This window comes from Homo sapiens, chromosome 1 (genome assembly GCF_000001405.40).
Source record: "Homo sapiens chromosome 1, GRCh38.p14 Primary Assembly".
Taxonomy (NCBI): domain Eukaryota; kingdom Metazoa; phylum Chordata; class Mammalia; order Primates; family Hominidae; genus Homo; species Homo sapiens.
In genome coordinates, this window is record NC_000001.11 from 153367786 (window position 1) to 153488893 (window position 121108).

Below are 121108 nucleotides of genomic sequence, written 5' to 3' on the forward strand. Positions count from 1 at the left end.
GCTCCCTGGAGGATGTGACGGTTGAGTCAGGCCATGGTGTATAAGCAGGTGTTCTAGAGCCAGAGAAGGGCCCAGGTAGCCTAGTGTCTGCAACAGAGCAGACACAAAAAAATGTTTGTGAATGAAGGGATGAAAAGGCACTTCAGACAAAGAGAACAAGAGGACAGCAGGAGCAAAACCCAAGAAGTTTCAAAGCCGTGGAGAAACTAGAGACTGTTCTAGAGTGGCTGGAGAATAGGGCCTCTGGGGGTGGACAGATGGTGACAGTGAGACAGGGCCTCCAGAAGCAACAGGGCCAATCCCTGGGCTCTGTGGATCTAACAGTGCTTGTGTTCATTTGCTTGTTCCACGACACCAGCCACAGTCACAGGGTCTAGTCTCTGTGTATTCATGAAGGGACTGGAGATCACTTGTGCAAACAGCACACTATATACATGAAAAAACTGAGGCTCAGAGAAGGGAAGCCATTCGCCCAAACTCACAGAGCCAAGCAGTTGAGCTGGGAGTCTAACCAAGCTCATTTGATTCCAAGTCAAGGGCCCTTGTCATTGTCCTTAGGTGCCGCTGACTGATGGATTTTGACCAAGGTTAGCAGCCCTTAAAATTTTTCTAGCCATGATTTAAGTTCAATTTGTGGTTCAGTGGGCTATTTGGAAACAAAATTACAGCTGGTGAATGTTTTCACAATAGCAAATGTGCTGGACTTTTGCTCTCATCGGTTAGTTGTTGGTTTTTTTGTTGTTTTTTTTTTTAACAGATTCTAATACTACTATATATATCAGAAGTGGTCCCAAATCAAGGTAAGTGCATCAAGGGAGTGGCCTAGTTTGCAGAACAGCTTGGTCTAGTTCAAAGGCCTTTAGAGGAAGATATTGCATAACTTCCCTTGGTTCCTTATCTTACACTGGTCAACTTTAACTATCCAAGCCACCCCTAAATATAACCTCAGTCTGCTTTGGTTTAAAATAATCTATACCTATTGTGCTGTGGCAGAGGGTGGGTCAGCTACAATCGTTACCTCCTGTCTAAATTATTATCTTACTGTTATTGCTAATGTTTGTTGAGTGCTTACTCTGCATCAGATACTGTGCCAAGTGCTTTCCATGTGCTATGAGATGACCTAATCTTGGCCAGTCGCATGGCTTACGCTTGTAATCCCAGCACTTTGGGAGGCCGAGGCAGGCAGATCACGAGGTCAGGAGATCGAGACCATCCTGGCTAACGCGGTGAAACCCCGTCTCTACTAAAAATACAAAAAAATTAGCCTGGTGTGGTGGCGGGCACCTGTAAACCCATCTACTCGGGAGGCTGAGACAGGAGAATGGCGTGAATCCGGGAGGCGGAGCTTGCAGTGAGCCAAGATCGCGCCACTGCACTCCAGCCTGGGAGACAGAGCAAGACTCCATCTCAAAAAATAAAAAAATAAAAAAAGGAAAAAAAGGAGATGACCTAATCCTCTCACCAACTCTGGGAGAGGGGTGCTGTGGTTATCCCCATGCTACTGATGGGGAAATTGAGGTTTAAAGATTCTAAGTAACTTGTTCAAGGTCTCACAGTTAGTAAGTGGCAATGCTAGGATTTGAATACAGAAGCATAACTTCTAGCCTCACACTCTCGACTGCTACTCTTTAGCACCAAGGGACATCCTCCTTCCTACCCTCTCACTAAGTGATGTTCTCCTTCTAGACCCTGCACCAAGTTCCCCTCTATCCAACTGAGGTCTCTCAGAGCACTAACACTGGGTGACACCTGAGTATTCACCTAGTCTAAAACTTTCCAAAATAGATGTTTAAAATTCCTTTGAATTCTTCAAAAATAAAGAAAACACAGACCCAGAGAGGCAAAGTGATTTGGCCAAGGTCATGCAGTGAGGGAAGGCTTTCCCCAAATGCTCTCACATTCTCATTCACATTTGGTGATAGAAGCCTTCCAGGCTTGGGCCATTCCAGGACTCCCTTCCCTGGGTCACACATTCCTTCCTTTTCTGCCAATCCCACTTCACCCCCATCTTCAGGCTCTCCCCTCAACCCCATCTACAGGCTTCTACTTTCTCGCACACTTTCCACACAACTGCAATTGTTTCCTTTGATGGGGGTGGTCAGCAAAGCTTCACCCCAAGACCATGTGCCCAGGACTCATCATTTGTCACTTGTCCTGAATCCCAGCTTCCCATACACTGTCTCCACATGGCTTCACAGTAAATAAGCCGAAAGTCAAACCCACTCTCCTGCAGTAAAAAGCCCCCTTTCCCACTTTTCCTCACATCTGTCTTGCCTGACCTCCAGCAGGGTATCTAACCTTTCTAAAATTCTTCAATTTTGCCACCTGGCCTGCCCCTGCTGCTGAAGAAGATCCAGAGGTGGAACAGGAATTAAAAGAAATTAAAGAATGTGTAAGCAGAAACTCAGTTGTATGTAAGAAAACCCAATTCCCCCTGAGAAGGAGAAAGAGCTGGAGTCCTTTAAAAATTAACTGCCTGTTTTTCTGTAGCTAGTGAGCCTTATCTTTCCTCCTTTCCCAGGCATTATGAAGACCTGTTTCTCTAGCTATGCAGCTGCAAGGTCACTAGACAAATAAACTCAAGTCATAAAACGTGTTTTTCCTTGAAAAGTAAGAAATGATGTAACGCATGTCTCAATTAATTGAAATCCAGTGTATTACAGTTCTAGTACATCTCACACATATGACCATGTTTCAAGTCCTCAGTAGTCATGTATAGATCGTGGCAACCATATTGGACCCTGAAGCCCTAGATCATTTCAGAAATGGAATGGGGCTGGACTAGGGTGGTGATAATGGTGGTGACAAGGGGTGGTCAGATTATCAATACATTTTGAAGGTGGAAATGACTTTCCAGTGACTTCTGCTGATTTCATAGTTCAGGGCTCAGTCCTTTGAATGTTAATCCAACTGGACCGGTTCACCTAAATAATTAATAAATATCCTCCTCAACCCCATTGGTCTCTCTTATTTTTTAAAATATCCCGCTACAGAGGGAGCAGCCACGGGAGGGTCTACCAGAGCCCAAGGCTCTGCCCCTGCTGCCTCTTCTGTGTGTATCTTGATGTTCCCACTAAACAGGGACTGGGGCTGACTTCTGATTTCATGCTCCCCATCAGTGCCAGACCTAACTTTAGTGGTTGGTTGGAGGAGTCAGGGGTTGGAGGACAGGGAGGTTTCCAGTGACTTCCGCTGATCAGATTGAATTGCACTTTTCACCAGGGCCCAACAGCTGTCCCTGAGGCCATGCTTCTTCATATTTTCCCTGGGGCCAGTTATAGAGAGTCAAGCCAACAGACTTATCAATTTCCACACATTTATTCATTTAAGAAATGTTTATCAAACATTGTCCTAGTGTCCTCATGCTACTATAACAAAATATAGAATGGATAATTTATAAACAACACAAATTTATTTCCCACAGTTCTGGAGGCTGAGAAGTCCAAGATCAAGGTGCTGGCAGGTTCAGGTGCCTGGTGAGGGCTGCTCTCTGCTTCCAAAATGGCGCCTTGTTGCTGCTTCCTCCAGAGAGGAGGAGCACTGTGTCCTCACATGGTGGAAGGTTTAAAAGGGGAAAACTTGCCTCCTCAAGCCCTTTCATAATGCATCAACCCATTCAAAAGGGTGGAGGCATCATGGCCTAATCACCTCCTAAACCCCAACCTCTTAATACTCACATTGGGGATTAAGTTTCAACATGAATCTCAACAGGAACACAAATATTCAACTCATAGCAAACAACCACCTCTTTCCAGGCACTGTGCTTGTGCTAGTGATTCACAGTGATTCAGCACCTGCTCTTTAACAACCTAGTCCATCAGAGAAGATGAATATTAAACAAATAATCATGGCCATGGATCCAGAATCACAAAAGAAGACAAGAGCACCAAAGGAGAGCAGCATGGTCCTACGGTACTGTTAAACAAAGAACCTGGCCTGGACTAGTGTGGAGAGTCTAGTCAGGGAAGTCTCCCCTGACCCTATGTTGGACAGGGCATAATACTCTTCTCCCTGGTCACTTGCTCCTTGTTCTTCCCAACTCCTTTCCATCCCTTTCCTTCTTTAAGAAAACTAAAGAGAGTGTTTCTCACTATCCCATGCCCACAGACATGCAAATTCTATATCATTTCCCCCCTTTCAAAGTTCTGCCCCAAATTTTATGACCATGTGTCCACTCTTTCAGGTAGCCTAACTGGCCCCAGTGCACCCCCAAAGCTGGGTCACTCTCTATTCTCCCACAACATCGTATACTTACTTCTGCCAAAACATATATGACATGGCATAGGGATTCCTCCCGATTCAGGCCTTCCGCAATCAGAGATGAACATTTAAGCCAAGGACTTCTTCTTTCATCTCTGTATCCCTAGCATCCAGACCAGTGTCTTAGGGGAAAACTTTTGGAGTAATCCTTGATTTTTCAATTTCCACCTTCAAAATGTATTGATAATCTGACCACCCCTTGTCACCACCATTACCACCACCCTAGTCCAGCCTCATTCCATCTCTGAAACGATCTAGGGCTTCGGGGTCCAGTATGGTTGCCATGATCTATACATGACTACTGAGCACTTGAAACATGGTCATATGTGAATCTTTGGATTTCAAAGTCTTAAAATGAAAGAAAAGAATGTAAACTATCTCAACAATAATTTTATATAGCTGAAGTAATAATATTTTAGATCTATTAGGTTAACCAAATGTTATTAAAATTAATTCCCCTTTATTTTTACTTTTTTAAATATGGTTTCTAGTAAAGTTTAAGTTATACATATTATATTTCTCTTAGACAGGATTGCCCTGGGGAATCTCTTCTTAGCTGATCTCTTAGCTTCCATGCTTGCCTGTGCTCTATAATCTGTTCTCCACGAAAGCAGCCAAAGTAATCCTTCAAAGCATAAATAGAATCATTTCGCTCCCCTGGTCAAAACCCCCCAGTGTCTCCTTAGCACATTTAGAATAAAGTCTAAAGTCCTCCCCATGGTCTATAAGCTGCTGTTATCTGCTTCCTGATACCTACAGGCTCATATTCCCCACCACTCCCCATTTCAGTCACTGTACTCCAGGTATACTGGCTTCTGTGCTACTCTTTGAGCAGGTCAGGTATGTGCCCACCAAGAGCCTTGGCTACTCACTGCCAGGAACTCTTGGCCTCTAGATAGCTGCAAGTCACTCTTCTTCATTTCTTTCAGATTTCTGCTCAAATGTATACCCTGACCACCCCATCGAAACCAACATCACCTTCCTTCCCTTTCCACCCCAACTCTACTTCTCTACTTTAGTTTTCTTCATATAACTTATCATTAACTACTATTGTATCAATATGATCACACCATGTCATATCATATTATATTATATCATATATACACATATATATGTATATATCATATATATACATATATATATGTTTAAAGACATATATATATGTGTGTGTATATATATATGTGTTTAAAGACAGGATCTTTCTATGTTGCCCAGGCTGGAATGCAATAGCTATTCACAAGTGTAATCATAGCACACTACGGCCTCAAACTCTTGGACTCAAGCAATCCTCTCGCCCCAGCCTCCTGAGTACTGGAACTACAGGCACATGCCATGATGGCCAGCCATACAATATATTTTTATTTGCTTGTCTATTTATTTATTTTCTATTCTCTCCCAAATAATATGCAAGCTCTAAGAGGACAAGGACTTTGTGTCTTTGGTCTCTGATGCTCAGAGAATATTTGTTGAGTGAGTGAATGAATGAATGAATGGTGGACATTCAATAAATAATTCGATAAATAAATAATTGGTGATCAAATGAACAAATGGGGCAGGAGTTCTAAGGGATCTAAATCAGACTGCCAGAAGAGCAGGGGTAAGGTGTGATCAAGTTTGGGAACCGCAGGCATGGAAAGAAAAAAGTTCACAGACACTATTCAGAACTTTTCGTGAGTGTGTTTATTAACTCTTACTCCCCACGGGCAAGGCTGGGTTTTGGTGAGGGAAAGAAAAGACCCTCATTGAGGACATTGCTGGGTAAAAAGCCTTCAGAGAGCTACCTACTCTTTGTGGGTGTGGTAATGGGCAGCCTTCAGCGCAATGGCTACCAGGGATATGAATTCTTGAAAGTCGACCTGTTCATCTTGATTAGCATCCAGGCCTTGGAATATTTCATCAATGACAGCTTTATCTTTGATATTCTAGGAAAAAAGGACAACAGAGACCTTGAGTTCAGAACCTCCACACAAGACCCTTTCTTAGGCCTCTTATCCCTCAGAGCTCGGGTTGTGAAGGCCCAGGCACATTAACTCATTAGCCAACACTGTGTTGGAGAATCCAGTGTAACAAAACAGAGAACACAATGGTCATGAACCACCCTGGAATTAACAAGGCTTGACCTGGAAGGTACTCTTCTGCTCACTCATTCAACCCCTCCCGTGCCCTGCCTCTCTCCATTTTACATATGAGGAAACAGACTCAGAGAGAGGAACTGAGTAGAGCCTTAAGTGAGTTATTGAGAGAGGGAAGCAAAGGACCTCTCCCACAGCAGCGGGGAGAGCATCCTTTGGGAGCTCAAACTGGGGCCAACCCCACCCCAGTCCTTGTCCCACCATCCTCTGCCAGGCCTTGCCACTCCCCTCAGTGCAGGGTCATGGGCAAGTTTGCAGTGAGAGGGGCATCACCTACCTTGATGGTGTTTGCAAGCTCCTTTGTAAGCAGCTGCTTCAGCTCACCCTTAGAGAGGGTGTCAAAATGCCCCTTCCGAACTGAGTATTGGTGGAAGATATTGACAATTCCCTCCAGATGCTCTTCAAGTTTTGTCATCTTCCCAGCCTAATGTTAACCTTCAAGGAAACAAGGGAAGTCTAGAGGCAGTTTCTCCCCCACCCCTCAACCTCCACTCTCCCCTCTCTTTCTGAATCAAGGGCCTAAAGAAAACATAACATCCTCCATATCTATTTTGTGGTCTCTGCTCTGTTTGATCCATGGTGAACTTCTCATGTGTGGATAGGATGGGGAGGAGAAAACATATAATACTGTCTAACGTCTAAAAAAATCAGCCTCAGTTGCCCATGTTCCATACCACCTCATCCACCGGGGTGCATAACTTGGAGGGTATTGCTTACTCAAGGTCCCTTGGGAAGGGTTCTGTGATTGGCCAGGCTGTTTGCTTTCCTCAGGTGATGGCACTATGGCCACATATCCCCCACAAATGGTCCATAACCCACCCCTGCTTAGCCATTCTTTTTTTGTTGTTGTTGTTTTGGGTTTTTTGTTTGTTTGTTTGTTTGTTTTTGAGACGGAGTCTCACTCTGCCGCCCAGGCTGGAGTGCAGTAGGGCGATCTCGGCTCACTGCAAGTTCTGCCTCCCGGGTTCACGCCATTCTCCTGCCCCAGCCTCCCGAGTAGCTGGGACTACAGGCACCCGCCACCACGCCCGGCTAATTTTTTGTATTTTTTTAGTAGAGACGGGGTTTCACCATGTTAGCCAGGATGGTCTCGATCTCCTCACCTCATGATCCGCCCGCCTCGGCCTCCCAAAGTGCTGGGATTACAGGCGTGAGCCACCGTACCCGGCCTGCTTAGCCATTCTTAAATCATGGGACTGAGTCTACATAGCACAACAAGAGCTGATCTACTTGGGTCCAAAATGCAATATCACCCCAGAGGTGCTCAGGCAAGTGGAGGGTTGTGGTTTCCAACACCTTGTGATTTCAAAGTGGTCACCTGCAGTCACTACCCTGTGGACCACCTAAGAACCCATCCAAGGAAAATGCACTTACCCCTCAATGCACAGGAATGTGGAGCTACAGCAAAAAGCCAGCAGTGGTGAAGGGCACTGAGCCAAGGAAGGTTTTATAATCAGTTCAGGCTTCATCTTAGCCCTTGGGTGAAGAAATCTCTGATTCATCTTGAGGCAATTTATGTAAAGTACTCTGTTGCTCAATAGAAGCTTCAAACCTGTGGCTTAGGCTGCCACAGGAGCAGCCCAGATTGTACCCAGACTGAATTTTGCCCTCCTGCTCAGCCTGAAACAAAATCACCCCCACTCCACCCACCCGCACAGGGGTGCCCTGAACCTTTTTTAGCCCTGAGCCAGGGCCCAGGTTTCAGGTTTAGCTCTACTCCACTGCTCCCTAATAAAAGACTAGGAGAACAAACTTTACAGCCTGAGTGTCTTGTTTTAACAGATGAGGTTACCAGCTCTTCAGTTTTGGCAAATGGAATATCAACTTAAAGATCTTTATGCAGCTAAGGAGATAGGTAGGGAGACCTCCTCCTAAGTCGTTCTGGGATGCAAAGTTCATCACTGGAGCAGAGGATCAGTTTTCAAAATAGATTCCAAGGTTTTCAAAAAAGGAGAGAGCAATGCTACTATGCCTCCCCTTTGCTTTCCCAACTTTCTAACTTGGCTGTTACAAAGACCTAGAAAGCTGGAGTAGGGTAATCATTGTGTGTGAAGAAAGTTCACCATGCCTAGGTTACTTTACCATGTTCATGAGTTCAGTAAGACAGAACATTCACACGAGTTTTAGTAAAGCAACTTTATTACTCACAGAGAGGCAGCAAGGGACAACAGATGCCCAGGATTCATGGAGAGGTGGTCCTTCAAGATTCAGAAACCTGCCCAAAATGGATTAAGTCTCATCTGTACATTCCCCATGTCGCACCAAAGCTAAGGGACATCCAAAAGCACTCTGCCCTTGGTTTATGCCTAGAGGTCAATAAGATTGCTGAGCAATCAAGGCCATGCCAGAACCTGTGCTGCCATCTACCCCACAACACAGATATCCCCCTTAGCAAAGCTAGTTCATTTCATGTGCCCACCGACCTCTCTGGATCTGGAGGCAAAAGTCTGTCTCTCCGATCCATGTGTCACCTTGACTGACACAATCTCAGTGCAACATTGTTAAGCCATTGACAGTATTTGTTTCACTAGGCCCAGGAGGACACCACCAGAGCAGGATGATCAGGCTTGTGTAAATCAATGACAATGACCAAGGTGAATCTCAATCATTTTAGGAGGTTTATTTGGCCAAAGTTAAGGATGCGTGCCCAGAGGTAGGTCTACGTCTTTCTCCAAAGATGATTTTGAGGGCTTCAATATTTGAAGGAGAAACAGTGGATATTGGGGGAAGAGGAAGAAATATTTTTTAAATGTGTCAGTAGATAAGAGACAAGTGATTGCATCCTTTTGAGTCTTTGATCAATCTTTCACTGAATACACAATTTTCATGTGGGAGCGGAGTAGAGGAAATAGTCACTTATGCCTTCATCTGGCTCAGTGAATCTGCATTTTTACATAAGATAACAAAAATAGGGGAGAGGAAGCAATCAGATATGGATTTGTCTTGGGTGAGCAGAGGGATGACTTTATGTTCTGCCCTTTGTCCCACACCTGTGAAGATAAGCTGTCAATTACACTGCCAGGGTGAAATTCAATAGAACTGTTTTAGGGTAAAGATCTTGAGGCTCACAAGGAATTTCCTTGTGGGCAAGTTGTGAGATTGGTGTATGGCTTTTTATCTTTGTAGCTATCTTATTTAGAAACCAACCTGGGTGGGGGCAGGCTTGCATGACCCATTTCCCAGCTTGACTTTTCCCTCTGGCTTAGTAAGTTTGGGATCCTGAGATGTTTTTTTTTTTTCACATCTGCCTGGAGAAGGGACTAGCCCAGGATCCCAGCCATCCAGGCAAGAGGTTGCTAAATGCGGATCACGAGGTCAGGAGATCGAGACCATCCTGGCTAAGATGGTGAAACCCCATCTCTACTAAAAATACAAAAAATTAGCCAGGCATGGTGGCAGGCACCTGTAGTCCCAGATACTCAGGAGGCTGAGGCAGGAGAATGGCGTGAACCCACAAGGCGGAGCTTGCAGTGAACCGAGATCGCGCCACTGCACTCCAGCCTGGGCAACAGAGTGAGACTCCCTCTCAAAAAAAAAAAATAGAAATCAAAAAAGCAGGAACACAGCCTCACATACAAATATTAACCTCCAATGTGAATGGCCTAAACACTGCACTTAAAACACATACCTTGGCAAATTCGATTTAAAAACAAGACCCATCCTTCTGCTGTCTTCAAGCACCTGTCTCATGTGTAATGACACCTGTAGATTCAAAGTAAAGGGATGGAGAAAGATCTATCATGCAAACAGAAAACAAAAAAGAGCAGAGGTTGCTATTCTTGAATCAGATCCGATAGACTGTAAGCCAACAACAGTAAAAAAGGATAAAGAAGGGCATTACATAGTGATAAAGGGTTCGATTTAACAAGAAAATTTAACCATCCTAAATAAATACACACCCAACACTGGAGCACCCAGATTTATAAAATAAGTACTTCTGCATCTAAGAAAAGATTTTGGCAGCCACACAATAATAGCAGGGGACAACACCCCACTGACATCAGTAGACAAATCATCAAGGCAGAAAACTAACAAAGAAATTATGGACTTAAATTTGACACTTGACCAATTAGACTTAATAGACATCTATAGAACAATGCACCCAACAACCACAGAATATATATTATTTTCATCTGCACATGGAACATACTCTAAGATCAACCACATGCTCAGTCATAAGGCAAATCTCAATAAATTCAAAAAAATCAAAATCATACCAAGAATCTTGGACCGCAGTGGAATAAAAATAGAAATCAATACCAAGAGGAACTCTCAAAACCACACAAATAAATGGAAACTAAACAACTTGTTCCTGACTTTTGGTTAAACAACAAAATTAAGGCAGAAATCAAAAAATTCTTTGAAACATACAAAAATAGAGACACAACACAACATATCAAAACATCTGGAATGTAGCAAAAGTAGTGTTAAGAGGGAATTTTTTTTTTCATCTTGGATGTGGGCGAATCTCATTTTAATTGCAAAAGACTTCATTCACAGCACATTCAATAATGGACCAACAGGAGAGTTGCTGGCTTTTGAACATATGAATATATAAAAATACCTTGCAACTTAGGTAGTCAAGATAATAAGTGCATAAAAGGAAAGCAATCCTCATTTTTCTGAAAACTTTTACATTTTAAAAGGTGACTAGGCATACTTGGAAGTTCAAAGCTGTAGAATGTACCTTGCAGGGGAAGAAGGAGGAAAATCCTTTCCATGTTTTTAGGTAAATATATAACAAATATATCCCAATTCCACTTGATAAAGTCAGTTGCATGACTTCCTTGAACCAGGCTAGGGCAGAACACTCAGTAAAAGCAGGCCCTGGGTGGGGATGTGAATCCTGAAGAGGAGCACCAGATCCCACGCAGCACTAAACACATCAGTTTTACCCTCTAACATAGATGAGGCACGCCGCCCCATGACCCTGGACAGGGGATGCAGGAGAACAGACATCAGGTGGTTACTGCTCCCACTGCCTGGTGCTTTCCAATGGTTTTAAGTCAGGCCATGGAGAAAATCCTTTACCACCAAACACAAACTGCCATTGAACTTGTCATAAAGGATGTTATGGGGGAAATTCTTGAAACACATACATAAGGACTTCTATTTACCTAATTAGAAAAATGATTACAGAATTGGCATTCCTGTTTTCGTAAGATTTTGTTCTCTACATTGGAAAGGTTTAAGAAAAGTTGTCTATTTTTGGTTTTATTTTACACTTTCAAAAGAGAGGGAACAGAGAGAAACGTATGACTAACTGCCCAACTTTGGGGTCCCACAGGTATGAAAGCAGACTTCTCTGACTCTAGGTCCATCTAGATTTGGGGGAAGTTTACATTCCTAGGGAGGGTTAGTGAAGCCTGTTACACCCCCAATCCTACAGAAAGTATTCTACAGCCAATCTATCACAGTGTTCTAACAAAGCATATGTTGAGGAAAACTACAGGTTTCAACCTAACATCTAAATCTTAAAAAGTAGCACTTCGGCAACAAACAAGCGCAGAGAGCTCACCTGAAAAGTGAAATAACATGACTATTGCTCAGATATCTGAAAAGTCAAGCTGCTGCCCCCAGCTCCGCCCACTCAAAGGCTTAGGCAGACACCTAGGGTGGCGGCGGCTCCTTGGCAGCACCTAGGGTGGCGGCGGCTCCTTGGCAGCACCATTCACAGTGGTATCATCATACCGGGGTAGGAGCACCTTAGTGTCATTGCTGGTAACATAAACCAGGACATCGGAGGAGTTCCTGCCGTTCATCTATCTGCAGCAGTTCCAAACACAGCTAATCAAGTAACCCTTAAAAGTTAAGATAATGCTAATAAACAGAAGAATAATAAGGACCAAACAGGTGGATTCACTGACATGACATCATCTCTGTAGGGAAAATTAGGAGGCAGTTGTCGTATGTATTCCTGAATGGAGTTTGGATAAACAAGCACAGTGATTGCAACCAAGGTGTTCAGAGCAAAATCAAAGATCTGGTAACAGGGCCAGGTGCGGTGGCTCACGCTTGTAATCCCAGCACTTTGGGAGGCCGAAGGGGGTGGATCAGGAGGTCAGGAGATGGAGACCACGGTGAAACCCCGTCTCTACTAAAAATACAAAAAATTAGCCGGGCGTGGTGGCTGGCGCCTGTAGTCCCAGTTACTCGGAGAGGCTGAGGCAGGAGAATGGCGTGAACCCGGGAGGTGGAGCTTGCAATGAACTGAGATCGCACCACTGCACTCCAGCCCGGGCGACAGAGCGAGACTCCGTCTCGGAAAAAAAAAAAAATCTGGTAACAGAAGAATGGGATGATCCAGAATGCGTGTTGCCTGTATGCTTCGTAATTAGCCTTAATTACGTAATTAGCCTTAATTCTCATGATATCAGTATCATGAGAAGAGAAATCGCAATGGCAATGCACGTATTGGCGTCATCCATGAACTCAAAATCACCTCCCAGTTCAGAACTTGAAAAGTGATACTGATCCGGATCAGCCAGGGCACTCAACAAAATCAGGAGTACCACGGCGTTGATGATCAGGTACCAGACACCTAACAGGATGGTGCTGGTGCGGACATGGAGGCACAGGCAGCAGCTGTTGGAGTAGAACCGCATCCAGGGTGCGACCAGGGCGTGACCATCGTCATTGCTCCTGGAGCAGAGGCGCGAGGACGAGCCCAAGTTTCCAGGAGCGTTGACCTCCTCGCCCAGACTCCGCCACGCGGCTGCTGCAGACTCCTCGGCTGCTCCGGCTTCCGGCCCGCTCACCGGTGTGCCCGCCAGCCTCGCTCCTCTATCCTCCCAAGAGGGAATTTTATAGCGCTAAATGCCTATATCAAGCGGGGTGGGAGGAGGGGGGAGAGATAGCATTAGGAGATATACCTAATGTAAATGACGAGTTAATGGGTGCAGCACACCAACATGGCACATGTATACATATGTAACAAACCTGCACATTGTGCACATGTACCCTAGAACTTAAAGTATAATAAAAAATATATATATATAAAGAAGATATTAATAGAAAGATCTCAAATTAACAACCCAACCTCCACCTAAAGTAATTAGAAAAACAAGAACAACTAAGCTCAAAGCTAGCAGAAGAAAAGAAGTAACTAAAATAAGAGCAGAACTAAGTGAATTGAGACCCAAAAAGCCATACAAAGGATCAGTGAAAGGAAAACTTGCTTTTTTGAAAGGATAAACAAGATTGATAGACCATTAGCTAGATTAACAAAGAAAACGAGAGAAGATCGAAATAAACACAATCAGAAATGACAAAGGTGACATTACAACCGATTCCACAGAAATACAAGAGATCCTCAGAGATATGAACCTCTCTATGAGTACAAACTAGAAAATCTAGAGGAAATCAATACATTCCTGGAAACACAACCTCCCAAGACTGAGTCAAGAAGAAATAGAATTTCTGAACAGACCAATAACAAGTAATGAAAATAAATCAGTAATAAAACACCTACCAACAATAGCAACAACAAAAAACCCTGTATCAGACGGATTCATAGTCAAATTCTACTAGATCTACAAAGAAGACCTGGTATCAATCCTAAAGAAACTATTACAAAAAATCAAGGAGGGACTCCTCCCTAACTCATTCTATGAAACCAATATCCTCATGACACCAAAATTTGGCAAAGGCACAACAAAAAAAGAAAACTACAGACCAATATCCCTGATGAGCATAGACATAAAACTCTTCAACAAAATACTAGAAAACCAAATACAGCAGCATATCAAAAAGTTGATTTCCCAAATAAGTGGGCTTTATTCCTGGAATGCAGGGATGGTTCAACATATGCAAATAAATACATGTGATTCACCACATAAACAGAATTAAAAACAAAAACTATATGATCATCTCAATCAATGCAGAAAAGCATTCAATAAAAATTCAACATTTCTTCATGATGAAAGCTCTCAATAAAATAGACATCAAAGAAACATACCTCAAAATAATAAGAGCCATCTATGACAAACCCACAGTTGACATCATACTGAATAAGCATAAGTTAGGTGCATTCTGCCTAAGAACTGGAACAAGACAAGGATGTCTACTCTCACTATTCCTATTCAACATAGTACTGAAAGTCCTAGCCAGAGCAATTAGACATGAGAAAGAGATAAAAGGAACCCAAATTGAAAAAGAGCGAATTACTTCTTTTCACTGACAATATGATTCTATGTCCAGAAAACTCTAAAGATTCTTCCAAAAGACTCCTAGACCTGATAAACAACTTCAGCAAATCTCAGAAAACAAAATCAACATAGAAAAATCAGTAGCATTTCTATACACCAATAATATTCAAGCTGAGAACCAAATCAAAGATGCAATTCCATTTACAACAGCCACACACAAAAAATAAAATACCTAAGAAAATATCTAACCAGCAAAGTGAAAGACCTCTACAAAAAGAACTACAAAACACTGCTACAAGAAATCATAGATGACACAAACAAATGAAAAAGCATGCCATGCTCATGGATTGGAAGAATTGATATAGTTAATAAGTCCACATTGCCCAAAGCAATCTATAGATTCAATGCTATTCCTATCAAATTACCAAGGTCATTTTTCACACAACTTTACAAAACTCGTCTAAAATTCATATAGAAGCAAAAAGAGCACAAATAGCCAAAGCAATCTTAAGCAAAAAAGAATATAACCAGAGGTACCACATTACCCAATTTCAAACTACACTACAAGTCTACAGTAACCAAAACAGCATGGTATTGGTACAAAAATAGACACATAGACCAATGGAACAGCATGGAGACCACTGAAATAAAACCACATACCTACAACCAACTGACCTTGAACAAGGCTGGCAAAAATAAACAATGGGGAAAGGAAATCTTATTCAATAAATGGTGCTGGGGAAACTGGCTAACCATATGCAGAAGAATGAAACTGGACCCTTACCTCTCACCACATACAAAAATTAACTCAAGATGGATTAAAGACTTAAATGTTAAGACCTTAAACTATTAAAATCCTGGAAGAAAACCTAGGAAATACTCTTCTAGACATGTTCTAGGCAAAGAATTTATGGTTAAGTCCTCAAACGCAATGCAACAAAAACGAAAACTGATATGGGACCTAATTAAACTAAAAAGCTTCCACGCAGTGAAAGAAACTAATAACAGAGTAAACAGACAATCTACAGAATGGGAGGCAATATTCACAAACTATGCATCTGACAAAGGGCTAATACCCAGAATCTATAAGGAACTCAAACAACTTAACAAGAAGAAAACAAATAACCCCATTAAAAAGTGGGCATAGAACATGAACAGACATTTCTCAAAAAGAAACACAAGTAGCCAACAAACATGCAAAAACTAATCATCAGAGAGATGTGAATCAAAACCACAAGAAATATCATCTCACATCAGTCAGGATGACTATTATTTAAAAGTCAAAAAAATAACAGTTGTTGGCAAGGTTGGAGAGAAAAAGGAATGATTATATACTGTTGGTAGAATGCAAATTAGTTCAGCATTTTGGAGATTTCTCAAAGAACTAAAAATAGAATTGCCATTCAACCCATCAATCCCGTTACTGAGTATATACCCAAAGGAAAAGACACCTGCACTAGTATGTTTATCAAAGCACTATTCACATTAGCAAAGACATGGAATCTACCCAGGTACCTATCAATGGTGGGTTGGATAAAGAAAATGTAGTACATATATGTCATATATGTCAATACTATGAAGCATAAAAAAGAACACTATCATGTCCTTTGCAGCAACATGGATGCACCTGGAGGCCATTACGCTAAGTGAATTAATGTAGAAACAGAAAACCAAATACCAGAATTTCTCACTTATATGTGAGAGCTAAACACTGAGTACACACAGACAAAAAGATGGGAGTGGTAGACACTGGGGATTCCAAAAGGAGGGAGGGCAGGAGGGGCACCAGGGTTGAAAAGTTACCTAACAGGTACTATGTTCACTATTTGGGCAATGAGATCATTCGCAGCCCAAGCCTCAGCATCATGCAATATACCCATGTAACAAACCTGCACATGTATATCCTGAATCTAAAATAATTTTTTTTTTTTACAAAAAGGCCAAAGAAGGATCCTTCAGATGGCCTCACTGTTTGAAACCAACGGGCTGGGTCTGCCTGTGGATCCCTTCCCCTGTGTCTGTACAATCCCTGAGGTGTTTACTCAGGTACAGCAGGAGGTGTTGGCAACAACCAAAGGCCACTCTGCTCTGCCAGCAGATGATCAGAGGCTGTTCAGGTGTTCATCACCAGCTTAGTTAATGCATTCAGTGAGTCTCACTGGTCCTAAATAGTCCAGGTGGTAGCATTAGTTGTCACTGACGTAGTCAATGACAAGTTGGGTACCATTTTTCCCAGGGCATGTACACCTATGCCAAGTAGGAGGACACAGACAGCAAAATGGAATCAGCTATCAGAATGCCTTCCTGGCAGAGTATGTCAGGCAACCTTGCAATGTCAGAAGCCCTTCCAGCTTACGGTGTCATTTTGCACAAACACTTGAGGACCCCAAATTCCAAAACAGCATGCTCTATCTAAGGGTGACAGGTATTCTGCAGTATATCCCACAAAGGAATATACTAGCCAGGGGAGCACGTGTAACTCCGGTCAGGGAACTGTCACTATAAAAGTCTCTAGTTGAAGTGTACAAAGCCTGTGTCAGATTTAGCCATGAGTTACATGGCAAGGTAAACTGCATGATGAGCCTGCTTTCCCATACCATTGACCATGTTTAAAATCTGTCTGATTTTATGTCTATGTTCTAGGTAACCTGCATTGAGGCCATCACTCTCCAATCAGAACCACCGATGGCTGTTGGGGCCCCATTCAAATTGGCAACAGGCCACAGATTGACTATTCCAGCATGGAGATGCCCTGAGTACATGGGTGGCTGATTCAGCAGTGTTTTAGATCACAGGGGAATTTCCAAATCTAAGACTGGAAGGAAAGCTCCTCCGCCCAGGGAAGAAGACAGAATTGTTACTGGGGCAACCCCTAAGAGTTTAGGGCAATCAAAATGCCCAATCCTCTTGCTCTATACATAGGGAGATTATCTTTGCCTAGAGGATTGCTCACACCAGGAAAAAACTACCAGTCCTTCAGGCCCTGAGGTGTGCCAGGTAAAGTCCTGGGCAAGGAAAAGTGGCCCAAGAAAGAAGCTCATCTGGTACCTCCTCTCCCTACTCCTCACTCTGGACAGCAGAGACCCTATAGGGGATGAGGAGAAAGAGGCCAGGCAGGCAGGCGAGGAATGGCTGTCCCATCCACACCCAGGGTGGAAAACGGCTACAAGAGAGCACCTTCATGTTTTAATTAGGGTCTCTTTCTTGGAGACAGTAGAGATCTGATTCTACCTCTGCCACTTGCCAGATTCATAAGCTTTGTCAAGTTTCTGAGTCTACTCATGTACAAAATGGAAATAGTAGTTACCTCTCTCATAGGGTTGTTATGAGAAATGAGATAAGTTACCACAATGTCTTGAGCTAAAAAGCGAAATCATTAACAAAATAATTGGCCTGTGTCAAAATTTTTGTTTCAATTCATTAATGAGAGAACCAGTGAGGAAGACTTTTTTGAACTGGTTTGAAAGATATTAAGAATATGAAAGACAGTTAGAAAGTAATGTCTAAGATTCTTAATTTAGACACAAGACTAGATACAAGTCTTTTGACTTTTCATAGGGTGACAAAAACAAACCATAACAGTTTTGGGTTTAATGTCTTGACCAGCCTATAAAGCCATATTGCCCTATCCATCAGAGGTAAACTGTCTACATCATCTGTTATGAATTGCTATCAAACATGCTTTGCCGATCACTTTTCTCAAAAGTGTCAGATGAGGTCTAGTAGCAAGGACCTTCTTTTTTTCAGACAGACTCTAGCATGAGATCAAAAATATAAGCAATCATCAGTTTGCCTTTTTCCAGGTTTGAGATGATTTTTTTTCTTTCACACTGACACATAGCTGGAGCCCAGTAAGTGTTGGTAGCTTTCCCTCCCCTCTTCAGCCCATTTCAATTTAGACTGAATTCCCCCAGGCAGGAGGGCAGAAAATGGGCTGGGTTCTGGACCCAATCAAAATTGTTCTGGTTCCCAAGTGGAGGGATAAACAGGAAAATCTTTTCCATTGGAATAAGGCCTTTTGCTCAGCCACTGTAGACCGACTGCCCAAGTCCAGATTCTCTCCATGCCCTTTAAGACTTTTGTCACAACCACCAGGAACACACCTGAAGTCAGGACACTTGGGCGAAGAACTTGGAAGGAAAAGCAAGACTTCAAACAGGTCATCCTTATAGGACCCAGAAATCATAGTTGCCAGATCTGCTTCAATTGGTGAGCCAAGCACTCCTTTGTGGGCTCAAATGTTGCATGCGATTTCCTGCTAAACTACTTATTTCTAAACTTCCCACTCCCTTGTTCTTCTTTTGCAGCTGGGGAAACAGGAAACAAAGTCATCTTGCTCTGGGCCACAAGTCCTGTCTGATTCTGCCCAGTCAGTGTGGTTTCGGTAATGGGCACGGTCTTGTTTGTAAATCATCATCTCCAAGCCTGCGTCCTCTGGGAAGCTTCCAAGGCCTGCCTCTCTCACTTCTCTTCTCCAGATGGCCAGTGACAGCTGGGCCACCTCCCCTGCCCAACTGTGCACTCAAGAATCAACTGTCGACCCAATTCTTCACAACCAGTACCCATCACTTATGGTGAAACTCCAAAGGGCACCGTGGGCCACCTTCCTCTTCTGGTAGGCTCAGAAAAAGAAGACTTATTGGACTTCCAAGTAATGGCAGACAACTGAGAATAGTAACTCTCCCCAAAAGAATCCATTGACAGCAAGTCCAATAGTGCACTTTCAAGGGGAATCAAAGGCGCTGGGATAGGTTGCCCCTCACCACCCTGACACACACACACACCCCACCACCACCACTGCCACCACCAATGTGGATAGCTGAAAGGCAGAATCAGGGTACTCGCTCCTTTTTTGTACTCCTGTTACTATCTTTTCTCTTGTGAGTTCCCCTAAATGTTGAGTTGACCTGAGATGTGGCTTGGTGAACCCTGGAACCTTTCCCACCTTTTTTAGCCTGGGCCACATTCAGGTCAGCTGCTCACCTTTGCACTATATATTGGAGAAAACTATAGCAAGATCACTGTGGTGTCTCTCAGAGCTCCATAATCTCCGTTTCTGCAATGCGGAGTGTATTCCACACTCCTGACTTAAGCAGAAGCACTGGCTTGGGAGGATGGATAGATATCCTTCAGCAAAACTGAGAAGAAAGTAATTTAATGCCTAGGCCTTCCTCCTTGCCCCAGCAGAAGCCCATCTCCACATTCTGATGACTAAATTTTCCCATCCCATCTTAGATGCCAATCTTAACTTTCAGCTGGCTGCCAACCATTTTCACTAATATGTTAGCTGATAACACATAAAATTGACTGGTAATTAAAAATATTGGTGAATAAGGGCTTAAACTATTACCTTTCCCTGCTCATTTATATTTTATATGATTAAGGCCTACTACAAGAAAAAGCCCAGTGACCTGAACTGAGTAATCTTCAGCACTGGAAACCAGTTAATCTGAGTGGCATTTTGCTAATGGTAGGAAAAGGGTTTGCTCCTCCTGAAATCCTAGGGAATTGGTTACCTCCTCTTCTCCTCTTGAGCATGAAGCATGTCTAGCTTCTCCAAAGAACCCCTCCCCTCCACTATCCCAGAGTTAGCTTCCTCTCTTCAGCCCATGATCCTGGGGTTCCAAGCACAGTAATTATCCCAGAGAGGGTGGAAGGCTCCCTGCTGTATTTAGTAACTCGCCCCGCAAAGAATCAATTGACAGCAAGTCCAACAGTGCACTTCCAAGGGGAATCAAAAGCACTGGGATAGGTTGCACTCCCGCCCTGACATACACACACACGTGCACAGACCCCACCATACCCCACCATAAGTACTGGTAGCTTTTTCTCCCCTCTTCAGCCCATTTGAATTTAGACTGAATTCCCCTAGGCAGGAGGGCAGAAAATGGGCTGGGTTCTGGACCCAATCAAAATTGTTCTGGTTCCCTAGTGGAGGAATAAACAGGAAAATATTTTCCATTGAAATAAGGTCTTTTGTTCAGCCACTGTATACTGTACTTAGGCAATGGCTGGGGCCCTTGTGCGGTGCAGAGGGACACCAAGCAGCTTCCATCTTCCAGGCCGGGGTGTATCCTTAGCTTCACAGAGCAGGAAAGCTGTGGAGGACTGTGGGCAGCAGGGTAGGAACTGATTTAGCCCTTGGCAACAACACACGTCCCCACAAAGCATACACCCACCCACCCACCCAGCACAACAATAGCAATAAAAATACTCCAATCTTTGGCCAGGTGTGGTGTGGATCACACCTGTAATCTCAGCACTTTGGGAGGCCAAGGTAGGAGGATCGCTTGAGTCCAGGAGTTTGAGACTAGCCTGGGCAACATAGCAAGTTTCCATCTCTACAAAAAAATAATTTAAAAATTAGCCAAGGGCAGTGGCTCATGCCTGTAGTCCCAGCTACTAAAGAGGCTGAGGTGGGAGGATTACTTGAGCCCAGGTGTTCGAGGCTACAGTGAGCCATGATCATGCCATTGTACTCTAGTCCACGTGACAGAGCAAGACCCTGTGTCTCAAAAAAAAAAAAAAAAAAAGAGAGAGAGACAGAGAGAAATACTCTGCCATTTGTTACTAAAAACCAGTAAGCAGGACAAGTGTTCTTAACCTTTTTGAGGTGTTGGGCCTTTTCGAGACTCTGATGGAAGCCGTGGAGGAATGTTCTCAGTGCGTCACTCAAAATGATGCACACAACTTCAACCCAATTTCAGAGATGTATAGACAGACAAGTTAAGAACCCTGGTTTAGTGATTCTGGTGACAGCTTCCTACCTTTTTACCCATCACTAACACCACTGCCCCAGCACCTAAGTGAGGACAACAGAAAATTCCCCACACCACAGCATGAAAATCCAGTTTGGGGTGACATTCTTGTCAAAAGGTTCCCCTTCATTTTCTTCTTTTTTTAATGTCCACCTCAGAGAAGAACCACTCGTCTTCTGGCCTTCCCCTTGTACCAGCCCTTGGGAAGTATTTTTTAGATAATTTTCTGATCACCAAAGCATAGAATCCCATAGGGCAGCGTATGAATAACCTATTCTTTGACTTAAGTTTTACTAATTTATTTTCCTATTTGCCTATTCCTTTATCATTTAATTGAGTTGGGAGTTTGGGAGTGGAGAGGGAGGAAAAATTTTCAAAATCCCCAAGGACAAACTACAGGTATGTGGACAGGTGTGAGGATTATCCTGTTAATGGAGGACTCTGAACATTGTCCACCTACATCACACCACACACACAATCAGCCTCTCCCCCCTTCCCTCTCTTGCTCTCTTTCTGTCTGTCTCTCTCTCACACACACACACACAGACACACACACACACACCCACACACTTCTATGTAGCTATCACTCTAATTTCCCAAGAGCCACATCTAAGACATTTAGCTGGAAGCTAAAATTTAGCTTAGAGAACAGTATCAGTTGTTCTTATACTACCACCCTGTTCCCAAATCCCCGACCCATTTCAGAACCACTAGTAAAATCATCAGCTATAGTGTCATGGACTTTTTGGAATCCTTAAGCCTCAAATCCAATGGCTCAAGATGGAGGGGCTGGAAGGGAATGTGGGGCAGAGGCCAGGTGAGGGGTAAAGCAGGAAAGGCTTGTGAGAGGTAGGGTGGGATAACATAGATTTCTTTTTCTTCCTTTGGGTTTTCCAACCCTCCCTCCACACCGAGGAACCTCATTCCACAAAAGCATAAGAGAGAGGCATGAGGTATTGATGACTTTATTATTCTGCAGGTACATGTCCAGGGGCCCAGCCTCTGGGCCCAGTAACTCAGCTACTCTTTGTGGCTTTCTTCATGGCTTTTTTTGTGGGCTGCCACGCCCATCTTTATCACCAGAATGAGGAACTCCTGGAAGTTAACTGCACCATCAGTGTTGATATCCAACTCTTTGAACCAGACGTCTGCACCCTTTTTCTGTCAAGATTGAGGAGGAAGAAGCCAGAGTTTAAAGATCTCAGAGAGAGCCGAGGCATAGCCATCTATGAAGGGTGGCAGGGAGGACCGCTGGCCCAGGGCAGCCCCAGGACCAGGCAGAGAGCCCCCGCCACACCCAGCCCCTCCTCACCCTGATATACTGAGGACACTCGGTCTCTAGCAATTTCTTCAGGTCATCCCTGTAGACGGCATGGAAATTCCCCTTTATCAGGGAGTACTTGTGGTAGACGTCGATGATAGAGTTCAAGGCTTTCTCCAGCTCGGTCAACATGATGCCCACGGACTTGCCCCACCTGAAAAACAGAACCTTCTGGGGAATCCCATGGCAGGGAATTTGCATCTGGCCAGGGCAGTACGCAGAGGATTCATGCCCCAAGCGATGGCCTTGTCCTGGCCTGCACTCTCCAAATAACCAAACCAGCAGATGGCTATGGCTCTGGTGGGAAGGGTGGGATGATAGGGATACACGTGTGGGAAGGGGAAGGGTCCATTCACACAGAGACATGTGCACACACACGGGGCCCGTAGACTTTCCTTACCACCCCACCCTCTGCTCAAGAAAAGTCCAGCCTAGGAGACAATGTGCCCTTACCCACTGGAAGGTGCTGGAGGATACTCTCCTTCCTTATCCCTGCCTCACTCCCCACCTCCAGGAGTATCTTTGCTCCAGACCTCCCTGAGCTTTCTCTCTCCTCTCTCAGGAAGGCTGCTCCACTTCCCTGACCCTCCCCAAGAGAAGCCCAAAGTGCGGGGCCAACCCAGACAGTCCCACTTACCAGGTCTTCTGAAAGACAGCTGACAAGAGACATGCAGGGCTGAGAGGCAGCTCCTTTTTATAGCGGTTAGGCTTGGCCAGCTGCCCACAGCTTCAGGCCATCAGAGACAGCTTCTCCCTGCCAGAGTTGCTACAGTCTCTGGTTTCTCAACCAGGTGAATGTGGCAATCACTGTGCAGAATGAAAATTTTGGGTGGGGAGGTAGGAGAAGCGGAAAGAGGAAGGCATTTGCTGGGCAATAGTGCCCAGAAGGAAAAAGCAGGTAGGGGGGCTCTTTTTCTGGGCTGCTGGCATCCACTTGCTTGATCCAGCCAGATTCCCACTCCCATGCCCTCTCCACTATTGCGATTGCTAATCCCCTGCATTGGTGGTCAGGCCATACATCCCTGAAACTGAATTGAAGTTGAATGCATCATTTTGAGTGCATGCACTCAGTGAGAACATTCCTCCATGGCTTCTGTCAGAGTTTCAAAGGGTCCAAAGACCGCAAAAGGGTTGAGAACACGTGTCCTGGCTGATGGCTTTTAGTCATGAGAACTATTGTTCTCATTACTAAAAACTAAAACTATCGTTGTTGTTCTTTTGGGTGGGTGCTTTGTGGGGAAATGTGTTGTTGCCAAGGGCTATATCCATTCCTACCCTGCTGCCCACACTCCTCCACAGCTTTCCTGTTCTGTGAAGCTGGGGATGGACCATGCCCTGGGAGATGGAGGCTGCTTGGGGTCCCTCGGCACTTCACAAGGGCCTGAGCCATTGCATAAACACAGCAGGGAGCCTTTCACCCTCTCTTGGTTAATTATTGTGTCTGGGACCCCAGGATCACTGGCTGAAGAGAGGAAGCTAACTCTGAGGTAGTGGAGGGGAAGAGTTCTTTGGAGAAGCCAGACGCGCTTCATGCCTAAGAGGAGAAGAGGAGGTGGCCAATTCCCCAGGATTTCAGGAGGAACAAATCCTCTCCCCACCACTAACAAAATGCTACTCAGATTAACTGGCTTCCAACCTTGAAGACTGTGGTGTGTTTCTGTTGTTACAAAGAAAATATTTGTAAAACAAATATCTGATAAGGGATTAATATCCAGAATATAAAAGAATCCCTACAACTCAACAACAAAAAACAAACAAACCAATCAAAAATTGGGGAAAAGACTCAAATAGACACTTCTCCGAAGAAGATATACAAATGGTCAATAAGCATATGAAAATTACTAATCTTTAGGAAAACATGAAGCAAAACGACAATGAGATACCACCTGACACCTACAAGGATGACTACTACTTCTTTTAAAACCCAGAAAACAAGTGTTGGTGAGGGCATAGAGAATTGGAAGCCTAATGCACTGTTAGTGGGAATGTAAAATAGTGCAGCTGTTATGGAAAACGGCAAGTTTGTTCCTCAAATAAATAAACACAGAATTACCATATGATCCATCATTCTGCTCCTGGGTATATATGCAAAAGAATTGAATGCAGGGATTCAAACAGATGTTTGTACATTCATGTTCATAGCAGCATTATTTACAAGAGCCAAAAGGTGGAAGCAACCCAAGTGTCCCTCAACACATGAATGGATGAAGAAAATGTTTTGTGGGGACATGTGTTGTTGCCGAGGGCTAAATCCATTCCTACCCTGCTGCCCACACTCCTCCACAGCTCTCCTGTTCTGTGAAGCTGGGGATCCACCGTGCCCTGGGAGATGGAGGCTGCTTGGGGTCCCTCTGCATTGCACAAGGGCATGAGCCATTGCATAAACATAGCAGGGAGTCTTTCACCCTCCAAAATAAATCCAGCTCTCTCTGGATGTGAGCCATTGGGGACCCAGCACAGTGCCCAGCACACACAATAACAGCAGCCACAATCACTGATCAGAGCAAATCATGACAAAATACTAGTTCACACTCACTGAGCTTTTCCCATGTCCGGGAACTATTCTAAGTGCTGCTTTATTTGCATTGATCATTTAATTCTCACACTAATCCAATGACGTATGTACTATTATAATGCCCATTGTACAGATGAGGAAACTAAGCCCCACAGAGAGACATAGTAATTCAGCGTATCAAATGATTGAGTGACTCATGATGTGATGTGACAGCATCCACTTCCTATTCCTGCCTGTAATGCCTTTTGTCCCTGTAATGTCCTCCTCACCATTCCTGATCCAGCTCAGGCATCATCTGCTCCAAGTCCATCCCTGATCCACCTGCCCTCACCCCATCAAGGCAGAATTAGTTCTTCTCTCCTCCATGCTACCCAAATCCTTACCCATCACAGCATTTGCCCTGCTATGTTATGATTCACTTGTTTATTGTCTGTCTTTTCTTTGGGACCAGGAGACCATTTAGAAAAGAAATCACATTTCTTTTCACAACCCTAGGGCCTGGCAGCTACTACATGTTCAATTAATACTTATTGAGGGATAAATGAATACAAAATTAAGTTTGACCCTTCCCTTATCCAAGGCAGAAATTCTCTTTATCACAATCAGCCATCTTAAATCATTTCTGGAAGAAGGCAGGGTATAAATTCATCAAACAAATGCAGTCTGACTTCCTTGACAAAAGATGAATCAAGCTCCATCTAGGAAAACAACGCCATTTCTGACATGACAAGTTTTCAACCAAGGATCCACCCTTGGTTAATACCTATTATTCACCACGTACTATCCTATGTGACCAGCATAACAGCACCTGCCTCAAAGCACCATATCATATTTTCAAAGTATTTTGCATCCACTGACTCATTTGATATTCCCAGCAACCTAGTGATGTGGACATTACAAGTATAATTATCCCTATTTGACAGATGGGGAAACTGAGGCACAGGGCATTACTTCAGGTCCTTCCCCTGGTCCAGTGAGGGAGTCCTGAGTGGTGACCTCCTTCCCACATCATGTACAGGCTGACCAGCAAGATCGTGAAATGTCGCCCCCTCCCCAGAAACTGCGCCCCTGGACAGCCTTGGGTGCTTTGGGGACAGCAGGAGCCAGGCTGAACTGACCTTGCAGCAAAAGGTATCAGGACTTGGGTAAGCACATCTGGGGAAAGGCAGAGGCTGTAAGCAGCCTAGCGGACATGGGGCAACCTAGAGGGAGCGGAACCTGGTCATGTTTACAGGAAAGGGCTCAGTCCCTGGGTGTGTCCCAACAGACCTGACAGGTCCATCCCTGAGGCCAAGGAAATGAGGACAGAGCAGGCAGAGCTGGTGAAGAAACCCCCAGAAGGGGGCAGGAGAGGGCAGGGAGGGCTCAGGCTGGGTGCCCCTGCTTCGTACTCAATGCCTGTGGAGCCCAGCACTTCTCAGGTGAGACAGGTATTTCTCCCCTGGGCCTGCAAGAAGAGTGGCCAAAGTAACTCAGGCGATGGTCTTCATGCCTCTAGACACAGCCAGGGGCCTGCAGGAAGGAGCACAGATCTAGGTCATCAATTCCAGCCCCACAGGCCCCAATTCTGCATTCCTTCCCCAAACACCTGCTGAGCGTTTATGGGGACACTGAGGTCCTGTCTCGGCGGAGAGTACAAAACAAGCACAGTGTGGCAGAAGATGCCCTTCCACAGGAAAGAATGCAAAGGGGAATGGGGTGCAGACATCTCCCAAGGAATGGAGGGCCCAGCTAGGTCCTGAAAGGCAAACTAAGCTGATGGCAAGTGTGGGAGGGACAGCAGGCCAGGCCCGGAGCAGCAGGGGCAAATTCTGCCCCAGAGCCTGACTGATGAGAAACAAGGTCTCCAGCTCAGCTCCAGGGACAATCCACCATGTTTGGCGCAAAGGACCAGGTGGGGAGGGAACCAGACCAAGTTTCTTAAGTGACCCTGCAGTCCTGTGCGCAGGTGGTATATCACCCCCCAACACTCTTTCAAAATCCATGATTTCTATCTCAGTAAGCTCAGGACACCGGTTCCCAGACCAACCCTCAGAAAAGACAACCCTCTAAAGTGGGCTCTGGCATTTCCTGAAGGCAGAGGAGACCCTCCCTAAGGGATTCTGCATTAGATCCCTAGAGTCCCAGGGGAGAGGAAAAGGAAAAAGAAACAGAGCAAGGGCAGGGACAGGTCTCAGGTGGGTGGGGTCAGGGATACCGGAGGACTCAGATCAGTGGTTCATGAATAGCCCTGGGTCAGGAGTAACCCTCACATCCATCATCATGTTGTAGAAAAAAACAGACCCAACCCTTCTCTCCCTCAGGAAGCCTTCCTGGGTTGACTGTCACCCAGGTTCTACTCATTGCTCTTCCCTTAACATGTGTCTGTGGTTCTGCCAGGCTGGATTGTTGGCTCAGCTCCTGTCAGTGTCTGACTCAGCATGTGCAAACCCAGCACACAATATTCCCTGCAGACTGGCTCCCACCCAGGCACCGAGGTCCCATGCCAATCGCCAGCACCTGAAACCTCCACCTCATTCTGGATCCTCCTCTCCCTCAGTCTGCGCCCAGGTCTGGACCTTGATGTTCTGCCTTTTCTGATGCCGCCTCCCTCCCTTCCGTCCCCATGAAGCTGTTTACCTCCTCGTCACAGCCTCTAGCCAGGCTGTGCAGGTCTGATCTGTCTTCCTCCACCCCAAACCCCTACCACTAGTTTCCTAAAGCACAGAGCTGGTCCCAGGGCCCTCGCCCCTTCCCCACACTTAACAACTAAGGATCCCTTACCAAAAGGATAAAGTCCAAATTCCAATGCTCAGTTTTCAGGGACTTCCAGACTCTGGTCCTAACCCACCCATTCAAGCTGACTTCCTACTGTTTTCTCCATGAACACTAATTTCCAAGCAAAATTTCTGTTGCTCCTAGACATACTTTATGATTTTCTACTGTTGTTCCCTCTGCTAGAAATGCACCTGCCTCCCGATCCTGGTCTCTTCCCAGGCTCAGCCCCACCCTTGTTCACTGATTCTTGGGGCTCTCTTTCAGAGCAGGGATGCTGTCGGAGCGGCATGTTAGTTCACCCCTACCCTCACCCCTGTGCTACCACCTGTGTGGTGGGTGAGTGAGTGACCACAAGCGAGGCCTCGCTATCTCCCCAAGAGAGGAGACTCTTCCTTCTCAGGCTGAACACTGCGGGTGGGGACTGTCTCCCTATCAGATAGGGCCCCCTGGAATCAGAGGTGGTGTCTCTCCCATCCAATATAAACTCCCTAGAGGAATAAGCTGTGTCTCCTCCTCAGACAGGGACTCCCTGGAGATAGGAGCTGTGTCTCCCCCTCAAAAAGGGGCTCCCTGGAGATAGAAGCTGTTTCTTCCCCTCAGACAGGGGCTCCCTGGAGGCAAGGGCTATTTCGTTGATCTAAAATGGATCTTTCCCAGCTTGGGACCGAAACTTCTTTTTCTGGATTGTAGGTGAAGCCCAGAACCATATACTGACAAATCCTTGGAAATATGTATGAAATTGCTTTATTCTCTCTCACATTGATGTCCTTTCCACAGACATGTACACACATGTGCACACACACACAGGGACACACACAGACACACACAGCTGTGTTCTCCATTCAGCTCCTGATATCAAGGTCACACCTCCTCCTGGGTCCGGCACCGGTGGGCAGGAGGCTGCCTGAGCTCCCTCTAGTAGAGGCTGTGTTGGGCACAGTAGCGGGCACACAGCTGCTGGTGGTAGTGCAGGTGGTAGTCCTTCACCAGCTTGCCCAAGATGTAGAGGAACTCATCGAAGCAGATCTGGTTGTCCTTGTTCTTGTCTGCGGCCTGGAACAACTCTGTGATATAGTATGGCTCCTTCCGGCCCTGAGAAGTGGGCAGAGCATCAACAACCCACCCAGGCATACAGCCCACCTGCCAGGCTCCCCACTGCCCACTGGGAGGGGATGGGGTAACTGTGGCCTGGCCTTGCCTGCAAGGAAATGACTCCTCACTCCAATCGTCAGTGACTAGGACTCTGAATGCTGCAAAGAGACAGGGGCATAGTTGGTGCCCCTAGTTGGTGCCCCCATAACCGAGCCTGGAGCTAGCTGCATGTGTGCAGACAAAGGAGGTAAACTGGGCACCATTGATGGTTTACTGTCTGCAGTGCCCGAGAAGCACTAGCATCCCAGACGACTTCGCATCCACTGGCAGTAGCTGTTTATACTTCTCTTCACAGCTGAACTGGAGGCTCCTCTGGAGAAACACCCCAGCCAGGGCTTCCTCAAGGCAGGGCAGTGCCTTCCTCCTCCACACTGGGAGCTCCCCAAGAGCAGAGTCGACCTGGCCCTCGAGTCTGCATCCCCAGCGCTGCTGCAAGGCTGGTGCCCAGGGGGTCAGAGGTTTGCATGCCTGTGCATTTGCCTGCATCAGGAGCAATTCCCAGGCAGATGGTCAGCATGCGAACCTCTGAACCCCTGGGTGCTGGGCCCACATAGAGCGCAGAACAAGGGAAAGGACAAAGCCAGGAGCCCTGGAGCTGTCCAGGTTGTTCCGAGGCAGGCGGCCCAGATGTGACCCTGAGGGCTGAGAAATGGGGATGGTAGGGGAGAGGAAAGAGGCATTTGAGGTGGAAGGAACAGCATGAAGAAAGTCAGGGGCCAGAGCACAGCACGGGGACAGAGTGGGAAGAGACAAGGTGGGCATCGGGAGCACTGGGCAGGGCGGGTGAGGCAGCTTTCAGCAAGATTTGGCTGGTGGGCATGAGGACCAGTGTGAAGCCCTAGAAACCATCTGGGGGAAGCAGCTGTGGACAGGTTTGCAGCCTCTCTCTCCCCTCAGGGCCCACCCCCACCACCTGTTCCTGTGATCTTAACTGTTCCACAAAGCTGGTTACCCAGAGAGGAGCTGGAGGCTTCCTGCCCGGGACAGGCTCTCCCAGCTTCCCTCACCTCGGCCCACCTTCCCCAGGGCCGCCTTCTGTGTCCAGGTTCTATCCCCGCAAGGGCCCCGTACCCAGGCGGGGCTGTGACCCCCATGAGTGCAGGGTCCGGGCCATCCTGGTACAGTTTGCCCTGGAAAGGACAAGGTTTCCTGGAAACAGGACCACCAACAATCACTTCCCCCTCACTCCGTCCCTCTCTACAACCCTCAGAGTAACACTCCAGTAAGCAGAGGCAAGGCTGGGGAGATGGGAAGTGACTGAAGAAGAGCCTTTTCCTGGATGGAGTGGCCTTGAGTCAGGATGGACCAGAAGTCCTCTGGAGATGACAGTCCAGACACCCCAGGGCATGGATAGACAGCAGCACCCCACAGACACCCTTGCAGGCCCCAAGGAGCCCAGTAATCATGGGTCTACGTTTGATGACAAAGAAGATGGGCAGGGCCTGAGGGCTGTCTAAGCCCGGATTTGGGTGCTGGGCCTGTCCAGGTCTGAGAGACTCTGGGGATAAGAGGTGGAAGGGGAAGTAATGTTTCCTAACCCCACCCCACCCTACTCCCACCCTGGTTAGGGGGGCCACCGCAGTCCCTGCTATCCTTCCCCCGGGCATGGATCCCACCTCTCTTCCTGCTGCCACCACACTGTGCCACCCTCTCCAGAGGGAGTCCCCATGCCATCAGCACCATCCCTTCAGCCCTCACATTCCCATGGCCCTCCCAGAGCCTCTGTGCAGCTCCTCTCTGGTGCTCTGATGCCTGTGACCTCCCACTCCCCACTTCCTCTGGAGATGAGACAAGATCACCCTGTCAGATCAGCAGTGCTCCCTGGACTCTACAGATAGGAATCAGGACAACTGCTGCTTCCACCGCTCATGGAGCCAGCCAGGCACCAGGTAAGCACTTTATACAAATTATCCCGTATCCCACGTAACCCTCACGTGGGCCATAGAAAGCAAGCATATTTACCCCCAGTTTCCTAAGGGGGAAATGAAACCCAGAGAGGATAAGTAATTTCCCCAAGATCACACAATGATCCACTTGGAGCTTCGTTCAAACCCATGTCTTTGGGAACAAGCCCAAAGGCATGCTTTCAGTTCCAGTCCTACACCCGCCTTGGGCCACGATTGTGCTGTTGGGATGCCCATCCACACTGTACGTGTTCTCCAAACAGGTAAACTGTCCCCACCTCTGCTTTTTAGAACCTGCACAGATCCAACACAAACCCTCACCCCCACAATTCTCTTGGAAGAGGCACTGACCTGTCACTGTTGGGGTGAGTATCCAAATCCACAGATCCAGCCTGTAGTTGATCCCAGAGATTCCCCAACGCTCAGGCAGGAGGCACCTGTGTGAGCCGCGAACCCACCACCAAGCCCCACATCCCACCCATCCTCAATGCCTCCAATTATGGCAGCCAGTGTTGTGATGCTTCACAGGTCCTTCAGGAGCAGGACTGAGCCTTAATTGCATTCCTGAGGTGACATCACAACACTTAACTTGCTAAGATTAACTCAACCAGTTTCAGGGGCCCACATCCCTTGGAGCAGGATCTGAAGCATCTAAGAATCACAAAAGGTCCCATTATCTGTCTCCCTGCCTCAGAGCTTGTCCTCTCAGCTCCAGGGCTTGGGTGGGGTCAGACACACACTTAACTACATCTCCCTGGGGTGTCCTCCCTCCATTAGTGAACCCCCAAACTCCACTGTCATGAAGCACATTCATTCCTTCATTCATTCAACGAATATTCTTGAGTACCTACAGTGTGCCAGGCCTTCTGCTAGGCAATATGCATCAGATACAGGGCCAGCTCACAGGGTGGGGACATGTGAGGGGACAGTCACACACTGTCACTAGGCACATGGAAGCCAACTGAGTGACACAGACAGGTGCTCCAGGCACCCAGAAAGGGACACCTTCCACCTGGGGAGTTGGGGGGGACTTCCTTAGGGAGGCGATATTTCAGCTGCGACTTGAAGAGACATTTTGAGTTGCAAGGAGGAAAGGAGAACCAGGCACTCTAGACAGAGGATATGGCACAGGCAAAGGCCCGGGGCTGTAAAAGAGCGCGGCCCCCTCAGGGGATGGAGTCCACAGGGTGCACAATGAGAAGTTAGAAGAAACAAGGCTGGAGAGGCAGGAGGGAGACAAGACCGGAAGACCCTGTGCCAAGCTACAACTGTGACTTTATCCTATCCAGCTCATAGTCTGTCAGTGGAGGCAGACATCTAGCCAAAACTCCAAGGTACTGTACTTAGAAAAGCACCACAGACTTGGTGCCAAACACGCATCTCCCACCTCACAACCCCCACTACCCATGGCCAGGGCAAGACTGTGATACACAAACAAGAGAGGAAGCTAATAGAGGATTTTTTAAATCAGTTGGGTGATGGACGGGAGGTGAAAGAGAAGTGGTAGAACCAGATTTGTTTACTAGTAAATCACCGACTGCAATGTGGAAGTCACCCTACTCTGAGAGGGGCCAGACCTTCAGGCTCGACATCCCTACAGATGCTACCTGGGCCCCTGAGTGAGTGACAGGTGGGGTCCCCTCTGCCAACTCACCCCAACACAAGACTTCTCCCAGCCGGCCCCTTCTACTTGGCCCCATTTCACCCCACACAGCTCCCTTGGGAGGGCCTGCACAGGCTGATGACTGAATCTTCCAGAATGGGGCGCCAAAGGGCAGGTCATCAAACCAGAGACTCCATCTATGCATCTCTGAAGGCTGGAGAGAAAATCATAGGTAGATACCGAAGCCAACAGCTTTTCCAGTTTGCTGGGTGAGCCTTCATCTACTCAACATAAAGATTTCCCCAGCAAACAAGTGGTTCATCAATACACTTTCCTGTTTCTAAACTAAAAACATGGCTTGAATTTCTCAGCATTGCCAAGCTAGAGCTACAAAAAATTGTATCGAATTCTTTGGTTCAGCCATCATTACCCTGGCAATTTCTCCCAAAACAATTAATTAAACAGATATTTTAAAAATCATCAGGAAAATGTCCACCATTGCAATATCCATAACCAAGAAACAAAAATAAAAGCAAAACCTTAAAACTATCTAATTAACAAATTTGGTATACCCATATGGCTTACTGTTGGACAATTGCTGGATAACAGCTTGTTGTTTAGAAGAAACTTCATTTCTGACCTATGGCTGGGGATGGGGGGCAGACTGCACTCCTTTTCACCCTACCTTTTGTTCACTCTGGGACAAAACAGCCCCCTACGCCATGCCAATACCCAGTGATGATCCCTTGCACAGCTGCGCTGTAACTGCACTTTTTGCTTAATGTTATGCTGTGGACATCTCACATGCTTAATCAATGCTAGCCTGATTTTTGGCGAGTACATAGCGATCATCTGTTTGCATTTATCAAAATTTGTCTTATGAATCCATTATTGTTAGACATTAAATTACTTTTATTTATACATTTTAATGTCAACTCTTCCTTAATGTTTATCAGAATTTTGCCACGTGTTAGGTGCTAGGTGCACCTGTGCTAGGTGCTGTGGAGAAAGGGGGCGGAAATGAATTGAATAACATTCTGCCTTCCAGAAACTCATAGTCTGTAGGTGGAGACAGACATTTGGCCAAAACTTCAGGTTACTGTACTTAGAAAAGAACCATAAACATGGTGCCAAGCATGCATCTCCCATGTCACAACCCAACCACCCATGGCCAGGACTAAGATTGTGATCTTGACAAACACAGTCTTCATGTCTTTCCAGTGTGCAGACCAGACACTGAAAACAATGTCCCGTGACATCCAGAAGCCAGTACAGCAAAGGAGTAGCGCTTTCTGGTGAAATTGAGAAAGGAGGTTACCCGAAACTGGCCCTGAAGCACCCCCATCCCCGCTTCGGCCGCACCCAGGGTTTTAGACACCTCAAGAATTGGAAATACTTCAAGCAGGATAATATTCAATTTCTGACTAAGAGGGCGGTGAGGTGGTGGTGAAGAGGATCAAGTAATTACCTTAAAAATTAAAGAAATCTCATATGGTACTTGAGACGATGAATCGGGTTATACTGATGGAATATTTAGGGATTTTTGCCAGTTCTTACCAGTGTATATCTATTTTCTTTTTTCCAGACCTTTTTTATCTTTAGGATTAGAGCAACCTGATATCCCAGTCAACAGCCTCAAGAGTATCTGAAATGTGTGTTAGATGGGCTGTGCTTGAAGGGGGAGCTGCTAGATGCATTAGAATCCTCACAGAAAATGTGATAAAGAGAAAGAAAGGGTACATTATTGCCGTGTAGAGAAAAAGAATAGGATTTGAGCATAGGGAGTCCCTAGGCTGCTTCTGTAGGACCAGGAGGCTGCTGGAGAGTGAGAAGATGATTAACAGTATTAAGTTCTTCCTCTTTGCTGAGCACTGCTCCATGGGCTTTACATCCACCCATTCATCTCATCTTCTTAACAATTGCTGAAAAAGCCCAAGGAATGACAATTACAGGAGCATGCTGGGGACACAGCTAGTAATGCAGAGGCACATTTCTAACCCAGGCCCATGGGCCCCACATACCTGTTCTCAACCACTACATTACCTTGTCCCCGAATAACAGGAAATCCAACCTTAGGGAGAGCAGGAGAAGGGCCCCATGGTTAGAGGAAAGAGCTGGAACAGAGGTGCTCAGGTAGGAGCCAGCCTGGGCTGACAGAGGGGCAGAAAGAAGGGCTGGAGTGGTGTAAATGGAGCCCAGAAAGACAGGAGATGAGGTCTGAGGGGCAGGCAGAGGACAAGCCAACGAGGACTTTGCAAAATTTGGACTTTAAGCAGGATGGGAAGCCACTAAAAGTTTTTAGTAAGGGATATGCCATGTTCATAGCAGCTTTACATGCTATTGTAAAGCTGATAGTTCTCCCAAACGTAACCTATAGATTCAGTGCAATCCCAGTCCCAAAGTCCTTGCTGGAATTTTTGTAGAAATTGACAAGTTAACTGTAAAAAGTATATAGACAGGCCAAGAATAGCCAAGGGAATCATGAAAAAGAAAAGACATGGGAGGATCTACAGTACTAGATGTTAAGATTTATCATAACAGCTCCGGTAACTAAGATACTGCCTGGCTGGTTCAAGGACAGTCACATAGATCAACAGAACTAAATAGAGGTCTGAGAAAAAGACACACACGTATGGTATATTTATTCTGTGACAAAAGTGGCACTGCTGAGCACAAGCTTTTCAATACATTTTACTGGATCAACTGGATGCTCATGCTCATGAAACTAGACCACACAAGCAGACAAAATGACAATTCCAAGTGGATTGTAGGTCTAACTGTGGAAAGTAAAGTCATAAAGCCTCAGTAGCATATGCAAAGATATTCAAGACCTCAGTCTTGAAGATTTACTTCTATATTTTCTTCTAAGAGTTTTAGTTTTAGCTCTTATGTGTAGGGCTGTGACCTATTCTGAGTTAATTTGTGTGTATGAAGGAAGGAAGGGGTCCAGCTTCATTATTTTGCATGTGGCTGTCCACTTGTCCCAGCATCATGTGTTGGAAAGACTATTCTTTCTCCATTGAATTGGCTTGGCGGGCTTGTTGAAAATCAATTGACTGTGAATGTGAAGGCTGAGAACACTTTATCATGAACTGTTAGCTTCACCTATGTAAAGATATCTTCTCTCTGCTCTACCTCCTGTCGAAATCTGACACGACTCTTGCTCAAAACAAGCTTTGTTTCCTGAGTTCCGTGGCCTTGTCTCATGTGGAGCAATCATGTCACATTAACCCCCTCCCCACCCCCACTCCACGTCCACCCTGTGGGCCACGGCCCTGCCCTTTCCCAGCTGTTTTATGATCTGCTTTTTCAATTAGGACTATGTTTAAAACATCTCCCCAGTTCTTAAATATTTTTGAGTGATTGATTCCAAATAGCTACATTATATGGAATTCCAGAACCATTCTGACTAACAACACTTTTGACGCCAAATGTGTGGGGGTTATATTTCCTTTTTTTAAAATCCCCACACCAACCAATTCTCCAACACTCTGAACACCATCGGGGTATCGTGCAATTCCGTTCTGATCCTAACTACCAAGAGTTAGCACAGACCCCACAAGGTGAAGGCTCAGCCCCACAACACTGCCCCCACTGCAGATGCCAATCGCAGCACCTGACCGCCCATACTTCTGACTGACTGGCTAAAATTGGAGGTTCCTACAAACCCCCTCCTCAGGTTAGATAATCTGCTACAAGAGTTCACAGGACTCAGGGAGGCACTTTACTCATGATTACTGGTTTATTACAAAGAGTACAACTCAGGAAAAGCCACGTGGAAGAGACACACAGGGCCATGTATGAGGGGCAGCATGGAGCTCCCAGGCCCACTCCAGGAGCCCACCCTTCCGGCACCCCACCTGCTCAGCAGCCCTACAGTTCTCTGAACCCCATCGTTTGGGGTTTCTATGGCAGTCACTTCATTTAGGCATAGTTGATTAAATAATTGGCCACTGGTGATTGAAGTCCTTCCCCAGCCGCTCTGTGGAGGCCCAGTGTGGGGCTGAAAGCTCCAGCCCTCTAATCACATGGTTGCTTCCTCTGGCAACCAGCCCCATCCTGAAGCTATCTAGGGGTCCACCAAGAGTCACCTCATTAGCACACACTCAGCATGACTGGAAGGGGATTGTTATGAATAACAAAAGATGCTCCCTCTCCCCTGTCATTCAGGAGATTCCAAGGATTTCAGACGCTCGGTGTCAGGAACAGGGACAAAGACCAAATGTCCATTTCGTATCATCACAGGGATTCCATGTGTATAGGCATCAAGATTTACTTAACCCACCATTACTAAAAATTTAATTATTTTTATCTCTTCCTGTTTCTACCACTTGATTAACAATTGTGTCCCCAATATACTATTTTATGCAGTGTCCTCTGGTAAGCATTGGAGAGAGAAAAGAATACAAATTAAGTAAGAAAAGCCCTCTGCCTTTCAGAAGCTTTTGGTGAAGATCTCTTTTTTTAACAGGTGCAAGATTGGTGCCCGACGTGGGACTCACAACCTACAGAAGGGCGGGAACCACGAAGGACCCAGCCACGTGGTACTGCCTCCGGCGACAACCAGGGCGAGGTGGGTGCTCGGTGGCGCCACCGTGTGGAAGCTTGGGAAACAGAAAACCAATTCTCTGCACTCAGGGCCAGAGTTTTGTCCTGGGCCTCTGACTGGGGCCAACTGTAACAGGAACAGCCCTTACAGTGTAAGTCAGAATCCTACAGTCCTCCTTGGCCAAGGAGCCTTCCTGGAGTCCCCCCCACCCCGCACTGCTTTCTCCAGCTTGCCAGTTTTACCTACACGGCCCAGCCTCGTCTTAAAATTGGGCGAGATGAGGAATGATCATTGCCAACTTGAAATTTGGTTGAACAGATACATTTCTCAGGGTACGCTTGGGTCACTTCCTAGCACTGTCTGTGTATGCGGCCTCCGAGAAAGCAACCTCCCTTATCAGGCTAACAGAATTGACAGTAAATCCTCCCAGCAAACCCATTCGACAGGATGGTGGGTGTTAGTCCAAACTGCACCATTTTGTAAGCCCCCTGCCATTTTGCGGACCCTGGTCAGAGTGAAACATTCCATGTGGATTCAGGCCGTGAGAAACATCCTGCCTAACCACCTGACCGCAAGGCACAAGAGCATCCTTATCATACCCTGCTGGGCAAAGGCGCAACTGAAGGAACATCCCCATCATATCCTGCGGGGCAAAGGTCCAAGAAACAGCCTATCACATCCCGCTGGAAAAAGGTCCAAACCGCCTGATCACAGGAACATCTTATCAATATCCTCCCGGCGAGCTAGCCATACTGCCCAGACCCCCACCTAGACCTATAAATTACCCCAGCCTGTAAGCGGCAGGGGGCTCTGGCATTAAGCTTGTCCCCCACCTCCTCAGGTCTTGTGCTGGACATAAAACCTGCATTTCCATAGAGCCACCAACTCTCTCTGTGTCTTTTTTTAACCCTTGCCTTCCCTTCAAAACCTAACAGTGGGACCACAGGCTCTGGGCTGCAGCTGGGTGTTCTCATCCTCCAGTGTGGATGGCTCACAGCAGAACTGAGTCCTAATAACCTCTTGTGAATGCTGCAGAACTCTCTCTCTGTCTCTCTGTCCCGCTCCCCCAACTGCTGCACGAGTCCAGAGATGCAGCTGGCCAGCACCACCCAGAAGGACCCCAAACAGAACAGCTGGCTGTCTTGGAACATTCCCGTGGCTCCCTCTGCCCTGTCCCTCTCACCGTGGCTCCTGGAAGTGCTCTATGGCCTATTGAAAGGATGCCCCTACAAAGCTTCCCCTGGTTCCCCCACCTGAAAAGTGATTTCTCCTCTTCCAAATTCCCACACACTTTATCTGAACCTTTTTGAAGACACCTGCCTCACTTGCTAGTTTGGCCAATGTTTATGGAGTTCTCTGCACTGGAGGCTGGGGGCACAATATAAGACATGGCTGGGCGGCAGCAAACATAGCATATGTGTGGCCAGGGCTGTCACTGAGACATGCAGGGACATGGGGATGATGGCTCTGCCTGGAGAAGGCTTCACAGAGAAAGTGACCACTGAACTGCCTGGGGACCTGGGGGCTTCCGGGCTCTGTCCCACTCTACTCTCTCACCACCCAGTGCCTTATATTGGAGTTCTCTCCTGGGGCCAGAGCATTGCTCAAAGCATGGTCCACATCCACTCCATCTCCCTGCCACCCTGACACCTGCACACCCAGAACAGAGTCAGCACTCACAGCATAAATGAATGGATAAAATACAGCAAAAAGAACAAATTGCTTTCTGTCCTCTTCCCCCAGCAACTTGAGATCTTCTAGAGACCCAGGAGTATGTTGCTTCTACTTCAGGCTGGGGAGAGGCGAGCTCCCCAAAACGATAGAGGAGATGAAGATATCAACCAGCCAAATTCCTGTTCACAATCAGCCTGTTGTGAGCTCTCCTGGGGGATCAGCAGTGGCTGGGAGGTTGGATGTGTGATAGGATGGGGTGGGTTTATGGAGAGTGTTTGTTCCAGACATGACACAGGGGAAAGGCTCACAGGGTTCAACCTGATGAGCAGGTGCAAAAGATAAGGCCCCTATTAAAGCTAATTTGCTAAGATTTTGATTTTAGCAAAAACAAATGATCAGTTTTTTGGATGTCTCAAATATGTTTGATATTTTTGGAGAGGTTCCAAGATGGCCGAATAGGAACAGCTCCAGTCTACAGCTCCCAGCGAAGCAGAAGACAGGTGATTTCTGCATTTCCAACTGAGGTACCGGGTTCATCTCACTGGGGCTTGTCAGACAGTGGGAGCAATACAGTGGATGCAGCCCACAGAGCATGAGCTGAAGCAGGGTGAGCATCACCTCACCCAGGAAGCACAAGGGGCCAGGGAATACTTTTCATAGCCAAGGGAAGCCGTGACAGACGGCACCTGGAAAATCAGGTCACTCCCACCCTAATACTGTGCTTTTTCAGTGGTCTTAGCAAACAGCACACCAGGAGATCATATCCCGTGCCTGGCTCGGACAGTCCCACACTCACAGAGCCTCGCTCACTGCTAGCACAGCAGTGTGATATCAAACTGCACGGCGGCAGTGAGGCTGGGGGCAGGGTGCCCGCCATTTCTGAGGCTTGAGTAGGTAAACAAAGCAGCCAGGAAGCGCGAACTGGGTGGAGCCCACCACAGCTAAAGGAGGTCTGCCTGCCTCGGTAGACTCCACCTCTGTGGGCAGGGCATAGCTGAACAAAAGGCAGCAGAAACTTCTGCAGGCTTAAGCGTCCCTGTTTGACAGCTTTGAAGAGAGTAGTGGTTCTCCAAGCACGGAGTTTGAGATCTGAGAACTGACAGACTGCCTCCTCAAGTGGGTCCTTGACCCCCAAGCAGCCTAACTGGGAGGTACCTCCCAGCAGGGGCCAACTGACACCTCATACAGCCAGGTGCCCCTCTGAGACAAAGCTTCCAGAGGAACAATCAGGAACCAACATTTGCCATTCTGCAATATTTGCTGTTCTGCAGCCTCCGCTGGTGACACCCAGGCAAACAGGGTCTGGAGTGGACCTCCAGCAAATTCCAACAGACCTGCAGCTGAGGGTCCTGACTGTTAGAAGGAAAACTAACAAACAGAAAGGACATCCACGCCAAAACTCCATCTGTACGTCACCATCATAAAAGACCAAAGGTAGATAAAACCACAAAGATGGGGAGAAGCCAGAGCAGAAAAGCTGAAAACTCTAAAAATCAGAGCACCTCTTCTCCTCCAAAGGAACGCAGCTCCTCACCAGCAACGGAACAAAGTTGGATGGAGAATGACTTTGACGAGTTGAGAGAAGAAGGCTTCAGATGATCAGTAATAACAAACTTCTCCGAGCTAAAGGAGTTTGTTCAAACCCATCGCAAAGAAGCTAAAAACTTTGAAAAAAAGATTAAATGAATGGCTAACTAGAATAGACAGCATAGAGAAGACCTTAAATGACCTGATGGAGCTGAAAACCATGGCACGAGAACTACATGACTCATGCACAAGCTTCAGTAGCCAATTTGATCAACAGGAAGAAAGGGTAGCAGTGATTGCAGATCAAATGAATGAAATGAAGTGAGAAGAGAAGTTTAGAGAAAAAAGAGTAAAAAGAAATGGACAAAGCCTCCAAGAAATATGGGACTATGTGAAAAGACCAAATCTAAGTCTGCTTGGTGTACATGAAAGTGAGGAGGAGAATGGAACCAAGCTGGAAAACAGTCTGCAGGATATTATCCAGGAGAACTTCCCCAATCTAGCAAGGCAGGCTAACATTCAAATTCAGGAAATACAGAGAGGGCCACAAAGATACTCCTCGAAAAGAGCAACTACAAGACACATAATTGTCAGATTCACCAAAGTTGAAATGAAGGAAAAAATCTTAAGGGCAGCCAGAGAGAAAGCTCAGGGTACCCACAAAGGGAAGCCCATCACACTAACAGAGGATCTCTTGGCAGAAACTCTACAAGCCAGAAGAGAGTCGGGGCCAATATTCAACATTCTTAAAGAAAAGAATTTTCAACCCAGAATTTCATATCCAGCCAAATTAAGCTTCATAAGTGGAGGAGAAATAAAATCCTTTACAGACAAGCAAATGCTGAGAGATTTTGTCACCACCAGGCCTGCCTTACAAGAGCTCCTGAAGGAAGCACTAAACATGGAAAGGAACAACCGTTACCAGCCACTACAAAAACATGCCAAACTGTAAAGACCATTGATGCTAGGAAGAAACTGCATCAACTAACGAGCAAAATAACCAGCTAACATCATAATGACAGGATCAAATTCACACATAACAATATTAACCTTAAATGTAAATGGGCTAAATGCTCCAATTAAAAGACACAGACTGGCAAATTGGATAAAGAGTCAAGACCCATCAGTGTGCTGTATTCAGGAGACCTATCTCAGGTGGAGAGATACACATAGGCTCAAAATAAAGGGATGAAGGAAGACCTACCAAGCAAAAGGAAAGCAAAAAAAAGCAGTGCTTGCAATCCTAGTCTCTGATAAAACAGACTTTAAACCAACAAAGAACAGACGCGACAAAGAAGGCCATTACATAGTGGTAAAGGGGTCAATTCAACAAGAAGAGCTAACTATCCTAAATATATATGCACCCAATACAGGAACACCCAGATTCATAAAGCAAGTCCATAGAGACCTACAAAGAGACTTAGACTCCCACACAATAATAATGGGAGACTTTAATACCCCACTGTCAACATTAGACAGATCAATAAGACAGAAAGTTAACAAGGATATCCAGCTCTGCACCAAGCAGACCTAATAGACATCTACAGAACTCTCCACCCCACATCAACAGAATATGCATTCTTCTCAGCACCACGTCACATTTATTCCATCACATTTATTCCAAAAATTACCACATAGTTGCAAGTAAAGCACTCCTCAGCAAATGTAAAAGAACAGAAGTTATAACAAACTGTCTCTCAGACCACAGTGCAATCAAACTAGAACTCAGGATTAAGAATCTCACTCAAAACCACTCAACTACATGGAAACTGAACAACCTCCTCCTGAATGACTACTGGGTACATAATGAAATGAAGGCAGAAATAAAGATGCTCTTTGAAACCAATATGAACAAAGACACAACATACCAGAATCTCTGGGACACATTCAAAGCAGTCTGTAGAGGGAAATTTATAGCACTAAATGCCCACAGGTGAAAGCAGGAAAGATCTAAAATTGACACCCTAACATCACAATTAAAAGAACTAGAGAAGCAAGAGCAAACACATTCAAAAGCTAGCAGAAGGCAAGAAATAACTAAGATCAGAGCAGAACTGAAGGAGATAGAGACACAAAAAACCCTTCAAAAAATCAATGAATCCAGGAGCTGGTTTTTTGAAAAGATTAACAAAATTGATAGACCACTAGCAAGACTAATAAAGAAGAAAAGAGAGAAGAATCAAATAGACGCAATAAAAAATGACAAAGGGGATATCACCACCGATCCCACAGAAAGACAAACTACCATTAGAGAATACTGTAAACACTTCTATGCAAATAAGCTAGAAAATCTAGAAGAAATGCATAAATTCCTGGACACATACACCCTCCCAAGACTAAACCCAGAAAAAGTTGAATTCCTGAATAGACCAATAACAGGTTCTGAAATTGAGGCAATAATTAATAGCCTACCAACCAAAAAAAGTCCAAGACCAGATGAATTCACAACCGAATTCTACCAGAGCTACAAAGAGGAAATGGTACCATTCCTTCTGAAACTATTCCAATCAATAGAAAAAGAGGGAATCCTCCCTAACTCATTTTATGAGGCCAGCATCATCCTGATACCAAAGCCTGGCAGAGACACAACAAAAAAAAAGAGAATATTAGACCAATATCCCTGATGAATATCAGTGGGAAAATCCTCAATAAAATACTGGCAAACCAAATCCAGCAGCACATCAAAAAGCTTATCCACCGTGATCAAGTGGGCTTAATCCCTGGGATGCAAGGATTCAACATACGCAAATCATTAAATGTAATCCGTCATATAAACAGAACCAAAGATAAAATCCACATGATTATCTCAATAGATGCAGAAAAGGCCTTTGACAAAATTCAACAGCCCTTCATGCTAAAAACTCTCAATAAATTCGGTATTGATGGGACACATCTCAAAATAATAAGAGCTATTTATGACAAACCCACAGCCAGTATCATACTAAATGGGCAAAAACTGGAAGCATTCCCTTTGAAAACTGGTGCAAGACAGGGATGCCCTCTCTCACTACTCCTATTCAACATAGTGTTGGAAGTTCTGGCCAGGGCAATCAGGCAGGAGAAAGAAATAAAGGGTATTCAATTAGGAAAAGAGGAAGTCAAATTGTCCCTGTTTGCAGATGACATGATTGTATATCTAGAAAATCCCATCGCCTCAGCCCAAAATCTCCTTAAGCTGATAAGCAACTTCAGCAAAGTCTCAGGATACAAAATCAATGTACAAAAATCACAAGCATTCTTATACAACAATAACAGACAAACACAGAGCCAAATCATGAGTGAACTCCCATTCACAATTGCTTCAAAGAGAATAAAATACCTAGGAATCCAACTTACAAGGGATGCGAACAACCTCTTCAAGGAGAACTACAAACCACTGCTCAACGAAATAAGAGAGGACACAAACAAATGGAAGAACATTCCATGCTCATGGATAGGAAGAATCAATATTGTGAAAATGGCCATACTGCCCAAGGTAATTTGTAGATTCAATGCCATCCCCATCAAGCTACCAATGACTTTCTTCACAGAATTGGGAAAAAACTACTTTAAAATTCATATGGAACCAAAAAAGAGCCCTCATTGCCAAGACAATCCTAAGCCAAAAGAACAAAGTGGGAGGCATCACACTACCTGACTTCAAACTATACTACAAGGCTACAGTAATCAAAACAGCATGGTACTGGTACCAAAACAGAGGTATAGAGCAATGTAACAGAACAGAGCCCTCAGAAATAATACCACACAACTACAACCATCTGATCTTTGACAAACCTGACAAAAACAAGAAATGGGGAAAGGATTCCCTATTTAATAAATGGTGCTGGGAAAACTGGCTAACCCATATGTAGAAAGCTGAAACTGGATCCCTTCCTTACACCTTACACAAAAATTAAATCAAGATGGATTAAAGACTTAAATGTTAGACCTAAAACCATAGAAACCCTAGAAGGAAACCTAGGCAATACCATTCAGGACATAGGCATGGGCAAAGACTTCATGTCTAAAACACCAAAAGCAATGGCAACAAAAGCCAAAATTGACAAATGGGATCTAATTAAACTAAAGAGCTTCTGCATAGCAAAAGAAACTACCATCAGAGTGAACAGGCAACCTACAGAATGGGAGAAAATTTTTGCAACCTACTCATCTGACGAAGGGCTAATATCCAGAATCTACAATGAACTCAAACAAATTTACAAGAAAAAAACAAACAACCCCATCAAAAAGTGGGCAAAGGATATGAACAGACACTTCTCAAAAGATGACATTTATGCAGCCAAAAGACACATGAAAAAATGCTCATCACTGGCCATCAGAGAAATGCAAATCAAAACTACAATGAGATACCATCTCACACCAGTTAGAATGGCGATCATTAAAAAGTCAGGAAACAACAGATGCTGGGGAGGATGTGGAGAAATAGGAACAGTTTTACACTGTTGGTGGGACTGTAAACTAGTTCAACCATTGTGGAAGACAGTGTGGCGATTCCTCAAGGATCTAGAACTAGAAATACCATTATATGACCCAGCCATCATATTACTGGGTATATACCCAAGGGATTATAAATCATGCTGCTATAAAGACACATGCACACGTATGTTTATTGCAGCACTATTCACAATAGCAAAGACTTGGAACCAACCCAAATGTCCATCAATGATAGACTGGATTAAGAAAATGTGGCACATATACACCATGGAATACTATGCAGCCATAAAAAAGGATGAGTTCATGTCCTTTGTAGGGACACGGATGAAGCTGGAAACCATCATTCTCAGCAGACTATCGCAAGGATAGAAAACCAAACATCACATGTTCTCACTCATAGGTGGGAATTGAACAATGAGAACACCTGGACACAAGAAGGGGAACATCACACATCAGGGCCTGTCGTGAGGTTGGGGCAGCGGGGAGAGATAGCATTAGGAGATATACCTAATGTAAATGACGAGTTAATGGGTGCAGCACACCAACATGGCACATGTATACATATGTAACAAGACTGCACGCTGTGCACATGTACCCTAGAACTGAAAGTATAATAATAATTTTTGTAAAAACGTTAATTATCTAATACAGATTATATAATTAATTTAATAAAGAACCTCAATACAAAAAAAGAAATTTATATGTATTCTCTATGGTCAGGCACAAATTTATGAATGCACGTGTATATAAATAAATTTAAGTGTGTCCTTCAAATATTTTGTATCAGGAATCAGCAAATTATGGTCTTAAAGCCAAATCCAGCTGGCCAACCAATTCTGGAGATTAGTGTTTACTAGAAACAGCTGTCTTCATCCACGGGGCCCTTATGTCCAGGGCTGCTTCTGGGCTGTGGCAGCATCTGCCCGCCCTGCTCTGCACCATTACTGGTGTTTTGTTATCTGACGACTCTGTTGAGTTCCTGGGCAGACTCTGCCAGAAACTGCCAAGTGATATAAATTTGTCAGTTTTCATTAATTTATTTCAATGTTTGCTTTGTATAATTCAATATTATGTTCTTGTGTATATAAGGATAAGACTATTGCCAGGTGCAGTGGCTCACAACTGTAATCCCAGCACTTTGGGAGGCCGAGATGAGTGGATCGCTTGAGGTCAGGAGTTCGAGACCAGCCCGGCCAACATGATGAAACCCCATTTCTATTAAAAATACAAAAATTAGCTGGATATAGTGGCAGGCGCCTATAATCCCAGCTACTCAGAAGGCCGAGGCAGGAGAATCGCTTGAACCTAGGAGGAGGAGATTGCAGCGAGCCAAGATGACACCACTGCACTCTAACCTGGGCTGCAAGAGCAAAAGTGTGTCTCATAAAAAAGAAAAAACAAGAAAGAAAAAAAAGATAAGACTATTGCATCTTGGTGACTTGCACACTAATCAATAGGAAATATTCTTCTTTTTCATTTAATCCCTTTTCTTAGAATTCTTTGTTGTCTTGTATTAATATTGTTGTCCCTGATTCCTTTTGTATTGCATTTCTTCTGTTCCTTTTTTTTATAAACAGTGATGATATGTAACTCAAAATGAATCATAGACCTACATGCAAAACATAATATTACAAAACTCCTAGATGGTAGCATAAGAGGAAATTTGATCATCTTGGTTTTGGTGATGACTTTTTAGATGCAACACCAAGGCACAATCCATGAAAGAAATAATTCATAAGCTGGACTTCTTTAAAATTTAACATTTCTGCTTTGTGAAAGATATTGTCAAGAGAATGAAAAGATAAGCCACAGACTGGGAGAAAATATTTACAAAAGACATATCAGACTTTGTATGTTATCCAAAACGTACAAAGAACTCTTAAAACTCAGAGATAAGAACACAAACCAAACAATTAGAAAATGGGCCAAAGACCTTAACAGACATCTCATCAAAGAAGATACAGAAGGTGACAAATAAGCATATCAGCTGATGCTCCACATCATATGTCCTCAAGGAAATGCAAATTAAAACAACAATGAGATACCAGTACACACTTATGAGAATGCCCAAAATCTGGAACACTGACAGCACCAAATGCTAAAGAAGGATGTGGAGCAACAGGAACTCTCATTCATTGATGGCAGGAACACAAAATAGTACAGCCACTTGGGAAGACAGTTTGGTGCTTTCTTAAAAAACTAAACATACTCTTACCATAGGATCCAGAAATCACACTCTTCGGGATTTACCCAAAAGAACTGAAAGCTTATGTCCACACAAAAACCTGCATACACATGTATATGAACACATTGCACAGTGGTGAAGTCCGGGCTTTTAATGCAGCCATCCTAAATAACACGCATTGTACCCACTAAGAAATGTCTCCTCCTTCACCCACCACCTGACCTCCTGCTCTTCACTGTCTCCAGTGTCTATGATTCTACTCTCTCTCTACCTCCATCTGTATGCATGATGTACCTCCCACTTACACATGAGGGTGCACAGTGTTTGACTTTCTTTTTCTGAGTAATTTCACTTAAGATAATAGCCTCCAGTTCCATCCATGTTGCTGCAAAAGTCATCATTTCATTCTTTTTATGGTTGAGTAGTATTCGTCTGTGTGTGTGTGTATGTGTGCGTTTGTGTGTGTGTTTGTGTGTGTGTGCGTGTGTGTGTGTGTGTGTATCTTTTGCCGCTAAAAGTAATATTGCCGTCATATGGGAAACTGGGAGAGGGAGAAACAGGTCCCCCTGGTTACATAAGAACTGACAGAGAAGGAAGTTGAAGAAAGATGATGGGTGGAGAAAATAGGTCCCACCTAGGGAGACATCACATCAGCTCTATGGAGCCCCAGAGTGCTTAAAGGGCTGGCACTAAATGAACCAGGACCTCTTGCGGCCTACAAGGAACATTGTAAGGGGGTAGCAGAAAAAGTCCATTTCAGTGATTCATCATCTCCTTTTCCTCACCATGCCCCAGGGACTCCTGTGCCTTCCCAACCCTCTTGCCCCTACCTGGTTCAGGCTTTCCACAGCAGGTTAGGGCACATTATAGCCAAGGGCACAACTCCCAACTCCTACACAGGCTGTTTTGCATAGGAGGAGGAAAAACACTGAAGACTTTCTGGGAAGTTAGTGCCATGGGGCAGGAAAGAACTTTTCCCACTCCCTACCTCCAGGCTCATTCCATGGGGCGGGGGGGGCGGGGGTCACTCCACCACTCAACCTAGATAGTGAGGCCCCTGACCCCAGTCCCCCCACCTAAATCCAGGGCTTCTGTGAGGGGCTGACCAATGGTTAGCAATGAAGTAATCCTGCTTCCCTCCCTGGACTTTGAGTTCCCATAGGGCAGACCCTGATGCAACCCAAGACCTATAGCACAGGGGATAAGAGTAAGGATTTGATTCAGGCTTTTCTTTGTTCGTGTGATGATTTGTTGTGTTTACTAGCTGAGTAAACTTGGGAACATCTCAACTTCTCCTTTCCTAAAATAGAGATTGCAGCACCTGCTTCTTAAGACTATGAGGGGAGGGTTGAGGAGGATGCAAGAGCAGCAGGTGTCTTGATGTCTAGACATTAAAACGCTCAGTAAGCGGTGGGGGTCATAGAACAGGCTGTCACAACAAATGTGTGGAAGTACTGGGGGAGGGAATAAACAAGACCATGCTGCCTTTGGGAGTCTGAAACTCCATTCTCTTTGGGTCCAGAGGCCCAGTGCTCTTTTCTCCCATTTCCTGACCTGTTACTACACATGTACCGCTGCCTTACCCTCAAATCAAGATTGAGCCAGAGAAGGCCCCAGGTGAGGTCTCTGGGGTGGGGTGGGACCTGGTGACCTGGGACCCTGGCCAGAAATCCTGAGCACAGCCTCCTGGGTGTGTCCCACACACCTGATATGGGACAAGCCTCCAAGAAACAGATGACAGAGGTGGCCCCAGGCCTCCCAACCCGTGGGAAGAGCCAGGCTGAGCCTTATAAAGGACTGCTCTTTGTCCAAACACACACATCTCACTCATCCTTCTACTCGTGACACTTCCCAGTTCTGGTAAGTCTCACCTGCCTCTTTGCATTTTCTAGAAGTGCCCAGTGCCCAGCCTGCCATGCTGCCTGTAGGAAGGGAAAGGGCTGTGGACAAAGTCTCAGAAGCCTGGGTCTAGGCCAGCTCTGCCATTAGCTGGGCTGTGTGACCTTCACTTGACCCCAAAAGCCCACGTCTGTACAACCAGGTGGCTGAACCAGACCTGTCCATTGCTCCTTTGGGATCTCCTGAGACAACTCCTGTGGAAATGTCCCCAGTGGGACCTGAGCACAGGACCCTCCCTTTCCTTCCTGTCTTCTTCCTCCCTGGATTCATTCTCCTTTTGGGATCCCAGTTGCTGAATCCCCTCCCCAGCTCTGCCCCCACAGAGGGAGGAGGGATAAGGATCCCCTGTGAATGCTTTGGAGGCTCTCCAAACCCCCAGGCCTTGGACCTGTAAATTCTCAGTCAATCTCTGGGCACAGGGCTTGGCCTCTGGCCTTGGCCTTGGCCTCAGATTCAGAAAGCTTTGAGTGGCTTCTCTTAGTCAGTTGCTGGCACGGAGCTTTCTCCTGCGTTGAGAGGTGTTGGGGGTTTATTGTCAGATGCCCACATGCGTTAGCCAAGGTCCTTTTCTGGTTCTTTGGAAAGTGTAGAAATGAGAGCTGCACTGTCTTATTTTTCAGGCTTGGGGTGCAGGGCAGCCCAGGCTGGCTACTGGCTGGAAGATCTGCTTTGGAAAGTCAGACATTTTTATTTAAACAGGGTCAACCCTTGGTGATTCAGAGGGTGCAGATATTTCCCAAGAGCAGACATGAAGCGACTCCCACCTCACTCCCACCCCATCCAGCAGCTTAAGAACCAGGGAGTTATTTCTGTTCCTTGTAACAGAGGCAATTCTTGTTTCTCATTCCCAAGGGAATGTAGGAAGGGCCCCCTGTCCTCGGGAGAGGGCTGTGTTTCCTGCTCACACTCATGTCCACGCTCACATGTGCACCTGGAGCCTGCACGCACTGTGTCATGCAGGGCTTGCACTTGAGTCAAGGTGGGGCCCACGGTGTCTGGTTCCTGAAGCAGCCGAGGAGGGTCAGACACCAGATCACCAAGGCCATTGTCCTGCCCCCGTGACTCTCACCCCGACTGTGAAGCTGGAGGAGATGGATTTGGTGCTGTTTCAAGAGTGGGGTCCGCCATGTGCTGGTTGAGGCTGGGGGGTCCCAGCTTAGTTCTTCTATGTGTTGCTGGCCTCCGACTCTCCCTGCTTCTCCTTCTCTGAAGCACTGTCCACAGCTGGACTTCTGCCATCCACCTGCATCTCTTCTTGGCCCTGGCCAGGATGGGCCGGGTCTCAGACTTGGTCCTACCCTCTCATTTTTGAACAACTTATCCCATCACATTTAAAAAAATCAAGTTCCTTCTGCTCCATCTTAGGGCTGTTTTTACTCTGTCCTCAGCCCTCCTTCTAACACCCCCACATAGAGACCTTAATTCAAACTAAGGTAAGAAATGATTGTCTTTATTTCCTGAAGGCTTTTTGAAAGCAAAGATGAGCAACACTCAAGCTGAGAGGTCCATAATAGGCATGATCGACATGTTTCACAAATACACCGGACGTGATGGCAAGATTGAGAAGCCAAGCCTGCTGACGATGATGAAGGAGAACTTCCCCAATTTCCTCAGTGCCTGTGTGAGTTGGGGTCTAGCTTCTCAATGTTGGTTGGACCCTGGCATGGCTGAGGATACATTTTGCTATGTGGCCTTGGACAGGTCACCCTCATCCTCTGATTAAAAAGTTTCCCATTTGCAAATAGGGCTTTATTGCTTGGATCATATGTGAATCTAAGGATGGTAGGCGAAAAAGTATGAAAATGGGAAAGAGTTATACAGATATAAAGGAGGTTATTAGATGGTCAGCAAAGTGTGCAGCTTGAGGACAGTGCACAGTCCCCTCCCAGCGCTCACTGACCCTCTCTCTGTGAGACTGAAACTCACATGCTCAGGTCCTGCTTCCCAAAGGCCCCACATCAACATCCCTGAGATTACTGGGAAAGCACTAGAAGTTCCATTGCTAGTAGAAATCAATAGCCCTCTTTGCAATAAAGAAAACTCATTGGCAAATCTGAAAAAACCTGTGGGCTACTAGGTACCAAAGGGTCTAGATGACCAAGAGTAGGGAACCCAGAAGATGAGTTTGGTGGAAAAGGAGAAGAAAGGAGAGGAGGTCAGAGAAAGAAGAGAACAAAGCATGAGGGCCAATTTTGAGGCCCTGGGGTAGAACTAAGGTAGGCAGTGCCCTTAAATGCTGGGAACAGGCAAGATTGAGGCTGGGGCAGGGGACTGCTCTCCCCAAGGTCACTTAACAGAGTGCCTCGGGACAGGACCTGCCTCCCATCCTGAGGTGTGAGACAAAAAGTCTCCTTAGAGAACTCCAGGGATAACACTCACGTCCTCACCCCAACTTCACCCACTCACCCTGTGCTCTCAGCCCCACGACCATGCCTGTGCAGATCTAGGTACTTGTCTGTATCTCTGCCTCCTCCTCTCCCCTCCCAGCCCAAAACTTGTTTGTGATTGAATTTTTCTATTTTGTATGTTTTTCTCTTCACAGGACAAAAAGGGCATACATTACCTCGCCACTGTCTTTGAGAAAAAGGACAAGAATGAGGATAAGAAGATTGATTTTTCTGAGTTTCTGTCCTTGCTGGGAGACATAGCCGCAGACTACCACAAGCAGAGCCATGGAGCGGCGCCCTGTTCTGGGGGAAGCCAGTGATCCAGCCCCACCAAGGGGCCTCCAGAGACCCCAGGAACAATAAGTGTCTCCTCCCACCAGACACTTGCCTTATTTCTTCTTCTCTTTGGTGACCTACATTGTCAAAACTACCAATTCCAGGTTAACTTTGTTGGAGAATTTCCCCCACCCCCATCCAGTGGGTCACCCAGGAGTAATGTCCCTCCAGCAACGTTCCCCCTATGGCCTCCAGCAGAGCTGATCTGCCTCTCACACAGGTCCTGGTGTCTGCCTCTGCACCGTTCCCTAAATGCAGCCACCTTGGCAGGTTCCAGGTGGAAGTTGGTAGAAGGCCCCTGCCAGGTCACAGCAATGCTCTCCTTGTCAAGGCATGGACCAGGGTCATTCAGACACATTCAGATACTGCACTGAGAAGGAGCTGGCATCTCTCAGTGTGCTCCTGCCCTCCCACTCCTGCCCCAGCTGTTCTCCAGGGCTTGGGGAAACAGAAACCACTCACATAGGGATTCCTGGATGGCTTCAGGTTCAGCGCCCTTGGGGCTATGAATGGGAGGCTCAGCAGTGCCCTGAGGATGGGCTTCCTTGTCCTGTGGCCTCTGCTCCAGGGGCAGTGTCCTTTCCCTGTGCTGTGTGCTTGTGTGCATGTGCCTATGTGGGTGACCCTGTGGAAGTGAGAAGGAGTCACTGTGATGCTTAGCTGTCCTAAATGATGGTTTGCTCAATGCCAGGACTGGGTTTCTGGTGATGAATGAATATTCCAGATTTTGAGGAGCTCTAAGTGGTCCAGGAGTCCAAGTAAGCAGTCTGGCTGGAATAAGGCAGCATCACGGAAATTCTGTAAGGACTGACACAGAGAGCTCATGCTGACTGTGATGAGAAATTGCAGCACCTCTATCTCGCAGGTAATGGAGTAGTTTGTTATTGGTAGTCTACTCCAGGCCAGGCAGTGTGTTATGGGCTGAGGATGCAGAAACAGGCAGGACACAGTGCTGTCCTAGCAGTGCACTGGCGGGTCTCTCCATGCAGGCCACAACACAGGGTCAGTGTTCACCTGGTGTCACTTCCAGGCAATGTTCTGTGCAGCCGCTCTTAGTATTCTTCCTTGAGGCTCACATCATGTGTCCCTATCACTCTTACTACTCTGGTCAGTCTCCAGCTAACCTCTCAATCAGGCAAACATTCTTCTTGGAGGAATCAGGCAAACATCTCAAAAATTCTCTTTCCATCCTACCAGCAGCAGTGTGTAAGATGGGCTATTTGTTCTTTGGAATGACTGCTCCACTCCACACTCACACCTCTATTCACAGACCAGCATCTCCTCTCCTTATCAGGAACATTCCTTCCTGAACATATTCTGCACCTCGTCAGCCTTCAGGACTGATCTGCCATTTTCACCTCTAAATCCCCATGTCTGACCATTAGTTTTCTTCTCTTTCCTTCTCTCCCTTTCTCATTCTCATTCCACCTGTTCTTGGAACTCACGGAGACCTACAGTCCCTGGGCTTTCATTTTCTCCTCCCAGCCCCCTGCTGCCTTCTCTATGCAGCCTGCCCTCCATCATCCACCCCAGAATTGCTCTCTTTCCTCTCTTAGCTCTGTTGCCCACTTTCCTTGGGCCATACCTTCCCTGCAGATCTCCAGCCCAGAACCATCTTCCCCTGTTGTCCTCCTCTCTCCTCCACCGGGACTGCTGGTCACTGCTTAGAACCGTCATGCCAGGGTCCCAAAAGTGTGGGTGCCTGACTTCCTCTCTGTGCAGCACTCTCTGAATCCCTCCTATTCACCTTGCTGCTGTTATTCCCCGAATGCGCAACATACCCCCCATCAATATATCTCAGTATTTCATGTCTCAATACCAATCTTTTAAACTACTGCCTCTACCAGAAATGTCTTTTAATACTTCTTCTGTCTCATTAACATTACATTTCAAGGCTGAGCTTTAATGTCAGTGTCTCTTAGACATTCAGAGGGTGAACCACCATCCCTTCACCCCAAAGAAATGATCTCTGCTTCATTTGTGCCTCCCTCACCATGACCCCACTCTTACCATAGTGGCTACATTACTTCAGATTCCCCTAATGTCTTTCCAGCCAGACTTGGAATCATGGAGGGAAAACATTGTTACCTCGGATCTCCTGGTTACCCAGCACATAGTAGTACTGGATTCCAGCTCATAATAAGTACTCTATATCATTTTTCAATATAAAATGTATTTGTGCAAATTCTAGTCAATACTACTTTATGTAAACAGCAGTGTAAAATCCAAAAACTTCCAGTCCTGGAGGCAGGTTGTGCAGCTTAGGGGAGGACCCCAGAATCTGGACCCCAGAGTCTGGAAGCAGGCCAGAAAGGATAAGGCAAATGACTGAACAGTTCCCTCAGGACTCACGTACTGATCTCCCAAAAGAAGAGAGGGTCTCCCTGGGGTGGGGTTGCTGGACCTTCAATCCATCGCTACAGTCCAGAAGGCAATTGGCCACTCCTAATGTGGGCCTGCCCTCCCTTTATTTTTCCAGTTCTTATTTCACCTGATAATATTCCGTCCAATTGGCAATGGCACATAAAAATTAGGATGGAGTGTGTGGACAAATACTTCTTCATCTTCTTGTCTAGGTTTTAGAAATCACCTTCTCAAGGGAGCCTTGTCTAATGTTCCTGAGACTATTTCACACTCTCCATGCTTATGTCAATGCAGGACTCATCACATCTATTCGGATATTCTGTTTACACACCCATGTCATCCCAGAGAGGTGATCACAGGGCAGGGACACATGTGTGGCATACAGTTCCTAGTTAAGATCCCAAATCCTGAGATATTGCTGATTTGCTATGGCAGGTCGTCAAGAGAACTGTGTCATTCCAAACTCACCAAGGTGGCTTATAGAACAGAAGCAGATGGATATGAAGAGGAGAGGGGACCAGACCATCTCCGCAACCACAGCCCAGAGCTCCAGTCACCAGATAGAAAATTGATTTGATTTCATCCAATATTCCTTCGAAAGAGTGTCAAGGAATAGGGTGGGGCAATGTGTCATTCTGCATTGGAAGGAGGACATTTTAGAGCAAGGCCTAAGGGCACAGGTATTAGTGTCATATTGATCAGAATTCAACCTTTGTTCTAACACATACTAGAGCAAGAATTTACTTGATTTGGAATAATTAATAGCTACTGGACATTATATTGGTACTAAAGAGAAAGAATACTTGACAGCTCTATGCCCACACTCACATTACAGCTGATGTGAAAGAGATTCTGGAAATCCAAATGTTCCCCAGAAATTCTGATATCAAAACATTCCAATAACTTTTTTTTTTCAGGCGCAGTCTCACTCTGTCGCCCGGGCTGGAGTGCTGTGAGCTGTCCGTGGTGCTGAATTCACTGTGACGTCACTCCTGTCTCTCTTTGCTTTCTTCTGACTGACATTTATTCAGCCTTCTCTACAGGAATCTCTTATGTTCCCCCACATGCAGGTGGTTTTTCAGTAGGCTCCTGAAGAGTGATCTCAACTTTCCAGGAAGAAAAGAGGGCAAAGGGAACAATGTGAAAAGAAGCAGAAAATCATAAAAGACCATGTGTTTGATAAACAACCAGATTGTTTCTGGTTCCCTGCCACTATAAAAACACCATGAGAGCATACTCATACATGTTCCCTTATAAATCTGCGAGGTAGTTTCTTTGGTATTCTTGCCCAGGAAATGGGTTGATTCATCACAGATTTTATATATATACTTTTTTTTAACTAAGTGTGAGATAATATCTTATTGTTTTTGTAACTTGCATTTTACAAGAGTTCTGACCAGCACCAGATAAGCTTCAGTGCTCTCCTTTCTTTGGCCTTAATATTATTGGATTAAAGAATTACTGCCTCTCACTAGGAGCATCATTTATTTACCATTATTTTCAATTTCATATTAAAACTCAATTTCTAGTAGAGTCTTTGGTTTCCTTGGTTTATTTTTCTATTTAAATATTTTTTATCTTTTATTATTCTTTACCATGTTTTGAAGTAAATTAAAGCAGTTAATATGAGCCAATCAACTTCTTTGGGAATTACATAGAAGAGCATGAGAGCCTTTATTTCAGGCAATGCAACAACGTAACTTTAAAGAAATTTAAAGTGGAACTCCAACTCATATCCACATTGCTCTATGCACAGTTAGCATTATTACATCCGAGCTACATTTACTTCATAATCTGCTGCCACAGTATTTGTCTACCCACTTCTCCACGAATACCTTCCCTAACCTCATATTGCCTCCCACTCCTTAACACCACAAACAATACTATGGGGAACATCATTATATATATTTCCTTATGTATCTGTGTGAATATTTTTTGGAATATATATATATATATTCCAAAAAGTAGACTACCTGGGACACAGACTCTATGTGCTCTTGGCTTGACTATTGTTTTCTTACCAACAGTACCAAGAGTTCCTATAGCTCAGCATTACTGCCAATATGTCTGCTTCTGGTTATGGAATACTTTCATAGCAGACTAATTATCCTAACAAAACATAGAAAACGTGGATGAAAATCAGAAAATTTTCTGCTTCAAAGCATCAAAAAGCTACCAAGTAACCAGGACTTGAAGGCTCTGGTTATCCAAGAGAAAGAAGACTCGATCAATGCACTCAAAATTAAAGCTGCTTCTCTTCCTGAGGAATTTATCATTTCTCAAGTAGTTTGTACAAAGAAGTTAAAAACCAAACAGAAAGTAACTTCTAAGAGACAAAGAAGATTATTTGCGACTTTAATAGTCATTCAGGGCTGGTGAGATTAAAATCAGTGTTGAGGACTTCCAACACAGCCAGAACTTGAAAAGCCAAGAATTTAGATAAAAGAGAAGCAACAAATGGTGAGTTGATTACTCTAATTTTCTCCCTTTGAGGCATGCGTCTTTTCACAAGTTGCACAGGACAAGAGGTACAGACCATCAGAAAATCTTTGTTAAAAACCTAAATAGCTAGTAAGAGCCTTTAGGAGATAAACATCAAAGCTCAGAGGATTTCCAAGGTAGAGGTACCCTTCTAAACATTCCAGGATTTCAGTTAGAACACCTAAAGTGCTACTCCTAGGAATAAGTATATGGATCAGAAATATAAATCCTAAAATTTAGTTTTGAATCAACTTTATCCTAGATTGGATTTAAATGATCTGCTACTTGAATTCCTTTCCAGAAGCTAAAGAAAATTCTCTAGAGGGAGAGAAAATCATCCATATCCTGAAATAAAAAAAATTCATTTTTAATGTTCAGCATTCAAAAAAGCCAAGTACACCAACAGAGAAGATAAAAATAGGAAATGGAAATAAGAGAAGACAATAGAAGATGTAAACAAACCGAGAGATGATAAGCCAGGCACAGAAAGATAAATATCACATGTTTTCACTCATCTGTGGGAGCTAAAAAAAAAAAAAGTTGGTCTCATGGAGGTAGGGAGAATGATGGTTACTAGAGGCTGGGAAAGGTGAGTGGGTGGGGTGAAGGGAGATTGGCTAAACAAATAGAAACATCTAGCTATATAGAAGGAATAAGATCTAATGTTTTATGGCAGAATAGGGCAACTATAGTTAACAAGAGTGTATTGTATATTTCAAAATAGCTAGAAGAGAAGATTTCATATGTTCTCACCACATAGAAATGATAAATACTTGAGGTGATTGATGCCCTAAATACCATGACTTGATCATTATACATTCTGTGCATGTAACAAAATGTCACCCATGTACCCCATAAGTATGTAACAATATTAGACATCCATAAAAATTTTTTAAATACTGTAAATGGAAGCAGAGAATTGAGAAGATTGCAGAGGAGAGTGAAGTCAAAATAATTATTTAAGGTCAGACAAATAACAGTGTATTTGTATAGAATGAAAAGACCAGAAAACAGAAAAAAAATGATGGTGCATAAGAAAAAGAGGAGAATTTCTGTAGAGGGTGTTTGAAAAAAGCAAGGAGGATGGGATGTAGTGAAAGAGGATGGATAGACATCTGCTGGGAACATAAAAAGTTCATAGTAGTGGGGGGAAGGCAGAGTGTATGGCCACTGATTCTGATAAGAGGGTAGATGGGGTAATTGAAGTATGCAAATACTCTCTTATTTGTATTGAATGTGCAGTTGGATTAGTGGTCATGAATTTGAAGTGTGACCAGTCAACAAGGTAAGCACATTTTTCTCCAGACTTGTTTATCTGCAGAAGTGTAGACAGAGTTGGATTTACCCAGTGTTGGCAATGATCATTCATAGCTGATACAGAAGAAAAAGACACCCAGACATGTACTCTTGATAGTAGACAACCCCACATTTGAAGCAATCTGCTTTAAAAAACCTGAACCCTGAAGATGCTTAAGGCTCTAGATCTACCGAGTTACAAAGGGAAGAGAGAGGCTGAGTAATCTGTTCATTGACACCACATGGATGCAATCAGGAACTCCACACTGTAGGAAATTCTACAGGACAAATGACCCAGTTTCTACAACAACAACATCAAAATGAAAGGAGAAAAAGAAGAAATTGAGAGTGAAGCTGCACATTTAAAAATCTTGGCTGAGTGCAGTGTCTCACGCCTGTAATCCCAGCACTTTGGGAGACTGAGGCGGGTGGATCAAGTGGGTAATCCTAATTAAATATTTGTTAAATCAAAAATAATAATTCCTGGCCCTGCACAGTGGTTCACACCTCTAATCCTAGCACTTTGGGAGGCCAAGGTAGAGGATCCCTTCAGCCCAGCAGCTTGAGACTAACCAGGGCAACATAGTGAGACCTCCATCTCTACAAAAAATAAAAAATTAGCCAGGCATGGTGGCATGTGCCTGGAATCCCAGTTACATAAGAGGCTGAATCAGAAGGATTACTTGAGCTAAGAAGGTCGAGGCTGCAGTGAGCCATGACCCTCAGCCTGCTGCACTCCAGCCTCAGCAACAGAGCATGACCCTGTCTCAAATAATAATAATCATTCCGAAATAAGGGACATAATTTTTAAGGAGAGTTAAAAGGCTGAAAAAATAATAGCATACAAGCCAGAATGGGAGTCTCTGAATTTAAAGTGAATTATTTACATTGTTTAGGAGGAGAATAGAGATATTGATTAACTCTAGTCTAGTATATATTGCAAGTTAAAATTTCAAAGGTAACCACAAAAATTGTGTGCCTGTGTGTGTTTGTGTGTGTATGTCCAAACCTATAAAAGATGGGGATAACCACATAAAAAAGAACAAAATGTGGCTCACGTCTGTAATCCCAGCTCTTTGGGGGACCGAGGTGGGCACATTCCTTGAAGTCAGGATCCAGGCAGATCAGCTGGAGACCAGCCTGGACAACATGGCAAAACATTGTCTCTCCTAAAAATGCAAAAATTAGCCAGGCATGGTCGCAGCCACCTGTAATCCCAGCTACTTGAGAGGCTGAGGTAGGAGAATCACCTGAACCCAAGAGGCAGGGGTTACAATGAGCCAAGATCACACCACTGCATTCCAGCCTGGGCAACAGAACAAGACTCTGTCTCAAAAAAAGAAAAAAAAAGAAAAAAAAAGAAAGAAAGAACGAAGTAGCTAATCAAGAATCAACTGTGTTGCCAACATGCATATTTAAAGAGAAAAAGGAAAAGAACCCAGCAACCAGAGCAGGGGACCAGTTTACTGGCTCTTGGTGTCTGCTGAGCCAGGGCCTGGGTGGACAGCCCATGGGCTGGGCTGGGCTGAGATGGGGCTGGGTCATCCATAACCTTTAGAACAGGGCTTCTGGCCATGGGACTGATGGTGTAATTCCTTAGCAACTGCAGCAACACTGGAGACAAACTCAGAAAAATTGATCTTCTCCTCATGATTCTTGTCCTTCTTAAACAACTTTTCCAAGAAATCTGGGCTCTTTTTTTTTTTCCTGTGGGGAGAAGATATCAAACAAAAGGAAGGTTATAACCTGGGGCTGGACTGGGATTGTGAGAAGGAGATGGCAGAAGCTAAGGGGAAATATGTAGCGGGTGAGGTGGGGGTTTTAGGAGGGTGGGGTTGGGACAGCCGTAATGGATGGGATGGGGAGCCCTAACCCTGGCGTTTTAATTGGTGACTCTTGGTTCAAATGAGAGCATGCATAGCAGATCCAAAAATTCTGAGGCCAGGTCTGTCTGTGCCCCTTGGAATGCCTGATATTCATTCTACATGGGCAAACACCCTTTGGACTCCAGTCTCAAAATTCCCTCCACTCCTCATCATCCCATCAAAATACACCAATTCTGAATCCCCTCCTTGTCGGAGCTCACTCTCTGTGATTCAATCTGTTGCATTATTTGTGCCAGTGAGGTCAGTGGGTGCTAATGGTTTAATGGTGAAGTTAGATGTTATAGTGAGTGGAAATCAAAAACTCTCCAGGGTTTTAGGGCTGCCTCATTTCACTTGGCATTATGATTCTGTGGTGTCACTACTGCTCCCAGGGGTACATGAAAAGAAGCTTCCAGAAGGAGCAGACGAACCCAGAGTTGAATCTAAAGGGGGAAATTTTTTTACAGACAGAAGAGAGATACTTTAAGCCAGGAGACCTTCTCTCGACCCACAAGTCACATAGCCTGCTGACTGTCTAATAACAATCGTTAACACCACTATCCCTCTTCCCATCTTACAAAACATCGCACATGTTTTACCTCATTTAAATGTTCATAACAATCCCAGGAAATAAGTGACATTGTCCCCATTTTTACATCTAAGGTAACTAACACTCCCTGAGTTGGTGTTTACGTATTTGTAACAATGAAATAAGTAAACAGCAGGGGCTGTGCAGGAAATCGGTTCTTCTCACCCCATCCTGGACTCTGTCTACTGCCCACCTTCCATTCAGGAGTAGAGGTGCAGGTGGCTGGGGGGAGGTGTGAGATGCTCGCCAGCCTGCCACATCGGTGCCTCTCCATGTGCTGGTTCTCAGGCCAGTCAGGGCCATGGGTGCCGTGCACTCCTGCCCCACTCCCACCCAGCCGCTGGGTCCCTGCTCACAAGGCTGATAGGAAGGTGGGGGAAATGCATGACGTTGGACATCCAGATCTGCCCATGGCATCTGAATCTCGGGTGTATTTGTGACATAGGTTGAGCAAGCCCTTCAGCTGCTCCTCAGCTCCCATGTCCAGTAAGCTGCAGGAAAGGGCGCCGGTCGCCTGGCTTGCTTTCCAACGTCTAAGACTGTGGGGAACAGGGATGAGAGGAGACAGGATAGGCAGGGAATGGAGTGAGGGCCGGTGCTGCAGGGAAGGTGAGAGGCAGCCCTGAGAAGGAGCAAAAGGAATCTGATAATCCTTCAGTCCAGGTGAAATCCAGAGGAGGGAATAAATGTTTGAGGAGAGGGAGGGGAAGTCATGGAAATTGTAAGACCCAGGGTGGGATGTGTGGGCAGAGGGAGGAGGGGGTCGGCTGCAGGAGTGGAAGAATGAGGTGGTAGCGTCTGAGGGATCCTGAATTTAAGGTGCTGGGGAAAGTAGGAGTCCGCCTAGGGATCTATTACTGCTGAAATCAGCAGTGAGACCTTCCAGCAAAACACTGACATGAAGAAAGGCACGATCACCCCCTCGCTTTCCCAGAGCTCTGGGATCTCAGATAAAATATAAAGAACCCAGGTGGTGCCCCGTCTGTGTGGAGCTACTGACAGGTCAGCAATCAACAGCCCAGGGGAGGCCTGAGCGACCCCACTCCATGTGTCTCCTGGACCTCTGGGCTCAAGTCCTCTTACGATGCTCCAGGGGGCACTGGAGGGCTCTGCCAATCCCTGCACATTTGTACCGTCCCTGTGCTCCCAACCCTGGGCCCAGGGCTGGGAGCAAGGGGGAATTAAGGGAACAGTACAAACATGAAGGATTCACTCTGGACCTCTCCAGTGCCTCAGAGCATCTTGAAGAGACCTGAGCCCAGGAAGCTGCGAAATGAACAAACCACTCAGTAGAAAGAAGGACTGCAGCAGGTAGAGGCGGTGCTGGGAATCCTGGACTTGGCTCTGGCCTCATGGGTCTACAGAGACATTCTCTGCAGTAGCTCTTCTGTGAAGCTCCTTGGTGTCACAAGACCACCAAAAGTCAGAACAGAAAGGATATAGATTATCTAGTCCAGCCCCTCACTGCCCAAAAGAAGATGCTGAGGCCTGGAGGGAGAGGATGAATGACTTCCCTGCAGGTTGCACAGGCCAGTCAGGGACAAGCTGTAACTTGAACCCAGGCATCCTGACTCCCAGCCCAGGGCCTTCCTCCTGACATAAATAGGCAGCAAGCAGGATGGAGCATTGTGCCTTAAACATAGAAGCACAAGGGCACACGGGGACTCACCAGACCCTGCAGAGAAGGCCTAGAGGAGGGTAAATGGGAGAAGGGTGTCAGATGGAGAGCAGTGCCTTTGATGGTGCTCAGATTTAGGCTGGGACCAGGACTGGGTGCCTGGGGCTTATTCCATCAGCTGCCTCAACAGGATGCTGGTCCGGGTGGGAACTCAGCCGACACTGCCCTGGGACTCAGTTGTGCCTGCCCAGCGAGGCCCCAGCAGAGTCCTCTTGCCTTTCTAAGTCCTATGGGGCTGGAACGGTGGGTGATGACAGAGGGAATGTGAGAGTGCTGCTGTGCCCCCAGGACATAGGGCATTTGGGGATTTGCAGGTGGAATCAGAGTCCCTGATTATGTATCCAATGAATCATTTGAGGAGCTTTCATTACCTGTCAGTAATGTAAACGCAGCTGTCATTTGTGACAGGTTACCACATGCCAGGCAGTCTGCTAAGAGCTTTGCATGCATGGTCTCATTTAATTATCAGGAGAATCCTGTGTGATGGGTATTATTATCTCAGTTTACAGACGTGAACAGAGAGTTTAGCTAGATTTGCCAAGAGTACACCCTTAGAAAGTGGCAAAGCCAGGATTTGAACCCAAGTCCTACTGACTCCGAAGCCCAGCTTCTAGCCATCTGTGGAAATCCAGGGTCTGTGCTGTCAGTCTTGGCTGAGCATGGAGTTACCCTGCCCCGCAGGAGCCACTGTCCAGTGCAGTGCACAGTAGAGGAACCAGGGCTCTGACCTGGACATGGCCCAGGGACCTTTGTCCAGGCTGTTCTGTGAGCTCTAGGCCCCAGATGGCAGGCAGGAAGCCTCTGTGTTCCCCAGAGCACACTCCTGCTGGCCACAGTGGCCTCCAGGTCACTCCAGAAGGGAAAGCTGCTGACTAAGACCCTGTGCTTTCTAAGGAAAGCCACTTTTATTTGAGATGTCTTGCTGATCCTCCCAGGGCACCCAGGAAGACAACTGAGATTTTTATCTCATCTTACAGCTGAAGGAAAAAGGGTCACTGGCAGGTGGCTTGCACAAAGTCACAGAGCTGGGGAGGGGCAAACATGGGACCATGTCACAGAACTCTGTCTCCAATGAGCACTCTTGCTGCATGATCTCAGAGCCCCACCAGGTTCCTGGACACACCAAGACAGCCATGGTCCATCCGCCACAGAAACCTCAGGGGCAGGGACAAGTCCTGCCAACTCACTGGGCTTACCATTGGCCTAGTATGTAATGCAAATTATTCCCCACTGGGAGAGGGGAGCCCGGATTAGTCAGTGGACATCCACTCAGGTACGCTGGTGCTCCTCAAGGCTGCTTCTCATGTCTCCTTTGAATAGGGCCTGTTCATGGAGCCCTTCATATTCCCCCTACAGTGCTCCTCATGCTCCCAGGGTCTGTCAGGAGCACCAGTGGCCTTCCTGACATCAGGACTCCCTGGCTCTGCTATTCTCTCGATTGTCCCTCATCACATGTGTGTGCACACGCACACACACATGCATCTGTGCACACGCACACACACACGTGCATCTGCACACACAAACACACACACGTGCACCTGCACACATGCACACACAAGAACACGTGCATCTGCGCACACACACATGAACACCTGCATCTGTGCACACACACACAAACACGTGCATCTGCGCACACACACACACGAACACGTGCATCTGTGCACACATGCACACACACAAACACGTGCATCTGCGCGCACACACACATGAACACGTGCATCTGTGCACACATGCACACACACAAACACGTGCATCTGTGCACACACACACACACACGTTGGCACTGAATACATCTGCACTGGTGCCTTGGAACTGTATCCTCTGCACAGCTTCCCATCCACCCTCCTCCAGCCAGGCCCTCTTTCTGCAGAGTTTTCAAATGTGTTTATTCCAAGATATTTTCAGGAGTCAGAGATGTCAAACTGTAAAAAAGCACAGGAGCTTAGGGAAGGGATGGAGGTGAGGCTGTAGTCCCAAATCACCTCCAAAGCCTTCCGGTTAAAAGCACGGGTTCCAGACACAGGCTGCCATACAACTTATTATCTCTGTGTGTCAGTGTCCTCATCAGTAAAAGTGGTGACAAAGATAGTAGATTCCTCCTAGGTTGTTGTGAAAATTAAACGAGTTAATATATGTGAAGGACTTGAGAGGGTAATCAACAAGTGGTATTTGCTAAATATACTTACTATTATTATTATTCTGTCTATATTCAAGAAAGCAGCATAATGAGGTATTATTTGCACTACCTTTCCCCAGGGCAGGTGCAGGAGGGGGTACTTGGAAGATGGTTTCATCTTGAGCAGAAAGGGCAGAACCTCGTTGCTTGTCTCAGAAATGCCGAGTTTTCTACCATCACCTGAGGGTCCCAGAATGAAACTGTGTGTGCAGAAGACAGATCTGAGGATTAGCCAGCCTCTCTAGTGCTACCTATCCAGGTGTGGCTCCCTTCAGTTAGTATGGAGAGCTGAGACCTTACCTGAGGCATAAGTACAAATGCTTGCCCAACTAGTGGGGTTGGTTCCAGCCTGATCCCTGCAGGCAGTCTGTCTAAGACGGTGGTTTGCACAGTGTGCCATAGGGGCCCCCTTGGAAGAACACGTGATGAAATGAAGCAACTGGGGCTCAGGCAACAGCCCAGGAGTTAGGAGCACTGAATTCTTGTCTGGGTGGCTGCGGGTGAGGCCCTTACCTCCTTCTGTAGAGTTGTCTCATCTACTGAAGGATGAAAAGAACTCATTGCACAGAATTCTCCTGAGGTTCACAAGAGATAATGGGGACAATGGTAATATATAAATATAAGGAGATGGCAGTTTTGTTTTTGTTGGGTTTTTTTTTGTAAACAATAGTGATTTTCTTTTCTTTTTTAATTTAATTTTATGGTTTTTTTTAAGTTCCGGGATACTTGCATAGGATGTGCAGGTTTGTTAGTTACATAGGTAAACATGTACCATGGTGGTTTGCTGCACCTATCAACCCATCACCTAGGTATTAAGCCCCACTTGCATTAACTATGTATCCTGATGCTCTTCCTCCCCCCGCCAAAGTGACAGGTCCCAGTGTGTGTTGTTCCCCTCCCTGTGTCCATGTGTTCTCATTGTTCAGCTTCCACTTATAAGTGAGAACGTGCAGTGCTTGGGTTTCTGTTCCTGTGTTAGTTTGCTGATGATAATGGCTTCCGGAGATGGCAGTTTTGAGAGACTTAGGGCCGATGGGGTTAATTGGAGCCAGGTCAGGTGGGGCAGCAAATTAAAACTAGCAAGAGAAAGTCCAACAAGGGGGTGACAGGTGCATCGAAATGAGAATCAGGCAACTTGCTCCTAACAAACCATGTGGCCAGCAGCGGGCACACCTCAGGCCTCTCTTTCTTCATCCATAAAATCGTATGAAATCCTGTGTCATGAAGGAGTGCTCCCATATCAGCAACACACTCCCCCACCACCATTATAATGCACTCTCCTTGATTCAGCACCCTCCAGGATCCCTTCTGAGACATACTCTCCTGGTTCCTCCTGCGTCCTTTGAAGGCAGGGGTTGGCCATTGGAGATGCTGATACTGAACTAAGTACCCTGGCTTAAATGAGAGTGACTGGATCCTACAGCAGTAGAGGCAGGTGACAGAACTTAACCATTAGAAGCAAGGTGGCCTCACAACATACCAGGCAGCAAGATTAGGCTGGCCGCAGGGGAGTGTGTCCCGCAGGGATCTACGGAGTTGGCTAAAGAGCATGGTGCTGATAGGAACAAGATATACAGGCATCTGTGTCAGAAGGAATTCAGCCTTGCCCACACAGAGGCCTGGCCTCTGCCCTGGGATTCTGGAGGTCATGTCTAAGCCCTGGAAATATCATCCCCAAGAAGCGTGTCCTTGTTTTCCTGGAAATTAGAACCACTCCAGAAAGCCTAACAATGTGATTGATGGTGGAGGCTTTGAGTCATGTCTTATCAGCTCAACTTCTGGAGGGCTGGAGACTGAGGTCAGTCACACAGGCAGTGCACCAAACGGTCCTCATAAAAACTCTGGTCACCAAAGCTCAGATAAGGTTCCCTGGTTGGCAAAGCCACAAGCTGTTGCCAGGAGCAGCACTGCCCATGACTGCACAGGGAGAGGATGACCGGATGCTCCTGCTTGGAGCTTTCCTGGACTCTGCCCCATGTGTCTCTTTCTTACATATTATAGTCTGTATCTTCTCCCTATAATCAACCACAACTATGAGTATAACCACTTTCAGTGAGTGCTGCAAGTTCTTCTGGAAAATTATCAAAACACAGGGTACTGCTAGAGACCCCTGAGCTTGTAATTGGTGTCAGCAGTGAGGGCTGTCTTGTGGACTGTGCTCCCTCCAACTCTAAAACAGCCAACAGGGTACAGCTTAATATGATCAATAAAAAGAAACCAAGAATGAAAGCAGAAGGCTTAGATCAGTCACCAGATAGAAAAGTATTATCCTTTGTCAGGTCTCCACACCTGAGCCAGTTCTCAGACCCCGAACCCATCATTAGAAAGAGAAGCCTGGTCCCCACAGAGAGACCTTGTAATATCACAGCAAATGCATATAACAGCGATTTCTTCACCTTCATCTAAGGTGCCTATGGCCAATTCCTCTGCTTGATCAGTTAGGCTCCTCGTGCCAGGACCCCAGTTGCCCCCAAAAAGGTGTAACTTCACAGGAAGGGTAATTGATTCTGATCACCATGTGGGACTGCTCCTACATAATGGGGTAGGGAGCATACTTCTGGGACTCGGGTGATCCCCTGGGGTATCAATTATTATCCCTACATATAGTTTTAACAGTAAATGGGTAAGTACAGCAACCGAGGTCTGATAAGGGCATAGGAACCAGCAGCATGCAGCCCTCAGTGATGAGAGTCTGCGCCGCCCCACCAGGTAAGCCACCTAGACCAGCAGAGGTGCCAGCCACCAGGAGGGAAATCTATAATAAATCATAGAGGGGGGAGAGGATGTGCATCAGTTGTGACCTCTAAAACAACCGCAGCAGGACAGCCTGTAGTAGCCCCCAACCCTTCTTTTGTAAAATTACCCAGAAATCAAAACCAGCTAGAACTGGAGAAGCAATCGCTGGATGGAATGAACCTGATGTGAGAAGCAAATAGATCTGAGTGGGCATAAGGTGTGGACTGCAGTAGATACTGTGATGCCCACCCTCATCCCTGTTACCTGATCCGTGTGCCCGTCTCCAGCTTCTGTTAATGTTGGCCACTAATAGGGCACGACTGCACCCTTCTCCTAAGAGCAGCCCCTGATCCAATGGAGCTCCCAGCCCGGAAATGCCTAAAAGGCTCTGCCTCTCCCTGGGGGTGGCCTATAGCCAGTGACAAATGGTGCAGGAATACACAAGGTGGGCCTCTTTGCCTCCAGGTGGGGTAACTCCATTCAGGCTGCAGAGCTCCCTGTGGGATGAGAACAAAGCTAGACTGAAGCTGAGCTCCTGTCTCCAATGAGCTTTTTCCCCGTCCATGCTGTCACCCCCATGTCCTCCCAGGTTTCCCCTGACAGCACTCCCTGATAAACCATATCACTTGCAGGGGAATCCCCATCTTAGTCTCTACTTCTAGGAAATCTTACTGTGAACTTACCCCAAATAAGTTCTCCTGGTAAAATAGAAAGGGTGATGTCAGCCAAGTATTATCTGGTGGTGGGGCAATATCACGAGTGAGGAGAATGCAAGAATCCGATAAGAAAGGAGGATAAGCCAGGCAAGGTCGCGCGCCCTGTGGTCCCAGTTACTTGGAAGGATGAGGCCAGAGGATCGAGTCCACAGTGAGCTGTGATCACACCACTGCATTCCAGTCTGGGTGACAGAGAAAGACCTCATCTACTTAAAAAAATTTTTTAATGGAGGGGGCCAGGCATGGTGGTTCTCGTCTGTAATCCCAGCACTTTGGGAGGCTGAGGCAGGATTGCTTAAAGCCAGGAGTTTGAGACCAGCCTGGGCAATCTAGCAAGACCCATCTCTATAAAAATGAAAAATTTTAAAAATAGCCAGATGTAGTGTCCTGCACCTCTAGTCCTAGCTATTAGGAAGGCTGAGCCAAGAGGATCTCTTGAGCTCAGGAAGTTGAGGCTGCAATGATCTATGATGGCACCACTGCATTCTATCCTGGGACACAGAGCAAGACACTGTCTCAAAAAAAAAAAAAAAAAAAGGAGGATAGGCTGGGCGCAGTGGCTCATGCCTGTAATCCCAGCACTTTGGGAGGTCAAGGTGGCAGATCACTTGAGGCCAGGAGTTCAAGACCAGCCTGGCCAACATGATGAAACCCCGCCTCTACTCAAAATACAAAACTTAGCTGGACGTGGTGGCTCACACCTGTAATCCCAACTACTTGGGAGGCTGAAGCATGAGAATCGCTTGAACCAGGGAGATGGAGGTTGCAGCGAGCTAAGGTTGAGCCACTGCACTCCAGCCTGGGTGACAGAGGGAGACTCCAAAAAAAAAAAAAAGAAGGAGGATAATCCTATGACATGAGGCTCAAAGATGGAGGAATTTACAGAGGTGTAAGGAATAATAGGGAAATTGGGGAAATGGTCTGAACATGGCCCTGGTGATTAAAATGAATGCTGATCCTACTGCCTGGCCCAAAGGGTTTGAAGGGCTTAAAACTGGGAAGAATTAGCAACACCCAGTGGAGAGGCCACAAGAAGATGGGCATCTTGTGGGGAGGAACAGCCATTGCATCATTTTTATTTCTGCATCTTCATTGTCTGGCAGAGTACAAGGCTCAGAGATAAGCATCACTGTCTCCTCCCTGCCCTTCATCTGATGCTCCTTATCCAACAACGACCACCCCAAAAGCATGGACCTGAATCAGCTGGACTTGTAGCCAGTTTCATGTGTTTTGGAAGGATTCCCCCACTGGCCCAAAACTGACTGTCTTGCCTTTGCATCCCCAGTGCCCAGCTGGATGCTGGCATTCAGCAAACCACATTTCTTAGAAAGACAACAATATCCACTCACACTGATCCCAACAAGCAGACACAGGAGCAAGGCCAGAGCTGCAGGGGTCAGGCCAGAGGACAGGGGTCTAGTGCTCACTGCTGCTCCTTTCTACTCATGAGAGTGGTGCAGAGAGCAAGTGCCTATCTGGCCTCTGGCAAGGCCCCAGGCAAGGGTTCCAGTTTACACCCTGATCTAGGCTCACCAAGCTAGGTAGGTAGGATGCGTCCTCCCAGGTGTGTGAGCACAGGTGAATCTCAAAGCCCAACAACCAAAAAAGAAGAGTGACCAAATCAGGATTCAGGACACTGTGGGGAGCACTCTGGAAGCAGACATTTGCTGGGGAGCATTTCTGTACCTAGTGGAGCATCTACAAAGCAGTTAACCAACAACTTCCTGTTCTGTCTAAGATACACACGGCCAAGGAAAAGGAGGAAGTATCTTGTGGGAGTAGATGCTTTATTGTCCATGGGGGTCTCCAGAGGCCCCTGGGTAGGGTGGGATCACTGGCTTCCCCCGGAACAGGGTGCCACTCCATGCATTATCTTGTGGTGGTCTATGGTTATATCCCCCAGCAAGGAAAGAAACTCAGAATAATTAACCTTCTTATCCTTATTATCATCTTTTTTCTCAAGGGCATTGGACAAGTAATCCATGTCGCTTTTTTCCTGCATGGAGAGAAACACGCAAGAAAGAAAAATGATATTTGAATTGGAAAAAGAGGAAAGAGGTATCCTGTGGTGTGAACATGACAAGTGGGTAAGTGGGACAGGAGTGGGTGGAAGAGAGAGAGCAGCATTGCTGGGTTGTTCCTGAGGAGTTCTCCATTGAGTGACTCCATGAGGAAAACACAGAGATTGGTGTCAGGCTCCGCCAGGAACCACACTGGTAAGGAGTGAGGGGCCTTCATTGGCCACAGACCCACAGACCCACCCACCTACCCACCTGTACAGGCGCTGTCTCCTTTCTCCCCAGGGGCCCAGCACAGGCTGACCGCCTTCCTTCTCTTACATGTTGACTCTTCTCCCATTCCATTTCTTTCCCATTCAAACTGTTAAGTGCCAGGTTCCCTTTCTTTAGGACCCAGTGCTCTATTCTCTCTTGTTATATTTTACTAATAAGAGTGATGCATTCTAACAGTGAAATAAAACCCAGTATATGAATAAGCTCTGCCAAATATAAAGGGTGGTGCTCATGTTATCAATATTCTGATTTCCATTGAGTTCCATCTTGACAAGCCTCCACTTGAACCTAGAGGAGTGACTCTCACAGAGGGACAAGGTTACGTTGGGCAGAAGAAACAAATGGCCAGAGCGTGTGTGTAACCTCTCCAGGTAACGTGGCAGGGGGCCCAGTGGCAGGACAGGAGCCCAGCATGTCTGATTCTCAGTTCCAGTCTCCATCTCTTGAATGGTTAGTCTCTCCACGGGGCTGGTCCTGCCTAAGGCTGGGACAGATGGATCAGTGAGGCATACCAGGCTCAGAATTACCCAATAAAAATAGTGAATTCAGCTCCCAGAGATGAGTCCTCAGACATGTCACAATGCACAGGACCTGTCCAAGAATCACTACTCCATTGCCCCGCACAAATATAAAAGCTCTCCCAGCCAAGGGCGGGCAGAGTCCCCACTCACACAGCCACTGAGGAAGTTGGGGAAGTTCTCCTTCATCAAGTTCACCAGACCTGGCATGTCCATCCTACCATCATCTCCACTGTATTGGCGAAACATCGCGACTATGTCCAACATGACTTTCTCACCTAGAGGGATATTCATCTTTGCTTTCAAAAAGCCTTCAGGAAATAAAAACAATGATTGTTTTCCTTCTCTAGTGAATGACTGATATTAAGAAGATGAGAAGGGATTGAGGAGCAAATGAGGACGAGGCTAAGGTGGACCAGAGAAACCTGTGTTTCTCTGTGTGGTGGGATAAATTGCTTCCAAAGAGGAGGGTAGAGCCATACCTGGGATCTGGGCTCACACAGGCCGGGGAGCAACAGGAGAAGAGGAGACAAGCAGAAGCCCAGCTATGGGCCGTGCTTGTGAGAGGGAGAAGTAGGGAGAGATAGAGGCCAACAACACGTGGAAGAACTAAACCCTGAGCAGGGACCCCCAGCCACAGTCAGCACATGGCAGACTCCACTCCTCAAACAGCACCAAATCCATCTCCTCCAGCTTCACAGCCAGGGTGAGAGTCACAGGGGCAGGACAACGGCCTTGGTGATCTGGTGTCTGACCCTCCTGGGCTGCTTCAAGAACCAGACACCGTGGGCCCCACCTTGACTCAAGTGCAAGCCCTGCATGACACGGTGCATGCAGGCTCCAGGTGCACATATGAGCGTGGACATGAGTGTTAGCAGGAAACACAGCCCTGTCCCGAACACAGGGGGCCCTTCCTAGACCCTCACAGGAATGTGAAAGAGGCACGGGTGACCATAGCTAGCCTCTGTTAAAAAGAACAGAAATAACTCTCTGGTTCTTAAGCTGCTGGATGGGGTGGGAATGAGGTGGGGGTCCCTTCATGTCTGCTCTTGGGAATTATCTGCACCCTTTAAATCACCAAGGCTGGATGTTATTTAAATAAAAAGTTCTGATTTCCCAAAGCAGATCCTCCAGCCAATACTCAGTCTGGGCTGGCCTGCACCCCAAGCCTGAAAAATAGGACAGTGCAGTTCCCACTTCCCACACTTTCCAAAGAACCAGAAAATGACATTTGCTCATGCCTGTGGGCATCTGACAATAAACCCCTATCACCTCCCAAAGCAGGAGAAAGCTCTGTGCTGGCAACTCACTAAAAGGAGCCATCTAAAGCCTTTTTGAGTCTGAGGCCAAGGCCAGGGGCTGAGCCCTGTGCCCAGAGGGTGACTGAGAGTTTGCAGGTTGTAGTAGGGAGTGAGGGAGCTTTGGTTGCTCAATACCTTACCCAGGTAGGGGCAGATCATCTCACCAGGGCTATGCTGTGTGGAGGTCCCAGGCCTGGGGGTTCAGCAAGCCTCCAAAGTATTCTTAGGGGACTCTTAGCCCTCTGTGGGGGCAGACTTGGGGAAGGGATTCAGTACCCCAGACCCCAACAGGAGGATGAATCCAGGAAGAAGACAGGGAGGGTCCTGTGCTCAGGTCCCACTGGGGACATTTCCACAGGAGTTGTCTCAGGAGATCCCAAAGGAGCAATGGACAGGTCTGGTTCAGCCACCTGGTTGTACAGATGTGGGCTCTCGGGCTCGAGTGAAGGTCACTCAGCCCGGCTGGTGGCAGAGCCGGGCCTAGACCCAGGCTCCTGAGTCATCATCCACAGCCCTCTTTCCTCCTATAGGAGAAAGTGAATGGTAGGCCAGACACTGGGCACTGCTAGAAAAGGCAAATAGGCAGGTGAGACTTACCAGAGCTGGGAAGCATCACGAGAAGAAGGATGAGTGAGATGTGTGTGTTTGGACAAAGAGCAGTCCCTTTATAAGGCTCGGCCTGGCTCTTCCCAGGGGCTGGAAGGCCTAGAGCCACCTCTCCCATCTGTTTTTTGGAGCTTTGTCCCACATCAGATGGGTGGGACACACCCAGGAGGCTGTGCTCAGGATTTCTGGCCAGAATCCCAGGTCACCTGGTCCTACACCACCCCCAGAGATCTCACCTGGAGCCTTCTCTGTTCCAACCTAATCCAGGTCTGGGGCAGCCAGTGGATGTGTCAGATTAGGACAAGGAATGGGGGAGAGAACACTGGGACTCTGGATCAAAAGAGGATGGAATTTCAGACTCTAGAAGGAAGCATGGTCTCTGTTCATACATTCAGTTCTTTTACCTTTGAGATACCTAGAACTCTCACCACCACTTACCCAGCATTTTGATCTTCCCAGCCTCGAGATCCCTGCTGTACATGAGTTTCTCTTTAGTCCTCACAACCCTCTGAGGTAGGTGCTGCTATCCCCAATTAAGGAAAGAGGGAATTGAGATGTTAAGATTAAAGAAACAACCCAAGTTTACTCAGCTAGGTTCCCTCAGCCATCCTGAGCTGAGACATGGACCCATTCACAATGAAGAGTAAAGCACTCACTTTGCTTTATGTTGAAGATATAACAGTACATTTTTTTAAAAAGGGGTGGGGGACTCAGCTCACCTCAGGATGCTCACACTTTAGAAGAAAAGAAGAAACAGAGGCTGAGCAGGGTGACTCATGACTGTGGTCCCAGCTACTTGTGAGGCTGAGGCAGGAGGATCACTTGAGCCAGAAGTTTAAGGCTACTGTGAGCTATAATCATGCCACTGCACTCCAGCCTCAAGGAAAGAATGACAACCTGTCTCAAAAAAAAAAAAAAAGAAAGAAAGAAAAGAAAAAAGAAAGAAAGAAAAGAAAGAAAGAAAGAAAGAAAGAAAGAAAGAAAGAAAGAAAGAAAGAAAGAAAGAAAGAAAGAAAACATAGAAAAAGAATAAAATAGAATCTGTAGCTGCTAAAAGATGTACAGTGAGGCTGTGTCGACCCCAAGAAGAGAGCAGCAACTCTGGGGAGGAGAGGTGGACAGAGGAAAATCCAGCTGGAGGTGGTGCCTGAGTGTAGGCTGACACCTCCTGATCATCAGCCAAAGGAAGTGAAAACCAACCCAGATCCCAGCCATGAACAAACGCTCAAGGGCAGAAAAACACATAATGTCAGGACTGAGACAACTGTAACTAAAAAAGAAAAGAAAATCATAAAAATTTAAAACCCATATTTCGTGCCTGGGTATGAGGAGAAGGATGCATGGGGCTGGCACTAATAATGTGGCCAACTCAGTACCCAGACCGTTTTCAGAGCTCAATGCTCCCCAGTTTTGCTTCAGTGTTTATACTGCCCAGGGCCAGGAGGTGAGTCCCGCATGGTCGGAGCCACTCCTGACAGTCCTGTTCCTGCTCTGCCTGCCTCCCTGGCAACTACGACTGATCGTGTGTCCCACTCAGTTCCAGCCAAGGAAACTAAGTTCTGCTGGGTAGGGCACCTGGGAACTCTGTTTTCCTGGCTGAAGGGGACTGGGGCAGTTGGGGACAGGAACAGCTGGCCTAGCCCTGTGCTCCTCCCCTGCCCCCATGGCAGGGACCCCGGTGCTGGGCATAGAGCAGTCTATCAGATATTATTAGCTCTGATCAAGTCCCTGTGCAAGCCCTGCATGTCACACGTGCATGCCCTGCATGTCACACGAGCCCTCCTCTGGCTCCTAGCCAAGAACAATAGCATTCATCTGGCCTTCACCCTGTCCTCTGCTCTGTCACCTGCTCCATGCAAGGATTCTTTTTTTTTTTTTTATACTTTAAGTTTTAGGGTACATGTGCACATTGTGCAGGTTAGTTACATATGTATACATGTGCCATGCTGGTGCGCTGCACGCACTAACTCGTCATCTAGCATTAGGTATATCTCCCAATGCTATCCCTCCCCGCCCCCCACCCCACCACAGTCCCCAGAGTGCGATATTCCCTTTCCTGTGTCCATGTGATCTCAATCTTCAATTCCCACCTATAAGTGAGAATATGCGGTGTTTGGTTTTTTGTTCTTGCGATAGTTTACTGAGAATGATGATTTCCAATTTCATCCATGTCCCTACAAAGGACATGAACTCATCATTTTTTATGGCTGCATAGTATTCCATGTTGTATATGTGCCACATTTTCTTAATCCAGTCTATCATTGTTGGACATTTGGGTTGGTTCCAAGTCTTTGCTATTGTGAATAATGCCGCAATAAACATACGTGTGCATGTGTCTTTATAGCAGCATGATTTATAGTCATTTGGGTATATACCCAGTAATGGGATGGCTGGGTCAAATGGTATTTCTAGTTCTAGATCCCTGAGGAATCGCCACACTGACTTCCACAATGGTTGAACTAGTTTACAGTCCCATCACACTACCTGACTTCAAACTATACTACAAGGCTACAGTAACCAAAACAGCATGGTACTGGTACCAAAACAGAGATATAGATCAATGGAACAGAACAGAGCCCTCAGAAATAACGCCGCATACCTACAACTATCTGATCTTTGACAAACCTGAGAAAAACAAGAAATGGGGAAAGGATTCCCTATTTAATAAATGGTGCTGGGAAAACTGGCTAGCCATATGTAGAAAGCTGAAACTGGATCCCTTCCTTACACCTTATACAAAAATCAATTCAAGATGGATTAAAGATTTAAAAGTTAGACCTAAAACCATAAAAACCCTAGAAGAAAACCTAGGCATTACCATTCAGGACATAGGCATGGGCAAGGACTTCATGTCCAAAACACCAAAAGCAATGGCAACAAAAGACAAAATTGACAAATGGGATCTAATTAAACTAAAGAGCTTCTGCACAGCAAAAGAAACTACCATCAGACTGAACAGGCAACCTACAAAATGGGAGAAAATTTTCGCAACCTACTCATCTGACAAAGGGCTAATATCCAGAATCTACAATGAACTCAAACAAATTTACAAGAAAAAAACAAACAACCCCATCAAAAAGTGGGCGAAGGACATGAACAGACACTTCTCAAAAGAAGACATTTATGCAGCCAAAAAACACATGAAAAAATGCTCATCATCACTGGCCATCAGAGAAATGCAAATCAAAACCACTATGAGATACCATCTCACACCAGTTAGAATGGCAATCATTAAAAAGTCAGGAAACAACAGGTGCTGGAGAGGATGTGGAGAAATAGGAACACTTTTACACTGTTGGTGGGACTGTAAACTAGTCCATGCAAGGATTCTTATGGTCCCCCAGCCTGATGGCTCCTACCTCAGCTTTGGTGTGGAGCATCATTCTCCTGTCCCAGAACTGAGCAGGAGGCCAGGCACTAAGAGGTGCTCAGGCCATGAGAGAAGAGAACGAAGCCAAGGGAGAGGAACCCAATCGTGAGGGAGGGCCTGACCTGCCCTCCACCCCATCAGGACACAGCTCCAGGGGGACTGCCCCATAGTATGGAGGGGTGGTTCTCTCTTAACCTCTCACTTTCTAGGAGGACAAACAGCACAGGTGACCCTCAAATCCGGGGCACGTGTCTGACACCCTCTGGGTGGCCCCACCTCGGTATAAAGAACCATCCTATGGTAGAAGAGTCCTAGATCACTTCTCCCATGGCCTGTGGAGACACTTGAGTGGGTCAAGTACAGCAGGAAGCTGCTGGGTCTCTGGTCCTCACTTCTCTTCAGTAATAAGCACTTTCCTGGAGATGGGAGAAGAAAGCACCTGCAGGTTACCCTCCCTCTCCAGGGGAAGGAGGATGGTGCAGCGGCTCATCCTCTATTCAAGCCCAGGTTGGCTGCATGTGGGCTGGAGAGTAGTGGTGGATCCCAAGTGTCAACAGGGTGCCTGGGTCATAGAAGCTCAGGACCTCAAGGAAGCCTCGATAGGAGGGAACACAGATGGGCTAACTCCACGCAGAGCGAATTGGCAAGGAACAAACCAAGAACTGGCTCTTCTCTTAAAGCTCACCTAACACCTAAAAGGAGAGAGATTCCTGCAGTGAGCAGTGCTCTGACGTCCCAGAGCCCTGTGGCTCTGTCTATGGTTCCCCCCAGAGACATTGCCACCCATATGTCCCCAGTCTACAGACTCAGAGAGTCTTCAAAATTCAGAGCTAAATGTGATGGGAGATCATCCAATCCTGACCCTCATTGTACACGTGGAGATGCTGAGGCCCAGAGAGGGGTGTGTCTCGTCCAAGGTGACACAGCTTAGGGTGGCACAGCTTGGTCTAGACCTGATTCCCAGCCCGTGACTGTTCCTCCTGCATGAGTGGGCAGCACAGCAGGCTGGAGAGTGAGCACTACCCAGGAGGAAGTGAAGGCATGGACCCCAAATCGCTAGCCTGACTCAGAGCCGTGGAGGAGGCAGAGGAAGACCTGTGTAAAGAGTAGATCTGGGCAAAGGAACAGGACCTCCAGTGAGTCTCAGACCTGGCTAGGAGCCTCAGGCTGTGAAGCCTGGCCGTGGTCCACCACCCTCCCAGAGCATGGTGGCCCTGCCCAGCAATTCCCACCAGATGCCCAGGTCCTGAAGGATCTGCCCCACCCAGACAACTCATCTGAACCTTCTGTCCCATCGCCAGCCACATGAGGCTGTGCAGTAAAAGTGATAGGACCAGGGGTTAAAATTTCCCTTACAATTTCCACGACTTCCCCTCCCTCTCCTCAAACATTTATTCCCTCCTCTGGATTTCATCTGGACTGAAGGATTATCAGATTCCTTCTGCTCCATCTCAGGGCTGCCTCTCACCTTCCCTGAAGCCCCGGCCCTCACTCCATTCCCTTCCTATCCTGTCTCCTCTCATCCCTGTTCCCCATAGTCTCAGACGTTAGAAAGCAAGCCAGGTGACCAGCATCCTTTCCTGCAGCTTACTGGACACGGGAGCTGAGGAGCTGCTGAAGGGCTTGCTCAACCTATGTCACAAATACACCCGAGATTAAGATGCCATGGGCAGATCTGGCTGTCCAACATCATGCATTTCCCCCACCTTCCTATCGGCCTGTGTGAGCAGGGACCCAGCGGCTGGGTGGGAGTGGGGCAGGAGTGCACGGCACCCATGGCCCTGACTGGCCTGAGAACCAGCTCATGGAGAGGCACCGATGTGGCAGGCTGGCGAGCATCTCACACCTCCCCCCAGCCACCTGCACCTCTACTCCTGAATGGAAGGTGTGTAGTAGACAGAGTCCAGGATGGGGTGAGAAGACCCAATTTCCTGCACAGCCCCTGCTGTTTACTTATTTCTCTGTTACAAATATGTAAACACCAACTCAAGGAGCCTTAGTTACCTTAGATGTAAAAATGAGGACAATGTCACTTATTTCCTGGGATTGTTATGAACATTTAAATGAGGTAAAACACATGCGATGCTTTGTAAGATGGGAAGAGGGATAGTGGTGTTAACGATTGTTATTAGACAGTCAGCAGGCTAGGTGACTTGTGGGTCGGGAGAAGGTCTCCTGGCTTAAAGTATCTCTCTTCTGTCTGTAAAAAAATTTCCCCCTTTAGATTCAACTCTTTGGGTTCATCTCCTCCTTCTGGAAGCTTCTTTTCATGTACCCCTGGGAGCAGTAGTGACACCACAGAATCATAATGCCAAGTGAAATGAGGCAGCCCTAAAACCCTGGAGAGTTTTTGATTCCCACTCACTATAACATCTAACTTCACCATTAAACCATTAGCACCCACTGACCTCACTGGCACAAGTAATGCAACAGATTGAATCACAGAGAGTGAGCTCTGACAAGGAGGGGATTCAGAATTGGTGTATTTTGATGGAATGATGAGGAGAGGAGTGGAGGTAGTTTTTTTGTTTGTTTGTTTGTTTGTTTTTTTGCTTGCTTGCTTGCTTGCTTGCTTTTTTTAGATGGAGTCTCGCTCTGTCTCCCAGGCTGGAGTGCAAGGGTGCAATCTCAGCTCACTGCAACCTCTGCCTCCCAGGCTCAAGCAATTCTCCTGCCTCAGCCTCCCAAGTAGCTGGAATTAGAGGCACGTGCCACCACACCTGGCTAATTTTTGTATTTTTAGTAGTGATGGGGTTTCACCATGTTGGCCAGGCTGGTCTTGAACTCCTGATCTCAGGTGATCCACCCGCCTCGGCTTCCCAAAGTGCTGGGATTATAGGTGTGAGCCACCACACCCAGCCAAGTGGAGGTAGTTTTGAGACTGGGGTTCAAAGGGTACTGGCCCATGTAGAATGAATATTGGGCATTTCAAGGGGCACAGGCAGACCCAGCCTCAGAATTTTTAGATCTCCTATGCATGCTCTCATTTGAGCCAAGAGTCACCAGTTAAAATGCCAGGGTCAGGGCTCCCCATCCCATCCATTACGGCTGTCCCAACCCCACCCTCCTGCAACCCCCACCTTACCCCCTACATATTTCCCCTTAGCCTCTGCCATCCCCTTCTCATCTTCCTAGTCCAGCCCCAGGTTGTAACCTTCCTTTTGTTTGATATCTTCTACTCAGAGGAAAAAAAAAAAAGAGCCCGATTTCTTAGAAAAGTTGTTTAAGAAGGACAGGAATCATGATGAGGAGATCAGTTTTTTTGAGTTTCTCTCCAGTGTTGCTGCAGTTGCTAAGGAGTTACTCTATTAGTTCCATGGCCAGAAGCCTTGTTCTGAGGGTTACAGATGACCAAGCTCAAGCCCAGCCCAGCCCAGCCCATGGGCTCTCCACCCAGACCCCAACATAGCAGACACCAAGAGCCAGTAAACTGGTCCCTTTCTCTGGTTGCTGTGTTATTTTCCTCTTTCTCTTTGGTCATGCATATTGGCACTACAGTAGATTCTTGATTAGCTACTTTATCTTTTTTTTTCTTTTTTTTTTTTTAGACAGTCTTACTATGTCACCCAGGCTGGAGTGCAGTGGCGGGATCTCAGCTCACTGTAACCTCTCCTTCCCGGGTTCAAGCAATTCTCCCGCCTCAGCCTCCTGAGTAGCTGAAATTACTTGTAAGGTATAGTGCCCGCCACCATACCCGGCTAATTTTTGTATTTTTAGTAGAGGCAAGATTTCACTATGTTGGCCAGGCTGGTCTCGAACTTCTGACCTCAAGTGATCCACCCACCTCAGCCTCCCAAAGTGCTGGGATTACAGGGGTGAACCATACGTATTTTTTTATGTGGGTTTTCCCTTCTTTTATAGGTTTGGACACACACGCACAAACGCACACACATAAGCACTCAATTTTTGTGGTTACCTTTGAAATTTTAACTTGCTTGCAACATAAACTAGACTAGAGTTAATCAATATCTCTTCTCTCCACCTGAACAATCTAAATAATTCACTTTAAATTTAGAGACTTCCCTTCTGGCTTATATGCTATTTTTTTTTTCAGTTTTAACTCTCCTTAAAAATTACATCCATGTGGTGTCAATTAACAGATTCCTCAGCCTCTCTCTTCCCTTTGTAACTCAGTAGATCTAGAGCCTTAAGCATATTCAGGGTTCAGGTTTTTTAAAGCAGATTACTTCAAATGTGGGGTTGTCTACTATCAAGAGTACATGTCTGAATGTCTTTTTCTTATGTATCAGCTATGAATGATCATTGTCCCTCCTTTAGGAATGATTATTATTTGAGACAGTGTCTTGCTCTGTTCCTCAGGCTGGAGTGATGTGGCAGGATCATGGCTCACTGCAGCCTTGACCTTCCTAGCTCAAGTAATCCTTCTGACTCACCCTCTTAAGTAGCTGGGATTGCTGGTGTGTGTTAGCATGCCTTGCTAATTTTTTATTTTTTGTAGAGATGGGCATCTCACTATGTTGCCCTGGTTAGTCTGGAAGTCCTGGGTTCAAGGGATCCTTCCACCTTGGCATCCCAAAGTGCTGGGATTAGACATGTGAGCCACTGTTCAGGGCCAGGAATTATTATTTTTGATTTACACAAATATTTAACTATGATTACTCACTTGTTTGCTATTTCCATTATTTATCATTCTTTGTGCATTAGGGTAGTTTTCCCTTTACTTGCAGTACTGTACTTGCTTTTGAGGTTTCTTTAGTAAGAGTGTGGTGGGGGTTAAGTCGTCTTAGTTTTGTATATCTGAAAATGTCTTTATTTCATCCTTTTAAATTTTTTTAAATTATGAAGTAATTTTTCAGACACATTAAGAATAGAGAAAATAGTGTGATAACTCCATATGTATTCATTGCCCACTTTGATGATGGTCAATACATGACCATCTTGTTCCACTTATAGTACCATCCACTCCTATCCTTCGTTTTTGTTGGGCAAATTCCAAACTTCATATAATTTCATCTCTAACCATTTCAATTTGTATTTCTAAAAGATAAGGACAACCTAAGAAGCCCATAATCACAATGTTACTATCATATCTAAAAATAATTAATAATATTTCTTTAATATAATCAAATATCCTGTCAATATTCACATTTTTCCAGTTGTGATGGATTTTTTTTAAGTTTACTTAACCAGAGATTAAATAAGTTACATACAGTATATCTGATTGATACGGCTCTAAAACCTTTTCGTTGTTGTTTTCTTTCTTTTTTCTTTTTTTTTTTTTTTTTTTTGGCTTTTTGTTTTTTGTTTTTTCTGGGGTTTTTTGTTTGTTTGTTTTTGTTGTTTTTCTTGTTTTTGTCGTTGTTGTCGTTGCAAGACAGAGTTTTGCTTTGTTGCCCAGGCTGGAATGCAGTGGTGCAATCTTCGTTCACTGCAACCTCCACCTCCCAGGTTCAAGTGATTCTCTTGCCTCAGCTTCTTGAGTAGCTGAGATTACAGGCATGTACCACCACACCCGGCTAATTTTTGTATCTTTAGTAGAAATGGTTTTTCATCATATTGCCCAGGCTGGTCTCAAACTCCTGGCCTCAAGTGATCTGCCCGCCCCGGTCTCCAAAAGTGTTGGGATTACAGGCATGAGCCACAGCACCCGGCCAAGGCTTTTTAAATGTGCAGCTTCACTCTCAATTTCTTCTTTTTCTCCTTTCATTTTGTTGTTGTTGTTGTAGAAAGTGGGTTATTTTTCCTGCAGAATTTCCTACAGACTGGAGTTCCTGATTGCATCCATGTGGTGTCAATTAACAGATTACTCAGCCTCTCTCTTCCCTTTGTAACTCGGTAGATCTAGAGCCTTAAGTATATTCAGGGTTCAGGTTTTTTAAAGCAGATTGCTTCAAATGTGGGGTTGTCTACTATCAAGAGTACATGTCTGGGTGTCTTTTTCTTATGTATCAGCTATGAATGATCATTGCCAACACTGGGTAAATCCAACTCTGCCTACACTTCTGCAGATAAACCAGTCTGGATAAAAAATGTGCTTACCTTGTTGACTGGTCACACTTCAAATTCATGACCACTAATCCAACTGCACTTTCAATACAAATAAGAGAGTATTTGCATATTTCAATGACCCCATCTACCTTCTTATCAGAATCAGTGGCCATACACTCTGCCTTCCCCCAACTACCATGAATTTTTTATGTTCCCAGCAGAGGTCCATCCGTCCTCTTACACTACATCCCATTCCCCTTGCTTTTTTCACTCACTACAGAAATTCTCCTCTTTTTCTTATGCACCATCATTTTTTCTGTTTTCTGGTCTTTTCATTCTGTACAAGTATACTGTTATTTGTCTGACCTTAAAGAATTATTTTGACTTCATTCTCCTCTGCGATCTTCTCAATTCTCTGCTTCCATTTACAGCAAATTTTTTTAAGAAAAGAATTTTTATGGATATAAAATATTTGTACGTACTTATGGGGTACATGTGTGACATTTCTATCACCTCAAGTATTTATCATTTTTATGTGGTGGGAATATTTGAAGTCCTCTCTTCTAGCTATTTTGAAATATACAATACACTGTTGTTAACTATAGTTGCCCTACTCTGCTATCAAACATTAGATCTTATTTCTTCTATACAGCTGTATGTTTCTACCCACTTAGATAAAAGAGAAGCAACAAATGGTGAGTCGATCACTCTAATTTTCTCCTTTTGAGGCATGCGTGTTTTCACAAGTTGTACAGGACAAGAGGTACAGCCCATCAGAATATTTTCGTTCAAAACCTAAATAGCTAATCAGAGCCTTTAGGAGATAAAAATCAGAGCTCAGAGTATTTCCAAGGTAGAGGTACTATCTAAACATTCCAGGATTTCAGTTAGAACCCCTAAAGTGCTACTCCTAGGAATAAGTATATGGGTCCCTTCACCCCACCCACCCACTTTCCCAGCCTCTAGTAACCGTCATTATACTCTCTACCTCCATGAGATCAAATTTCTTAGCTCCCACAGATGAGAGAGAACATGTGATATTTATCTTTCTGTGCCTGGCTTATCATCTCTGGGTTTGTTATATCTTCTATTTTTCTCTTTTTACCAGTTTCTTTCTTTTTTTTTTTTTTTTTTTTGGTGCAGTGGTGAGATCTTGGCTCACTGCAACTTCTGCCTCCCAGGTTCAAGCGATTCTCCCACCTCAACCTCCCAAGTAGCTGGGATTACAGGCACATGCCACCACGCCCGGCTAATATTTGTATTTTTTTTTTTTTTTTTTTTTTTTTTTTTTGGTAGAGACAGGGTTTCACCATGTTGGCCAGGCTGGTCTTGAACTCCTAGCCTCAAGTGATCCACCTGCCTGGGCCTCCCAAATTGCTGGGATTACAGGAGGGAGCCACTGCACCCAGCTGATTTTCTATTTTTATCTTCTCTCATGGTGTACTTGAATATTTTGAATGTTAAACATTGAAAATGAAAATTTTTCATTTCAGGATATGGATGATTTTCTCTCCCTCCAGAGAATTTTCTTTAGCTTCTGGAAAGCAATTAGAGTAGCAGATTATTTAAATCCAATCTGGGATAGAGTTAATTCAAAACTGAATTTTAGGATTTATATTTCTGACCCATATACTTATTCCTAGGAGTAGCGCTTTAGGGGTTCTAACTGAAATCCTGAAATGTTTAGAAGGTACCTCTACCTTGGAAATACTCTGAGCTCTGATTTTTATCTCCTAAAGGCTCTGATTAGCTATTTAGGTTTTGAACAAAAATATTCTGATGGGCTGTACCTCTTATCCTGTACAACTTGTGAAAAGACGCATGCCGCAAGAGGAGAAAATTGGAGTGATCGACTCACCATTTGTTGCTTCTCTTTTATCTAAATTCTTGGCTTTTCAAGTTCTGGCTGTGTTGGAAGTCCTCAACACTAATTTTAATCTCACCAGCCCTGAATGACTATTAAAGTCACAAACAATCTTCTTTGTCTCTTAGAAGTTACTTTCTGTTTGGTTTTTAACTTCTTTGTTCAAACTACTTGACAACTGATAAATTTCTCAGGAAGAGAAGCAGCTTTAATGTTCAGTGCATTGATCGAGTCTTCTTTCTCTTGGATAACCAGAGCCTTCAAGTCCTGGTCACTTTGGTAGCTTTCTGTTGCTTCGAAGCAGATAATTTTCTGATTTTTATTCATATTTTTATATGTTTTATTGGGATAATTAGTCTGCAACAAAAATATTCCAAAGCCAGAAACAGACATATTGGCAGTAATGTTGAGCTATAGGACCTCTTGTTACTGTTGGTAAGAAAACAATAGTCAAGCCAAGAACACATAGAATCTGTGTCCCAGGTAGCCTATTTTTTGGAATATATATATACTCCAAAAAATATTCGCACAGATACATAAGGAAATATATATAATGATGTTCCTTATAGTATTGTTTGTGATGGTAAGGAGTGGGAGGCAATATGAGGGTCGGGAAGGTGTCCGTGGTGGAGTGGATAGGCAAAATACCGTGGCTGCACATTATAGAGTAAATGCAGCTCAGATGTTATAATTCTAACTGTGCATAGAGCAATGTGGATATGAGTTGGAGTTCCACTGTAAATTTCTTTAAAGTTACATTGTTGGATTGCATGAAATAAAGGCTCTCATGCTCTTCTATGTAATTCCCAAAGAAGCCGGTTGGTTCACATAAACTGCTTTAATTTAGTTTGAAACAGGGTAAAGAATAATAAAAGATTTAAAAAATACTTAAATAGAAAAATGAACCTAAGAAACCACTCTACTAGAAATTGAGTTTTAATATAAAATTGAAAATAATGGTAAATAAATGATGCTCCTAGTGAAAAGCAGTAATTATTTAATCCAGTAATATTGAGGCCAAAGAAAAGAGAGCACTGAAGCTTATCTGGTGCTGGTCAGAACTCTTGTAAAATACAAGTTACAAAAACAATAAAATATTACCTCACACTTAGTTAAATATATAGACATATGTATTCTCTATGATGCATCAACCCCTTTTCTGGGCATGAATACCAAAGAAACTACCTCACAGATCCATAAGGGGACATATACGAGTCTGCTGTCATGGTGTGGTTATAGTGACAATGTGGAAACAATCTGGTTGTTTATCAAACACATGGTCTTCTATGATTTTCTGCTCCTTTTCACATTGTTCCCTTTGCCCTCTTTTCTTCCTGGAAAGTTAAGATCACTCTTCAGGAGCCTACTGAAAAACCACCTGCGTGCGGGGGAATATAAGAGATTCCTGTAGAGAAGGTTGAATAAATGTCAGTCAGAAGAAAGCAACGAGAGGCAGGAGTGACGGCACAGTGAACTCAGCACCACGGACAGCTCACAACACTCTGGGTATATTTATGCGATATACACAAGTTACTGGACCAGCCTGCCCAACATGGTGAAACTCTGTCTCTACTAAAAATACAAAAAAATTAGCCGGGCGTGGTGGCAGACGCCTGTAGTCCCAGCTACTCGGGAGGCTGAGGCAGGAGAATGGCGTGAACCTGGGAGGCGGAGGTTGCAGTGAGCCAAGATCGCGCCACTGCACTCCAGCCTGGGCGACAGAGCAAGAGTCCGTCTCCAAAAATAAATAAATAAATAAATAACAAAAAAATTCAAAAAGTAGTCGGATGTGGTGGCGCACATCTGTAATCCCAACTACTCGGGAGGCTGAGGCAAGAGAATTGCTTGAACCCGGGAGGCAGAAGTTGCTGTGAGCCAAAATTGCTCCACTGCACTACAACCTGGGCGACAGAGTCAGACTTCGTCTGAAAAAAAAAAAAAAATTATTGGAATGTTTTAATATCAGAATTTCTTGGGACCATTTGGAATTCCAGAATCTCTTTCACATCAGCTGTCATGTGAGTGTGGGCATACAGCTGTCAATTATTCTTTCTCTTTAGTACCAATATAACGTACAGTAGCTACTAATCACCCTAAATCAAGTAAATTCTTGCTCTGGTATGTGTTAGAACAAAGGTTGAATTTTTCTTTTTTTTATGCTTTAAGTTTTAGGGTACATGTTCACAACGTGCAGGTTTGTTACATATCTATACATGTCCCATGTTGGTGTGCTGCACCCATTAACTCGTCATTTAACATTAGGTATATCACCTAATACTATCCCTCCCCCCTCCCCCCACCCCACAACAGGCCCCAGTGTGTGATGTTCCCCTTCCTGTGTCCATGTGTTCTCATTGTTCAATTCCCTCCTATGAGTGAGAACACGCGGTGTTTGGTTTTTTGTCCTTGCGATAGTTTGCTGAAAATGATGGTTTCCAGCTTCATCCATGTCCCTACAAAGGACATGAACTCATCCTTTTTTATGTCTGCATAGTATTACATGGTGTATATGTGCCACATTTTCTCAATCCAGTCTATCATTGTTGGACATTTGGATTGGTTCCAAGTCTTTGCTATTGTGAATAGTGCTGCAATAAACGTACGTGTGCATGTGTCTTTATAGCAGCATGTTTTATAATCCTTTGGGTATATACCCAGTAATGCGATGGCTGGGACAAATGGTATTTCTAGTTCTAGATCCCTGAGGAATCGCCACACTGACTTCCACAATGGTTGAACTAGTTTACAGTCCCACCAACAGTGTAAAAGTGTTCCTATTTCTCCACATCCTCTCCAGCATCTGTTGTTTCCTGACTTTTTAATGATCACCATTCTAACTGGTGTGAGATGGTATCTCATTGTAGTTTTGATTTGCATTTCTCTGATGGCCAGTGATGATGAGCATTTTTTCATGTGTCTGTTGGCTGCATAAATGTCGTCTTTTGAGAAGTGTCTGTTCATATCCTTTGCCCACTTTTTGATGGGGTTGTTTGTTTTTTTCTTGTAAATTTGTTTGAGTTCATTGTAGATTCTTGATATTAGCCCTTTGTCAGATGAGTAGATTGCAAAAATTTTCTCCCATTCTGTAGGCTGCCTGTTCAGTCTGATGGTAGTTTCTTTTGTTGTGCAGAAGCTCTTTAGTTTAATTAGATCCCATTTGTCAATTTTGGCTTTTGTTGCCTTTGCTTTTGCTGTTTTAGACATGAAGTCCTTGCCCATGCCTATGTCCTGAATGGTATTGCCTAGGTTTTCTTCTAGGGTTTTTATGGTTTTAGGTCTAACATTTAAGTCTTTAATCCATCTTGAATTAATTTTTGTATAAGGTGTAAGGAAGGGATCCAGCTTCAGCTTTCTACATATGGCTAGCCAGTTTTCCCAGCACCACTTATTAAATAGTGAATCCTTTCCCCATTTCTTGTTTTTGTCAGGTTTGTCAAAGATCAGATAGTTGTAGATATGCGGCATTATTTCTGAGGGCTCTGTTCTGTTCCATTGGTCTATATCTGTGTTTTGGTACCAGTACCATGCTGTTTTGGTCACTGCAGCCTTGTAGTATAGTTTTAAGTCAGGTAGCGTGATGCCTCCAACTTTGTTCTTTTGGCTTAGGAACAAAGGTTGAATTCTGATCAATATGACACTAATACCTGTGCCCTTAGGCCTTGCTCTAAAATGTCCTCCTTCCAATGCAGAATGACACATTGCCCCCACCCTATTCCTTGACATTCTTTTGAAAAAATATTGGATGAAATCAAACCAATTTTCTATCTGGTGCCTGTTTGGAGCTCTGGGCTGTGGTTGCGGAGATGGTCTGGCCCCCTCTCCTCTTTATATCCATCTGCTTCTGTTCTATAAGCCACCTTGGTGAGTTTGGAATAACACAGTTCTCTTGACAACCTGCCATAGCAAATCAGCAATATCTCAGGATTTGGGATCTTAACTAGGAACTGCATGCCACACATGTGTCCCTACCCTGTGATCACCTCTCTGGGATGACATGGGTGTGTAAACAGAATATCCAAATAGATGTGATGAGTCCTGCATTGACATAAGCATGGAGAGTGTGAAATAGTCTCAGGAACATTAGACAAGGCTCCCTTGAGAAAGAAGGTGATTTCTAATCCTAGACAAGAAGATGAAGAAGTATTTGTCCACACACTCCATCCTAATTTTTATGTGCCATTGCCATTGGATGGAATATTATCAGGTGAAATAAGAACTGGAAAAATAAAGGGAGGGCAGGCCCACATTAGGAGTGGCCAGTTGCCTTCTGGACTGTAGCGATGGATTGAAGGTCCAGCAACCCCACCCCAGGGAGACCCTCTCTTCTTTTGGGAGATCAGGACTTGAGTCAAGCTCTTCAGTCATTTGCATTATTCTTTTTGGCCTAGTTCCAGATTCTGGTTTCCAGAATCTCTCCTAAGCTTCACAACCTGCCTCCCAAACTGAAGTTTTTAGATTTTCCACTGCTGTTTACATGAGGTGGTATTGACCAGAATTTGCACAAGTGCATTTTATAATAAAAAATTATATAGAGTACTTATTATAAGCTGGGATCCAGTACTGCTATATGCTGGGTAACCAGGAGATCTGAGTTAACAGTGTTTTCCTTCCATGATTCCAAGTCTGCATGGAAAGACATCAAAGAAATTTGAGGTAATGTAGCCACTACAGTAGGAGTGGGCTCAGGGTGAGGGAAGTGCAAATGAGGCAGAGATCATTTCTTTGGGGTGAAGGGATAGTGGTTCACCATCTAAATGTCTAAGAGAAGTTGACATTAAAGCTCTGTCTTGAAATGTAAGTTAATGAGACAGATGACTTATTAAATGACATCCAGCAGAGGCAGCATTTGAAAGACTGGTATTGAGGCACGAAATACTGAGATATATTGATGGGGGGAGGTGTTGCGCATTCTTGGAATAACAGCAGCTGGGTGAACAGGAGGGATTCAGAGAGTGCTGGGGAGAGAGGAAGTCAGGTACCCACCCTTGGGACCCTGGCATGATGGTTCTGAGCAGTGACCTGCAGTCCTGGTGAAGGAGAGAGGAGGACAACGGGGGAAGATGGTCCTGGTTTGGAGATCTTCAGGGAAGGTGTGGCCCAAGGAAAGTGGGCAACAGAGCTAAGAGAGGAAAGAGAGCAATTCTGGGGTGGATGATGGGGACAGGCTACATAGAGAAGGCAGCAGGGGTCTGGTAAGAAAAAATGAAAGCCCAGGGACTGCAGTCCTCTGTGAGTTCCAAGAACAGGTGGAATGAGAATGAGAAAGGGAGAGAAGAAAACTAATGGTCAGACATTGGGATTTGGAGGTGAAAACTGCAGATCAGTCCTGAAGGCTGACAAGGTGCAGAATATGTTCAGGAAGGAAGATTCCTGATGAGGAGAGGAGATGCTGGTCTGTGAATAGAGGTGTGAGTGTGGAGTGGAACAGTCATTCACAAGAACAAATAACTCATCCTACACACTTCTGCTGGGGGAATGGAATGAGAATTTTTGAGATGGTTGCCTGATTCCTCTAAGAAGAATGTTTGCCTGATTGAGACGTTAGCTGGAGATTGACCAGGGTGGTAAGAATGATAGGGACAGATGATGTGAGCCTCTAGGGAGAATACTAAGAGCAGTTGCACAGAACATGGCCTGGAAGTGACACCAGGTGAACACTGACCCTGTGTTGTGGCCTGCATGGAGAGACCCACCAGTGCTCTGCTAGGACAGCACTGTGCCCTGCTTGTTTCTGCATCCTCAGCCCATAGCACACTGCCTGGCCTGGAGTAGACTACCAATAACAAACTACTCCATTACCTGCGAGATAGAGGTGCTGCAATTTCTCATCACAGTCAGCATGAGCTCTCTGTGTCAGTCCTTAGGACATTTCCGTGGTGCTGCCTTATTCCGGCTAGACTCCTTATTTGGACTCCTGGACTACTTTGAGCTCCTCAAAATCTGGAATATTCATTTATCACCAGAAACCCAGTCCTGGCATTTAGCAAACCATCGAGGACAGCTCAGCTTCAAGATGACTCCCTCTCACTTCCACAGGGTCACCCACTTAGGCACATGCACACAAGTGCACAGCACAGAGAGAGGACACAGCCCCTGGAGCCCAGGCCACAGGACAAGGGAGCTCATCCTCAGGGAACTACTGAGCATCCCATTCATAGCCACAAGGGCCCTGAGCCTGATGCCATCCAGGAATCCCTATGTGAGTGGTTTCTGTTTCCCCAAGCCCTGGAGAACAGCTGGGGCAGGAGCGGGAGGGCAGGAGCACACTGAGAGATGCCAGCCCCTTCTCAGTGCGGTATCTGAATGTGTCTGAATGACCCTGGTCCATGCCTTGACAAGGAGGAACATTGCTGTGATCTGGCAGGAGCTTTCCACTGACTTCCACCTGGAACCTGCCATGGTGGCTGCATTTAGGGAGCGGGGCAGAAGCAGACACCAGGACCTGTGTGAGAGGCAGCTCAGCTCTGCTGGAGGCCATAGGGGGAACGTTGCTGGAGGGACATTACTCCTGGGTGACCCACTGGATGGGGGTGGGGGAAATTCTCCAACAAAGTTAACCTGGAATTGGTAGTTTTGACAACGTAGGTCACCAAAGAGAAGAAGAAAATAAGGCAAGTGTCTGGTGGGAGAAGACATTTTATTGTTCCTGGGGTCTCTGGAGGCCCATTGGTGGGGCTGGGTCACTGGCTGCCCCCGGAACAGGGCGCTGCTCCATGGCTCTGCTTGTGGTAGTCTGTGGCTATGTCTCCCAGCAAGGACAGAAACTCAGAAAAATCAATCTTCTTATCCTCATTCTTGTCCTTTTTCTCAAAGACATCGGCGAGGTAATTTGTGCCCTTTTTGTCCTGTGAAGAGAAAAACATACAAAATAGAAAAATTCAATCACAAACAAGTTTTGGGCTGGGAGGGAGAGGAGGAGGCAGAGATACAGACAAGTACCTAGATCTGCACAGGCATGGTGGCGGGGCTGAGAGCACAGGGTGAGTGGGTGAAGTTGGGGTGAGGACGTGAGTGTTATCCCTGGAGTTCTCTAGGGAGTCTTTTTGTCTCACACCTCAGGATGGGAGGCAGGTCCTGTCCCAAGGTGCTCTGTTAAGTGACCTTGGGGAGAGCAGTCCCCTGCCCCAGCCTCACTCTTTCCCGTCCCAGCCTCTAAGGGCACTGCCTACCTTAGTTCTACCCCAGGGCCTCAAAATTGGCCCTCATGCTTTTGTTCTCTTCTTTCTCTGGCCTCCTCTCCTTTCTTCTCCTTTTCCACCAAACTCATCTTCTGGGTATCCTACTCTTGGTCATCTAGACCCTTTGGTACCTAGTAGCCCACAGTTTTTTTTCAGATTTGCTAATGAGTCTTGTTTATTGCAAAGAGGGCTATTGATTTCTACTAACAATGGAACTTCTAGTGCTTTCCCAGTAATCTCAGGGATGTTGATGTGGGGCCTTTGGGAAACAGGACCTGAGCATGTGAGTTTCAGTCTCACAGAGAGAGGGTCAGTGAGTGCTGGGAGGGGACTGTGCACTGCCCTCAAGCTGCACACTTTGCTGACCATCTAATAACCTCCTTTATATCTGTATAACTCTTTCCCATTTTCATACTTTTTTGCCTACCATCCTTAGATTCACATATGATCCAAGTAATAAAGCCCTATTTGCAAATGGGAAATTTTTTAATCAGAGGGTGAGGGTGATCTGTCCAAGGCCACATAGCAAAATGTATCCTCCAACATTGAGAAGCTAGACACCGACTCACACAGGCACTAAGGAAGTTGGGGAAGTTCTCCTTCATCATCGTCAGCAGGCTTGGCTTCTCAATCTTGTCATCACGTCTGGTGTATTTGTGAAACATGTCGATCATGCCTATTATGGACCTCTCAGCTTGAGTGTTGCTCATCTTTGCTTTCAAAAAGCCTTCAGGAAATAAAGACAATCATTTTTTTCCCTTCATTTAAGTTAGGGTCTCTATTTGGGAGTGCTGGAAGGAGGGCTGAGGACAGAGTAAAAACACGGATAAGGTGTAGCAGAACGAACTCAATTTTTTTTTAATGTGATGGGATAAGTTGCTCAAAAATGAGAGGGTAGGACCAAGTCTGAGACCTGGCCCATCCTGGCCAGGGCCAAGAGGAGATGCAGGTGGATGGCGGAAGTCCAGCTGTGGACAGTGCTTCAGAGAGGGAGAAGCAGGGAGAGTCGGGCGCCAGCAACACATGGAAGAACTAAGCTGGGACACCCCAGCCTCAGCCAGCACATGGCAGACCCCACTCTTAAAAGAGCACCAAATCCATCTCCTCCAGCTTCACAGTCGGGGTGACAGTCATGGGGGCAGGACAATGGCCTTGGTGATCTGGTGTCTGACCCTCCTCGGCTGCTTCAGGAACCAGACACCGTGGGCCCCACCTTGACTCAAGTGCAAGCCCTGCATGACACGGTGTGTGCAGGCTCCAGGTGCACATGTGAGCGTGGACGTGAGTGTTAGCAGGAAACACAGTCCTGTCCCGAGCACAGGGGGCCCTTCTTGTATTCCCTTGGGAACGAGAAACAGGAATGGCCTCTGTTACAAGGAACAGAAATAACTCTCTGGTTCTTAAGCTGCTGGACGGGGTGGGAGTGAGGTGGGAGTCACTTCATGTCTGCTCTTGGGAATTATCTGCACCCTCTGAATCACCAAGCCTTGACTGTTTAAATAAAAATGTCTGACTTCCCAAAGCAGATCTTTCAGCCAGTAGTCAGTCTGGGCTGGCCTGCACCCCAAGCCTGAAAAATAGGACAGTGCAGTTCTCACTTCCCACACTTTCCAAAGAACCAGGAAAGGACCTTGGCTAATGCATATGGGTGTCTGACAATAAACCCCCAACACCTCTCAATGCAGGAGAAAGCTCCATGCCGGCAACTGACTAAGAGGAGCCACCCAGAGCTTTTTTGAATCTGAGGCCAAGGCCAGAGGGCAAGCCCTGTGCCCAGAGGGTGACTGACAATTTGCAGGTTGTGGTAGGGAGTGACGGAGCGTTGGTTTCTCAATACCTTACCCAGGTAGGGGCAAGCCATCTGGCCAGGGCTATGCTGTGTCGGGGTCCCAGGCCTGGGGGTTTGGAGAGCCTCCAAAGCATTCACAGGGGACCCCTAGCCCTCCACCCTCTGTGGAGCTGGAGCTGGGGAGGGGATTTAGCAACCGGGACCCCAACAGGAGGATGAATCCAGGGAGGAAGAGGACAGGGAGGGTCCTGTGCTCAGGTCCCACTGGGGACATTTCCACAGGAGTTGCCTCAGGAGATCCCAAAGGAGCAATGGACAGGTCTGGTTCAGCCACCTGGTTATACAGACGTGGGCTTTTGGGGTCAAGTGAAGGTCACACAGCCCAGCTAATGGCAGAGCTGGCCTAGACCCAGGCTTCTGAGTCTTTGTCCACAGCCCTTTCCCTTCCTACAGGCAGCATGGCAGGCCAGGCACTGGGCACTTCTAGAAAACGCAAAGAGGCAGGTGAGACTTACCAGAGCTGGGAAGCGTCACGAGTAGAAGGATGAGTGAGATGTGTGTGTTTGGACAAAGAGCAGTCCTTTATAAGGCTCAGCCTGGCTCTTCCCAGGGGCTGGGAGGCCTGGGGCCACCTCTGTCATCTGTTTCTTGGAGGCTTGCCCCACATCAGGTGGGTGGGACACACCCAGGAGGCTGTGCTCAGGATTTCTGGCCAGTGTCCCAGGTCACCAGGTCCCACCCCACCCCAGAGACCTCACCTGGAGTCTTCTCTGGCTCAACCTTGATTTGAGGGTAAGGCAGCGGTACATGTGTAGTAGCAGGTCAGAAAATGGGAGAAAAGAGCACTGGGCCTCTGGACCCAAAGAGGATGGAGTTTCAGACTCCTGAAGGCAGCATGGTCTTGTTTGTTCCCTCCCCTTATCCTTCCACACATTTGTTATGACAGCCTGTTCTATGACCCCCACCGCTGACTGAGCATTTTAATGTCTAGATATCAAGATACCTGCTGCTCCTGCATCCTCCTCAACCCTCATAGTCCTAAGAGGTGCTTCAATCTCTATTTTAGGAAAGGAGAAGTTGAGATGTTCCCAAGTTTACTCAGCTAGTAAACACAACAAATCATTATATGGACTCAGAAAAGCCTGAATCAAATCCTTACTCTTATCCCCTGTGCTATAGGTCTTGGGTCACATCAGGGTCTGCCCTATGGGAACTCAAAGTCCAGGGAGGGAAGCAGGGTTACTTCATTGCTAACCATTGGTCAGCCCCTCACAGAAGCCCTGGAATTAGGTGGGGGGACTGGGGTCAGGGGCCTCACTATCTAGGTTGAGTGGTGGAGTGACCCCCCCATGGAATGAGCCTGGAGGCAGGGAGTGGGAAAAGTTCTTTCCTGCCCCATGGCACTAACTTCCCAGAAAGTCTTCAGTGTTTTTCCTCCTCCTATGCAAAACAGCCTGTGTAGGAGTTGGGAGTTGTGCCCTTGGCTATAATGTGCCCTAACCTGCTGTGGAAAGGCTGACCCAGGTAGGGGCAAGAGGGTTGGGAAGGCATGGGAATCCCTGGGGCATGGTGAGGAAAGGGAGATGATGAATCACTGAAATGGACTTTTTCTGCTACCCCCTTGCAATGTTCCTTTTAGGGTGCAAGAGAGTTCCAGGTTCATTTAGTGCCAGCCCTTTAAGCACTCTGGGGCTCCACAGAGCTGATGTGATGTCTCCCTAGGTGGGACCTATTTTCTCCACCCATCATCTTTCTTCAACTTCCTTCTCGTCAGTACCTATGTAACCAGGGGGACCTGTTTCTCCCTCTCCCAGTTCCCCATGTGATGGCAATATTACTTTTAACAGCAAAAGATACATACACACACACACAGTGGAATGCTACTCAGCTATAAAAAAAGAATGAAATCACGCTTTTTGCGGCAACATGGATGGAACTGGAGGCTATTATCTTAAGTGAAATTACTCAGAAAGTCAAATACTGTGCAACCTCATGTGTAAGTGGGAGCTACATCATGCATACAGATGGAGGTAGAGAGTAGAATCATAGACACTGGAGACTGTGAAGGGCAGCAGGTGAGGCGGTGGGTGAAGGATGAGACATTTCTTAGTGGGTACAATGCATGCTATTTAGGATGGCTTCATTAAAAGCCCAGACTTCACCATTGTGCCATATATTCATATATATGTGTATGCAGGTTTTTGTGTGGACATAAGTTTTCACTTCTTTTGGGTAAATCCCAAGGAGTGTGATTTCTGGATCCTATGGTAAGAGTATGTTTAGTTTTTTAAGAAAGCACTAAACTGTCTTCCAAAGTGGCTGTACTATTTTGTGTTCCTGCCATCAATGAATGAGAGTTCCTGTTGCTCCACATCCTTCTTCAGCATTTGCTGTTGTCCAGTGTTCCAGATTTTGGGCATTCTCATAAGTGTGTACTGGTATCTCATTGTTGTTTTAATTTGCATTTCCTTGAGGACATATGATGTGGAGCATCTTCTGATATGCTTATTTGTCACCTTCTGTATCTTCTTTGATGAGATATCTGTTAAGGTCTTTGGCCCATTTTCTAATTGTTTGGTTTGTGTTCTTATCGTTGAGTTTTAAGAGTTCTTTGTATGTTTTGGATAACATACAAAGTCTGATATGTCTTTTGTAAACATTTTCTCCCAGTCTGTGGCTTATCTTTTCATTCTCTTGACAATATCTTTCACAAAGAGAAATGTTAAATTTTAAAGAAGTCCAGCTTATGAATTCTTTCTTTCATGGATTGTGCCTTGGTGTTGCCATCTAAAAGTCATCACCAAAACCAAGATGATCAAATTTCCTCTTATGCTACCATCTAGGAGTTTTGTAACATTGTGTTTGCATGTAGGTCTATGATTCATTTTGAGTTATGTATCATCACTGTTTAGAAAAAAGGAACAGAGGAAAAGTAATACAAAAGGAATCAGGGACAACAATATTAATACAAGACAACAAAGAATTCTAAGAAAAGGGATTAAATGAAAAAGAAGAATATTTCTTATTGATTAGTGTGCAAGTCACCAAGATGCGGTAGTCTTATTCTTTTTTTTTCTTTTTCTTTTTTTTGAGACAGAATTTCGCTCTTGTTACCCAGGTTAGAGTGTAGTGGTGTCATCTTGGCTCACTGCAACCTCCTCCTCTTGGGTTCAAACGATTGTCCTGCCTCAGCCTCCAGAGTAGCTGGGATTACAGGTGCACGCCACCACATCCAGCTAATTTTTGTATTTTTAGTAAAGATGGGGTTTCATCATGTTGGCCAGGATGGTCTCGAAGTCCTGACCTCAGGTAATCCACCCTCCTTGGCCTCCCAAAGTGCTGGGATTACAGGTGTGAGCCACCAGGCCCAGCAATAATAGTCCTATCCTTATACACATAAGAACACAATTTTGAATTATATAAAGCAAACACTGAAAGAAATTAATGGAAACTGACAAACTTATATCACTTGGCAGGTTTTGGCAGAGTCTGCCCAGGAACTTCACAAAGCCATCAGATAACAAAACACCAGTAATGGCACAGAGCAGGGCGGGCAGATGCTGCCACAGCCCAGAAGCAGCCCCAGACACAAGTCCCCGTGAATGATGATGGCTGTGTCCAATAAACACTAACCTCCAGAAACAGGTGGCCAGCTGGATTTGGCTTAAAGACCATAATTTGCTGATTCCTGATATAAACTATTTGAAGGACACACTTAAATTTATTTATACACACATACATTCATAAATTCATGCCCAACCATAGAGAATACACATAAATTTCAAACATATTTGAGACATCCAAAAAACTGATCATTTGTTTTTGCTAAAATGAAAATCTCAGCAAATTAGCCTTAATAGGGGCCTTATCTTTTGCACCTGCTCATCAGGTTGAACCCTGTGAGCCCTTCCCCTGTGTCATGTCTGGAACAAACACTCTCCATAAACCCACCCTACTCCATCACACATCCAACCTCTCAGCCACTGCTGATCCCCCAGGAGAGCTCACAACAGGCTGGTCGTGAACAGGAATTTGGCTGGTTGATATCTTCATCTCCTCCATCGTTTTGGGGAGCTCCCCTCTCCCCAGTCTGAGGTAGAAGCAACATACTCCTGGGTCTCTAGAAGATCTCAAGTTGCTGGGGGAAGAGAACAGAAAGCAATTTGTTCTTTTTGCTGTATTTTATCCATTCATTTATGCTGTGAGTGCTGACTCTGTTCTGAGTGTGCAGGTGTCAGGGTGGCAGGGAGATGGATTGAAAGTGGACCGTGCTTTGAGCAATGCTCCGGCCCCAGGAGAGAACTCCAATGAGCCACTGGGTGGTGAGAGAGTGGAGTCGGACAGCGCCCGGAAGCCCCCAGGTCCCCAGGCAGTTCAGTGGCACTTTCTCTGTGAAGCCTTCTCCAGGCAGAGACATCATCCCCATGTCCCTGCGTGTCTCAGTGACAGCCCTGGCCACACATATGCTATGTTTGCTGCCACCCAGCCATGTCTTATATTGTGCCCCCAGCCTCCAGTGCAGAGAACTCCATAAACATTGGCCAAACTAGCAAGTGAGGCAGGTGTCTTCAGAAAGGTTCAGATAAAGTGTGTGAGAATTTGGAAGAGGAGAAATCACTTTTCAGGTGGGGGAACCAGGGGAAGCTTTGTAGGGGCGTCCTTTCAATAGGCCATAGAGCACTTCCAGGAGCCACGGTGAGAGGGACAGGGCAGAGGGAGCCACGGGAATGTTCCGAGACAGCCAGCTGTTCTGTTTGGGGTCCTTCTGGGTGGTGTTGGCCAGCTGCATCTCTGGACTCGTGCAGCAGTTGGGGGAGCGGGACAGAGAGACAGAGAGAGAGTTCTGCAGCATTCACAAGAGGTTATTAGGACTCAGTTCTGCTGTGAGCCATCCACACTGGAGGATGAGAACACCCAGCTGCAGCCCAGAGCCTGTGGTCCCACTGTTAGGTTTTGAAGGGAAGGCAAGGGTTAAAGAAAGACACAGAGAGAGTCGGTGGCTCTATGGCAACACAGGTTTTACATCCAGCACAAGACCTGAGGAGGTGGGGGACAAGCTTAATGCCAGAGCCCCCTGCCGCTTACAGGCTGGCGTAATTTATAGGTCTAGGTGGGGGTCTGGGCAGTATGGCTAGCTCGCCGGGAGGATATTGATAAGATGTTCCTGTGATCAGGCGGTTTGGACCTTTTTCCAGCGGGATGTGATAGGCTGTTTCTTGGACCTTTGCCCCGCAGGATATGATGGGGATGTTCCTTCAGTTGCGCCTTTGCCCAGCAGGGTATGATAAGGATGCTCTTGTGCCTTGCGGTCAGGTGGTTAGGCAGGATGTTTCTCACGGCCTGAATCCACATGGAATGTTTCACTCTGACCAGGGTCCGCAAAATGGCAGGGGGCTTACAAAATGGTGCAGTTTGGACTAACACCCACCATCCTGTCGAATGGGTTTGCTGGGAGGATTTACTGTCAATTCTGTTAGCCTGATAAGGGAGGTTGCTTTCTCGGAGGCCGCATACACAGACAGTGCTGGGAAGTGACCCATGCGTACCCTGAGAAATGTATCTGTTCAACCAAATTTCAAGTTGGCAATGATCATTCTTCGTCTCGCCCAATTTCAAGAGGAGGCTGGGCCCTGTAGGTTAAAACTGGAAAGCTGGAGAAAGCAGTGGAGGTCACTCCAGGAAGACTCCCTGGCCAAAGAGGACTGTAGGATTCTGACTTACAGTCAGGGCTGTTTCCGTTACAGTTGGCCCCAGTCAGAGACCCAGGATGAAACTCTGGCCCTGAGCGCGGAGAATAGGTTTTCTGTTTCCCAAGCTTCCACACGGTGGCGCCACCGAGCACCCACCTCGCCAGAGTTGCGAGGCGGTTCCACGTGGCTGGGCCGTCCTTGCCGGTTCTCGCCCTTATTTAGGTTGTGTGTCCCACTTCGGGCAGCAGTCTTGCAGCTTTTTAAAAAAGAGATCTTCACCAAAAGCTCCTGAAGGGCAGAGGGCTTTTCTTATTTAATTTGCATTCTTCTCTCTGCAATGCCTACCAGAGGGCGCTGCACAAAATCATGTATTGGGGATGCAATTGTTAATCGAGTTGGTAGAAACAGGAATAAATTAAAATAATTAAATTTTTAGTAATGGTGGGTTACGTAAATCTTGATGCCTATACACATGGAATCCCTGTGATGATACGAAATGGACATTTGGTCTTTGTCCCTGTTCCTGACACCAAGCGTCTGAAATCCTTGGAATCTCCCGAATGACAGGGGAGAGGGAGCATCTTTTGTTATTCATAACAACCCCCTTCCTGCCATACTGAGTGTGTGCTAATGAGGTGACTCTTGGTGGACCCCTAAATAGCTTCAGGATGGGGCTGGTTGCCAGAGGAAGCAACCATGTGATTACAGGGCTGGAGCTTTCAGCCCCAGGCTGGGCCTCCAGGGAGCGGCTGGGGAAGGACTTCAATCACCAGTGGCCAATTATTTAATCAACCATGCCTAAATGAAGTGACTGCCATAGAAACCCCAAACGATGGGGCTCAGAGAGCTGTCGGGCTGCTGAGTGGGTGGGGTGCCAGAAGGGTGGGCGCCTGGGGTGGGCCTTGAAGCTCCGTGCTGCCCCTCATACATGGCCCTGCGTGTCTCTTCCACGTGGCTTTTCCTGAGTTGCATTCTTTGTAGTAAACCAGTAATCATGAGTAAAGTGCCTCCCTGAGTCCCGTGAACTCTTGTAGCAGATTATCTAACCTGAGGAGGGGATTTGTAGGAACCTCCAATTTTAGCCAGTTAGTCAGAAGTATGGGCGGTCAGGTGCTGCGACTGGCATCTGAAGTGGGGGCAGTGTTGTGGGGCTGAGCCTTCACCTTGTGGGGTCTGTGCTAACTCTGGGTAGTTAGGATCAGAACGGAATTGCATGATACCCCGACAGTGTTCAGACAGTTGGAGAATTGGTTGGTGTGGGGATTTTTAAAAAAGGAAATATAACCCCCACACATTTGGCATCAGAAGTGTTGTGAGTCAGAATGGTTCAGGAATTCCATACAATGTAGCTATCTAGAATCAAGCACTCAGAAAATATTTAAGAACTGGGGAAATGTTTTAAAAATAGTCCTAATTGAAAAAGCAGATGATAAAGCAGCCGGGAAAAGGCAAAGCCGTGCCACAGGGTGGACGTGGAGTGGGGGTGGGGAGGGGGTTAATGTGACATGATTGCTCCACATGAGACAAGGCCACAGAACTCAGGAAACAAAGCTTGTTTTGAGCAAGAGTCCTGTCAGATTTTGACAGGAGGCAGAGCAGAGAGAAGATATCTTTACATAGGTGAAGCTAACAGTTCATGATAAAGTGTTCTCAGCCTTCACATTCACAGTCAACAGATTTTCAACAAGCCCGCCAAGCCAATTCAATGGAGAAAGAATAGTCTTTCCAACAAATGATGCTGGGACAAGTGGACAGCCACATGCAAAATAATGAAGCTGGACCCCTTCCTTCCTTCATACGCACAAATTAACTCAGAATAGGTCACAGCCCTACACATAAGAGCTAAAACAAACTCTTAGAAGAAAATATAGAAGTAAATCTTCAAGACTGAGGTCTTGAATATCTTTGCATATGCTACTGAGGCTTTATGACTTTACTTTCCACAGTTAGACCTACAATCCACTTGGAATTGTCATTTTGTCTGCTTGTGTGGTCTAGTTTCATGAGCATGAGCATCCAGTTGATCCAGTAAAATGTATTGAGAAGCTTGTGCTCAGCAGTGCCACTTTTGTCACAGAATAAATATACCATACGTGTGTGTCTTTTTCTCAGGCCTCTATTTAGTTCTGTTGATCTATGTGACTGTCATTGAACCAGCCCAGCAGTATCTGTTACCAGGGCTATTGTGATAAATCTTAACATCTAGTACTGTAGATCCTCCCATCTTTTTCATAATTGTCTTGGGTATTATTGGCCTTTCCATATGTTTTTTAGAGTTAACTTGTCAATTTCTACAAAAATTCCAGCAAGGACTTTGGGATTGGGATTGCACTGAATCTACAGGTTGTGTTTGGGAGAACTGACAGCTTTACAATAGCAGAGTGTTCCAGTCCATGAACGTGGTATATCCCTTACTAAAAACCTTTCAGTCGTTTCCCATCCTGCTTAAAGTTCAAATTTTGCGAAGTCCTCATTGGCTTGTCCTCTGCCTGCCGCTCAGACCTCATTTCCTGTCTCTCTGAACTCCATTTACACCACTCCAGCCCTTCTTTCTGCCCCTCCGTCAGCCCAGGCTGGCTCCTACCTGAGCACTTCTGTTCCAGCTCTTTCCTCTAACCATCGAGCCCTTCTCCTGCTCTCCCCAAGGTTGGATCCCCTGTTATTTATTCTGAGCCAAATATAAGTGACCGTGGCCCATGACACAGGCCGAGGAGGGTGGATCACCTGAGGTCAGGAGTTGGAGACCAGCCTGGCCAACATGGCAAAACCCCATCTCTTCTAAAAATACAAAAATTAGCCAGGTGTGGTGGTGGGTGCCTGTATTCCCAGCTACTCGGGAGGCTGAAGCAGGAGAATCACTTGAACCCAGGAGGCAGAGGTTACAGTGAGCTGAGATCGCACCACTGCACTCCAGCCAGGGAGATAGAGCGAGACTCGGTCTCAAAAAAAAAAAAGAAAGAAAGAAAGATTTAAAAGGTCTGTAAAGAAGAAAGTATGAATAAGCTAGTGAGAACTGGCAAAAATCCCAAAAGGAGCCTCAATATTTAATCAGTATAACCTGATTCATTGTATTGAGTACTATACTACATTTCTTTAATTTTTAAGATAATTGCTTTATCCTCTCCACCCCAACTCCACTGCCCTCTTAGCTAGCAATTGAATATTATCCTTCTTGAGGTCTTTCCAATCCTTGAGTTTTCTAAAACCCTGGGTGGGAGCGGGCTTGGGGTCAGGGGTGCTTAAGGGTCAATTGTGGGTAAACTTCTGAAGACTAAATTATGATTTTTTTTATCTTGCCCAAATTCCTATCTAAAGAATCTGAGGAGTCAACCCCTACAAACCATAAATTCTCATCAGATGGGTTTGATTTAACCCTATATATCATGACTTACTTTCCATGCTGACTCTGGTATAACATTACAAGGCAAGGAGGAAAATCAAAATATTTTACCCCAAAAACATGTTTCTTTGTCACAAGTTGAAATGGCCCTGCAAGCTTTGTCCTTTTAGGGGAAAATTCACATCTGTGAAAAATCTCTATTAACATAGCTAGACCTTTTTCTTCCAGGCCCCTCCAATTCTGAATAGATTAGCTAAGAGTCTAGCACCTTTTGAAGGGTCTGAATACCAAACATTTTGCCAACTCTTCTTTCTAAGGGCAACCGCTATGAGACTTCAAAAGAACATTGGTCTCCACAATCTTTTATCTTAACCTGAACATTTTCTTTCGATTTATCCCAGGTCCTTCCTCTCCATTAGCCTGCCCAGCATACCTGGAGCCCCTGCAGATGGCAAGCTATGGGATGTAAAAGCTAGAAAGCACATCCTCTTCCCTAAAGGCAAGCACTTGCTAATCACAGGTCTTACCTGAGGGAAGGGAATGAGAAGTCTTGTCTTTGAATGAAGATTGAAGTGTCTTGAACAGCACAAAGGATACAACTGGAATGGCTGTGAGAGGCCACTCATGAGAGGCAAAGCAGGTGGGAGTTGGAAGTGGTGGGCCAGGACTTTGGGCAATTTATCTTAGCAATCACTTGACTCCAATGACACCAGGCATGGAAAAGCCAATGCTGAATAGAATAACACTGGAAAATGAGGGTGAGTGGTTCACTGTGGCCCCAATCCAAAAGAAATAGTTTAATAGGGGAATTTCAGTAACAAGCTGGAGGTGAGATACTTCGAGGTATAGGACTTTTTCTTGTCCCTCAAATCCCCGTTTTTGACCAAATAATGCATATATATGCCACTTTGGGTTAGTTTGGATCCTCCAAGAAGAGGCCAAGACAAGATTAGGCATGCAAAAATGTTATTAGAGGAAACACCTGTGAAGGATGACTGGGGAGGAAGAAGATAGCAAGAGAAGGAAGGGAAAGCCTTCAGACTTCAATGCAAGCCTGAAACCTGAGAAGGGACCCGGGAGGAAGGAGAATTGGGTAAGAAGAGTCTCAGACTACAGCATAGTTCCAAGAAAGGGTTAGCCATGCGTGTTGGGAGTCCCCAAGCCAGTCATCCATGGAGGACCCCCACGTCTTTCAGTAACAGGCCCACTTGGTATTCCTGCCATGCTCAGTCATTGCCTGAGAGAAGCCCCACAGGAAGTGTGGCCCAAGTACAAAAGTTTTGGTGGATCCCAGCAGCAGGGGCAGCCGCTGGGATTGTCAATCCACTATGCCACCTCTAGCAGGAGAGCCCTGTAACAGGCATATTTTTATAACCTCTGTAGTCCACTTCTTGTCCATCACAGATCTGCTTTTCCACATTGGCTAGAGAAGAGCTCCTCCATGGTTACCATGGGCCTCTTTCCCCAAAGCATAACTCAGAAGACAGAGACTAGGGAGTGAATTACCGCCCATCATTGTAGCTGGTCTCTGGGATACAGCTGGTACTCCTCTCCTTCCTCTTCTATGCACTCTAAATTCCCCTCACCCTTCACTATCACCTTGGCAGATCTTAATGATGTTCCTAATGGTATAACCCAAACCTTTATTTCTGAAGATGCTGAGTCCTTGACCATCATCTCATTCTCAGACCAGAGTTTCTGCACTTATCTATTCACAGTTACAATGGGGCAAGGGAGTAACAGGAAGTGGCCAAGTGAATCACTTGGGTTCTACACATATTCCTCCCTGCCTCCATTGTGTAACAGCAGCCCTATCTCCTGTGGATCAACATCAATTATTCCTGCCCCAAGATTGACTCATCTTCTGCCCTGTTGGTCCCCTTTCCCCAGTTGGTCCCCTGTTGACCTCCTCTACCCTGTTGGTGCCCTGGTAGCAGCTGTAGCTTGTAGTTCAATGCAGCCTTGTTGTGTCCCCTGGCAAGAATGTGCCTCCTCTGGGGACAAAGATCTTCAACCTTTCAGAACCAAGAGTTGTGGGGATAAAAACTACAAACTCCCCAGGTGGGTCCCTGAAGTGATTGTAAGTGGGGCCAACCATGAGTCTTCAGGAAGGAAAGGAAATAGTTAATGTATCTACTGCTTCCTGAAGGATAGAACCTCAGCCTTGCAAAGTGTTGCCTCTGAGCAGGTGCTTCAGCTGTGCCTTTTGAGGTGGTTCCAGGGCTCTGTGAGGCCAGCTGCTTCTGGGGGATGTGGTGTGTGATACCACCATGATCTGGATCCATCCCACACCCACTTCCCTATAAAACTGAGTCCCCTGGGTGCATTCCATGCCTGTGGATAGGCATTCTGTAAGCCCCTAGATAGTGGTGCTGGCCAAGGCTATGCCGACAGGAAGGGAAAATCCACACCTGTGAGAACAAACCATTGGCCGTTTCTGTATAAAAGGTGCCCAGTGTAGCACATTTGGCTCCAAGTGGCTGGTTGATCTCAGTGAGAAATAGTTCCATAGCTGGAGCTCAGCATTGGTCTCTGCTGCTGACAGGTTGGATATTCAGAGGCGACAGCTGTTGCAGGAAGTCAGGGACCCCGAATGGAGGGACCAGCTGGAGCCACGGCAGAGGAACATAAATTGTGAAGATTTCGTGGACACTTACCAGTTCCCAAATAATACTGTCATAATTTCTTACATCTGTCTTACTTTAATCTCTTAATCCTGTTAGCTTCGTAAGCTGAGGATGTATGTCACCTCAGGGCCACTATGATAATTGTGTTAACTGTACAAATTAATCATAAAACATGTAAATATTGATTGAACAATATGAAATCAGTGCACCTTGAAAAGAACAGAATAACAGCGATTTTAGGGAACAAGGGAAGATAACCGTAAGGTCTGACTGCCTGTGGGATTGGACAAAAAGAGCCATATTTTTCTTCTTGCAGAGAGCCTATAAACGGACCTGCAAGTAGGGAAGATATCACTAAATTCTATTCCCAGCAAGGAATATTAATAATTAATACCCTGGGGAAGGAATGCATTCCTGGGGGGAGGTCTATAAACGGCCACTCTGGGAGTGTCTGTCTTATGCAGTTGAGATAAGGACTGAAATAAGCCCTGGTCTCCTGCAGTACCCTCAGGCTTATTAGGATGGGGAAAAAACTGCTCCCTGGTAAATTTGAGGTCAGACTGGTCCTCTGCTCTCGAACCCTGTTTTCTATTGTTTGAGATGTCTATCAAGACGATACGTGCACCACTGAACATAGAACCTTATCAGTAATTTTGCTTTTGCCCTTTGCCTTGTGATCTTTGCTTTTGCCCTTTGCATTGTGATCTTTGTTGGACGCTTATCAGTAGTTCTCTTTTGCCTTTTGTCCTGTTTCCTCAGAAGCCTGTGATCTTTGTTCTCCTTTTTGCCCTTTGAAGTATGTGATCTTGTGACTTACTCCCTGTTCTTGCACCCCCTCCTCTTTTGAAATCCTTAATAAAACTCGCTGGTTTTGCGGCTCAGGTGGGCATCACAGTCCTACCGATATGTGATGTCACCCCCGGAGGCCCAGCTGTAAAATTCCTCTCTTGGTACTCTTTCTCTTTATTTCTTAGCTGGCTGACACTTATGGAAAATTGAAAGAACCTATGTTGAAATATTGGGGGGGTTCCCCTGATAGACAGCAGCTAGGTCAGCCTTGGTAAAGGGAAGTCCATGTTCTTGGATTCACTTGTAACTTCCATGTCTGCCATTATGGCACTCCATTAGAGCACTCCAGTCATGCGCCCATTGAGCCAGTTCTGGGGTGGCCAATGACAAAAATATCTAATGTCAACTGGCCAAATTGTCTACTTGACTGTTCAGTGCCTCTCCCTTATGCTTTACGGTGGGTGATAAACTGTAATAAAAAAGATCTTCATGCTCTGTCCCCACCCCCATATGTTCAACTACATGCCTCTACCCCAACCTCCCTGTCTCTTATCTTCTGATCCTTTTCCACTCAGCCCTCTGACTACATGGCCAGGTCATTGGCTGCTGCAAAGAATCTGTATATATTCTCACCTCAGGCCAGTTCTCCTTCCAAAGTGGATGACAAGGTCCCTTGCTCACATGTGTTCCCATTCCCATGTACCTACATGTGAGCAAGGTACCTCTGACTGTCTTCAAAGTCACATTTAAACGTGGCTATAATCCAGCTGCTGTCCACTTCTGGCTTTCACTCATGTACCAAGTTGACCATTCACAGACCAAGCTCAGGCCTTCTTCTGTTCCTTCAGCCTATCATATGAGAAATCACACATAGCTATAGGCTTGGGTTGGGGAAGAGACATGATGGAACCCTGGCAGATGACATGGTGTTCTAGGCTGCATCCCCATGCAGCTTACTCATGCCCTCCAGCTGTGCTCAGGCTCAACTCCAAAGATGCCATTTCTGTTTTATGATGGCCTGCTGTTGGGCCCATTTTATAACTCAGTAGGTCCAACAGAGGCCAGCTCACAGTGGACAGTTTCAGACGCATGATCACTTGATGCCCCAGGATCAAAGCAGGGTCCAATAATATGCCAGGGCCTGTTTCCTAAAAAATCAGATACTTCCCTGCTGTGGATGGCATGGCCTTGCTCCAGAATCCCAGGGACCTGCATTGTAATTCTCCCAATGGGGCTTTCCATAAACTCCTTAGTATATTTTTACCACCATCGACCCCTCCAACATCATAGGGTATACCAAATCATATGACCCAACTGGATGGCTCTGTGCGCTATGATCTGGACCTGCTGCAGAGCCCTTTCCCACTCCTGGCCCCACCAGACCTGGCATCCTTCTATGCTACCCAGTTCATGCACCGAGCAGTATTCCTAGGTGTGGAACATGTTGCCTCCAGAATGCTGTGAGATCCATGTGCTTCCTTCTTCGTGATAGGGCATGCAAGATGCAGCAATTTGTCTTTTATTCTGGGTGGGCTATTCCAGGCCACCTCTGACCAGAAACCTCACTGATGTAGTAGAGTCCCTGAATTTTCAAAGTGTACATGCCTTACCAAGATCTCTAGAGTAGCAATCACCCCTTGCTCATCCTATCTGATCAACATGATACCACTCTGAGGGAGGTTAATGATAGAGGGAGGACCAAGTCCAGGATCAGCCCACCAGAGCCCTTCTGGCAGAGCCTCTCATCTTACCTGCATTTTCAGCCACACCAAGGCCCAAGGATTCTTCCTCTCCTGACACCTCTCCCAGCCTCAGACCCAACAAGACCTCCACTCACAAAACCCACACAGACTGTAGGGAATTCTCCTTCCTCACCTTTGACAGACCTGACTTATCTAGTGTATCATCTTCTTGGATGTTATTGTGAAATAGATCAATCATGGCATCACAGACTTCTCGGCATGGGTATTACTCATCTTTGTTTTCAAAGGGCTGCTGGAAAAAAATAATAAGTGGTGTGTTTTGTCAGAAGGTCTGTGACAAAACAGACCTTGTGTATGGGTCTGTCAGGGAAGAAGGAAGCTGATGGATGATAAGATGTGTTGGAAAGGCTCTAAGGGAAGGAGGGTGTAATACGTGTGAGGGCTGTGCTAAAATAGAACTAGATTGTGATGCACAGAGACGGGAGAGAACTGAGCTTCCATGTGTGGTACAGGAGCCTGCCTGGCCCTGGGGGTCTGCTGGTTATCGGAAGATCCTGTGATGAACAACAAAGGAGCACCACATTTGTTGCAAGACTCCCCAGCCAAACACTGCATGTCTTCTCTGCCTCAACTCCAAGACTTAGCAGCAAACTCTTCCCAACAGCCTGGAGGGTCAGGGCTGGAGTCTGATGTCTTTGGCAGGACAACCATCCTAAAGAATATAACTGATTCACTCTGGACAGGCCCCCTCAGAGTACTGGACCTTCTCTCCTACACACATATGCATATGCACACATACACAGACACACACACACGTGCACACAAAACAGCATGATGGCTCATGCTGTCCATAGATCACACTCTGGTGCGGCCTCCACTTTAACAAAACCAGCACTTACTGACCACCTCTTGCTGATGAGTGTAAGTGTAAACAGGAATAAATATCCCAGGAACATAAAAAATATATATATATTGTAAGCAGTAAGCAAGTAAGCAGAGGTTGTAGCCCCCAGTTACTTCCAGGCTATAAATCAGAAGAAATGCATGCCAAACTTGATCTGATGGAGGGGTCAGAAGGTCCTCAGATTAGCCACTGTTGTGAGTTGTCTACTCCTGCTCCCTCTCAATCAACCAAATCAAAGACCTTAACTTTAAAAAAAAAAAAAAAAGATTGGGTCTAGGATATGCAACTGACCAGAGAAGGAAGGACACTGGGGCACAGAGAATGACTCATCCCAAGGTCACATAGTCTAGTTGGTGGCCGAGCTGGTGAACTGGATCAGGCTGATAACTGTTAAAGGCAGTTTCTCCTGCTCTTCAGGAATAGCACATGGGCTGTATACTTGTGTGCACCACCACGCTCAGCTATTTTTAAAATACTTTGTAGAGATGGGGTCTTGCTATGTTACTCAGGCTGGCCTCAAACTCCTGCCCTCAAGTGATCCTTTCGCATTGGCCTCCCAAGCCCTGGGATTACAGGTGTGAGCCACCACACCTGGAATCACAGAGGCTGACCTGAACCCTGTAATGATTCATTGAAGAGAAGGACATGTTGGTAAGGAAGAGGTGCTTCTCTGGGACCAAGAACTGGCCCAGCACCAGTGTTCCACCAACCTCCAGGCCCGGTGCCCACGCTCAGCTACTTCCAGCATGGCCCCAGAGCTCATTAATGCACCAGAACCCTGTGCCTTCTGAGCCTTCTGATCCGCCCCAATCCCCAAGGCTGAGGCAGCGTAACAGGATATATTGGGTTGGAACAATGAAGAGAAGTTTGCTGAGCCCCACAAAAACTCCACTGTGCATCCGGGGATGGAAATATGGTCTCCACTGGTTCCCTTTCCGGTAATTCAAAAATAATAGCTATTAACAACTACCAATCGTTCAACACTCTGTGCCAGGCAAATACAATGTGTGATTTACACATATCCCTTTATTTAATCTGCAGGAAAATCATGTTAGGTAAATACATCGTTCCATCATACAGGTAAAGAAACTGAGACTTAGAATGTTTACATTGCCGGGCGCGGTGGCTCACACCTGTAATCCCAGCACTTTGGGAGGCCAAGGCGGGCGGATCACGAGGTCAGGAGATCGAGACCATCCTGGCTAACACAGTGAGACACAGTCTCTACAAAAAATTAGCCGGGCGTGGTGGCAGGCACCTGGGAGGAAGAGGTTGCAGTGAGCCGAGATCATGCCACTGCACTCCAGCCTGGGCGACAGAGCAAGACTCCGTCTCAAAAGAAAAAAAATAATGTTTACATAACATGGACAGGTCACCCAGTGGGTAGATGCATAACCAAAATTCAAACCCAGGCCAGCATGACTACTAAACCTGGCTCTTAACCCTCTGCTATCCTAAGGAGTCCCTGCTTTGTCACACCAGGGCCTGCTACGGAGGATCCCACTGTCCAGAGAGCAGACAGGCATGTACTTTCAGAGCAGAGTCTGCTGGGGTCTGACAGGCACAAGCCCAGAGACCTCAACCCAGGCAGTTGTGTGGACTTCAGGGCCCAGGGCAGCAGTGAGTGGAACCTCGGCAGGCTGCAGAGCCCTGGACCTCATATTCTTTCAGTCCACAGGCCACTCTGGAAAGAATTTGCTCTCCTAGAGTTTAACATCAAGATATAGCATCTTGGCCAGGTATGGTGGCTCACACGTGGAATCCCAGGGCTTTGGGAGGCCAAGGTGAAAGAATCACTTGAGGCCTCAAGTTTGAGACCAGCCTGGGTAACATAGCAAGACCCCATCTCTACAAAGTATTTTAAAATTAGCTGAGCATGGTGGCACACACCTGTAGTCCCAGCTACTTGGGAAGCAGAGACAGGAGGATCAGTTGAGCCCAGGCGTTTTAAGTTGCAGTGAGCTGTGATCTCACCACTGCACTCCAGCCTGGATGACAGAGTGATACCATGTCTCCAAATAAAATTTTAAAAATAAAAAGAGGTAAATTTCAAACAGAAATAATAATGATTCTCTTGGATTATGGAGGAAGTCACTGCCAGAGGCCCATTCACAGTAAACCAATATAGAACATCTTCAATTTTAAACTATTTAAGATTAAGTTTTGGCCAGGTGCAGTGGCACAAGCCTGTAATCCCAGCACTGTGGGAGGCCAAGGTGGACAGATCACTTGAGACCAGGAGTTTAAGACCAGCCTGGGCAACACGGTGAAACCCCATGTCTACTAAAAATACAAAAAAAATAGCCAAGTGTGGTGGCACACACCTGAGGTCCCAGCTACTCAGGAGGCTGAGGTGGGAGGATCCCTGGAGCCCAGTGAGTCAAGGCTGCAGTGAGCCATGATGATCACACCCCCACCTGGGCAACAGAGTGAGACCCTATCTCAAAAAAGCAAAGAAGATTAAGTTTTATAAAAACTTGAGATGCCCTGAAATCTTATGGCTCATATGTGGAAAAAAAAAAAACTTGATAGAGGTTTTCCCAAGTTGGCCAATAATCCTAAAAATTTACATAGCATTATGTATAAAGATGTGAAGCTAAAAACAAAAACCTTTCTAAATTATCAGTAGGAATTCAATCAATAATATGAAAGACTGAATTGTCTTTCTAGTCTCATGTAGAAAATGATTTTACAAAATGGTCATCACGTGAAGCAAAATCACAGAGCCAGGAAAACATAGAAAAATAAAAACTATAGCTGTATCACCCAATTAATAAAAATATTGTCATTTTCTTAGCTTTGGCAATGTTTGTGGTATTTCTCAACTTTCTGAAATTCATAATTTGCTATAACTCTTTTCTCATTCTAAATGAATATTCACTTCCATGTTTAGTTTTGCACCGCTGATTTTTAATTATTTTTCTGAAAGGAAGTCCCCCCAAAAAGTGGCAGGGCCCACAACCCCTTTTTCCAGTCCTCAAACTCTTGCTGATTTTGTCCAAGGTTTTGACTACACCACACCCTCGGTCTGGCATCCCCTTTCATATCTTCTCTGCCTAGAAAATTCCTAACCCTTCTTCAAGGCCCTACTCAAAAGTCACCTCCTCTGTGAAGCCTTCCTTGACTAGCTCAAGAAAGTAGAATCTCCCTCCACTCCGGAACACCACAGCACTTTGTTAGCTCTCTCTCCTTGGCATCTCATGGCCCTGGAATCATGCTCTGCAGAAGCCTCCCCCACCAGCTAGGCAGCAGGCTCCCAGGGCAGCCACAGCAGGAGCTCACGGAGAACATGTTTGCGAGGTGCAGTAAAGGCCCCGGGCATGGAGGGGTGGGACTGGGGCTAACACAAGGCCCCCGAGCCAAGAGTGCAAGGTTCTAACTCCCTTTGTGACCCTGGGCAAAACCTGTATTTCCTTTGTCTGAGAAGTCTGTGTCTTCTCATCTGTCAGAGGAGAAAGGAATTACTATTTCACAGAGATAACAGATGTGAAAGCCCGGGGAGAGGTAGAAAGTGCTATATCAATGTAGGGGGATTTGTATTATGATTGTTGGCAGATTCAGGTTTGCTGGCAGGAGACACTGAGTTAAATCCTGTGACTTAGAAGCCCAAATCTCTCACCAGGCACACCTCAGTTTATAGAAGTGGGTGGTGGCACTGCAGTTTCAGCTTCACAGGGTGTGACAGCCACCAGATTAAAAGATGAATGTCAACTGCACAGTGGGAAGGAGGCACCCTGACTCCCAAATGTCCCTGAGGCTAGAGCTCAGCCTTCAGGTGAACTCGACTTCCCAGATGGTTCTCAGCAGAGGGGACATGGAGTCCCTGGCTCAAGTCTGAGCCCCTTCCTCCTCCCTAGTCTCCAGCCCACTCATCAGCATGAACTCCAGGCATTCAGCTCAAACCTTAAAGCAGCTGGGGGCAAAAACAATAAAAATAATAAGTTATGCTTGTCTCCACACCAAACTCCACCCTGGAAATACTGCTGACATCAACATCTGCCATTGACTTCTTGCCCTCATCCAAAAAGACAAACTTTTATCAATACAAATCTTGCCTAAGATTGGCTTTTTTTTGTTTTAAATGCATATGCTCATTTCCCCCAGCGCTGTGGAGAAGCAGGACCAAAGGTCAGTGTTTGATTTGTAGCAAGAGGTGTGTGCACATCTGTGTCTCCCTGCTATGGATCCAGGCCCCCAGAGACTCTAGAGTGACCAGCTGACTGGCCCAGCAATTCCCCCTCCCTGCCCAGCCATTCTCACTTTGCTTCCACCAGTTGGTGGACAGGCCCTCTCCCTGATGCAAGCCATGGCAGGGCAGAGTCTGTGCCTGATTTGTCTTTAGAAACTCCCCCCCATTCTCCTTTTTGGGAAGGAGAGTGAGCTTGCAAAAGCAGCATAGCATGGTGGTCAAGAGAGCCTTCGCCCTGGAGCCCAGGTGTCCCAGTTCAGCTCCAGCCACGTGTTTATTAGCTGTGTGATCTTGAGAAAGTTACTTACCCTCTCTGTGACTCTGTTTCATCATCTGTAAATCAGGAAAAGTAATAGTATCTTCCCATCATGTTGTGCAGATTAAGCGAGTTAATATCATAATGTGTTTTGGAACAATGTCAAATGTGTGTATGTGCCTAGTTAATTGTCAGCTTCTTCCCTGAAAACATAACACCACATGGGCAGGAATTTCTACCTGTTTTGTCATTGCTCTATCCTCAATCTCTGGAATGGTTCCTGGAACATAGTAAGTTTTAAATAAAATACTACTTAATGAATAGATCTCCTCTCTAAGCAAATCTTTATTCAGACAGAGAAGACAAGGGTATCCCAGTCTAACTGGAGAGGACTTCTGCAGCATCTGTAAGGATGCAATCATTTGTTCATTTACCCAACAAATATTTACTAAGCACCTATTATGTGGCAAGCACAGTTCTAGACCCCTCCTGATACATTTATGTGAGTGATTTTTAGGTTGGCTAGTGTGATCTGAAGCTCCCCACTCCCCACTCCCTCCTCCTGCACTTCTTGTATATCCTCTAGCTCCAGCCCAGTTCCCAGCCCCAGCCCTGCCACTCCAAACCTAGTCCCACCCCACTCCTCTCCTGTCTCCTAAGTTTTTCCCAGACCCATGGGTCCCTCCAGAATTGATTTTAATCAAGTCATATATGTACATAATTTTAAAGTCAAACAGTTCTCCAAGGTTAATCAGTGCTCCCCAATTGAGTCCTCCCCACCCTCAAGTCCCCACCCCTGAGGCAACCACTTTCCTCCCCTTTATGCATTTCTTCCTGTATTTACCTCTGTATTTCTAAATAATCGATTTGTATTGCTATTTGATTTTTTTTCTGTTTTTTATACTAGTTGTTAATGACATCCTACAATGACATCCTACAATGGAAAACAAAAATTTGGTTCTTTGGCAATACATATACACACAAATATGCACATACTTCCCCTCCCTGCAAAATTCCTCCAGTATAGTTACATGATTGTTTTTGGTTAGAACAGAATTAGGGTACAGAGTATTATGATCATGTAAGTACTATTCACAGATTAACAATGCAGTCTGCTTTGAGTGTATTTTCTTTCTTGTGCAACTTTTAAATTTTCTAAGAAGTTAATAATTGATCTTTTTTTCATTTGTTTAGTTTTCTCTTTTCCTGTCATTAACCCTCCCCAAACTCCCCACTACATAGTAAATTTCCTTTCAATTCAGTTAAACACGTTAGATGATCTATAACCTTTTTGTTACTTGGAGATGTCTCTCCTGGAGTTCCCCACAATTCTACTCCAATTTGGACTGATTTATCTCTAGATCGGCCCCAGGACCATCTTCTTGGCTCTAAACTGCTCCCTCATCCTAGGATTTCCTTTTGCCTTTCTCCCATGTGGCATCACCTACTGCCTGGACCTTATGCCTTCCTCTTTCTTGGCTTAATCCCCTGTTTTGGAAGAGCACATTCTCCAATAACTTCCTGAGAAAGCATTCTTAGGAAGTAACGTTAAGACCTTGCATGTCTGGAAATATTTTTGCTGCTCTTATAATTGACAATTTGTCTGGGTATAGAAACCTAGACTGTAAATGGACATAGAAATCTAGATTACAAATTACCTTCCTTCAGAAGTTTAGAGACATCACATGATTTTCTTCTAGTTTCTGGAACTGTATTCTGTTTCATCCAGCTGGAAAGAATCTGTTTTTTGTCAGGGTGTTCTAAAATTTCATAATTACATGCCTTGCTAAGAATCTTTTTTTTTTATCCATTGTGCTAGGCAATAAGGGATTCTTTTACATGAAAACGTAGTTTTCTTTTACCATGCCTTTGATAATTTCTTTGTCTCCATTGTCTTGGTTCACTCTTCACTCCTGGACTTGATTCTCTAACATTCATTTCTTTTCTGTCCTATTTTCCATATTTTTTTTTTAGGCGGAGTCTCCCTCTGTCACTGAGGCTGGAGAGCAGTGACACAATCTCGGCTCACTGCAAACTCTGCCTCCAGGTTTAAATGATTCTCCTGCCTCAGCCTCCCAAGTAGCTGGGATTACAGGTATGTGCCACCACACCCAGCTAATTTTTATATTTTTAGTAGAGATGGGGTTTCACCATGCTGGTCAGGCTGGTCTCAAACTTCTGATTTCAAGTGATTCGACCTCCTCAGCCTCCCAAAGTGCTGGGATTACAGGCTTGAGCCACTATGCCCAGCCTCCATATTTTTTTAATTCTTTCTGTTCAACTTTATCTTTTAACACTTACATTGAATGTTTATTTCTGCCAACAACGGGGGGAAACACAGAAGCAAATCTATTTTATAATTTCAAAGATCTTTTTCTTTTCTAAAAATTCCTTTTAAAATTTCTTCCTGGCCAGGCACAGTGGCTCACACCTGTAATCCCAGCACTTTGGGAGGCCAAGGTGGGCAGATCACCTGAGGTCAGGAGTTCGAGACCAGCCTGGCCAACATGGTGAAACCCCGTTTCTACTAAAAACACAAAAATTAGCTGGACGTGGTGGTGGGTGTCTGTAATCCCAGCTACTCAGGAGGCTAAGGCAGGAGAATCGCTTAAACCCAGGAGGCGGAGGTTGCAGTGAACCGAGATCGCACCATTGCACTCCAGCTGGGCAACAAGAGTGAAACTCCGTCTCAAAAAAAAAAAAGTCTTCCTGTTTCATAGATTCAATATATTCTCTTAGTTCTCTGAAGATATTGATCTTTTACATTTTTTTCTATTACCTTCATTGACTCAATTTTTTCCAAGTTCCTTTTATCTATTTATGGTCGGGGGAGTTCTTTGTCTCTCCTATATAAGGTCTTCCTTAAATATCTGGTGATTCTTGGCTTATCTGCTCCATTTTTAAATGTTTCTTTTTTTAATTATAGAGATGGGGTCTCACTATGTTGCCCAGGCTGGAATGCAATGGCTATTCCTCCCACCTCAGACTCCTGAGTAGCTGAGTGGCACATGCCACTGCACACAGCCTATCTGTTCCTTTTAAGAATGAGGCATTAAAAATTATCAAGAAGCTCTGTCTAAAAGGACAAGATTTGTCTACCCGTGATCTTCATTCCAGTGTAATCTGGCTGAGTTGTTTCATGGAGGCCTTACTGAGATGGTCAATTTTCCCAGAAAGGAATCTTCCAATCTCCTATTGGAGATGTAATAAACCTGGCTGGTAATGTTCTTGAAGGTGAGTGGAAGAAGGGCTAAGATCCTTTCACAATTCAGTATGTAGACTTTTACCTAATTCCCTTGTTTAAGTGTAGCATCTCTGCTCCTGGCTCCTTTTGGGGACCTCATTTACAGTCAGCTCGGGTCACAAAATAAGAGTCACCTGTCTGCAGGGTGGGAAAGGAGACATGGAGTCCACCTGCTTTTTATACAGACTTTCCAACAGTCTTCTCTTCATCCACACAGACACAACAAACTCCCATGGCAGTTCAGTGTGGGGTCCAGCACCAAAGTCAGATTTCCAGGTTCAAATCCTGCTTTACCATTCATGAGATGTTTGACCCTTAAACAAATTATGTCACCTCTCTAAGCCTTTCCCCATTTGAAAAAAATTAAAATTAAAATAGTATGTAGGCCAGGCGTGGTGGCTTATGCATGTAATCCCAGCACTCTGGGAGGCCAAGGCATGCGAATCACTTGAAGCCAGGAGTTCAAGACCAGCCTGGCCAACATGGTGAAACCCCATCTCTACAAAAAAAAAAATACAAAAATTAGCTGGGTGTGGTGGCAGGTGCCTGTAATCCCAGCTACTCGGGAGGCTGAGGTGGGAGGATCACTTGAACCTGGGAGGCAGAGGCTGCAGTGAGCCAAGCTCGTGCCACTGCACTCCAGCCTGGGTGACAGAGCAAGACTCCATCTCAAAAAAAAAAAAATAGTATCTAATGTGGCATTGTTTTGGAGATTAAATAGCATAATGAATGTGAAGTGTCTAGAATAGTGGCTGGTACATAGTAAACTTTCAATAAATATTAGATCATATTATTATTTGTACTACTCCTCTTTCCCAGCCTCCTAAATGTACTCCCTTATCCTCTCTTCCCCTTTCCAATCCCAGTATACATTCTTCCCTCAGAATGACCTTTTTAAAACATTAATCTAATCAATCAAGTCCATCTTTTTGCTTGGGACTAAGGGGTTTCCCAGACACAGGACTTTCAGTGCTAAAACCTTCAGGTCAAACATTCCAAGCAAACCAGGACTAGCTGGTCATCCTGCCACTCCCCTACGTAAAAAAGCAGGTGAGGCTTCCCCTTTCTGTCTGAGTAAAGTACAAATCCCCTGCCACTCAAAGCCCGGGGCATCTGGCCCCTGCCTGCCGGGCTCCAGCCTCTCCTCCCTGCCCACTGCTGCACCTGCTCTGGCTGGTTCTGGCTCCGCCCTCACAGCCCCATGCTGTTCCACACACCCGTTTGCCTTCCCTTCTCCCCAGCTAACTTGTGCTTTAGGTATCTGGCAGGAAGACCTTTTCTGAACCCCCAGATACGGCCATGGGCCCTGCAATAAGGACTCCTCAGGAGAACCAAATGGAAGGGGTGTCTGTAAAAGAGTCTCTCCTGCTTCTTCACAGCTGCATACCTGGCAGCCAGCACAAGGCCTGCCCCACAGGAAGATCCAAGTGGCTTTCTGCTGAATGAATTAAGTCATTAAAATGTGAACAGCCCTTTATTATCTGGTGGCACTTGGTGGTGATCAGTTGGCACCCTGCTGGGAGCAAGGCGCTAGAAAAGATACACCAGATTTAGAAATAATTTTCGAAGGGGGCTGCCTTGCCTCTTCCTCAGCTCTGCTATACCTATACGGAAGGAAGACTCCAGGGGAACCACCACCAGACCTAGGCATTTCTTAAAACCCTCCTCACTCTGGGAATTAGGAACCTTGCCCTCCACGCCCCCGCTGTCAGCCCAGGGACTTAGCTACACCTGCCTTGCCATAGCCACAGCCCTAATTGGGATGGGTTCCAGTGAAGGGTTAGCACATGGACGCTGGCACCAACACAAAGCAAATTTTGTGATCTTACTGCTTAAATTCACCTTGGAGCAATCTGCCACTGTGCAGCTCCGTCTCAGCCTCTCTCCCCTCTGCATTCCTTCTCCCACTCAGGCCTTGCTCAAGCCATCTCCATCTTGTTGATCCCCCCTCTCCCCATCCCAAACTCTGCCCCCTTGGGGAGCTCTTCCCCTGACTCAACTCCCACACCACTCCCATCTCAGAGAGCTGCTGCCTCGAGCAACACCCTAGATCTGCTGGCCAGGTTGTTTCCATGGGGTTCCATTCAAAGAGATTCTATTCAAAGGGGTTGCATCTTGCCCTGCATGGAGTGTCTGGTGAAAGAGATTTCAACAGCTATATCTGAATTTCTAAAGGGTTAAATCAGAAGTGGGGAGCAGGAGGTAAGGAAAAGAGAAAATAAATTTTAAAAAGAATTAAACCATCTCTTAGAAAATGGGGGTACTCGGTGACAATCTCTTAACTTGTGACTCCCCAGCCGGCAACGACATCACTCTGACCTTTACTTCTGCCATCACACTCCCATATCTGACTCTCCCTGCTCCCTCTTTCCCTGTCGGGGACCTCTGTAGCTATCTTAGGTCCATCCCAAAAATCCAGGGTGATCTTTCCATCTCAAAATCCTTAACTTCCTTTTCAGCAGAGACTGTGTTTTCCTAACTGAGACTAGATGCCCTCTGAGGGCCAGAGCTTTCTCCCCTCACCTGGGTGGTCCTTAGAAGAAGAACTGTGTCCCTGCTCAGCTGGCAGCTTATTCAAGGCCGAGCCTCAGTCTCCCTGTGAAGGCTGGGGGCCCCATGAGGGCCTCCCCACCTCTTTCCAGCCCAGGGGGTCTTGAGCGTGCAGAGGGAAGGAGACCATGGTGTACCTCCATCCTAGCCCCTCAGGGATTGAAGGTTGGAAAGCAGGGCACAGCTTTAAAATGCTGCCAAGCTGGAAATTAAAAGGGGTTCCACTTGGCTTCTGATGTGGGGTTGGACCTGAGTTCCAACTCCCAAGGCTCTGGTGGAACCAACAGCAGCCGTGGCCTCAGTGAGATCTGCTGTGGGTCCAGAGCTATCATGCCTGCCACAGCAAGCCTCCTCCAAGGCCATCCTTCTGGTTTCCTCTGCAGTGGCTCTCAAGGAAGCACAAGGGAGAAAATAGGAATTATTATATGTTTAGGGCTTCCTGCTTGCTGGCCTTGCATCACTGCCTCACATTACCCAAATATTTACAGGCTACTTCTGGATATTCTGAAATGGTCTGGAAAGGAAGAGGTAAGCCAGCTCCCCATTTTCCAAGCCAAGGTCTAACAAACCCTGTCCACTAAGTGCAGCTCCCTCCAGGACTGTCTCTGGCAACCGCCCAAGACCTAATGTGGATGTGATCATCCAATCAACAATTACTGGTGAGCTACTCAGTGCCACGTCTAATCCAATTAACATACTGGGACTCTCCCCTCCACCACCCTGCCACCTCACCTCATCAACTTGGCTTAGATTTGTGTGTAGTCACAGTCAAAGGATTCACAAATCTGACTACAGAGGTAGCTATAGGTTTTTTTAAAGGACTCAACCACAGGATTTAACCAAAGCACTGTACAGAAATCTTCCCAGAAATTTTCACCAGAGACATTTCCTCTCCCTAAACCCCCTGCCTCAACGCAAAAATCTCTCCAGCTCTCTCATCCAGTTCCCTTTCCAGTTCTCTCACTGCTACATCATTCTCCCTGTCCTCTTTGTCTTTCCTCGCATTGCCATTCCTAGCCAAAAGTAGCCACTCAGACATCCGTTCCTCCAGCCATTGCCTTGCCACCTCAGAGAGCAGAGGCACTTAGCAGCTCCATGATCTGCCTCCTTCAAACTCAGCAGACGCAAGCGCGGCACCTGCAATGTTTAGGTCTACACAAGTCAGTTGTAGTCCTGTATACTAGCAACAGTTAGTAAAAAAAGTTAACAATGCCATTTGTTATAGAACAAACCATTGAAATATCTAGAAATCAACCCAGCAAGATACACCAGTTTTGAAATGTATCTGGAAGAGCCTAGATAATTTTGAAGTTGAACGAGATGGTGGATGTGGCCTACCAGAGAGAAGACTTATGTAAAGCAGTGATCGCCAAGACATGAAAGTGAAGGCATAGAGATAGAAAAGCAGAACAAAGCAGACATCCTAGAATTAGGCCCGTACATAAATGGAAACGTGATCTGTGAGACAGGTGGGCATTGCATGAGACACTGAGGCACGGGGTGGGGAGATTGCAAATCAGTGGGAAATGACAGCCGAGTCAGTAAGTGACACTGGGATAATTAAGTATCCATATACATAAAAAACAGATTTAGATTTCATTCTGCATCACATAATATGCAAAAAAAAAAAAGAGTTAAAAACTTAATTAAAAAAAAAAATTTAGGCCGGGCATGGTGGCTCATGCCTGTAATCCCAGCACTTTGGGAGGCCAAGGCAGGCAGATCACATGAGGTCAGGAGTTCAAGAGCAGACTGGCCAACATGATGAAACCCCCTCTCTACTAAAAATACAAAAATTAGCCTGGTGTAGTGGCGCATGCCTTTAATCCCAGCTACTCAGGAGGCTGAGATGGGAGAATAGCTTGAAACCCGGCAGGCGGATGTTGCAGTGAACCGAGAGCACACCATTGCACACCAGCCTGGGTGACAAGAGCGAAACTCCATCTCAAAAAAAAAGAAAAAAAAAACTTAAAAATGGGCCAGGCATCCTAGCATTTTGAGAAGCTGAGCCAGGAGGATCGCTTAAGCCCAGGAGTTTGAAACCAGCCTGGGCAACATAGTGAGACTCCATCTCTACAAAAAAAAATAAATATATTTAGCCAGGTGTGGTGGTGTGCACCTGTGGTCCCAGTTACTTGGGAAGCTGAGGTGGGAGGATCACCTGAGCCCAGGAGTTTGAAGCTATGGTGAGCCATGATCCTGCCACTGCACTCCAGCCTGGGCAGCAGAGTGGGACCCTGTTTCTGTTTCTTTTTCTCTTTTTTTTTTTTTTGCAGTGGTGGGATCTCAGCTCACTGCAACCTCTGCCTACCAGGCTCAAGCAATCCTCCCACCATTATCCAAGAACTCATCGCCAAATCTAACATTGTTAAGCTTTTCCCCTGTTTTTAAAGAGTTTTATAGTTTTCGCTCTTACATTTAGGTCTTTGGTGATGGTTTCTATCTTAAGCTGGTGGGTAATCAAGCATTCCTTATGTTATTTGTTACATTGCAGGGGATGTGGGGGAGTGTGGGTTCTCTTTTGCTGTGCCTGCTTTTCTTACATTGCATGAAACACAAGTCCAGTCAAGTTCTCTCTGCCATGGTCACTAGTATTACTGCCTAGAAGATCATCTTATGTATATCTTACTGAGGCCATTGTCTTCTTCTCTGTCTCTGAAATGGAGCAAGAAGCAAGTAAATCTCATCTAGAGAATGGGAGTCTTACCAGAGGCTGGGAAGGGAAGAGGGAGAGGGGAATAAAAAGAAATTGAATGGGAATTCAATTGCTGGGAAGGGGAGAAGGAGAGGGGAATGAAAAGAAATATATAAAGGGTTATATAGAAGGAATACAGAATACAGTTATATAGAAGGAATAAGTTCTAGTATTTGATAAGTTCTAGATACTAAGTTCTAGTATTTGATAGTACTAGATAATACAATAGGGAAATTACATTAACAATAATTTATTGTAAATGTGAAAATAGCTAGAAAAGAAGAATTGTACTGTTTCTAACACAAAAGATAAGTATTTGAGGTTATGAATATTCCAATTACCCTGATTGGATCATTACACACTATATACCTGTATCAAAACATTACATGTACCCCAAAAATATGTACAACTAGGATATATCAATCTTTTTTAATTCTTTGGTGAGCTGGTAGTGTTAGACAGCAATCTTTAATGACCAGTACTGCTCCTTGCGGAGCAGGACTAACTCATAGGCAGCATGCCCAGAGTCAGCCATGATATATCCATTTTTTTAATACAAAAAAAAAAAAGGGTCTTTGCCCTTATCCAACTGCTAACCACCCAGGACACCAAAAGCTCTGAGCTAATGACTGGGAATGAGAGACCAAGCCGACATCTGTCTGGGTAGATGGCACTGCCCTCCAGCACCCTCCTCCCTGAGTCTCCTGCACTACTGCTTGCCCTGGAGTCACTAGGAAGGAAATCCAGATAGGGCTGGCTTCCTCATACAAGGGCTTGAACACAGTATGAAAAACACAAATTAGAAAGCTCTGGA

The 121108-nt window shown here is 45.8% G+C and overlaps 4 protein-coding genes, 1 long non-coding RNA gene and 5 pseudogenes across 9 annotated transcripts, besides 4 other annotated features; 2 read left to right on the forward strand and 8 right to left on the reverse strand.

The window, feature by feature from the left end:
• Window positions 1-5925: 5925 nt before the first annotated feature.
• Window positions 5926-7836, reverse strand: S100A12 (S100 calcium binding protein A12). Its single transcript, NM_005621.2, has 3 exons — window positions 7767-7836; window positions 6670-6827; window positions 5926-6182 (listed from the first exon to the last, which is right to left on the reverse strand). Exons 2-3 carry the CDS (start codon window positions 6805-6807, stop codon window positions 6042-6044), a joined length of 279 nt encoding a protein of 92 aa, NP_005612.1. The 5' UTR covers window positions 6808-6827; window positions 7767-7836; the 3' UTR covers window positions 5926-6041.
• Window positions 11834-13190, reverse strand: LAPTM4BP1 (lysosomal protein transmembrane 4 beta pseudogene 1; annotated as a pseudogene).
• Window positions 12599-12769: a silencer, noted in NCBI's record as "fragment chr1:153352860-153353030 (GRCh37/hg19 assembly coordinates)". NCBI's record gives its function as "represses an EF-1alpha promoter that drives an FKBP-Casp9 reporter gene in an ReSE screen in K562 erythroleukemia cells {active_cell/tissue: K562}" and the evidence as "EXISTENCE:reporter gene assay evidence [ECO:0000049][PMID:32094911]".
• On the reverse strand, window positions 22247-54798 carry S100A8 (S100 calcium binding protein A8). 5 transcript variants are annotated; one of them, NM_001319198.2, is made up of 3 exons: window positions 54733-54798; window positions 22610-22772; window positions 22247-22458 (listed from the first exon to the last, which is right to left on the reverse strand). In NM_001319198.2, coding segments are annotated over exons 1-3 (306 nt in total). In that variant the 5' UTR covers window positions 54735-54798; the 3' UTR covers window positions 22247-22317. The 5 variants fall into 5 exon arrangements, with proteins under 5 accessions (NP_001306127.1, NP_001306126.1, NP_001306125.1 ...); NM_001319197.1 differs by lacking the exon at window positions 54733-54798 and adding an exon at window positions 23256-23403 and having other exon boundaries at window positions 22610-22786; NM_001319196.1 differs by lacking the exon at window positions 54733-54798 and adding an exon at window positions 23256-23403 and having other exon boundaries at window positions 22610-22789.
• Window positions 22295-22495: a silencer, noted in NCBI's record as "peak414 fragment used in MPRA reporter construct". NCBI's record gives its function as "represses an SCP1 promoter by STARR-seq MPRAs in K562 erythroleukemia cells {active_cell/tissue: K562}" and the evidence as "EXISTENCE:reporter gene assay evidence [ECO:0000049][PMID:32103011]".
• S100A15A (S100 calcium binding protein A15A (pseudogene)) lies at window positions 28806-28986 on the reverse strand (annotated as a pseudogene).
• Window positions 48735-55437, forward strand: S100A7A (S100 calcium binding protein A7A). Its single transcript, NM_176823.4, has 3 exons — window positions 48735-48778; window positions 50281-50438; window positions 51360-55437. Exons 2-3 carry the CDS (start codon window positions 50298-50300, stop codon window positions 51522-51524), a joined length of 306 nt encoding a protein of 101 aa, NP_789793.1. The 5' UTR covers window positions 48735-48778; window positions 50281-50297; the 3' UTR covers window positions 51525-55437.
• S100A7P1 (S100 calcium binding protein A7 pseudogene 1) lies at window positions 59223-60616 on the reverse strand (annotated as a pseudogene).
• Window positions 67098-67627: a transcriptional cis regulatory region, noted in NCBI's record as "candidate enhancer chr1.8681 targeted for multiplex CRISPR interference". NCBI's record gives its function as "positively regulates PGLYRP4 gene expression with high confidence in K562 cells {active_cell/tissue: K562}" and the evidence as "EXISTENCE:mutant phenotype evidence [ECO:0000015][PMID:30612741]".
• Window positions 70403-70562, reverse strand: S100A7L2 (S100 calcium binding protein A7 like 2; annotated as a pseudogene).
• On the forward strand, window positions 77124-78878 carry S100A7P2 (S100 calcium binding protein A7 pseudogene 2; annotated as a pseudogene).
• On the reverse strand, window positions 89959-92866 carry S100A7 (S100 calcium binding protein A7). Its single transcript, NM_002963.4, has 3 exons — window positions 92823-92866; window positions 91088-91245; window positions 89959-90185 (listed from the first exon to the last, which is right to left on the reverse strand). Exons 2-3 carry the CDS (start codon window positions 91226-91228, stop codon window positions 90021-90023), a joined length of 306 nt encoding a protein of 101 aa, NP_002954.2. The 5' UTR covers window positions 91229-91245; window positions 92823-92866; the 3' UTR covers window positions 89959-90020.
• Window positions 92867-96008: 3142 nt separating this feature from the next.
• On the reverse strand, window positions 96009-98325 carry LOC124904422 (uncharacterized). The gene is made up of 2 exons (XR_007066629.1): window positions 98154-98325; window positions 96009-96445 (listed from the first exon to the last, which is right to left on the reverse strand). It is a non-coding gene; the product is annotated as an uncharacterized LOC124904422 (long non-coding RNA).
• Window positions 116270-116864: an enhancer, noted in NCBI's record as "H3K4me1 hESC enhancer chr1:153456531-153457125 (GRCh37/hg19 assembly coordinates)". NCBI's record gives its function as "activates a minimal SCP1, AML or CMV promoter by ChIP-STARR-seq in naive H9 embryonic stem cells {active_cell/tissue: H9 hESC(naive)}" and the evidence as "EXISTENCE:reporter gene assay evidence [ECO:0000049][PMID:30033119]".

Coding starts and splice junctions, on each gene's coding strand:
- S100A12 (NM_005621.2), bottom strand. CDS start 6,807: ATGACAAAACTTGAAGAGCATCTGGAGGGAATTGTCAATATCTTCCAC. Junction 6,183..6,669: donor AGCTTGCAAACACCATCAAG/GTAGGTGATGCC, acceptor CTTTTTTCCTAG/AATATCAAAGATAAAGCTGT.
- S100A8 (NM_001319196.1), bottom strand. CDS start 23,288: ATGTCTCTTGTCAGCTGTCTTTCAGAAGACCTG. Junction 22,790..23,255: donor GCTGTCTTTCAGAAGACCTG/GTAAGTGGGACT, acceptor GGGATTCCCCAG/AAGGTTCTGTTTTTCAGGTG. Junction 22,459..22,609: donor AGTGTCCTCAGTATATCAGG/GTGAGGAGGGGC, acceptor CAATCTTGACAG/AAAAAGGGTGCAGACGTCTG.
- S100A7A (NM_176823.4), top strand. CDS start 50,298: ATGAGCAACACTCAAGCTGAGAGGTCCATAATAGGCATGATCGACATG. Junction 50,439..51,359: donor CCAATTTCCTCAGTGCCTGT/GTGAGTTGGGGT, acceptor TTCTCTTCACAG/GACAAAAAGGGCATACATTA.
- S100A7 (NM_002963.4), bottom strand. CDS start 91,228: ATGAGCAACACTCAAGCTGAGAGGTCCATAATAGGCATGATCGACATG. Junction 90,186..91,087: donor CCAACTTCCTTAGTGCCTGT/GTGAGTCGGTGT, acceptor TTCTCTTCACAG/GACAAAAAGGGCACAAATTA.